The sequence below is a fragment of the Parasteatoda tepidariorum genome, chromosome 3 (genome assembly GCF_982258835.1).
Source record: "Parasteatoda tepidariorum strain Cologne lab strain chromosome 3, Ptep-v5.0, whole genome shotgun sequence".
Lineage (NCBI taxonomy): Eukaryota > Metazoa > Arthropoda > Arachnida > Araneae > Theridiidae > Parasteatoda > Parasteatoda tepidariorum.
Window position 1 is genome coordinate 6,843,054 of NC_141757.1, and position 135,832 is coordinate 6,978,885.

Consider the following 135,832-nt stretch of genomic DNA (forward strand, 5'->3'; position numbering starts at 1 on the left):
AGTCTCTACATGATCTCGGTCATCAACGGTAACAGATAGACTAGCCGCAAACAAGAATGGGAAAAATCCATTAGATTTTATGAAATATAAATCTCACGATAACTGATGCACAATATTCTAAATATATTACACACAAGGAATTTTCATGGTCATCAGAATACAAAAACTTAATCACTCTAACTATATAAATGGTTTGCAATATTTTACGTTTATGATTGACATTAAATGAACTAGAAATGTTTATCATGTTAACTCATTTTTAATATTAATAGACAAGTAATTCTTGAAAAAAGCTATTTCTTAAAAAATTAATTAAAAAAAGAAAATCTCGGAAAAAGAAGGAAGGAAAAAAAAAAAGAAATTTTAGCTCCAAATTGATTACTAATAATTAGGCTTGCTTCATTATGCATTAGCAATATTTATTAAAATATTCAAGCAAGCAAAAATTTTTATTTCAATAAGTACTTTTCCTTAAGAAACTTACTAAATTTAGAAATTTTTCGAAAATTTTCAAAAACTAGAATTTTTAGCTAACTATGTAGTAGAAACTGGCAAAAACCATAGTCTACTAGTAAATCCAGTAGCGTCAGCAGCTATGTACCTTTTTGTTATTTTATCCAGTTTTTGTAACTGTGGTGGGGGAAGACGAGCATTGCTACACACGGTCACCAGAAGAAAAAAATTAACCGATAGATTCCTGTCCCGTCTTTATACATTAACAAAATGAAAAATAATTTTCAAGGACTTTACATGATCATGATAAAAAAATTCATTTCTGACAAACTCATTTTTTAAAATTATATTAGCTAACATGAAATGATCAAGAGCTTCAGAAGAGTTTGACATCAGAAGGTAGGAAAATGAAAATATCCTGCAGAATGCAGCAGAGTTGCACATGAGAGAGCAAGGATCTTACCAAATCCAGCTCAGTAGATGAACATATGGAATTGCAAGTATTTCTTCAAACATGTAAAACGATCAGCGCTATCATATGCTTAAGACTGACAGTACGTCGAAATGCATTGTGGTTGAATAGAACAATGTGGAAAACACGCTTTTGCATAATATATGACAAAAATATACAGGGTAAAGAAAAAACTTACTATTTAAAAATGGAAAATCAAGCACTTATTAAAAACACCCCACAAAAAATTACCTTGGCTTTTATAAAACAAAAATAAGCACTTTTCAAAAACGCTATGTATTCATATGTGAGCTACTCAACATAAAATGCTTACCACTTAAACAATTAATATGGTCACCTCAGACGTGGAAAAAAACCTTAAGAAAATATGCCTCACTTGCGATCTAAAAAAGAATATTAATTCTTGCCTTTAAATCGAAACATCATCCCCCTCAACAAAACAAGAGTCATGGCCTAATTATTTTATCTCCGCATACATGAAATGCACTATAAATATAGGAGTAAATAAACAAGCTATTTTTTTTCTCTTTTTTAATAATGTTTCACAAAGAATATACACTATGCCTTCTTGGCACTTTTCTTTCCTCTGAATCTCTTAGGTCTGGGTTTAGCTGGATTTTTCCTCAGCTTTCCTTTCAACTTCAAGTACTGGCATCTGATAATACGATTCATCTAAGAGAAAGAAAAAAAAGCATAAAATGGCTAGTTTCTGACAAAGAACTCTTTTTTTTTTTTAAATATTTTTTAATATCAGCTACTACATATCTGCCAACATTAGAGAAAAAAAATAAGGGAGATTTTAATAGCAATGTTCAACTCTGCAGCCTTATGAACCCAATGCAGAACACAAGGGAATTCCTGGATCTATCAAGTATTGGGAGAAATACAAGATAGCCTGACCGAGAGGGGTACTTAAACTATTAAGACTCAACATACTGTGTGTGCTGGCAATAGTACTATTTGTTGAGAAAGAAAAAATATAAGAATCTTTGTTAAAAAAAAGGAGACTTAGCATGTATGCTATTACAAAATGATCAAGAGATTTTTTGGTTCGATTTCAGAGAGTGAAAATGAAACTTGACATTTAGAATATCTTGCAAAATGCAGCAGAGTTGCACATGAGAGAGAGCAAGAACCTCACCGAACAAAACTCAGTAGGCGCACATGCGGACTCGCAAGTATTTTATCAAACAAAGAAAATGATTGGCGCTTTCATACGCTACCGACAGACGGTATATCAAAATAGGCTGTGGTCAAATGAATTGTGAAAACGTTGAATAGAACAATGCTTTTCACAATACATGGCAAAAATAGGCATGGTAAAGAGAAGAAAAAATCTTTTCAAAACTGGAAAATTAAACTCAACTGGAAAAACACTCAATGAAAATAGGTCAATTTAAGCACTTTTTAAAAACATTAAACACCATGTTACAGTTGCAATTAAAATAGGTAAGATCTAAAAACTAGTAAGAATGAAGCAGCTAGGAAAATTAGTACTTGCAAGGCATGCATTCAAATCAAGAAACATTTCCTTCCAGGATAGTTAGTACTTTAGTTATCAAAGTTGTGATTTTCTTGTTAAACCTGATTTCATGCATATTGAAGCTTTTAACCAGAGAAGTAATTAAAGAGTTTTGTATGTATGTAAATAATTATTTAACACTCGAAATGGAATAAAAGAAATAAGAGTAAATGATTGAAAAGCTATTTAAAGTAAGTTGCTATTTAATAAGAACCTTTCCAATATATTGATGTAGTCTTATTTTAATTTATGCGTGTCTACTAAAATAAAAATATTTCTAACACTTATTAAGCATGTAGTTTGTGTAAGGCAGGGGTAGCCAAACTTTTTTGATCATCGACCCCTACATAATTTTTCGAAATCTCCATCGACCCCCACAAAAGTAATTTTCTGTTAATTAAAATAAAACTATTAGATACTGTGTTTGTACATTTATTTTATGATTTTAAACATTTATTAAAGTAATAGTACATTGTGTAACAATAGTTTTATGAAAAATATATTAATATTGAAATTTAAATACCTTATTATTAAATAAATAGTAATTATGCATAAGTAGATATAATAAGTAAAGTAACTAAAGATTTACTGCTTCTTGATCAATGAGATGGGTGTGCCTGGTGTTTTTTTTTGCAAGGTTCGCTATATTGGGTTCAAATTTTCGTCAAAATTGGTCAATTTTGTAATTTTCTTAAAAAAATACAAAGTGTGCTATAATTTTGTCGCGGGCTGTACTAATCCATATTATTAACGCTTACCTTCTTTTTTGTGCATTGATAATTAAAATTGATAACTAAATCAAACAAATGGTTTTATCGAAACAATAACTAATGATCCAAAACTATAAAAGTTTTAATAATGACACTGCAAATATTCAACACAGTTTGCAAAGATAGTTGAAATTGCGTATGATATCTGCATTTGTAACATTAATGCTCGCCACACTCGACATTTGGACAAGCGCACACCTGCGTATGACTTATAAACTGCGCTGAGTTCGTACCACTGCGTGGTGGCACGCAAATACTTGCTTCACCCCAATAAATATACGTTTATTAATTTATGTTTTATAAAGAAACTGATATTGAGTCAATTATAAAAAAATTCACAAATTTTACATACTTAAATAGGTATGTGTGATTTGCGTATTGAGAACTGTTTTGTTTTTTCGACCCCGTCCCAGATCGACCCCCGCTTTTGTTAAATAGACCCCTGGGGGTCTATATAGACCACTTTGGCGACCTCTGGTGTAAGGTAATGAAAAATGATTTTTCACCAAGAGTAAGAGTAATGTAGAATTATTTTATCCTTTAAGGTTTCTGATCTTAATTTATTTGATATATTACTGACAAATTGAATATGTTTTTAAAAATAATTTGCATATATTGCATTGACCCCCCAATAATAATCAGATTTTTTTCAGGGTGTTCAGGGAGGGTAGCTTCTATCTACTCTAGGGCAGTCTCTCAAACTTGAGGCTGACGGAGAAGTGAGAAATAGGGGGTGGTAATTGGCAAAATTCAATCATGGTTAGCAGTGCTAAATAATGTCTGATTTAGAAAGTAGTGAGTTTCGCATTGTAGCGTACGATTTCTTACCTTTCTAACGTTACAAACAGCTGCCAACATGAATAGGAAAAAATCCAGTAGATTTTTACAAAATATAAATTTTATGATAATGGTTGAATTAAGCACTAAATATCTAACATATAGGGATTTTTATAGTCATCAAAATAGAAAAACTAATATTTTCCAATATGATTACCATTAAATATGCTTGAAATGTTACCCGTACCTTAATTTTGGATAGTAATTAATAGTATTTAATTCATTAGTAAAAAGATTAGATCATTAGAAAAGCAAGCATTAATTTATGCAAAATGTTCCATTTTAATAGGGGATTTTTAGGAAACTCAATTTTCTAAAATGTACAAAAACCAGCAGACCGGGAGAAACTGGCAAAATCCAGTAGAGTTGGCAGCTACGATTACATATACAAAACTTTCTGCTTAACTACAAAATTGTCATACGCGCAAATAAAAAAAAAATTCAACCGACATACCTGTTGTCTAGCTTTGTAAACTCTAAACCTATCGAAGTCAGTCATCTCAGTTTTCTGAAAAGAAAATTTTCTAAATTAATTATTTTATCACATGAAATTATAAACTCAACCATAGAAAGAGGGGAAAAAGAAAGCGATCACCTTTATTGCATAGATATTAAAAAATTGTTAATCTATTTTGGAACAAAATTAGGCCAAATTGCTATACACTTAGCAATTTAAAACATTTAGAATTTAACAACATAAGTGCATTTTATGTTATGTTTTTAGATATTAAGTTTATAATGGAATAAAATACAAGCTACACACATTGAAATAATATTTTGTGCCTTAAAATTTTTAATGAACCTTTTCAAAAACACATTATTATAAATCACAAATAATGAACTAAGGTATTCTCACAAAAATTTGAGATACTGATTCACATTACAATTGAAACTAATGTTATAAGACAATATCTTTAGAATCTAACTCATCTAAAATACATGAGCACTTCAATACATAGGCGTGAAAGGAATCTTCTGAAAAATGAAGTAAAGGTTTAGCCACATAATATAGGTTTATAGATAAATATCCTGGAGAAAAAGAAAAAAATTACGAAAATCTCCGTAGAAGAGAAGTTCTTCGTTTTTCTCTATTTTTCATTCTTAAATAAAAATAGAAAGAACATTTCTTTCCTTTCGATGTGCAAAAAAAAAAAAAAAAACTTTAAAATATAAGAGAATTTTTTTTTTATTTCGTAAAGGAAAATTCTTTCTATTTTCTCATTCAACGACGCCATGTTTCTGCCACAGGGCATTTTAAAATATTTCTGAATCAGACGAACAATTTACATACCACTATACTTTTATTTTCATCCAGGTGCATAGCCAAAGCTCTCAACAAAAAATAAGCACCTTTAATGTAATTTTAAGCACTATAAACATTAAGAAAATACAAAATAATTTTCAATGACTTTACATAGTCACGACAAAATAAGTAGCCTCAATAAAAAGACTCATCAACAAAAAATAAGCACATTTAAAGTAACTTTTAAGCACTCAAAAATATATATTAAGTAATATAGTTTAGTTTCTGACAATGAACTTTTTTCTTCATCATATTAGCCACCATAAAAAGATTTTTCAAATCGATTTCAGACGGTAGAAAATAAAGTCTGAAATAGAAAATATCTTGCAAAATGCAGCAGAGTTACATATGAGAGTTCAGAAATCTCACCAAACCCAGCTCAGTAGTCCCTCCCAAGTATTTCACCAAGCATGTAACATGATTGGCGCTTACATAGGCCATGAACCGACAGCACGTGTCGTGAAATGAACTGTGAAAAATTTGTATAGAACAGTGTGAAAACCACTCTTTTGCACAATACGCAGCAAAATTCAACATGGTAAAGAAACAAATCTCAACTTTAAAAAGGGAAAACTAAGCACTTTTTAAAAATGCTACACACCATGTCATATATAAAACGAATATGAAATTTAATATAAAATATTAACTCAATTGCCGTAGGGGTATGAGACAAGGGGGGTAAATTTTTTAATATGCAATTAATAAATAAGCCGATGGAGAATTACTCTATTTGGCAATAGGTTTCGACACATGTAAAATATAAGGACTTAATGCAAATAGCGCAATATTATAACTTCTATATTAAATTAACAATAAAGAAAATTTACAGCATCACCCAATGCACCAAAATTTAAACTACAATGTTTTGGGAAAAAATTCATAGAAGCCTTAAAAATTATCAAGGGCTTTATTTCCATTTTTTTCTGAAATGCATCTTATCATCAAAATACTATACCGCCAAAAGTTTGTTAAGTTCAAAAGATAATCGTGAAAACAAATTAAAAATTTCTCTAAACCTAGAATTCAAGATGGCGGAGGAAAAGGTCTGACTGAATTCAAATTATATGCATACAAAAGAATATAAACAGGGCGCATAGTCAGATTTTTTAACAAAAAATAAATACCTTTTAAGCACACAAAAAACATTTTTACTAACTTTCCAAAAAAAAAATCATAATTGGGATCAGTGCAAAAATAAAAATAATTTTTTTCTATAGTTTAAAGTTCTTCATCTATAAACATAAAATCAATAAAATTCCAAAACATTTTCATAAACTTCATCATGCTAAACTAAATCATGATAAAATAATTAGTTTTTGATAAAAGTTACAGAAAATTGAGAAAATCATGCACTTTTCATAGTTTAGAATCACAATTCACACACAATGAGCCTCATCTTTGAAAAGGGAAAATTAAGCACTCTTTAGAAAACCAGAGTAAAAAAAAAAGCACCTGTAAGGGCTATACACTCTGTATAATTCAGTACAGCCAGCAACTCAAGATATGAATCAGATTTACAAGCCAAATTCAGAGGATCAGACGGCACTTTCTATATAGGATCATCATGTTCACACAATTCAAGCTTTAAATTAATATGTATATAAGGACAAAAAATATTCTAAGTGACAAAACCGGCTCCTCCAACAATGTTGGATCATATTTAAAACATAATTACCAAGATCAAATGGCACTAAATTAGGTAGCATACACAAACCCCTCTAATACTAATATATTTCCGAAAGATACTTTTAAAAATAATGTATGAGTTACTAAACTAAAGTAACAGAAATGTCAACTAAAAAAAAAAATTCCTGGATCAAATAAAATAATTTATAATATGAAATTTTTCTTTAATTCTAATATTGTGGGTGACATTACATTTTGCAGGAGTAAAACACACACTTTTTTGCACTTTGAAAATCATTATCGTATTAAAAACATAATAGAAAAATTATAAAATCCGAAACAGCCACTACCGAAATCAAGCAAATTGAACTCACTAATAGTAATAACTGCATCAAAAATTTTCAACGCAAACTCTGCACTTTACATATTTTCTTTTGTATGTATATAACTTAATCTAGTAGTCAGCAACTCCAGACTTGAATCAGATTTATAAGCCATAATCACAGAATCAGATGGCACTTTCTATATAGGATCATCATGTTCACACAATTCAAGCATTAAATTAATGCCCATACAGGGACAAAAATATTCTAAGTGACAAAACCAGCTACTCTAATTAAGTTGGATCAGATTTCTAAACATATAATCATAAAGATCAGATGGCACTTTCTATATAGGATCATCATAGGTACACTTAAGCTTCAAATTAGGTAGCATAACTAACAAAGAACATTGAAAACAGAGCCAGCATAACTGAAAAATTTATAGCAAATATAAAGCATATAATCACCCCAGTTCAACACTTTATATATTTATTTTCTTTTGTGTGATAATTTAATCTAGTACAATCAGCAACTCCAGATTTGAATCAGATCTATAAATCTTAATCAGTGTTCAGATGGCACTTTCTATATAGGATCATCATGTTCACACAATTCAAGCTTTAAATATGTACACAGGAATAAGAATTTTTTAAGTGACAAAACTGGCTACCCTAATAAAGTTGGATCAGATTTTAAACATATAATCACCAAGATCAGATGGCACTTTCTATATAGGTTCATCATAACTCAACTTGACATCAAATTAGGTAGCATACAATTAGCAGCAATTGGATCAAATTTTAAACCTATAATCAGCTACTTCTGCAAGTTCTATATACAGGGTAAGTAGCCAAATCTTTCAACAAAAAATAAGCAATATATAAAAATATTTTTTTTTTAAGTACTATATAAATTAACAAAATGCAAAATAACTTTCAAAGACTCGACATGATCATGGTAAAATAACTAGTTTCTGACAAAGAAATCTTTTCTCAATAGAAAATGCACATAAAGCAATAAACATGGTTTGTCACAAAAATTTTAAAATTAATCTATTATTTTTTATAATTTACTTTAACTGAACTTTTAAAATTTTCATTAGAAAATTTTTCTTTTGAAAACCTAATAAAAAAAATGGCTATATATATTAAATGGGGGATTGAATTCAATTCCTTGGATTCTTTCTCAAGACTGTTTTGAATCCTCAAGACTGAAGAGTGGTAAACATGCATGAACTGCTTTTAACATGAAAAAATTTTCAATCCTATTTATCTATATTAACTTGGGTTTGAAGAAAAAAAGAAGTTTTTATTGGACTTCTTAAGATATTACATAGTTTAACACTTTTTAGACCTAATTTATCATTAAAATGATTCAAAAGAGAACAATAATTTAATTTAAAAGAGAATAATTTTAACAAATAAATTTATGAATGAAAATAAAAAGTTTTAATTTAAATTTTAAAATACCATATTTTCATGCTATGGATTATTAAAAGACTTAAGTCTTTCCTTGAGTAAAAATAAAATTATAATATTGGGATTAGAGAAATATGCTGTTTTCTGTTTTATTATTAAACAATCATTGGTTATAGCTTCATTTTTTTTTTGTTTGTCATAAAGTAAGTCCTTCGCAGGTCAACTAATTACAGAAGTATTGTTTATTTAACAATTATCTTAGCAGTTTCAGGAATCATCCTTTAAACTATGTATTTATAGTTAGATTTGATTTGAAAATTCCAAAATAAGAGTATTTAAGATAAGTATGAAATCCTTTAAATACATCTTTCCTTTATTGATCCATCTAGATCAGTCTTTCCCAAAGTGTGGTACGCGTACCCCCAGGGGTACAGGAGCAGTTTAGAGAGGGTACGCGTTCTTATGCGAAATATCTTACAACAAACGAAAATTTCAAAAAAAGTTTTTAAAAATAAAGCTAGCCATGAAAATTTACAATTACATATTTTTCCATTGGCTATCTGTTGCAGAATTAACAGTTAATAATAAGTGGTGTCAAAAGCCAATTGTGATTTTTAACTTTTGTGTAATTTTTTAATAGTAAAAACTACATTAATTTTTTTTATTAGGGGTACACAGCGTTACGGAAAATTTAAAAAGGGTACACAGAAGTCGTAAGTTTGGGAAACACTGATCTAGATTATAATAATAAAAAACCCCATTTGAGCCTGGGCTTCATAGGTTTTTTTTAAGTGGATCTTTTTGAGAAAATCCAACCGGTTTATTTTTGGTGGAGTTAGTGGGTGGGATAAAACAAACCCCTGACAAGGTTTGACTGTACAATCACCTCTAATAAATATGGGTACTTAGAAGAATATGGTCTAACAAATAAAGAAAAATAAGACTCACAAGCTTGCGGGCAGCCATCTTTTTAGCTGTTGAAGTTTCTGACCACTTTTTAGAGATTTCTTCTTTCTCCCATGCTTTACGAACAATTTTGCTAGATGTACTGTGGGGAAATCTTAGTCTGAATTTTGTTAGACGAAGTCTCTTAAATTTCACAGCTTGGCGATCTACTCCAGTGCAGGGTCCATCCACAACAGCCTGAAAAAGACAAGTTTAAACAACTTCATAGTTAGATAACGCACATGCGAATACATTGGTGGTGATTCTACAATTACGCAAATAATATATTGATATTTATTGTAATATAAAACAAAGTAACCGCAGGCACATAAAAACAGCTTTGAATGGGGGTAAAGAAAATAGGAAGCAGACGACATAATCATGATTTATGCAAGGTAGAAGAAGCTAATCGTTTACGTGTGTATGCTCCTCCCAAAGAGAAAAGACACAACTGCCACTTTAGCCCAAAGATTAGCAATGCCATCGTTACGGGCAAGTCTAAAATCAGCTAGATTTTTACAAATAAACTCGACTATAGCTTTAAAACAAATATAGATGACAGTAGGAAATCTTGATTGCTACTAACAATGTTTGGAGCGAAATTATTAATAGAATTTAATATGATAATTACTTCACAGGAAATTCCATGCGAAACTTAATATTAATCTTTCTATAATGTTTTTAATGTTTAAGTGCAAGTTTACATGCAAATATACATATTTTTGTCAAGAATAATTAAATATATTGAGCTTGTAGATACTTTTTTGGATTGTGTGCAGATACTTTATGCTATTATCTTACTATACATATCTTTGAGCTTAATAACTGTTTTATAACTGAAAGTGGTATTCTTGTATTATAAAGCAAACCTGTAATGTTATCTTAGCGGAAAATGCTTTGGGAAAGGAAAAAAAAGGGAAAAAAAATTAACGAAAAACATTTTGAAAATGGTTAATTAAACCATTTTGAAATTATTATTAAACAAATGTGTTATATTTACTTTTATGATGAGATTTACATAAAATTATTTCCAGCCAAAACTGTTATTAGGAATACATAATATTGCTAATTTTTAAAGCAACAAAAAGTTGAACAGAAATTAAAAAACTGTATTAAGTTGCAATGCTAACTGAATAAAATTATAATTAAAATTTAAGTTTTGGGATCTTTTAGGAGATTTAAATTGAGTAGATTTAATTGAATAGATTCAAATTTTAATGCAACAATCTACTTATCTTCAAGAAATAGAATAATAACATTAAGAAATAATAGAATAACAATCTAAAACTATAAAAATTTAAAGTATTTCTGAAAAAACTACTCAATAAACCCCAGATTTTTGATAAAAATCTAGGTTAGCTGTTATTTTTTAAACCCTGTTTATTACAGACCTTCTTAATTTTTATTACAAACATGAATTTTAAAAAATGTTAGCTTTCTATAAATTTACAACTACTTATTACACATTGAATTATACAAATCTATTTAACTCAAGATTTTAGGAAGAGTTCCAAATTGGATTCTAGATCAATTTTTTTTTCTCTCTCCCTTGATACATTTTTTCCATAGTGTTTCACTTTGTTCCTATAAGGCAGTGTTTCCCAAATTGTGGTACACGTACCCCCAGGGGTACGGGAACAGTTCAGGGGGTACGCGTCCCTATGCGAAGTATCTTGCAACAAACGAAAATTTCAAAAACTTTTTATTTAAAATCAAAGCTAGTCATGAAAATAATGATTACGTATTTTTCTACTGGCTACTTTTTGCAGAGTTAACAGTTAATAATCAGTGGTGTCAACAGCCAGTTGTGACTTAACTTTTGTGCAATTTCTTTATAGTAAAAAATACATAATTTTTTTTATTAGTGGTACACAGCGTTACGAAAAATTCAGAAAGGGTACACAGAAGTCATAAGTTTGGGAAACACTACTATAAGCAGATGAACTGAATTTCTTGAATTCTGTCGGTCTTTAGAAAAAATATATGCTTTTAATTACTAGAATTCCTTCAAAAACACTTTTTCATTAAAAAAAAAAAATACTTTTTCTAAAAAAAATTTCGTTTTATCAATAATCGACTAAGCAAATATTGTGAAAGTGATTACTTCAACTCGAAATTCACATATCGTAATATTGCATATATATATAAAATCATGCAAAATTTCACACAATAACCATTTTAAAAGGTGATTGAGGAACAAAATAGACTTACAATATAATGTGTGCAAATTGGGCACTTAAAATTGAATTGCAGAAAAAAAATGCATTGTGTTTAAAAGCTCCCCTGGGCAGAAGGTTGTCAACCCAATTTATGCTAAAAAACATAATTAAGAGTACAGAAAAGTTTCTCAAGTCTCTTTTTCCAGAAATTTTTTTTATTTTTTCCCCAGCCAAAAATAGTCACCAAGTCGAAAAAAGTTGCAAATAGTTGAATATAAGTTTCATGTGACAACCTTGAATCAATAACAATTATGGTAGGACACAATCTCACATCATACTGTGCCATTAGTCCTAGTTGCATTCTACATTTACAACTATTAACTTTGCAATACTAAAAACAGCACAGAAGGAAATTTTAACAATTATTTTTCGATTTCAAGTTTCTTTTAAAGACTGACACAGAAGACAAAACATATAACAACTTCATAAAGACATAAAAAAAAAATTAAACTTACTCTGTTCTGATCAACTACATCAACAATAGTGCACAGTTTTCCAGCATCCTTACCAAAGGAAATATATGCCACTCGTCCAATTTGCACATAATGGCGAAAGGTTTCTTGCGAGCTCTTAAAATGGAAAACATGATTAAAATAAACTCATAATTAAAATAAAAACATTGATGCGACATTAACCTTACGTAACAAAAACTTATATACAAGACAACACTATTATAATATTTTAGGCATACTTTGCTTTTAATATTAAATTATTCTTCTAAAAGCTGAAATTCAATCTAATTTCAGCTACAAAAAGTTTAATAATGTAATCTTAGGCATCTAAATCAATTGCTAACATGAAACAATAGAATAAAACAGTGAAACTATTTAAATTATGTTTTGAATCTATAGTAGAACAATCAGCAATAATAAATTCATCTCAGATTAATAAGGAATTTTTTTTAATTTTACTTTAAATGTTTAACTATATTGGCACTTAAAGACTTAAAATAGTGAAGGACCTGTCACACAGAATAACAATTAGATTACAAACAGTTCCAAAAAGTTTTGCATTTTTTAACCCAATAATTTTCAAATTTATATCTTCAGTAAAAAAAAAAGAAGAAAATTCAGATCAAGAGATAACAGCTAACATACCTAAATGAAATAAAAGTAATACAGTGCATTCCCAATTATCCGGGTTAATCATCGGGACAGGTCGCACGGACAATCGAAAAACACAGATAATCTGAAAGCTCATTTTATTAAAGAAAAAACCAATATCAATACAAAAAAATGAAAATTACTGACATTTGCATGCTGCATAACATCAAACTAGAAATTTTCCTTTTAAAAAAATGTGTAATGCGCCATATATTGTCGCATATTTTACGAACTGCATTTATGTCACCGTAATGAAATACTACTCCCATATAAACTAATAAAGTTTCCACCAGGGTTGGAGTTTTTGCCGGCAAAAAGGGGTTTTTGCCAGGACAGTGGCAAAAACCTGGTAAAAACCGGCAAAAACTGGTAAAAACCGGCAAAAACCAAATTATCTAAATTACTGATTAAATATTATTACAAAATACTTGAAACAAATTTAAATCAATCATAAGGAATAATAATTTTGATACATTACATGAAAAAATTATTTTTAACATATTAATATAATGTTAATAATTTTTAAAAAGATTGAAAGTTTGTGATCTCTTTTCATTTTAGAATCCTAAAATAAATGTTTTTTTACAAATAAATAAATATTATTATTTGTATAATATTATTATTTATTATAAAAATTTATTATTTGTACAATAATTAACTACACATATTGATAGATATTTTATGCTTTAAATTATAGTTATATTAATTTAAAATAAGTTCATTTCACTGGAAAAAAAAAGAATAATCACAAATTTTCCAATCAATAATGTTTTAAACTACTAAAATGATATATTATTTTATATAATTATATAAAATAATATATCATTTTATTATAATTTATAATTTTGTTAATTTTTTTATAATAATTTTGTTAATTTTTTTGTAATTATTTATATTTATAGTATATATTTCAATTTTAGGAATAATTTTGTATCAAAAATGTGTTTTTGTCCTCTCATCTTGGAAAATATAGGTTTTTGCCACTTTTTGCCAATTTGCTTGGCAAAAACTTGTTTTTGCCAGGACGGTTTTTACCGGTATTTACCATGGTTTTTTCCACCTGCGGCAAAATCTTGCCAACCCTGGTTTCCACAGAGCAGCAAAATGAGATATTGTATTTCCATCATTTACTACATCTTCTGCATCAGTTACTATCATCATTATTTGATTTAACAACATAACAATGTCCTCATCTGTCAAATACTGGAAGCCAGGCTCAAATGCATAACTTTGAAATCAATCTTCTAAATTTTCTTCATCAAGAATTTCGAAACCTTCGATTTCTTTTGCTTGTTCAAGAATACTATCATTATATTATTCTTGAATATCTGAAGATTGTTCAACAAGGGGTACCATCTTTCTCCATGATCGTGATGACGTTGACGATTTTACCTTTGACCATGCTGCTGATATTCCGTATACAGCAATTCAATAACGAATATTGTTGAAATTGGATTGCGTTATAACTTCCTGAATCAATTTTTTTTAATCTTGAAAATGTTTCTCTTAAAACTTTTTGTTGACTCCGGAATGAGCACGGATAATCCACAAACCAGATAATCTGCGCACGGATAATCGAGAGTGTACTGTATTTGGTTTTGCTTAAAACTAGAAGATGAAAGTCAGAAAAGCTGAGAACTTACCAAAGCAATATCCTAAATAAATAATGCTCAATAAATAAATGTGTATCATATTATTGAATAATCATTTAACTTAATTTATAATCATTCATCTCATAGTCTATACAAAAGGCATAGACAGATGCCACTTTTAAAGCAAAAGAGATAGATGAATTTTTATTACTCAAAAGTAAGTATTTATTGAATATTTTTTATACATTCAGCGAAGATCAAGTTTTTTTTTTTTAAAAAAAAGTTTGAATTTGTCAAAAAATGATTTTTTTATACTAAGTTATATGACAAAACCCGCATTTCTTTTGAAAAAATTTCATATTTTTGATAAAACTGGAAACAATTATGTAGCAAAAAATAACTAAAAAAAAATTTAAAAATAACTGGCGATATTTCACACAAATATAGCCAAATAAGGCATAACACTGAAAACCTTAATTATTTAGGCTATAAAACTGATTTTCTTATATTTGTTTCAGGCTCACCGCCAGTTAGAATTTATAAATAACAAAATAATTTTTTGAATGATGAATTTGATTTATGCAGATATATAAAAAAAAAGAGCAAGCCTGTTTACACACATAGACTCAAATGCGGAGAGATACACTGGAAGTTTTCTAAATTTCTCCAAGTTTTAGGAAGCTTGTTATGGATTACATTCAGTCAACCATCTATATATATATACTTTAGTTAGTGTTCTCTTCTCCCTAAATATTTCCGACTCTTTTAAGAAATATTTATTTTGATAGTATTATTCTTAACTGGTCTAGAAAAGAAGCTTTCAAATTGTAATTGTTCAATTGTAAATCAGATTACACTTCAGTAAAAAAAAAACTTGTGCACAGTAATTGTTCATAATTATTTTTTAATTAATTTCATAAACTACAAGACTATCTTATTCTGATAATTAGTATTACTCATAGATATGCACGCATAAAATAGTATAAGACGGTGATTTAATAATTGTTGAGGATTCAGTTATTTCCTAACATTACACATTTGATTAATTCTTCAATAACTAGCATTAGTTCACTCTCTTTAATTCTTTCACAAATTTTCAATGGTTAATAGAATACTTTTTATTGATCCACTCTCGTTCAAATAAATTTTTTTCAACTCTTAGTGAATGACACTTGGTTTTTTCAAATATGAATTCATTAATTAAATAAGGATAGACAAAATACAAAATTAGATTTTCTAAATTGATTGAAGTTAGTCATTATTTCAAATTTTACTATAAGCAATTCAATTTAAATACATCATTCAATTCCTACTATTAAAAAACTTTTAATTCATCCACTCAATTTCAAATCATAAATTGAATATATATAGCTTTATATGGAAGAAATAAATTGTAATTATTTAATTAAAACTAAATAAAAATTTTCTTAGTTAACCTAAGTATGTTTTGATTTAATTTTTTTTTATATTACTTGCTACAGTGCTAAGTAAATGCCCTCTCAAAACTCAAAGCACCTTTTTCTCTAAAGAAGCACCATTTAATTCTTAAGGAGAAATCAGCTTCAATTTAACTTTAATCATTGCAAAACGTAATATTAAATTAATTATCATTATATATATTAAGATATTATAATTATTTTATAAGCTGAAAGATAAAATTAATATTCTACATGTTACTCTTACTGGCTCAAAATTGAGGATTCCAACCCCATTGATTTTAACGAACTATTTTATAAGATTCTTCATCTAGTTTTGGAAGGAATTGTAATAGGCTTATAGGTAGACTTATGTTAATGTTTTAGTCTGACAAATTCAGATTCACAAAGAATTATGTTCATTAATTTTTTAAGATATCTAAATAACTTTGTTTTTATAACATAACATGCATCTATATTTGTAAGCACAATTTCATTATGAACACATTGCAAAAATACTACCTTTAATAATGAGTTTTACAGCAAAAATTGCACGAGTACACAAGTTTATTAAGAAAACAATTCATTGCCTTTTACATATTCTTGACATAACTTTTTAGAAGATACACTTCATAAATATGATTGACGAAATGAAATTAAATTTTGAAAGCGTTCTTACAGCAATAGATAGATCAGTCTCACCAAGTTTCGTTAAAATCCACTGACCCAGTATGACAATCCCTGGATGTTTTGAAAGTTTTAATGATTTAAGCAGATTACAAATAATTGAACATGTTTCAGATAAATATATTTACCTTAGAAATAAACAAGAGGAGAAAAATATAATATAAGCATTTGAAAACGCTAAAACTTTACAATATTAGCCACGTGTAATATCTTTTTATAATAGGTAAGAACATCATTTAAATGTATACAGTACAAACTCTCTAAGTTGTAAGAAAAAAAATTTAAAATCATAAATTATTACTAATAATCAAATATTAAGGAAAATTATTAAATTTCTTACCATTTTTCACATATAACCTACACACGCCGCAAGTATCACCAATAGAATTTAATAGGATGTCGCTTCGCTTCGCTTCTTTCCTAATTCATGGAGTTGCAGCTTACATAGACTTAAAAATAAAGAAAGAATTGGAGCATTCATCCTAAACGAACATTCAATGTCAGAAAATTGGGTGGTGAAAGTTGTAGACTGGATGTGTTGGGACAGTCGGGCAGGGGAAATACATCGGGCTAAAAAAAGGGAAATACATTTTTTAAAAATTAGTATAATTTAAAATCTATTATTTCTTATTTATTATTTATTTTAAAAATTCAAAAAATTTTAAATGTAACCTGTTATAGAAATTTTTTGATTTGTAGTCATAAGTTTAGATCTATCTTCTTTTGAAATAGAAAGAAAAGATACGATTCTTTCTGAGAGTTTTTTCTTCCCTCAGAAGAATAATAACGCTAAGCAGAAAGGGGTTAAAGAGGTAAAAGTCATGAAGTCATTGAATTAGTTTGACCACTAAAAAGGAATACCATGTATTATTTAAAAAATATTAGATTCCAGATATAACGGCAAAAATTTGCTTGAGGAAAATGCATTTTTCTGTTATTAAAATTGACAAAGTTATACGAAAGAGGACAAATAGGAAGACATTTTCATTTATGTCTGATAATAAATGCAACAAGTGAACATCATTTCACTTAATTTTGCTATGGACAACAACCAGCAAAATTATCTGCGTATATAAAAATGAAAAATTCTCCAGCTATTATCAGCTATATTGACTTATACTTCAAATGAATGTATACTGTGTAAAAAATAGAACAGTGTGCGTGTACGATCAGACCACTGTAGAAAACTTCAGAAACTAGAAAATGTGTGAAGGAGTACCCAGCCAATAAGATCACCTCAGTACTGATAAGATGGTAATTGAATGTAGAAGGTGAGCTTACGTGATGTTGCAGAATGAAGATATTAAAGTTCTACCCGAAGGTAACCAGCTGAAAAAAGATGGTTCGCAGTATTCCGACATAACTTCTGAAAATTGTAGAATTGGAATAGTGGGGGATTGACCTCCGGGCCTTTCACATATTCACGCCATTGTGGGACAATGTTTTAAAATATATGAATGTACTGTTTGAAGACATGTACGAATCCAAAAGAAGGGTCAAGACATGGAATCAATGCTCTTCCCAGATGGCGTACTGGAGAGCTGTGTTCGCCAAAACTAAACGCATGCTATGAGATTGCTCTCGTAGAGAGAGATTGTTGCTGCTGTTGTTCATTTACGTCGCACTAGAGTTGCACAATGGGCTATTGGCGACTTTCTGGGAAACATCCCGGAGGATGATCCGAAGACATGCCATCAGAATTTTGATCCTCCGCAGAGGGGATGACACTCCCGCTTCGGTAGCTCGACGACTTGCGCGCGAAGTCGAGCACTTTACGGTAGAACAGTTTAACGAGGACCCATACCGCACGCCCTCGGCCCCTACGCAGGCTGATCCAAGTGGTCACCCACCCGCATTTTGATCGTAGCCAGTGATGCTTGACTTCGGTGATCTGCTGGGAACCGTGTCTTAACGATTAGTCCACTGTATTTATATCAAGGAAAGCTATAAGCTAATACACTAAAAATATCAAGTTCCATATTATGAGTGTTTTACCAACTTTTGCTGTGGAATTGAAATTTAGCCTGCTTGTTTTAAATTTTATATATATATTTTTTGTGTTCTTTTAGTATTAATTCGCAGTAATTGTGTTTTTACAATACTGAACGTCTATCAATTTATGAATTTACAAATGAAACTGTATCTTTCCTTACATATTTTGTGAACAATTTATTTCCTGGCTCAAAGTTTGTATAACAATTAACTCGGGAAATTTTTATTAGTCAGGAATAGCATGGAAAAATTAATTTCTGCATAATATGCGTTAAAAAAACTTTTTTTAAATTCGTAATATGAAATAAAAAAAATTATCGTAAGCGATTAAAAAAATTCAAAATTGTGATTTTTATGTATATAGTATCTGTGTATGATAAGCTGCATAATGATAAGCTCTTCTCTCTCTTACATCGGAGTGGGAAAAAATGCTTATGATCTTTCTATTCCTATTTATGAATAATGAAAAGTAAAGAATGATGAAGTGAAAAATTTGGTTTCCTTTTTTGTATAAATTTTTGTTCTATTTTTTCATGCAGTTATTTACTACTGTTTTTATTTATATATTTATTTTTTTACCAATGTTTTTATTTATATACTTATTTTTTTAAGGTAACGCTTCTGTTACTTTAAATTACTAATATGTATATTTATTAATTTTAAGTATCTCATAGAAAGATATTAATATTAGAGAGGTATGTTGCAGAGAGCCCGAAAAAATTCAGCCAAAGGGAACCAAATTTTGATCCTCTTGCCTCTCCTCTTGCTGTCTTATTATGATATGTATATTGATATATATGTTTTCAGAAAATCAGATTACATTATTTTTTAATTAAGATCCTCATTTATGTCAATTATTTAACTTTAACATTACAGAATTACTAATTAATGAGATTAATTACTTAATTTTAGAATGAACCCAACTTGGGAAGATCCCATTCCTGATGAAGATGAGGATGAAAGCTCTTATGAAGTAAAATCAATTTATTATTTTTTTTAGTTTAATTCTTACTGTTTTTTTTTAAGTGTCTTATTAATTCTTATTTATCCTATTTCATTTTTTGTTTCAAACAAATTATATTTACTTTTAAATGTTCTAAGAAACAGATCTTGAAATTAGTATTCTCCTATTGTACTGTACATCGGAATGTATGATTGATAGTGCAACAAAAGGGAAAAAAAAGGACAACCCTGAATAACTTTTGATTTAATGATTGGATCTTCACCGTTTAGGACTCATTCGATATGATTAGAGAGGGTGATTGTATGCTAATTACTTAGTGCAGTGATTGTTGATTAATTAGTGATATGCTAATTAGTTAGTGCATACAATCTCTTAAGTTATGAAATTAGATACGAAAGCATACTTTCTCTGAATAAACATCAGTCAATTTTTTCTTCCTTCAGCGGATTCAGATTTCTGATCTCCAAAATATAGGGGGTAGTCGCAATCGGGGAAATATGGTCCCCATAGTTTGGTCAGAAGAATGATCCAAAGTTTGGACCCCATAATATAAATTTTATTATCTCGAATTTTTTAAGCGATTTGAAAAATTTTTGCTTTCAATTATGAAATTTGGTAAAAAAAATTTATTTTAGTAAATATTTATTATTTTATTGAATGATAGATGAGAAAAATTTTGAATTGTTAGGTATAATTTTTTTTTAGTCATTTTAAAGTATGTAATTTTACATAGAATACAAAATTTAAGCAAAATTGGTTCAATATTTCGTGAGAAATCGAATTTTTAGAAAGGCGTATATATAAAATTCGATTTCAGAACTATTCAACCAATTTCGCTGAAATTTTATATTTAGTCGTGCAAAATAACATAATTTAAAACAATGTAAAAAAATTGTTAACAAAGTTGGCCTTAAAATGCATAAATTTTTAGTATTGAAAAATTTTATTTTCTAGACCATTTACCAAAAAAAAAAAAAAAAAAATGACTGTTAAATATGAAGCATTTATGTATATTAATTTATATAATATGAAACATATATATATATGTTTGTATACATAAGTACATAATGTAGTTGCCTAGTAGAAGGATAAAAACAGGTCTTAGGCAGGGAAGGAGGGCATAAAATATATTTATTAATTATTAGAGACAGAGAAAGTTTATCAAAATGCTCACGAAATCATTGTGCTTCTCGATATATGCTAGGGAAAATCTTGCAAAGTTAATCCGTAAAATGCTTCGTTTTAGGGAATAGGGGAAATCTTGGTAATTGTAATTTGTTTATTACAGTAGAGAACCAATTATCCGGGATGCTCGGGACCATCGCTATCCCGGATGTCTGAATTTCTCGGTTTTCTGGATCGACCAAAAAGTGTCGTTAATCAATGTTTTATCGAACCCGAATTCCAAGGAAAAAGTGTCATGCATAAAGTAAGAGAAAAAAAGAAAGGTATTCTTAACTTTGAAAAGAAAAAAAAATAGTAGAAGAATAACATTTAAAAGAATAAAAAAATTTGCAAATTTAGACAAGAAAAATAAGATTAAAAAATACCAAAATTATCGTATTTATTTTTTAAGAATAATTACAATTCCTAAATTAACTAATATAAACAAAACCAATGGTTAAATAACGCAATATATTTCATACCTAATTATACGGGGGAAATGATAAAATAAAAGGAAAACTTATTAATCTAAATAAAAACACTTGAAAATTATCGAACCGAAACGATAGTTAAAAAAGGCACTAGCATAAATATTGAAACCCGGAACAAGGCAAGATCAACGGAATTTAAAAAAAACCTAATGATAAAATTTATGAATAAAAAGAATTAATTTATTGAGTGCGAAATTTATCGTGAAAAGAAAAAAAAATCAAACATAGTGGAATCAGAAAAACAAAACTGCAATCTGCTTCATAAAATAATCCTATGTTTAAATTAATAAACTATTCTCCTTTTATTTATTTATTTTTTTGTTGATAAAAACACGATATTTAATTACAGCAGATGTGATTCCACATCAATAAAAACTTGCAAATGATACCGCACTTGAATTTATTCAGAAAAAAAGATTTTATTTTTATTCATCAATGTCAAATAGATAAATATATTTTTCTCTTTCATCTTCTGTTCACTGATATGGATGCAATGCATTTTCCCACCCCCCTCGTAAATTAAAGAGAAAACGAAATCAGCATATCACACCCTTCAGCTTGATTGACGGCCTAAAGGAGAAAATGAAACATTCCTCCCTTCCCTGTCTTCAAGGTCACGGAGGAAATGACGTTTCTCTGGGTAAACGGGGAAAAAAATTCTCCCCTTCTTTACATTTTCCTCTACTCAACTTCAAGGATGAGTTCATTTCCGCTTTTTTTCATAATCGATCTAGTTTAAAATGGCGGGAAAACCAATCAAATTTCCCCCCCGTTTTCTGGTTTCCCGGTTATCTGGATACCGGATAAATGGTTCTCTACTGTAAATAGGTTGTGCTATTCCCACAAGAAGTAAAGGGAAAAATCTTTTGCTTTTAATTAATGCATACTTGAGCCCAAAATAGATTTAAGGACAGGTTGTAAATTAAAAAAAGTGTGAGAAAGTGTTTTGATTAGAGTAATAAATTAAGGAAGGGATTTATAGAAAAGAAATAACATAAAAAGATTATTTGAAGCTTTTTATGTTACATATATATATATATATATATATATATATATATATATATATATATATATATACACAGTCGGACCTCTATTTAACGAAGTCGCTAAATCCCGAAAAAAAGTTCGTTATATGGAAAATTCGTTAAATAGAAAATCATCTTTTGAAATACTTACACAACGTAGAATAGGTTTTAAATTCATGGATACTAGAAATAATTAAAATGGCAATTGATGCACCTTTATCTTGTAATTTTTTTCTTTAATAGTCAGGCACTTTCGCTTCGACATTTTGCAGCCGTAAGAAAAGCAACAAGCAGCACTCTGATCAGCAATCTTAAAACAGGAGCTCTACCGAGTGAGCAACGAGAAAGTTGAAAGTTTTTCTAGAAAGGAAGTGAACAATGGGGGTGGAGATAATAGGACATGTCAATAAGGGACCAGGGACCACACACTTTGAAAACCCATTCCTTTTATCTTCTCTGCTCATTTCCTATTCAAGGAATTTGACCCTTTCCCCCCTTTTCTAGTGGGATTGCATTTCCTGTATGAAATGCAAACAAAAAGGGAAAGGAATTTTACAGCTTTCTCTAAAAGTTAAGGGGATGCGAAAATCAGTTCAAGGTCATTTCCCGCATAAAATACGTTAACGAGTTAATAATTTTCTCAAATATTTTGGGAAATGGGGAAAGTAGATCTAAAAAAAAATTCGTTAAATAGAAAATTCACTTCGCTATTTAGAAGTTATTTAACGAAGAAATTTCCAAAATGTTCTTGGTTCCACGAAAAAATTCGCAAAATAGAGAAATTCGTAAAATGGAAGTTCGTTATATAGAAGTCCGACTGTATATATATATATATATATTGTATACATATATATATTTATGAAATAGGATTGTTTTTTTTTTCTTCAATTAGCTGCTTCATTTTTAATGTTATTTTTATCTGAGTTACTCGTTAATTTTTTTTATTGAATTAATGAAAATAAAACAAGCTTTTCACGTAAAAGGAAGTTTGTTTTATTGTCTGCTTCTTTAAATTTTTATTTATTTTACTGGTGGCATTTATTTTATCATGTTAAATATTGTTTAGTTAATTAAAAGTCTAAACTAAAACTATCTTTAGTTAAAAACTTAATATTAATGTATAAAAAATTAATGCTAATTATCATTTATTTTTATTGATATGCTAATTATCATTTATTTTTATTGATTAAGGTATGTTTATCTTAGACTTATTACTCAGAAAAATATCTCTTGACTCTCCCAAGTCCTGACAATTTCGGATAAGAGACTTATTACTGTATTATGAGAAATGATGCCTACTGCAGTGATTTTATTATCTTAGTTTACTTTTTAATTTGAAACTTAAAGCTATCAATACTGTAAATAAGTGTAATGTGACCTGCAGGTATCGATTTGGTTTGAATTAATTTAATATTTAATTACCCCAAATGGGGGGGGGTAGAACCGTGGTGACATGGCGACATTGTCGCAGAACTTTACAGAGTTCTTGAAGAAAAATTTTCCATTTTGTGAAGTAAAAAATTTTTGGTTGCCTTTCTGCAGAAATTTGCACTTAGAAATTGTAATGTGACCTGCAGGTATCGATTTGGTTTGAATCAGGGTTGGGGTTTTGGACGTCCTAAACTGGTTTTGGACAGGACACGTGGGTTTTACTGTCTTAAACTGGGTAAAACTGTTCTAAACCGGGTAAAACTGTCTTAAAGTGTCCAAAACCTTGAACTTTGGTAAAAGGTAAAAATTCTATAGGTGTAACTATCATACACATAATAATTACATGTATCAATAAATATTTGATATTTTTTTATACAATTTACTATAACTTATAAAAAGAAAATAATATAATATAATAGGAAAAGGTTTATAATTTTTGAAGCTCCACAATTCATTGAACAACAAAAGTGAATACCTAATCCTTTAATTATAAATATGCTTTTAATACTGATAAATAATATTTTTGCATAAGGATAAGTATGGCAATATTAAAAAATAATAATTTTTCTTAAAAAAAAATACTAAATTTGTTCAAAAATTAACCTTTTATTTTTCACAATATTTTTTTAAAGAAATTTTATAATTTCTGCATCTGATGATAAAAAGGACATCTATTTTTAAAAAAATTGTTTTTAAATATAAATATATTAATTTATATAATAATATATATATATTTAATAATATATTTAAATTGAAAATACAACAGTTAGTTGATTTTGAAGGGCATAACATCAGTTTCAGTTACTGACACTGGTGATGTATCACCACTATGGTAAAAGAATTGAACATGAATGAAATAAAAGTATTCTTGAATAGTACTATAGATAAATAAACCTGTTTATGACGAACCAAGCACTTAGTCCCTAATATTTTAACCTGTATCCTGGCAAGGCCAACTTCAGTTATGTACTATTGAATGACAGGACCAATTGAACTTGATTACTGATTAATCTTCCTTTGTTTAAATTGAAGAGTCAAACAATATTAATAAAACTTTATACTTTTAAAAACGAATATTCTCTTCTAGTATATTTAATTATCAATATGTTATTAGTTCTATGTTTATTTTACCTCTTAAATATTGTTCAGATAAAATTGTGACATAATTTGAGTAAAGGGGTTTTGGACAGTTTTAGACTTAGGGGTTTTGGACAGGACGGTTTAAACCATGGATTAATCCATTCTGTCCTAAACCTTGCTAACCCTGGTTTGAATAAATTTAATATTTAATTACCCCCGATGGGTGACATGGCGACATTGTCACAGAACTTTACAGAGTTCTTGCAAAAAAAATTTCCATTTTGTGAAGTAAAAAGTTTTGCTTTGCCTTTCTGCAGAAATTTGCATTTAGATTTTGAATTGTGCATTTAAATAATCACTTTTTGAAGTGTTCCATTTATGCTGATATCATAAATCCATTTTGATCGTATTTTCTGCTCTTATTGATATTAATTTTCCCATGGGTTTTAGTTATCCCGATATATTTCAGGCGATATAAGAAATTTGAATTACGCATTTGATAATTTACTTTTTAAAGCAATGATTCTATCGATTTTTTTGGCAGTCATTGCTTTTGACTTCCACATAATTTTTACAGCACGATATTTTTTATTTATTGCAGCAATCAAATCTTAGAGCGAAAAGTGCATTTGAATAACTCTTTTCTGAAAGGTCTGATTAACGTGATTTTGTCGTCTATCTGTTTTTTGGTAATTACTGCTATAGATTTCACGATATTTAATTATTTTTTTGATGTGATGATGATTTGCAAAATGAGTTAAAGGAAATAATTAGTGCGTCCCCCCCCCACAAAGTTTGAGAATATTGCCCGTAATATTAGATTCAAAAAAATATTATATAGTCAATAAGAAAATTACATTGTTTTTTGGTTTTCGGAAACACAGCGTATTTGTTACCTTAAATTAGTAGCTTACATTGTTATTACTGAAAGTATCTTGCAGAAAAATACTAGTGCTGAGAGAGTTTTATCTCAGAAATCCCGAAAAAATTCTGCCACTTAGACTTAACTACTTGAATATTTAACTAGAAATAAATTAATTAGATAGATTAAGAATTATTTTTATTAGTAGTCAGTTCTATATGAGGTTACTAAAAATTAGTGGTTAAATCCGAGATTTTATCTTTTTCTCTTTTTCAGGGAGGCTCTGCTTATGGTCGAGATGCAGTTATTTTTTTGATTGACGCGACATGGGAAATGTTTGAAGAAAATGAAGGAGAAACTCCCTTTCAATTGAGCTTAAAGGTATTTTATATTATTTTTGAATATTGTATATTATTCTTTTAATTAACTTTTGTAAAGAAAAGTAGAAGGAATTGATTAAGGTTACATATTTTTGTAAATGGAGTAAAATTTGAAATAAGATAGTTGTTCTGGCAATTCATTAAGTGTGCTTTTAGTGCAATTTATAGTGCTTTCCAAACCGGTTTATGGGTTTGTCCTCACTGTTGCCAACTGCATTGCAAAACTCCCCCTCATTTGTCACTCAGACTAATGATACACTTTTTAATTCAGTATTTAAACTTCAGAAGTTAAAATCCTCAATTTAAAACTTGCACTCAGCTGGGACAAAGATGACTGATCCGGGATAACCGAGAGCCCAGTTGGTCTAAAGAATTTTTGCTTAGGGCAATTTTCAATTTTCAATGCATTCGGGTGGAGTTTTTAATACGCTTGCATAGTATTAATTTCCAGTGGAATATATTAGTTTTTTGTTTACTCAGACTCTTTGTATATGCTGTTTATATGTTGTATAATTACTTTATTCTAGATGGTTTTAACTATTTTAGAGTATTTTTACTTTTTTGCTTTTAAAGCACTTAACCTAAAAAACCCATCAATGTAGAATGTGGAGCTTCAGCCGAGCAGTGGCCCTTTAAAAAAAATCAGTGTACATTCTACAGTGCAAATGTGCACTGGGGAGTGGCACTCTGGGACTTGACCTTTAAAAAAACGTGCATGTAAGTTACAGCCAGCAGTGGCGTTTAACATCATCAGTGGCATTTAGAAACATCAATGTTGGGTAAATTGGGCAAATGGAAACTTTGCTTCATTTAATTATTGAAAATAAGCCGGTTTCCAAACAGTTATTATTATTATTATTTTTTTTTTGAGCTAAAGAAATGAAGCTTCAAATGAAAAAAACAATGTAATTACAAGGGTTGCCAGGTTATTGTTTCCCATTGGTCAGTTCCATACAATTGAAAAATAACCGTAAATCCATTTTTTTACTGTTCAAAAAGGGCACCTTGAAATGGATATTTAAGTTATGTTGTTTTTTTGTTCAATTTTAATATTAGGGTATGATATTTTCTGTTTGCAAATTAAAGATTTAAATGGTCTTACGTTGAAGCAGAATTTTAGAAAACTGCTTTTTGAAAATTTTTTCTTTTGCTATTAGGACAAAAATGCCAAAAAATCGTAACTTTGAATTTTTCTATCGCTTGCATTTGGATGACTTTTCAATTGCAAAACAGAATACGTGTAATAAGAGTAACCACCGATTCGCTCATTAAGTATGTATTAAAAGTTAAGAATTACTTTGTGTGGTTGATTTCATGCTATTTAACCAATAAATTTAAAAAATATTATGAAAAAAAGTAATTCTCGAAATTTGAACATAAAATTCAGGAAAACATAAAGAAGTTGTGTAAAACACCATCATGAACATTTATCCAGACACCAAAACACAAAATCTATGATCTTTTTTTCTTTTAAGAATTTTCTTTAGAGGAATAGAATACCCGTGGCAGAATCACCGCGATATTGTTGCAGAACGTTACAGAGTTCTTGCAGAAGGATTTTTCTTTTGAAAGTAAAAAACAATATACTTATCTTTTCTACAGAAATTTACACGTAACATTTGAATCATACTTTTAGATAATTGCATTTTCGGCAGTTGTTGATATTGATTTTCTCGTGGTTTTTAAATATCCCAAAGTATTTTAGACAAAATGGAAACAATTTGAATCATGCATTTGAGTATTTACTTTTTAAGGCAATAATTCTATTGAATTTTTGGCAGTTGTTGCTATTGATTTTTCCGTTTTTAAATCAGTTTTTTTATATATTATTTATTACAACAATATGATCTCGAAATGAAAGATGTGTTTGAGGAGACCGATTCGCATGATTTCGGCATCGATTTTTTACCCACCAATTACTACTACAGATTTCATGATTTTTATTATTTCTTTTATTTTGATGATTATTTACAAATGCAAAGAAGGAAATAATTTGTGCATCCTCCCCTCAACAAATTGCGAGAATATCACCCGTAATATTAAAATAAAATATTATTACATGTTCAATTAAAAAAAATATATATGTTTTTTTTTTAAACACACTGCTTCTCTCATTTTAAATTAGTAACATTTAAGTTTGTTATTATTAAAAGTATCTTGCTGGAAGATATTAGTGCTAGAGAGTTTAGTCGCTGATAACTCGAAAAATTTCTGCCATGAGGAAAAGAATTAAGTTTTTCTAAGCGATAATGCAAATTTTTCAGAAAATATAAACTGCCAATTTTTGTGCAGTATGATTTTTATTTTAAATAAATGTATTGAATTTGGATGAAATAGCTCAGTGAGTAAATATGTTTGGTTCTTTTGCCCTTTCTAAACAGCAAGTTTGATTGTGTTTCAGTCAAAAATCTTGATTTTTTTAAAAATTATTTTATATTGTATCCATTTTTCAATTCCTACTATTGGTTCACACTCTCCCTATATCTTGTTCAAATTTTTAATCGTTAATAAAATACTTTTTATTCATCTCCACTCAAGTTCAAATACATTTCTTTTAAACTTGTAGTGGATGACAATTAATGTTAATACAGTTTTTTCAAATATCAACTTATTCATTAAATGTAATTAATTAATATTAGTTTTATATGGGAGAAAAAATTGTAATTTTTTAATAAAAAGTAACCAAAATAAAACTTTTCTCTGTTGACTTAAGTAGGAATTGATTTTATATATTTTTTTTAATGTTATTTGTTTATCTGTAGTTTTAATTTATGCTTTCTATTAATTTCGTTATCCTAAAATAAATATATTTTCACTTTGTTTAGTGTGCTCGTACTACCTTAACTAACAAAATCATCTCTAGTCGTAAAGATATCATTGGTGTTGTTTTGTTTGGAACAGTGAGTATTTTATCTGACTATTTAAGATAAGAAAAAAATTATGAAAGTTGAAATTTTTTTCCCCAACAAACTGTATATCGATATTTGATGCAAGTACAGGTTTGAAAAATTATGTGAACACTGCTATATTTTTTTATAAAGAATACTAGGAGGCTTCGTCTCCTGCTCGCTTGCGCTCGCCAACCCCCGGAACTGCTTTCGCAGTTCATTTCGGATTGCTTCGCAATCCGATGCTCGTTTTACACGCTCATTGGATACGTTCTTAACGTCTAGCTTTTGTATACTTTTTTGAACACTGAAGTTCCGAAAACTTTTCACTGTAGAAAATTCTAATCCTGTGCATTTCAATATTAACTTGAAACTGAAAACAGTTCGCATATTTTTCTTAATCACACTATTCTAAATTTCAGTTGTTGAGAAAAGTAACTGTTGTAAGTTTTGTTTTAAAGTCTTTCCCACCAGAGGGCTAAAACCATATGTTGTAAAACAATATATAATAGTACTGAACGCCGGATGTAAAGCATCGGCTTCGATAAAGATAATTTTGTGAGAATATTCTTGATAATTCAGTGAGAATTCACCCGATTAGACATATGATACTCACTACATGCTCTTGCGCGCCGAAGCCTATCAATTAAAACGTATTAGCGTTTTATATAATATAGATTAGCCATATGATGCTCACTACGTGCTGTTGCGCGCCGAATCCTCTCAATTAAAAATTAAAACTGTTGCCAACGCGAGAAAAGAAATATCGGTGTTTTTGATACATAGGTATTAGCGTTTTATAAAATATGGATTTAATGAGTGAATTTTAAGAATATCCATGAATGTTTGTTGTTGTCTATTATTATGCTCTATTGTTATATATGGTTATAAATATTTTTCAGGATAAATCAAAAAACTCTAGAAACAACACAGATTTTAAACACATTTATGTGTTTCATGATTTGACTGAACCAGGTGCTGATAGAGTTTTGGAAACAGAGGAGTTGATGACAAGTAAATTTTGAAATAGATTTTGTATATGTATATATATATATATACCCAGTAGCAGAAAGTGCCTAAAACTGTGACGTACGTCGCAGAACAAACAAAGTCCTGCAGAACAATTTGTATCTTGAATAACGGACAGCATTTTCCTGCGAAACGCGCCCACTTGCCTCCGGTAGTCTTGCAGAACAATCCCCAACCCTAATCTCATACATTCTTCTGTAGACCTGAAGCTTTAAAATCTTCCCCTCATAATTTTGCAGAACATTTCCTCTCCCCTCTGTCAGAAAGTATGTTTCAAGGAGTTCCTCTGCCAGATTTGCCCGTTAGCTTCAAAAGACTACGATCCGTCTTAAATAATTCTGAGCTTTCTATATTTTCTTCAGATGCAATGCAAATGATAAACTGCATTAATTCCATGTTGGAGTAGTTTTGAAAAAGTTTAAAACATTGATATAGTCATTAACCGAATATGAAAATTCTCTTTAGCTTTGATCACTTGCTGTTTCCCAGGAATGATGTTGCTTTAGAAGAAGAACATTTGACACCCTGCACAAATTACAGCACATTTATCAGTAATCTATCTTTGCCATTCTGAGGAAGAAATTAAGGAATTAGCTTTTGGCTATAACATTTTTATAAAATGAGTGTATCAGTTTTTAGCAGACAGCAGGAGAAATCGATCACCACTTTTATGAAGAGAGCTTCTAAAGCAAGCCGTTAAAAAATTTAAATTCAAAGATTTCCAATTTCATAAATTTTTACTTTTATATTTTTCATTCCCATTTCAGAAGCAATTTGTGAATCGTGGGGATCCACGATTGACAGAATTGTTTCTATAAGACCAAATGCTTTTGATGGAGATGAAGTAGTTGGAACAACACACTAGCGAATGTTTGTGTTTGTAAATGGTGCACCATGTGGGCACTTGTCCCTTCGAAGGAGTTTTAAGGCAGCCCTTATTTTAATGTTCGGACCTTCTTATAATAGGCATTTTATTAATAATTCATCATCGTCATTAACAAAATTTTGTACTCCAAAAGTGATTGAAAAAGTAACAAATCAAGAATGTTTAGCTTGGTTTAAAAACGAATGTAGTGTATCTGAGTATGATCCTATATTTTAATAAGTGAAAATGTAGTATTTTAATGTAATGTGTTGACTTTTTTTCGCTGTGAAATGCTTGCAGAACATTTGAAAATATTCTGCTTATGGGTATGTATATATATATGTAACACAATAAAGAGAAAAAGGATAAAAAAAGGAAGAAAGTTAAGAAAAATAATAGTTTTTTTTAAAATAAAAGTTTTACATATTTTTTTAAAAATATTTTATTTTAGTAATTTTTCTTTTCATAAATCTTTATATTTTCCATGTTTTCTCTATATTTTTAACTTAACTCAATCAAAAATATAAAGACAAAACACATTGATGTAAAATATAAATTTATTAGAAATGTGCTAGAACAAAATTTATTCAAATTTAAGCATATTAGTAGTAAAGACAACTTAGCAGACTTTCTCGTAAAACTGTTAAGTGAAGAAATTTCCTTTTTTTAAAAAAATCATCTTTACAAAGTATTTATATTTCTTATTATGACTATAACTGTGTATATAGCTAGGGATGTGACTGATATTCGATACTCTGCCTATTCTGACCTTTTGCCAAATATTTGGCAAAGTATTTTTCAATAAATTTCTATTTCCTTTTGAATAGTCTAAAGAATGATCTGAAATTGTATTTTTTACTATACATTACACAGATTAAGTTTTTACTCATACTAACAAGGGAGACTAGGGAAGTGTGACTCGCCAATTTTGAAATAAACTAGTGGAATGTATGCATTATGAGGAAAACTAGTGGGATGTATGCCTTATGAGGAAAACTAGTGGGATGTATGCCTTATGAGGAATAATTTTAGGGGACAACATTCATTTTGGCTCATAGAAGGTCCTATGAGAGATAAAAAAAATAATTCAATATATAGAAAAATCTGTATTTTATGTTAACTAATATGCTATGTTACGTAAATTTGAAATATTAGATTTTTTTAATTTCAAATTTCCCACCGAAAAAACTGGAAAATATTTTTAAAAATGCAATTTAATTTTATGCAATCACATAAATTATTCCAGATTTTTTTGCAAGATCTAACAATATGAAAAAAATTAATTTTTTATAAATCACATTTTTGGATGTTACATAACCTATACTCACAAAAAATTCCAACAGTTTGGGAAAATGCGTTACAAGTTATAATTGTTCAGATGGTCATATAAAAGTTTTTTTTGTGCTATGGCATTTTTACCTCCTTATCCAATTACAAACAATAAAATACTTTTTTGAAATTTTTTTTTACTAAAATTAGAATAATCGCTTAAAAGCATTTTAGTTTCTTTAGGTTTAAGAATTAGAAGCAAATTTTACTTTGGCTTTGATCTAGCTTTTTCTTCTTTTTTTTAAAAAAAAACTTTCATTTTTAACAATGCTTTTATTATTACACGGCAGTTATGAGGGCTTCTATTAGACTTTATTCCTTCTTACTTCTTTTCTTCTTCTTGAAAATACAGCAATTCAATACCTCAGTTATTCAGCTTTAAAATGTTCTTTAAAAAATTAATATCAATTTAATTTTTACTGTTTCACTTTTGTATATAATCTTTTGTTCTTATAGGCAATTTAATGATAGTGCAACATTTTCAAAATAGTTTCTTGTGGATTATATTTCTTTTATCATTTTATGGATTCTTTTCCCCCCTCCCAGAAAATATTACAGTAGGGAACCGATTATCCAGAACGGTCGTGACCATCGCTATTCCGGATAACTGATTTTTCCGGTTTTCTGAATCGCTACAAAAAGCCGTTTTTTTTATTGTTAAACCCAACTAAAAAAAAAACAATTTGGAAATAATCTTAAAAATTAGAAAAAATGATGAAGTAATACACTAATGATTATTTCCATTTCTATTTCTTTCTTTTTCAACTTTAAAACTTAAATTTTTTTTTATCAGTTAATTTTTTTATATTTTAAACACTTTCAATAGATAACTATTAAAGTTTTTTCCCCATGCCAATAAAATAGCTAAGTTTTTGGGTACAATAGACTGCTAGTCTATGTGTCTTCCTTCTCTGCGCTGCCTGTACCTCTAAATCTAATCTAAAATAGCTAAGTTTTGATGAATTTTTAATTATGACTAAATATTAGAGGGACCAGAAAGTAATGTCATTTCAGTGCATTTGATATTTGTTTTCAAGATTTTATTTTTAATCAATATTGTATTCACCCTCGTTATTAACAACCTTTCAATGGCGGATCTAAGAAAATGAATTGATTTTTAAGAGTAATGAATATTTAATGCGCCAAAACCAAATTACTTCCGATCCCTCTAATACTTATTAATGATTTTTTAATATATTCCGTGACTTTTCAGCTGCACAATATTCGGTATTGGGCCAATTTTTTATTGCTGTCCAAAAGGTTGAGTATGTGGCCTATTTACTATTCGTTACATCCCTATATATAACTAATATATGTGCTAGTTAGATTATAATCATCACATATTTGAAACTAACATACCTTATTCAAAACATTTATCTTTAATTTAACAATGTTTCTTTTCTTTTCTTATTAGTGGATTGTCAAAACTTCACTGATAAATTTGGCCATTCCTATGATTTTTCTTTAGCTGATGCATTGTGGGTGTGTAGCATAATGTTTGCTAACTGGTAATCATATTTTAATTTATTATTTATGTATGAATTTATTTATTGATTCTTGAAATATTTCTATTTTACTCGCTTGTTTTCAACACCATTCCTAAAAGGGAAATCGGAAGTCGTTATGGAGAAATCTTCAGAGGAAGGCATTGGCCCACAAATTGGGATGTCTGGCCAACTATGATGATGATGTTTTATACAGAAAAATTTGTATTTTACACTATTAATACTGTACATAGGAGGGAAGAAGTGCTACTCTTCAAGGCAGATTCTCGTCTTATTAAAAATATAATACTTTATAATTTTGGTTTTGCATATTTGTAAATTTTGCTAGTTTCTGTGGAATAAGGCTTTTCTGTAAGAATTATATCCAAATGAAAGTTGGGAATGAATTTAAGCTTAGGAGTTGGCATGATAATTATTAAACATTTGGTTTTCAATAATATTGTGGAAGTGATAAAAGAAATCACCTAGAAGCCTAAATTAGCATAAATGAAGAAAAGGAGGTGAAGTATGAAAAAAAGTCAGCCTATCTAAAAAAAAACTTTAGCATAAAAAACTTTAATAACAAAAAATAGAGATTTAAAACTGAGTGAAGATAATATTAAAAAGAATAATGACTGACAATAAAAATCAAAAGCTTTATAAAATAAAACTAAAAATTTGTTTTTATAATGTTAGAGGGTTGCAAAGTTCAAATAAGCGTATTGAGAGATAACATGCCATTGAAAATTACCTCTCTTTCTTTGCTCAGTTGTATATGAATGTATTTCATGTTTTCACTGTATACTTTGCCTAAAATATATATTTTTAAATTTTCGGTGCTCATTCAAAGTATTAAGTTTTGATTAATGCTGTGATTTTAACTATGTTATTGTTTTTAAATGTTAGTTAGTATATATCAATATTAAAGAAAGACTTAAAATAATTTATTTTTTCATTGATGCATTCCGATTTATTCTTATTTACTCTTCATTGGGTAACTAATTGGGAAATAACCCACTTCCCGGTTTTTAAAATTTTATTATGTTGAACTTGAACAAAAATAACCATGATTTTATTTATTTAGTGTATAGTTTGAAGTTAATTTTAAAAATTTTAGCAAGAAATGTTTATTTTATCTTTATTATTGCTTTTAAATAATTATAGTTAGTATATATCAAAATTAAAGAAAGAACTTAAAATAATTTATTTTTTCATTGATGTATTCTGATCTACTCTGATTATCTCTTCATTGGGTAACTAATTGGGAATCTATTTAACTACCCTATTTAACTACCCTTTAGAAACTGATGATTGCAGAATTGTATTGGTTTTATTTTGTTAGAAAGAAACTAATAGAGAATCTATATACAGTCAGATCTCGATATAAGGTCATCCGCATATAAGGCCACTTTTCCGAAGTCTCGGTTCATTTTTAAAAAAAATCTAACTTTCTTTAATTCTTTGCTAATTCTGTTAAAAGTTATTGACTTAAATATTTAATTTCTTGCCGGTCGTTTTCGTTTGTATTCCCATTTTTAAAAAGTCATAATGTGTACTATTTATGTGCTTAGTTACGAACTGCTAATGAATCGGTTAAAAAGTCACCCCACTTATAAGGTCACTTTTGCGATATCCCTTAGAGTGACCTTATATCGAGGTCTGACTGTAATAGGGATTTCAGATTTGATTAAAGCCTTGTATATTTGAAATGATACTTCTAAATCGAATAAATATACAGCATCAGTTTATTTGTGAAAATTAAATTAAGTGAATCAAAAGCAAATTTAGAATTTTCCTCTTCCATCCTTTTTAACAGTTCAAAAGACCTCATACAGTGATTCTTAACCTTTTTTTTTGTTGCAGCACACTTTTAACACTTTCAAAACTTGACAGAACACAAGGTAAAAAATAAGTTTAAAAAAAAGCAGTTGTTTATTTACCTATTAAACATTGTATAAAATAGTTTATGATAATAATTTTGAATTTGTTTTAACTATTTTTAATTGCTAGCTTTTATTTCCTTTTAAAATTTAATATTCAGCTTTCTTTTTTGTTAATTTATGATTTTAATAGTCATTAAATTTCCTACTTATTTTAACGTTTTAAGATTGTCAAAGACAGGACTATCACAGACAAAGATGTTTACGCTGTTAAAGATGTTACACCCCTACGATTGCTTCACAATTATTGTCGTTTCTAGGCAGAAAACATTTTTTCTACTAAAGTTAAAATTATTCGCTTAACATATATGTAATAAAAGATATTCTGTTTGCTTACTCTTGTACCTCCCACGTCCAAATCTTATTATCTATTAGTATTATAAATATTTAGACCTATTGATAAGCAGAAGTAATTTTTCTAAGTAATCAGTTTTTAAAATAACAATTATATTGTTATAACAATATATAGTCATATCATTTTATCGTTCAAACAAATTTTATGAGTTCACAACTGTAATTTAATATTTTCGCTTACCAAATGGTCAAATGTATTAAATACTATATTTTTTTTGCATCTCATTGTGCATGAAGCTGATCATTAAGTTATAAATCATTTAACAGATCTCTTGAACTGAAATTTATTACAGTATTCACAACTATAATAATTGTAAAACGGTTAATAAGATTTGACTACCTTTTTAGCTAACTTTATCTTAAAATCTAGCTCAGAATTACATTATAATAAAAAATACTACTATTCTCTTAGTTTTAAACTAAAAAGTGAATAAAAAACGTAATAATAGGAAAATAACTTTAAAGGAAAATAACTTTAAATTAGGGTTACAAAAATCTTTATAGAAAAACAATTCCTTTATGACTTTTATTAGTTTTATGCTGATGACAACCAAAACAATATGGAAATGAACGAGGTGAAACTGGATACTACCTCGTGATTTTCAGGCCAATAAAAATGCACGAACAACAATGTAAAGTTGGTACACCATCATTAAACATACCCAAAACAAAATAAAAATTTCAACAAACTTAAGCTGGTAAGTTTAGTTGTAACAATTCAGCAGACAGCATTATTAAAAATTATTACTTTTTCACACTCATGTGTTCTCAATTTTGCTTGGCTGTTTTGTACGTTATTAACCGCAAGTCTTCTGTGATTGGCTATGTGTTATCATTTCACTATCATCTTACATTATATAAAGATAAATATATATATATGTGTTATATATAATATTACATATATATATACATACTTTTCTTTAATTTAAACTTTACTCGCAATAAAAAAACATAATTTTTGCCATATCATATCTAAAATTTGGTGGCACACTTCAGGAGGATGCCAACCGTGGAAGAAAATTTCCGTAGCAAATTATCTTTCTCCTTTCTGACTAATTTAAAATATAAAGTGTAGAAAAAGAGAGTTCAGACAAACCTAGAGTAAGCCACGAAATTTCAAATACTAAAAAAATAAATAAATTTAAAATATACAAAGGAAAATAAATTAGGAGCTAATAATTTAGGATTACGCAATGGAGAAGTTCTCTTCTAATAATTTGTTTTCATTTTAATATTTTGAAGTATTTTTTTCAGCAATTGAAACTTCATGACTTGCTCTTGATTTGCCTGAACTCACTTTTTCTTTCTTTTAAATTAATAATGAAGGAGAAAGTACATTTTCGACTAAAATTTTCTTAAAATTTTATTATACATCCTTTTAAGAATTTGGCAGCAAATCACTGCCTCATAATAACAAATGACAGATGCTGTGGGCCTTTTCTAGTTAAAATCCTTGATCTTTTCATAATTTCTTTGCAACAATCAATCTAATCCTGTGTTTCCTTTTCAGTAAGTACACTTTAGCACACAGAAGAATCCTACTTTTCACTTCTACTGATGATCCCCATGGTAGCAACCCTACTCTACAACTGCAGGCTCGTACGAAAGCTAAAGATTTACACGAGAGCAGCATTGACATTGACGTAATGCATATCAAAAGACAAAATACAATCTTTGATCCATCAAAGTTTTACAAGGTATCTGATAATTTTTCTTTCATTGCATCATTGGCAGTAGTTTTTAAAAAGTGCTTAAAGGTGCTTATTTTTTATTTTAATTTCTTAAAAGTTCTTAAAGGTGCTTTTTTTGGAGAGGAGTTTGTAAGAAGTACTTAATCTTTCAAAATAAGATTTTTCTTTGCCGTGTTGATCGCCGTCATAAAGTTAAAAGAAAGCCATATTTTCACAATTTTTCCTGCAATATTTATCAGAAACTAGTTATTTTATGATGATTACGTAAAGTCTTTGAAAATATTTTTGCATTTTGTTGATTTTATGTGTATAAATGAAGAACTTTAAATAATAGGAAGGAATAATTTGTATTACTGCACAGATCCTAATTATGTTTTTTTTTTTTGATAAGTGATTAAAAATATTTTTTGAGTGCTTAAAAAATGCTTATTCTTTGTTCAAAAGTCTAGCTCTGCACTCTGATAGAAGTGCTTAGAGAATTTTGAGATGAACCCCACTTTTTCTAAATGCAGGAAGATTTTTACCCATGATAATCTCCATGTAATGTAAATGCGCGTTAGTTCCATCCGAAAAGTCCGCCACAAAGGCGAATTTCTCCCAATACTTGATCCTGAAGTTTCCATGTCTTCTGGGTTAGGTTCAAAATTACAAGGCTACTGAGTTGAATATTGTTAGTAGTAAATCCGAAATTGGGCCAGCTGTTCAGCGACGGTTATTAAATAAAATATGAGATATGGCCACATCAAAATATGGGAGGGATGTGGCAGCAATCTGAGAAATCTGGTCCCACTAGTTTAGTGGAGAGCACTCACAAATTAAAACCTTTTAATGTTTGCTTGCACATTTCACTTTCTCTATAGAAATTTTAAAGCAAATCAGAAATATTCTGTAAAAAATTAGAAAACTTTTTTTTCAAGGATGATTCTATGCAAAAGTAATTTTTAATAATTATTTTATTCAGTAATAGTTAAAAGGATTTGAAATTGTAAGATATTCTAATCTTTTTACGGAATGAAAAACTATATAATTATAAATGGAAAATTGCATTTTTTAAAGAAATCAGTCAAATAGTTTTATGGCATAAAAACTTTAAAATATGATCTTCTTATAATTGTACAATTCTTAAACCAATATCATTGTTTTAAATTTCTTTTTTTTTTTTAATTCCTACTATTAGTTCAGACACTCCCTTTATTTTGTTCAAATTTTCAATCGTTAATAAAATACTTTTTATTCATACACTCAAGTTCAAATAAATTTTTTTCAAATTTGTAGTGGAAGACACTTGATGTTAATTCAGATTTTTTTCCAAATATTAATTAATTAATTAACTTAAATTTATTAATTTTAGTTTCATATGGTAGAATTTTTTTTTAATTATTTAATAAAAAGTAACTAAAATAAAACTTTTCTCTGTTGACCTAAATAGGAATTGACTTAAATTCTTTTTATATTACTTGTTTTTGTTGGTTTTATTCATAAATTTTTTTTCATTAATAACATTTTAGGACATAGCTTTGACTGCTGAGGATGAAGAATATAAATTTCCTGATGCTTCTGATAAGTTTGATGATTTGTTAACAAGGTGAATCATGCTTCTTAATCAACTCATTTTGTGAAACATAAATTTCTGAATATATAATTACTGTTGAATGGGTTTCAATCTGTCTTTTTTTGTGAGGAAAAAAAATCTAAAACCATATCTTATAGCGGGTTTTAAAATTATGAATTACATGCATCATTAAATCCATTTTTTTAAAGGAAAGGTTTTGTAAAAATTTTGTAAAATTCATTTGGACAATAATTATTAACTTTTCCACAGTTAACAACTCTTCTGCATTTTGCAGAAGCTTACTGCGCTTCCTTTGCCTTACTATGCTGCTGAGACTTGAATCTTCTTCATTTAGAAAACTTCTTCATTTACTTATCTAAAGATAAGCTCTCCTGCTTTGCTCAGATGATGACATCTTGAATTTTTGCTGTGCCTCAGCATGATCCATCTTGTAGGTCATTGATTAATACTAAATATAATACATAGTACAAAAAAATATTTATCTTTTATTTCAGGCTTATTTGAGCTAATTGAGTAAAAAACTATATTTGAATAATTATGCTATTAATTCTTGGAATAAGGAATAAAAGTTGAAAATGCCTAAAAGCTTCTGCATTTTCTGTAATTTTTTTATAAGTTTTCTGTATTTTTTTTAAAAAAAAATGTTTTTTCAGGTTTTATTTTTTAAATTTAAGTTTGAAGTTGTTAACAAACTCTGCTGTATGTAGGGTAGGCTAGTGTTTTAACAGCTTTATCTGATTTTAATCACAGTAAAGATAATTAGTTATTTTAAATATGAAACAAATATAAATAAATGTACAGATGAGGTTAAAAGTGATCAATCTTTTATGTAAATTATTTTGACATTAAGCCCCTTTTTGTTTTTGACAATTACAGTCAAAACTTCTAAATTTTGTGTAGAAAATCATAATCTATTATAAATATTAAATAATTATGAATGAAAATATGTAAAGTTGTAATTAATCTAGTTTGTTAAATTTAAAAAAAAAAAAATAACACTCCAAAGTTAACATTGATTAGGAAATTTGTTCGACAAACTGTACTAATCATTGAAGATAACTTAAACACCTGAATTGATTGATTTAAAAAAAAGGCACTAATTTGATCTTTTATAAATATTAAATAATTATAAATTAAAATATGTAAAGTTGCAATTTACCTAGTTTGTTATTTTTTTTAAAAAAATAGCTCACTTAAATTGACATTGATTAGAAAATTTGTTCTACAAACTGTACTAATTATTGAAGATAATTTAAACACTTGAATTGATTGATTTAAAAAAAAAGGTAATAATTTGATTTTAACTCATTGATTATTTAACATTATTGATATTTTAACATTTGATTTTAATATTCATATTTTTGTACGTTATCAGGGAATATATATTATAATCATTATTTATGGATAATGTCCATGTACGTATAAGTATTAAATACAAATATTGAGAATCAAAAAGTATTTCTCAATTGAGATCAGACAATTATTGATGACCACTTGAGTTTTACTTGAGCTAAAATATCCATCTAAATTGTGGAATTAAGGACTTAAAACCAATATTTAGAATAACAGTTAACATCTCACAGTTATTATCTGCAATATGAAATGAATAGTTATAATATATCAAATAATAATGATATTAAGGTATAAATAGTACCCTGTTTTTTTGAAGGAAAAAAACCCAGTTAATTGGAAAAAATTTTGGCTATATTTTTTATAAATAATGTTTAATATGAATCAAATTTTTATAATGCAATTATGCACTGACTTTTAATAAAACCTCTCCACTGACAAAAAAGAAACTTTTCCTAGTTTTTGACAATTCTTATCAAAAATTTGGCAAAAATTGTCAAAAACTTGAGTAAGTTTCTTTTTTGTCAGTGGAGAGGTTTTATTAAGTTATGGTCTTTTGTATTAAGGTCTTTGGTTTTTTGTAATTGGTCTTTTATATTAAGTTTTGATTTCAAAAGTTTTTGATGTGCAGTGTCAAAAACCAGTTTTTGATGTCAAGAAAATTAGCCGTACTTACTAAACTGTTAAATTAAAATTAATTGTTCAAAATACTTAACAATTATTTCTTTATTTTATTTCATCCTATCAGAGTGCGATGTAAAGATCACAGAAAGAGGCCAATGGGAAGCTTGCATTTTACTCTTGGTAGTGATGTAAAAATCGCCTTTAAAATGTACAAACTTGTGGCTCCTACTTCTAAATCTGTTCCAGTAAAATTGGCCAAAGAAACTAATGCTGAGCTTGTCTCTGTTACAAATACATTCCTAGGTGTAAGTTTTTATTATTTTTGTTTATTTCAGAAGATAGATTTAAAATATGATGTTTTATGTTGATGATTATTGTAAACTCTCAAAATATTTATTCCTCCATTTCATTGTATGTTTTTTAAAATATTAATTTGTTTTTAATAACTAATTTGTTTAACATCTGTTAAACGTAACATTCACTAAACCAAACTAATTTGAGGTGTGGTCTTTTGTATTGACTGCATTTATTTTATTTATACCTGGCATATTACTTTGTTTTTGTTAGATGTATTTAAAATAGTCCCACATTCAAACAGCTTTAAGTCTAGTTAATTGGTAGTAAGATTCTCATAAGCTTTGCACTAGTTAAGGTGACATATTTTGTTTATGATGCTGTATTGGCTAAATGATAATATAATTCAATAAAAGAAGTGACAAACAAAATCAATTTGGTTTGATAAAGCCTAATAACTGTAATATTTTTCTTAAAAATACAACTTTTTAATCTGTATTATTTAGCACTTAAATATTTTTATTTACATTCATTTATAGCACATTCAAGTGCTTTATTCAATGTTACATTTCAAAATCAATATTCTGTATTACAAAAATTCTGTATAAATCCCCTTAATATTGACCCATAATATTCAAATTGAGCCATGTATTATATTATCCAGTACTTGTATACCCTAGCAGAGGAAATAATTATAGGCCTATTAGGGGGCCTACACTATGGCCCTATAGGTTACTATGTATTTAATAATAGTGTGTATAATAGCGTGTGAAATGAAGAAATTTGATGTCAATATTCTGATTATTGATTCTGATATATTTTTGATTATTTTACAATTTAAAATAATCAAAAATATAATAATAAAAAGATGTTGCACTCTAATTGCTTTCCTTGAAGTGGTCATGAAATTATTAATGATTTTAGTCTGCTTTTTAGGATACTGGTGAAATTTTATTACTATCAGATTTAAAGAAATATCAGGAATATGGTGGAAGGAAAATTTACATGTCTGATGACGAGGTGAAGCAGATTCGCTATTTTGATGATCCAGGTGAATTAATTTACTCATTTAACAATAACAGCTGTCAAAATGATTGCCTTAAAGTACATTTTTTTTCAATTTCTACTATTAGTTCAAAACTCTCACTATATCTTGTTCAAACTTTCAATCATTATTAAATACGTTTTATTCATCCATTCAATTTCAAATACATTGCTATAAGCCGTTGTCATGGAAACTGTGTTGCTCTAAGATAGTTGGGGGCATGAGGTAGCAAAAACAGAGAGAAAGTGGCTAATATTGGCATTAAAGAAAACAAAGCGCCGATATATATATATATATATATATATATATATACATATATATACATATATATACATATAATATATATATATATATATATATATATATATATATATATATATATATATATATATATATATATATATATATATATATATATATATACATATATATATATATATATATTTTACCAAGAATGTTACTAAGATTTTGAGCAAAATACAGAAAAGAACAAGATTTTTTTGGAGCATTTAATAATGATTGATTTGAGATATTAATTGTAAGCTGATTTCTTATTATATTTTATGATTAAAAAAAAAAACAGATTTTTTTATTAATAATATTTAACTAAACAAAACTAATTTTAAGCAAAACAAAATTATATTTAAAAAGAAATTTTTTAAAATTAAATCTAAGTAAAAAAAAAAACAAAAAAGACCGCAGAGGCTCATAAATACTTTACTTTAGAAACTTATTTTTGTATGCACCCTTTTTTTTTTATATAGATTTATATTTTTGATTCATCCCACATTGGTGTTTTGTGGGGGAACGAAAAGGTTTAAACATCATAAAACTTCTAAAACATGTTTCAAGATGCACATTTCTTATTATACAACATTTATTTATATTTGTACGCACATTTAAAGTGTAATTAATTCCAGAATAGCGAAGAACTACTTTTCAAAGACGTAGTATTACACTTCCTACCTTTCCCTGCAGTGCCAACTTAAGGTGAAACAAAGTATAAAATACTAACATTTATATAAAATTTATCATATTTGCTACCAACTTGACTAAGTGTATTAAGGCAGTTAATGGACAATTAAGTCATTTAATAAAATTTTAGTAATATTATTGAAAATTTTTTGTACTTACTTAGAAAACTATTTTCATGCTTTAGGCTAATACAAGCAACTATTTTGTTCATTTTTTTTCTGTAGCAACCCTGTTAACAGGCTCTAATTTTTGTTATCAGTGGTACATATTCAGTTAGGAAATAGCATCTCTTTTTCTATTAATGCAAATAAAAAAAAATTATAAAATATTCCTAATTTAATGCACCTAGTAAAAATACCTCCTTTTGTTGTGTGATAATGTTTTTTTTTGTTTAATTCTATCTTTAGGTCTTTTACTAATGGGTTTTAAACCAAATTCTTGTTTGAAGAGTCATTATCATCTGAAACCCTCTGTTTTTGTGTACCCAGACGAAAAGGCCATCGAAGGAAGTACCCGCCTATCTCTTGCATTGATAATTCAATTGAATAAAAGAGGTTATGTTGCAATTTGCAGGTTGATTGCTCGACAAAATGAGTCTCCCAGATTTGTTGCCCTTTTACCTCAGGCAAGTTCTTTATTAACTTTTTTTGATAAATGGAAAATTAGAAGTTAAACAAACAGAATCTTTTAATGAAGTCAAAAAAATTAAATCTGAATCAACTTAATTGAGTCTTTGATTTATCAAATCAAATGAATTAAAATTTTGCCCTGTTCTTTAATCCATACCTGCCTAGTCTCCTGCTTATTAGCGAAGACTCCAGTATTTTACGAATCTCCTGTTTACCCGTATATTCTCAAATGACTCTGTATGTATTAAAGAAATTTAAAAAAGAAAGGAATTTTGGTGATAAAATATCCGTTAATGGCAAAAATACTTCTCCTATTCCTCAACAGATAGTGCTATTGCCAGTACTGCAGTATGTTGAGTGTTTATAGTTTAGGAAATTTATAAATAGTGATTTAAAAAAATCTTCTTTAGATTAAGATTTATTTACATATTTTTTACTTCGCTAAATGTAAGTGCTTATATTATTTCCAGTTTTGAATTTCTCTCTTTGATTTACATGATTATGCATAATGTACAAAATTCCTGATGCCTGATTATGCATGATGTATCCGTAGCCCAAAAAATGTCACAAGTAAAATCTCCGTTATTTTATTTCCCCAATGTTGGCTGGTATGTATATGGAAAATTAGAAGTTAGACAAACAGAATCTTCTAATCGAGTCAAATAAATTAAATTTAAAGCAACTCGTTCCAGTCTTTGATTTATGGAATCAAATGAACTAAAATTTTGCTCTATTCATTAATCTGAAAATAAAATTAAATACCTTGATTAAATAATTTAAATCAGCATTATAGAAATAATTTTATAAATAAATTATGTTATAATAAATGAATTATTTTCGTTATTTATTTAGTAGCTTCATTTTTTTAAAAGTTACATATAAAATTTTGAAAAACAACTCAGTTATCTAACTCAAATATTCAAATTAAAAATGTAATCTGTTTGTAATCTCATTACAAAATCATCAATTTCTCATGGAAAAATTAACTAGTTTAAATTAACAGAGGAAATTTCTCCCCAAATGAAAACTATTTGCATGCAATGATACAAAAATTAAAAAATAACTTCAGCTATTCAAATCTACGAAAGTCAATAATTTATTTTCTGTTATATTACTAATTATTCAGCACTTTGAGAAAATTTGTTTAAATTTGCTAGTTCATTAGTGCTTATTGTTCTGATTGAACAATGAGCACTGATCACTTCAAATCTGAAACATAAATAATTCGCTTCAGTTATTTAAGTAATCAGTTCAGCACCCAAAGAAAAATAATTTGTTTAAAATTATATCAATAATTGTTATTCTGTTAGAATGGTATTGTTTCTAAAAAAATAAATGAATTTAAGTTTTTAAAATACAGTGAATTCTCTCCACTACGATATCCAATACAACAATAACTCCCTTTATTACTATAATGTTCTGTGGTCCCGATGAACTTGCATATGAATTCATGTCATGCTCCTCTCAATAGTATGATATTCTCTGAAGCAATAAACCCCTGTAAAATGATTTTTTTTTTGAATTTCTCCATTTATTATTGGTTTTCAAATAATGTAGAAAATCTTATTTGATCATCTTTTGCTATTTTTTCCAACCTTTCTGACAAGAGAAGACTCACTGCTGACCACCCCAAGAGCTTCCATTTTTAGAATTGCCTCCTTTAATCCCTTAAGAAGTCACATATGTAACATTCCTATCTGATTTCATTTCCTTCATGTTAAAAGCTGATCATGAGTCACAAATGACCACAAGCATCACATTAACACCTGAAAGAGAATTTTTTTCTGTAGAGAGTGGGTGGAGCACCATTCACAAACGAAAATCATTTTCATGCTTTGGACTCAATGCATACTTTGTTGGTTGACTTGACAGCAAAAAGAAAATATAAATAAACAAACAAAAATATCAGATTACTTTCAATAAAAATTGTTTTCAGGCATGTTTACGATCATATTTTTTTAACTTATTTCAATTGTTTTTTTAATATTTAACCATAATTAGCACTCAGCAAATTAATTTTTTGCATAATATATAAATGCATATATAGTTAATACATATATAACATTAAAATTAAAACAAAAATCTTATTGTGTCCCCAAAGTATGTAGGCCCTCGATATAACAATGTATCCCTCTACCGCAATATATTTGGTCCACAAAAATTTCCGACTTGAAGAATTATGTACGACATTTTACCATGTCTTTGCGGCAGCAGCACTGGGATTTACAAATTGAGAACAAACTGCATACTATTAAATCCAGTTTAGAGCCTTGGTCCGTGTTGCAGCAGATGTCAAGCTCACCCGCCTACGTATAGGACATACTCGGCTGACTCATCAACATTTGCTGTTTGGAGAACCGTCTCCTCGATGCGATACTTGTAACGTTTTACTTTCAATTCGTCATATTTTAATCACTTGCCCATGTTTTTACCAACATCGCCTTATCTTGTTTGGGAGCACTATTTTATGTATAAAAGATTTGTTTGATGAAAATCACCATCCTCACATCTTTACATTTTTACGCGCTATTGGAATTTTAAGTTGTATATAATTGTTTTATACCTTTTACCATTTTAGTAAATTTACCATGAAATTTCATTGATTTTAATGTATGTAACTTTGCAACATTGTTTTAGAATTTTCAATATCTTATCTGATTTTATTCATGTGCTTTACTTTACCTTTTAATCTGTTTTTAAAATCATGTGTTTGGCGCAGTATGTTCTTTTTTTGGACTTTGTGCCACTAAACCCTACATTCAATTCAATTCAATTTGGTCCACAAAATATTGTTGTAGCAAGGTTTTACTGTACTAAAAGTTATTTATTATTGAATATCCTCGTGTAAATTAAAAAATATTCTCTTTTTAAGCATTTTCTTGATTTATTTTTAGGAAGAGCAAACGGATGATCATGGCAATCAGATGGTCCCACCAGGATTTCATATTGTTTACCTTCCTTTCATGGAAGATATTCGTACCATTAAATGTGACACCAAGCATGCAGCACCTTCTGAGGGATTAGTTGAGAAATCTAAAGAAATTATTAAGAAGTTACAGTTTGCTTATCATCCAGAGTCTTTTGAGAATCCAGGTTATTAAATTAGTTTTAATATTAGTCATAGAGTAGTATAAAAATATCTTAATATTTTGATAGACTTCATTATTTAAATAATTTGATAGGCTTAATTAATTGATAGGCTTATTTAATTTTAATGTGCAATTTGCGCATTATAATTAAAAGTACAAAGCTTTTCACTGGCCCCATCTTGTTTGAGAAAACAAGATGAAGTTTTGTAGACATGTATTTTACTTTATAACCCTCATTGTACAGCCGACCCAACCTAGAGTTTACTTCTACTAATGTGCAACTCCTGACTCTTGTAATTTTGAACTCAATCCAGAAGACAAGGGAACTCCTGGATCAAGTATTGCCAGAAATTTCCCTTTGTGGAGGACCTTTAGGTAGGATATTTCACGTCAGCACTGTGGTTGGTGCAAGCCAGATGCGGAATTCGTATCGACCAGCTGTAGCTGGTCGATACCTCTGGGGGTAATGAATTGAAGATTGATCGTTCTCTGGTTCAGATCAAAATTACGATCTGTGGATGAATGAATGGATCCCTTCACAAAACTTTTTTAAAACAGAACCAGTGATATCTTAAATTCAGTATTTAAAACCTTATAATAAAAATTCCTGTTTAAAATTCATATTTTGAAAAGCCACTTTTTATTGTTCTTTCCAAAATAAGTTGATTTTTCATAATTTTACAAAAAAGAAAGTTGAACAGACTGCTGTTTTTTTTTTGTGTGTGGTTGTTTCAATATCAGGGCCCCATTTTCTCAAAATTATGTGCTGAATTTCACAAAAAGTCTAAAATAACTTCTGAGAATATCTCTTTCAATATCTATGATTCCAGGTGGTCGACTGTGTGTCTGACTGTGAAGCCAGTGGCTACAGGTTTGAATCACACTCAGGGCATGGATGTTTCCCTCTCTGTGTGTTGTTCTCTGCTGTGTGATGTATGAATGTTTACTGGGTAACGTTAAATGAGCAACACTTTCGGCTTCTTCCAAGGGGTGAAGAACAAAAATTCAGTGTTTCAGATTCTTTAATATATGTTACTTTTATATGCACATATTTTACTAAGCTAGCAACCCTCTTGCGGTTTGCTTTTCTAGCCTCAAATTGTGTTGTATTGGTTGTTACTATTATTATTATTATTTTTTTTTTGTGTGTATCAATGATAAGAAACTATTTTTTAATTTCAGTTCTTCAAAAGCATTGGAGAAACATAGAAGCACTTGCACTTAATCGGGATGCTCCTGATGAAATTATTGATTATACATGTGAGATTTCAATCATTTGATTATACATGTGCATATCATTGATGTATAGTGCACCAAAAAAGTGGACCACTCAGAATAACTTTTATTCTAATGATTGGATCTTCACATTCTAGGACTCAATCTTAAGGGAGTTAACTCAAATATGCTAATTGATTAGTGCAGACAATATTTTTAAGTTACGAAATGTGATTTGAAAACGTGCTTTCTATGAATAAACATACTTTTTCCAATGGATTCGGATTTCTGAACCCCAAAATATAGGGTCCCAAAAGTTTGGTCAGAACAGGACTCCAAAGTTGAAACCCCTTAATGTTAATTTGTTTTTTTTTTTTTTGTTGCATATTTCGCTATATCTCAAAAACTTTATAAGCAAATGGAAAAATTTTTGCACTCAATTATTATATATATAATTTACATGAAAAAAAAAATTTGTAAATATTTAATTATAATCGAAAAAAATTTGAATTGTAAGGGAGGAAATTTTTTGCATCATATTGAAATTTGTAATTTAGCATGGTAAGTTACTGTATTTGAGGGAAATCTGTCAAATAGTTCCTGAGTAATTGAATTTTAAAAAAGTTGTGTATTAAAAATTCAATATCTCAGGAACTATTCAACAGATTTCGGTTGAGTTTTGTCATTTAAAGTTATGTACTTTAAAATGATGAAAAAAAATTGTGTGCCTCTTCAATTTGCTTAAAAAGTTCCCGAGATACAGCGAAATACGCTAAAAAATTAAATTAATATTAAGGGGTCCGAACTTTGGACCTCTCTCCTGACCAAACTATTGGGACCATATTTCCCAAATTATGGCTAACCACTATATTTTGGGGGTCAGAAAGCCGAATCTGTAGGAAAAAAAGGGTATGTTTATTCAGAGAAAGTACGTTTCTGTGTCTGGTTTCTTAACTTAGAATATTGTCTGCACTAATTGATTGGCAAATTTGAGGTCACCCCCTCAAACCATTAAGATTGAGTCCTAGAATGGGAAGATCCGATAATTAGATCAAAAGTTATTAAAGTTGGTTTGTTTATTTTTTTTTTGTGCACTGTACAATTTTATGTCTAGAAATTTGATTTATTTTAGTCAATACTTTAAATCAAATGCTTAAAATTATTACTTTGACTGCTTATTTTTTATTTATTTTAAAAATCATTGTCTTAATGTAAGTGAAGAAAAGGATAAATAAGATAACATGCAATTTTTTTCTCTTACCCACTGGTATTTTAACAAATGGACACAATTGAAATTCCTTATCTAATTATGTGTAAAAACTGGTTTTGCTATGCGTAGAAGACTGCAAGTTAAAATAATCTTTTTATGCACGTTAGTGGGTTAAGTGATTTTGAGAAATGAAAAAAAATTTAAATAAAACGTTATTTCTAAACTTCTTTTAATATTAGCCTTGAAAGCTTTTTCAAGTTTGTTTACCGAAATGACTTTCACACTTAACAGGCATGACACTTAACATTTCACCCTTCTGGCTAATAGAATGCAACAGAACTTAAGGGCTTGCTACCAGAGGGCGGAGTTGTATTAAAAGATAGTAAATTTAAGAAAATATCTAAGAATAACTAAATACAGGGTATATGCGCTCCTGGAAAGTCATGAATTCGAGTATTGAAAATAATTTGTCATGAAATGTCATGATTTTAACAATTTTTTTAAAAAAATCATGAAAAGTCATGGATTTAGGTTGCTGAAAAATCTAATTTTTAAAATAGAATTTACCACCCTCCCCCAATTTCATTGTTTTCCGAATATCTGAATTTGTAACAAAATCCCCACTCACAGTCATATTTTATTAAAGTAAAAAATATTTTTATCACGTTCTTCAAAAATTTATGATCTTCTTTCAAAATATGAAAGAAAAAACATCATTTCTAGAGCGAATTATCTTTTAAACTTCTGTGATTTCAGAATTTTTGTTATTTATTATTTTATCAATTTAAAATTCTAGCTGAAGCAGGCAAGTCATTGGCGAATTTTCTTTATTCCGAAATGAGAACAGAGGAATCAGGAGTATTTCTTTCCTCGCCGATGAGCAAGAAAAGTATCTTTAGAATATAATTCTGCAGAATTTTTTTTTTTTTTATGCTTTTGCATTTTTTTCAGCTATTTTATTGCTTCAGCTCTTACTTTACTCTATTTTTTAAATTTAAAATCTATAAATCTGAAGATGCAGAGCATAACAGTTTTGGTTATACCTATAATTTCAATTTCTGTTATTATAATGCTTTTTTAAATTTATTGTGTTTTCGTCGGAGAAAATAGTAACTTCATAGTAAGTCACGAAAAATTCTTGTTATTTAATAAACTCTTAGTCATATTCTTGATGAACTTTTGTTCTTATTTAGGCATTTATTTTCATGCTTTAGGCTACTAAAAGCAACTATTTTGTTCCTTTTTTTTTCTGTGGTAACTCATGTATCAAACAACATTATAAGGGGGAGAATTGTATAAAACTGGGTAGGTGGATAAAACTACTAATTTTTACTAGATTATTATTACCATTTACCACGTATCTCGTGAAACTAGTCAATCTATTTGAAGATGAGAGACTGTGTAGGCTATTTATTTGTTGATGCCAACATCTTGGAAAAATAAACTAAAAAAGTCGTGGTTTTAATTCCACTGTCATTTCTATTTTAGGGGTGTGGCTGAATAAGATTAATTCCGTTGTTATTTCTAGAAGATTGTAAGTTCAATGCCTCTTTTTAGCTGTTCTTTTAAATTGTTAATTACATCAAGTTTAAAGATTTTTCAAGCATTTTTCTTGTGTCAAATGGGACAGTAGAATGAAAAATTTCGGCATGGTGAAGATCTGTAAACGATGGGCATACTGTAATATTTTTTAACCAGCGTTGAACAGTTGACAAAATTCTGAGTTTACAACTATCGATGTTCAGCTTTGTAGCCTACCTAGAAGACAAGAAAACCCGTTGGATCAAGTATGGGGTCTAACTAACCTTTGTGGAAGACTTTTTGATAAAACTACAGTCAGACCCCGATTTAACGAATTCATATGGATCGAAAATATTATTCGCTAAATCAAGGATAATTCGTAATAACAGTGGCAAAAAAAAATTGACTAACCTTATGGAATATCCTAACATTTCTAATAAGCAAATACACAAAATAAATAGAAATCCTACTCTTTTTAATCAGGAATCTAAAATACAGTGAATGATTACACGCTGATTCATTTGAAATTTTAAAGCATTCCGTGAGTAAGGTTTGCTTATTTCCTTGATTTCTTACTTTAAAAAGTTTCTTTTTCAACGTTATGAAGAGAAGAAAATACTCCTTTATTTACATCTTGATGCATTGGGTAAGTTTTCACTGTTTCCAAACGTGCGAAGCATCAGAAAAAGTAACAGTTTTCACTGGAGATTCATTATCATCGACTTTTGTGCCAGAGTTGCTATTCGTCGTTTCCTGTAAATCTACTTCATTAACTTAAAAAAATTCGTTAAATAGGGTTTCGTTAAACCGATGTTCGACTGTAATTTACTTGCGTTACATAGGAGGGAAAGTTTCGCACAGTTAAACTAACGGCAAGGGGAGTAATCTATGATCCATCTACAACTGAGGGTAATTCATGTCACACTGTGGTCGATGCAAGCTGTAAGCAGAATTCGTATCCGCTGGAATTCGAGCTTGGGTCACTTCCTCGGGAAATAAGTATTCTATCTCCTGAGCATACTGTAGTATTTTTTTATGTATATAAATAAACACGCGTTGAATAACTGACCCAAATTTGTATATCTATGTTCAACTCTGTAGCCTTGTAATTTTAATCCCAACCCGAAAGAAATAGGAACTCTTGGATCAAACATTAGGAGAAGCATTCGTAAAGGACCTTTTGAAGGAACAATCCCGCATTTATATTAAACCTGCATACCCGACAGTAACAGGGGATCTAACCCATGATCCTACCACTGGGGATATTTCACACAAATTCTGTGGTCGGTGTGAGTCAGATGCAGAATTCATATCAATGGGGTTAAGTTTTTGGTCATAATCTGCATTCAAAAAATTTATTTGTGCCCTCTTTTGAGAAAATGAACTCCAACGCAGAAACTAACGTTTTTTTTTGCACTTCTTTGCAGAATATGATCCGTTCATGACACTTTTGGTAACTCTGGTTCATGAGTGCAAAAACGTTCAGTCTTTCGCACTAGATTATAAAATCGAATCTGGTCCGTTCTTAACACTTTACTGGTTTAATCTGATAATCAAACTTAATTACCAATAAATTCCAGATGTATTTCATGTAAATTGATAAGTGTAACAATAGGTCACCATAGCAATAGATCTTAGTTCCTTGATTGGGGACAAATAAGAAATCTCATTGTCCAATCTTCACCTACATTTACTCTAGAACAGGAATTCTTGACGTGTGAGGGGAATTCTGTCTGTTAAGATTGGGTTAACATACCTGCCAAGTATTCTGTTTTTTTAACAAAGACTCCTGTATTTTACGACTATCTCCTGTTTACCCGTATATTCTCTAATTTCTTCGCATTTGATAAAGAAATTTGAAAATAAAAATGTTGGCAATAAAATATCTGTTGATGGCAAAAATACTTATCGTATTTGTCGACAGATAATGCTATTGCCAGTAATGCAGTATATTGATTGTTAATAGTTAAAGTAATTATAAATAATGATTTCAAAAAAATATTTGTTACATTAAAATTTCCATGGATATTTTTTTCTTCTCTAAATATAAGTGCCTATATTATTTCCAATTTTAAATTTCTCTTTTTGACTTGCTTGATGTATCATAACTTTACTCTTAGCCTAAAAAATGTCGCTAGTAAAATCTACATTATTTTGTTTCTCCAATGTTGGCAGGTATGGGTTAATCAGTGTCGCTGAACAAAATTTAAATCTAGCACTCAATGAAATCACAAAAATGAAAAAAAAAAATTGTAATTTAGAAAAGATTAAATGTTTCTCGGGATGTAATACAACCTTGAATTATTTTATGCTTATTATTATAAAAATTTAAGTATTTTTTTTTTAGTGCCCACCAAAGATGTGATTGAGAAAAGAGCTGGAAGACTGATTGAAGAATTCAAAACATTACTCTGTCCTGGTGCTCCTGATCCTTGTATTTCTCAAAAATTCGGAATGGTACTGTTCAATTATTTAGTTTATTGTGTTATTTCTTTAAAATAAATTTTCCAACTGTAAAATTAAGTTATTCATACAATTGCCTTTTCTAAACCTGTTTCAATTTTAAGCCACATGAGGTTCTCAAGCTTGGCTTTTATGAATCCCAAAACCATTAACCAGAATTTTGCAGTAGTGTACTTACTTTGTTTGTCATTTATTCTTTGTTGCCTATATGTCATAATTTACGAACATTTGGTTTTATGTAAGAACTCTAAGTACTAAGTGGATCAAATTTTATACTATTTTGAGTCGTCATTAATCTATGAATATGCTCTTTTATATCAATGTCTTCCATTTTTTTTAATTCTTTAATAACCATGATTAAAACTGTGTAGTGTTTAATTAAATATGTCATATATTTATAGGCTGGTCCTGCATATGGTGCACCTGCTTGTAAAAGGGCCAGAATGGATGATGTCATACCAAGTAACTTACAACATGAAGCAGCTACTGGACAAGTAATAACATGTTTTTATAATTATAATAAATAATTCTGGTAAAAATCTCAAAATTTGATAATTTTTTCAGCCTCTGTTAATTACAATCATAGGCTCACTAATTAGATCTATAAATATAGGTTCACTAATTATATACAATATAAACACCCATAACATAACATAATTTTTAGAAATTCAATATTTCCCTTTTCAAATTTTAATAGCGATGTATAGTTATTCTCATTGGCGTAGCGTAAGGGGGGACACACATTTTGTTTTTAGAAAACAGTTTATCAATCTTAAGTTTTATGCATACATTTATATAAAAATATGCATAGGTATAAAAAATAAATATGCATATATACATAACACTTAAAATAAACAAAGAGTTTTCTAAAAATAAAATGTGTACCACCTCTCACTCTAAACCTATGGTCCTTCTTATTTATTTATACTGCAAGAGGAAAAAAAATTAAAATTGCAAAAATGCTTTGTTTTCAATTGAAAAAATCAACTTTTTAATTACCTTCATTCAAATACTTCTTCTTTCTTTTAGCTACTACGATACACAGTGAGTGTATTGAAGGAATTCTGCAGGCAGAATGGTATACGTTGTGCATCTAAGAAAGCTGAAATTGTGGAGGCTATCAAAAGATTTTATATGATTTCTAGTTCACAGTGATTTGTTTTAATCTCACTAATAGTTTTCAACTCAGTTACTAGTTGCCATGAAGAAAAAATCAATCATCTCAAATAATAGTGATCAAGGTGTATATTCAATTGTGATTAAACCTTTTTTTATTGATTACAAGAGTTTTTATTTGACAATATGTTTTTTTTCTTATATCAGAAGGTTGAACTACTAACCCCACAGTTTTTTTATGCTATTTTTTAAAAATCCAATAATAGTGATCAAGGTGTATATTCAATTGTGATTAAACCTTTTTTTTATTGATTACAAGAGTGTTTATTTGACAATATGATTTTTTCTTGAACCACTTTTAACCTCACAGTTTTCTAACGGCTATTTTTTTTAAAGATCTAATAATAGTGATCAAGGTGTATCTTCAATTGTGATTAAATCTTTTTTCATTGATTACAAGAGTTTTTTTTGACAATGTGTTTTTTTTCTTATATCAGGAGGTTGAACCACTTTTAACTCCACAGTTTTTTTATGCTATTTTTTTAAAAAAACAATCAAGGTGTATATTCAACTGTGATTAAACCTTTTTTTATTGATTACAAGAGGTTTTATTGGACAATAGTTTTTTTTCCTGAACCACTTTAAGTTTTCTTAAGCTATTTTTTTAAATATTCTTTATCCGAGGGGAAAAAATGTAACTACCTATTCAATTTTAGAAATAAAATTATCCGACTTTTCCAAGAAAAGTCAGATTAAATTTTAGTATAAATTAAATTATGGCCGGGATAGCCTGGTTGGAAAGGGCACTGGGTCCATGTACAAGAGGTTGTGAATTCGATCCTCACCAGCCGAAGACTCCCTGTGTAGTAAATAGTGACTGATGCACGTTAAATCTGTGGAGTCACAAAGTCCTTCATGTTTCCGTAACAAATCATACCTCTGGGATTATCGATCTAGGAGTTTCCTTGTCTTCAGGATTGGTTCAAAATTACAAGACTACGTAGTTGAATGTTAGTGTCGTAAATCCAAAAATTTGGGTCAGCTTTTCAACAACAGTTATAAAATAAAATCATTTTTTCAGAAATTCTTTCTTTACTAAAGAAAGAATTTCTGAAAAAATGATTTTATCCTCCAATGTATAGTATTTTATCCTCCAATGTATAGTATTTAAAGTATTGTATTTTGTTAAAAAAAATATTAGGCAAAAGGTTTACATGCAGATTTAAAACTACACACGAGTATAAATAATAAGTGAAAGCTATGTTTTGCCCCCCCCCCAAAAAAAAACATAGTTTATATTAGTGACATCAGTTACGTAGTCATCATACATCCTGTTTGTAATTAAGAACCAAAATCATATAAGTAACATTGAACTGCAAATATAGTTAGAGGTAAAAAAAAACATCTGGAACAAGAAACTGTTAAAAAGAAAATATTTTCCAGAAATTTGTATTCTAATTTTAAAAAATTCCTAATTTGGAATTTTTTAATTTCCTAACTGAAACACCTAAATGAAAATTAGTGAAATCAATAAAAAAATGTTCAGTTTTAACATTTTTCAAAGATATGAACAATGCAATAAAGTAACGTTTTAAATATTAAAAAAAAATATCGCATACATTTAAAAAAAAAAAAAAATTTTTCTGTGGTTTTCTTAATTTTTTTTTCTTTAATAGCAGACCAGGTTCTGGCTATATTTATGAACAAAATTTTAACTAACAATTCATGTTTTTTTAAAAACGTAACAAAATAAATTTAAGTAACAAAAGAGACCTCGAAAAAAAAATAGCCTTTAACTATGCATTTGATCCCAAATAAGATTAAAATTTTTGGGATACTGTAAATGTGCATTGTAATTTTTCTACTCCTCAAAACTAATTCAGTGTATGAACAGATAGTCTTGTCAGCTCAGTTATTATTTCTCTATTTCTATTCAAAATTTAGCTTTAAAATTTCCACATTAACCTAAGTTTTTTTTCTCCCATTACAGAATATAATATAGCTTTTTTTTCTATTCTTTGTAGTACTGACAGTTAACATTTATTTAACATGGTGTGTAGTGTGTTCAAAGGTGTCTATTTTCGATTTTTAAAGGTGCTTTTGTCATGGGGGGTTTTTAATTTTCGAAAATGAGATTTATTTCTTTACCTTATTGCTTTTCACTAAGTATTATGCAAAAGCGTGTTTTTCACATTGTTCTATTCAATGTTTTCACAATTTATTCAACTACATTCCATTTCAGTGTGCCGTCAGTCCGTAACACATCCAATCATGTTACATGTTTGATGAAATACTTGGCGGTGACTACATGAGCTGAGTTTGGTGAGATTCTTGCACTCTCATGTGCCACTCTGCTGCTTTTTGCTACTTATTCTGAATTTCAGGCTTTATTTTCTACCCTCTGAAATCGAATTGAAAAATCTTTTTATGGTGGCTAATATAATCAAGAAAAGAGTTCATTGTCAAAAACTAGTTATATTATCATGATCATGTAAAGTCTTTGAAAATTATTTTGCATTTTGTCAATGTATATAGTGCTTAAAAAGTACTTTAAAGGTGCTTATTTTTTTTTTGTTTGATGAAAGGTATATGTTTTGTCTCATTTTTGAAAAAGGAATGTTGATTATCTCCTTGTATTATGTAAAAACATGCTTTTCACATTGTTCTATTCAACATTTTCACAATCCATTCTACCAAAATCTATTTTGGTGTATCGTTCGTTAGCGTATGAAACCACCAATAATTTTACATGTTTGATGAAATATTTACGAGTCCGCACGTGCATCTACTAAGCTGGATTTCATGAGATTATTGCACTCTCACATTCAACTCTGCTGCATTTTCCAAGATATTCTAAATTTTAGGTTTCATTTCCCACCCTCTGATATCGAATCGAAAAATCTCTTGATCATTTTATAATGACTACCTGGTTATAATCAAGAAAATGAGTTCTTTGTCAGAAACTATTTATTTTATCATGATCATGTAAAGTCTTTGAAAATTATTTTGTATTTTGTTAATATATATAGCCCTTAAAATATTTTTTGAGTGCTTAAGAATATTTAAAAGGCGCTTATTTTTTGTTGAAAGACTTGGCTATCCACCTTGTTTAACTTATTCAAAGTAATTTGTGAGCTAGCTAAACTACCTAAAAGTATGCGCTAGCGCAAAAATCTTAAGTGTGTTAAAAAGGTTCAATATTAAAAAAAAATATTTATTTGTATGTATAAGCATAAAATTCATATAAAATATCAATATCAAAATATCTTCTTTATAAAATAAACAATTGAAGTAATACAATTTTTTTATAATGTCGTCAAAAGTTTGATATTAAAAAAAAGATTAATAAAAAATATTTATCAGTATGCATAAGCATAAAATTATAAACTTTATATAAAATATAAATATTTTCTTAAGAAAATAGAGATAAAATAAACAATTGATATAATAAATTATTTTTTTTTATAATGTCTTCAAAAGTTTTTCAGCCTCTTCTCGTGCCTGTAATGAAAAAACAAATGTAATATTGCATGGTTAAGTTTTCTTTGTGCTGGTAGAAATTAAACATTGCAAAGTTTTCTTTGCATGTAAAAGAGAATGAAATAACATAATTAAAAAAAATATAGCTTTTACCAACATCTAATGATTCGAGCAATTCAAATGCGGAATGCAGATATTTTTTTATGCTTATCAATATTTGGTCAAGAAACTTGGAAATATTTTAAATGAATCACACTCTCGTATGCAGTCTGTGTGGTATACCAAATATCAAACAATAACTAATCAAAATGAAAGGTAAAATAATTTCACTAAGTAATATTGACATTCAGTTACAGCTAGGTTTTATAAAATTGTTGACAGTCGTAACATTAGTCTTGGACAGCAGAGATTAAATAAGAATTCTAAATTTAAAAAAAAACATGATTGGGTTTGCGGATTATGTCACCAAATTTTTCTAAAGCTACTTGAAACTGCGTCTTTGGTTTGTTTATAGTTACGCCTTTATTCACAACTCAAGTATTTATGGGATCTCTCTGGTCCCCTACCTCAAAAATAAACTCACCAACTTAACGCATAACATAATTAAAAGTGAAAAAAAGAATTCTAAAAAAATTATCAAACAGCAGCGGTCGCCATAGCAACGCATGTGCACTGTTTACTATTACTCTTGAACATAGTCGAAAATTGTGATGATATCCAAGTAAGGTGAGTACGCCATTAAATCCAAAACAACACCCATTTTGCCAATGGGTAACAAGTATACAACAAATAAACAAACATTTGTCAATCAGACAGACTTTGTCTGTGAATGATGATAATATTCATAGTTGCCAACTTGCAGAGAAAAAAAAATCCAGTAGATTTTATAAAATAATATAAATTTCATGATATTTGTTGCATAATGTAATAAATATTTTACACAACGGGAATTTTAGGGATTTTTATAGTCAATCAAAATAGAAAAACTGCAATATTTTTTGAGTTATGATGGACATCAAATGAACTTGAAATGTTATGTATTTATGTTAACTGATAATTTTGAATAGTCGTAGGCATTTAATTCATCAAAGATAGTTAAAATATTTTCATTTACCATTATCATACTCTATTAATTTAAAAAGGGAGTTCTGAATAAAAATAAACTGAACATTTTAGGACAAAAACAATTTTAAACTGATTCTTATAAATAAGGCTAGCTTTATTATATATAATACTTATTTTAATACTCAAGCAAGCAATAATCTGCGCAAAATTTCTTTTTCAATAGGGATTTTTTAGTAAACTTCCTCAATTTTAGAGATTTATCTAAAATGTACGAAAATCAGGAGAATTTTTATTAAACCAGTAGGCAAGGAGAAACTGGAAAAATCCAGTAGAGTTGGCAGCTATGGATGTTGTTTTTTTACAATTAAAACATTTGTTCACTCAAAATTTTTTATTTTACAAACAAATAAAATAAACATATGATTTTTAATTTAAATATGCATGGTTTTAATGTTGGAATAAAGGTCTAAAACATAAGTTTCCTGTGTTGTAGAAATAATTAGAATTATTCAGCCATTTTTAAAAATTTAAGAATCCCTTTCAAGTATTTTAAATTTCTTTTCTAATTATATTATAACAAAATAAAGCTATTGATTCGTAAAAAAAAAAAGTGTGCAACTTGTAAAACAGGTATTTCCACAGTTGAAAAATAAAAACTGCAAAAAACTTTTCAAGTAAAATTTTATCAAAATACAAAATTTTTTAAAATTTATAATTCAGATATTAATGTGTATAGATTTAAGTAATTTAAACAGACATTTTTGCGGGTGATATCATAACTTAAAATGATATCTGTAATTATTGTTTATTCTTAAAGTTTAGATCTTGAATCATTTAGAATGTATCTTAGAATGCGCGAAGACAATCACCAACTAAATTATTAAAAAATTTATTAAAGCATTATTCCTCTTATTTCATAAGCATGCTCTGGCATGAATATATTCAATGAGGTGTTTCAAGAAAGTTTGAATATTTTGTGAATGGTTTTATATTTATTACCTGCAGAAAGAATAAATTTAATAAAAATTATAGAGTTACTTTTATGAATGTAGAAGAAATTGGCGAGAATAATAATTAATCTATTGAATATTTTGTATATATATTAATGTTAAATTAATATTAATGCTTAATCAAATTAATGTTTAATTAAATTAATGTTACAGATTAAAACTTTTTGAAAGAAGATTCATTAACAAATTGAATAAAAATCGGTTTTTTACTATCTTAAATAGTAGCTGAGTTATGTCTATGCATGGCAAAGAGCAGTTATATGATTAATTAACAGTCCAAATAACAGGGGGGAAATATAAAAAAAAGTCACCAGTTTGTAGTCAATCATGTTAACACTAAACATACCAACACTTAAATATATACCTATTTCTACCATAGCTGGTCAAGTAACCGGACTTTATGTTTCTTGATTGAATGTATGAAATATGGATGTTAGGAAGGAAATAAAGTAAAAAAAACTATATTTTAATTTAACAAAATTGTATAGTGGCAATTTTAATGTACTACAAACACAGAGAATAAGAATTTTTAATTCATTGCTCATTCATTCATTTATTTAATTCATTTTTTCCATATACAGGGTGTTTCCATTGCACATTTTCTGCAAATAAATTTCTCCTAATTATTATTATTTCGATAATTCTTATAATTAATATTATTTCTGTAGGCACATTTAAAAAAAAAAAGCATGTGTTCTTCAAGGTGCATAGTATTTTTGAAAAGTGCTTGAAGGTGCTTATTTTTGATTTACGTTTTTTAAAAGCTTTTAAGGGTGCTTTTTTTTATTCGGGGTTTGTAAAAAGTGCTTAATTTTCTATTTTTTAATAAGAGATTTTTTCTTTTCTTTGCCATGTCGATTGTCGTTCTCAATTACCAAAAAAGCATGATTTTACCAATTTTCTCTGCAATATTTATCAGAAACTAGTTATTTTATCATAATTATGTAAAGCTTTGGAAAATGTTTTTGAATTTTATTGATTTTATATTTATAAATTAAGAACTTTAAACGATTAGAAAAAATAATAATTTTTATTACTGCACAGATCCTAATTATGATTTTTTTTGGAAAGTGATTAAAAATATTTTTTGAGTGCTTAAAAATTACTTATTTTTTGTTGAAAAATCTGGCTAAGCACTCTGTTTTCATAAATTCCCTAATGAAATGTAAGGTAATCAATTATTGCATTAAAATAACATCTCACTTTTTGGTCATCTGGTGTTTTGACTGGATACTCTAAAACCATTTTTAGAAATTTTGTAGCTTCATCTTTGTTATTCATTTTCAGGTGGCATTTTCCCATCATAAGTAAATTCATACTGTAGAACAAAGGTTCAACTATAAAAAAAAGTTAAACTATTTAAACAGACACTTATCAATCAATTATTTTTATATTTTATAACTGTCGTTAGACAGCTGATCCAATTTTAGGTTTACGGCTATCAATGGCTTCGGTTAAGACTTTGAGCTTTAGAAGAATGAGGAAAATATACCATTTTATCGCCCAGGAACAAATTTTCTTATAACATACATGATATGCATGTTTAATATAAAACAAACACATAAATGAGAAAGTTATTATAATCATCATAGTTGGCCAGGCAGCCCAATGTGGGCCAATGACTTCCTCTGAACATTTCTCCATAACAACTTCCGATTTATCTTTGATCGCCAATTCTTTTCGTTAATTGCAACAAAAACATTTATGGTATATTTTTCTAGAAATACAACAGAAACCGGGATACCCTGGGTGGTAAAGCAGGCCCCATGTCCAAGAGGTCATAGCTTCAATCTCCGCTGGTCGAAGACTCCCTGTGTAGCAAATGGAAACCGATGCACATTAAATCTGTTGAGTCACAATGTCCTCCATGTTCCCATGACAAATCATACCTCTGGGGGTACTGATCCAGGAGTTTCTTTATCTACTGGATTGGTTCAATATCACAAGGCTACGGAGTTGAACATTTGTAGTCGTAAACTCAAAATTGGGTTGGGTGTTCGAGGACGGTTATAAAATAAAAGTACAGCAATGTGAAAAAGTTGAATTAAGATTTCATCATTAAATTCTTTGTTTAAAAACTAAGAACGATAATTGTTTCGGTTTCGAGTTAGCTTTTTCTTTTACAAAAAACTTATGTTTTTATAATGAAGCGGCAATTAAGAGGACTATTAGACTTCAGTCTTCAATTTTTCCTGAAAATATGGTAATTGGAAAAAAAATTTTTAGCTTTAAAATTTCCTTTAAAAAATTAAGTTCAATTTTTATTTCTTCTGTTTTGCTTTTGCATATAGTCTTCCTTTTTTATAGGCATTTTTATAATAGCGCTGTATTTTTAATAGCTTTTTTGATCAACATTTGCTCTTTTATTATTTTCTTAATAATTTTTTTCTGGAAAATATTTTTGACATTTAAGTTTTGTTTTAAGAATGGACAATTACAGTCAAATTTTTTTTTAATTTTAATGCATTCAGAATGCCTCAAAACTCCCAGAAAACATTTTATTACTTTTCTAAGAAGACTATTTATTTAGTTATTTTCAATCAAAAAACGCTTACTTTCGTTTTCGCCTGAAACGGGGAGTCACGTGATTATGCACGAACTGACGTCACACGTGTCCATCTGCCGTTCACTTACAATAGCTGTGCTGTGAAAACCAATACGTTCTAGCTTTCGTTTGAATTTTCTAATTAAATCCAACTATTTAATTAGCTTAATAAAAATGTGGATTTGATATAACGTATTTTTATAATGTTAAATTTCAATGGTACCCACTAAAACATTGTTAATACTTGACGAAATTTTCTAGTTCGGAATATTTAAGATTTTTAGGTTCAATAAAAAACTGGTCATGCATAACAAACTGGTCATGCATACCTGCCAACATTGGAGAAATAAAATAACAGAGATTTTACTAACCGACCCAATTTTGGATTTACAACTACTGATGTTCAACTTTGTAGTCTTTTAATTTTGAACCCAATCCAGAAGACAAGGGAACTCCTGGATCAAGTATTGGGAGAAATTTGCTTTGTGGGGGACTTTTTTATGGAACTAACCTGCATTTGAGTTTCCTTTCTGCATAATTTTTTGAAAAATGCAGAATTTCCTCCTCTGAAGAATTTTTTTTAAAGATGTCTTTCTTGAGCATCAGAGCAAAAAGAAATAATCATAATTTTTCTATTGTCATTTGAGATTTTAAAAACAAATCGGTAACTACTGGCTTCAGCTGGAATTTCAATTTAATGATATAAAATAAAAAATTCAGAAATGGAGAAGTTTTGAAGGATCCTTTCGCTCTTGAAATGATGATCTTTCTTTCATAATTTTTTTCTTTGAAGAACACCATATTTTACATACACTTATTTGAGTATCTCTTTCTTAAAAGAGTTCTATTTGAGTTAATCTTGATCTATAATTTAGGAGTTAATGTACAGATTTTGTGATTTTTAATTTATGTACAAATTTTAATTTGTGTAATGATTTACGAAATTCAAAAGAGGAAATAATTAGTCATTTTTCCGCATACAAAATGCGAGAATATCGCCTATTTTATTAGAATTAAAAAAATATTATTTTTACAACTAAATTTTTTTATATATTTTTGTGCCATAATTTCTTAACTGTAAACACAATGTTTCTGTTACTTTAAATTAATAATTGTTACAATTAAAAGTATCTTAAGGCAAAATATTAGTGTCAGGGAAGTTGGTCGGAGAAAGCCTGAAAAAATTCTGCCACAGGATTTTTTCCAATAATTGTATGAAATATGCCAAAAATTGTAAAGTGGACATGAAAACAAGTTATAACGTGTCCCAAGAAATGCGTAATACTACAGCAAAGAAAAAAGATAGCTAGTGGCAAAATAATAACTTTAAAAACATAGGTAAAAAAATTTCTTTTCTTTTTTATTTGTAGCTCAAAAAGAAAATGAGACTTTTCTTTGTTTTTAGAAAAAGGGGATCTAGAAATTCCTAAATCTTGGGTCTTGAGAGCCCACAATTTTGAAAGACTAATGGAATCTTAACAAAAACTCTTAATATAACCTGAAGTGGTTAATGTTTCAAATTAAAAAGTATAATAAGGAATGAGGTACAGTACCTTTTTCAGCAGTTTCAAAACAACTAAGAGCCTAAAAATAATTTATAAGCATAAATAATAACAAGAATGAATTATTCATATGCAATATTAAACTAAATAGATGTCAACTAATTGTTGAAATAAAATTAAGGATAAAATTTTTTCTTCAATATTTTTCACTACGAAAATTTTAACTCTTGGCCATAGATGGCGCCACAAGAAAACAAGAACAATCACACCCCTCTGCCTTAACAGGCATACGAAAACAACAACAACTAGGAAAATTAAAAAACAAACAAACATGATTTTAGCACTTTTGACTTGAAGTAAAGCTTTTTTTATATTACCAGAGTTGATAAAAAAAAAGAATAAATAAATCAACACTGAGAAATCATGCTTAAAATTTAAAGGCATGTATCGACATAATTAAAGAGCTTTACATAAGAACCAGGCTAGTGATATTTTTGGGAAATTAATGAATCAGAGAAAATAACATAAAGTGGTTGCTTCAATATGGATATGTTTAATGTAACAGAAATGTTTTTGCCTTCTGTCTAGTCTTTACACAATTAATTGTGTGATTTTTATTTCAAATTAGGTAGTGGTAAATAAAATAAAGAAAAGAATTATTATTCCCACCTACTAATAAATGGGTAATAAAATAATTTTGATATAATTTTTTTTCGTTCTGAAAATGCAACTTACTTGGTTCTACCACTAAGTTTTTCAATTAAAATAGCTAAAATAACTTAAAATTTTCTTTAATCGAATATTGTAACTTGTAATTTTTGGTGGCTTTACATTATTGAAGCTCGTTTTTTTAAAGTTCATATCATTGGAATAAAGATTAAATGTATTTAGCATCATTTGGCATGACATTATTGCATAACTTTTACTCCTGCCATCAATTTTTATAATATTTTTTATGAAATTAGTGATCTGGATACAGAACTTAATTTGTAATATGCCTTAATTTGTCTTAATTTATAATATGCATTGATATTAATTATGGAAGTATTTGTCGAATAATTTTCATTTAATTGCATTTTTATAATATTGCATTTCATACAATAATGTTAGGTTACCTATAACTGTTGTTGAACAGCCGACCCAATTCTTGGGTTTACGACTACTAATATTCAACAACGCAGCCTTGTAATTTTAAACCCGATCCAGAAGGCAAGGTAACTCCTAGATCAAGTATTGGGAGAAATTTGCCTTTGTGGAGGACTTTCTGATGGAACTAACCCGCATTTCAGTCACATGGAGAGGAAAACCACGAAAGTCTACAACAGTTAGCCTGACAGCAAGAGGACTCTAACCCATGATAAGTCTACCACTCAAGATATTTTACGCCAGCGCTGCGGTCAGTGCAAGCCGGCTGCAACATTCGAATTGACAAGCTATTGCTGGTATTGAACCCGGGTCACCTCATTGGGTGGCGAGCACTCTATACCCTGAGCCACCAAGGCTCCAGGTTACAAATAAAAATGTTTTTTTAAATGAATTTTTTTTATTTTTATAATATGATAAAAATTACTATTAAGGTCATTTTAATGCAAAAAGTAACCACTAATACATTTACCTCGAGTGCTCAGTGGCTTCCAGATAATTATTTTTTTTTTAATTGTTTAAAATGTTCAATTTTTGAAATAGTTGCCTCATGTTTTAAGACAAGAAGCAAAATTTCCTAATTTTGCAAGAATGCAAACGCCCGATATATTTTTCAAATATATTTTAGATATATTTTTCAAATTAACAGACTAATTTTTGTAGATTATACCTCCTCATAAGTTGAAGTAGGTGGTGAAGCAAATATTGCTGCAGCTACTTTCCTCTGATACCATGGCATATCAGCGAAAGTATAACACCTATATAAATATTATTGTAGAATTAGTTGTATATTATAATGCTTAAAAACGAAAAAAAAAATTAATAACAAATTTACAAAGCATATTATTCAAAATAATGATGACTAATTATGACTCATTTTTAAATAAAGTTCTCATTTGAGAATCGTATAACTAGACAAAAAATTAAAATTACCATTCTCCAAGTATGTAATAAGAAGTACCATCCTTTGGATTCAGTTCAATTGCCCGCTATAATGTAAAACAAACTTTTTTGTAATGCAAGTGTATCAATAATAAATATAAAAAGATTATGCAGTGCAATTTCAGGATAATTCCTCCAGACATGTAAAAGTAATAGAATTATGAAATACATATTTAGGTAGCAAAACTGATCATAATCTGAGTTTAATTAAAAAAATTACAACTTCACAAAAATAAATTAGCGAGTTATCCCTTAATAAGCCTTATTGAAAAGTTTCCAATTGCTTGCATTTGACATCAGTTTTTATCAATTTATAGATTTGTTGATTTTTATAAGCTCTTGCAAATTTTGAAAAATGCATAATGCAAAAAATACTTTATATTTATTATAATACTTTAATATTTGAATACTAATTTCAATCAGCCATTTCAATGGGTAAATTTTGTAAACGAATAGTAATTTTTTTGTTGCATAATTTCATCCTTCAAGTATGTTGTACCATGAATAATTCAGATATATTTATTGTATGATCAACCAAAAAAGCTAAAAAAAAAACACTGAGGCATATTAGAAACAATATGAATGTTTCTAGGGCTGTAATGTGACAGGATAAAAAAGACCTATTATCAATGTTTCTAGTTGGATACTCAATTTGTTCTCTCTCGGAATCTTTCAGTACATAAAAATTCAAACACTAACTTTCCCAATACAGTAACAATATGTCTCATGTCTGTTCAGTAATTCGTATTGATTTTGGATAGCTCAAACATTTACAAAAGTGCTTGAACAAAATTCAAAACTAGAAGAAAATAAACTAGATAAAATAAATATTTGGTAACACACATTGATTTGCAACATTATTTTAATATTTTGCAACACATCTTCGAAAATAAACGTTAATTAACAGATCTGATTCTAGAACAAATAGCGAATATTAATTATAAGAATAAATATCCAATACTTAAATATATTTTTTTGGTGATTATTTTTACAGATTTCTGGAAATAGATTTATATGGTCATTCATTTAAAAAAAAAATCAAATTATGATTCTATTATAAATCCTGATATTTAAATCTAGTTTTAAGATTAAGAAAGAAGTTCTCAGATTTAAAAAATCTCGGACTTTTAAGGTAATTTTCTAACAAATTTCTTTGAATGCTTAGCTTCATCTATAATTCCTAATAATCCCTAATAAATAATAGACAGTTACAGTAAAACCTCGCTACAACAATATTTTGGGGACTAAATAAATAAATTGTTGTAGAGGGATACATTGTTTCATCAAGGGCCTACATACTTTGGAGACACAATGACATTTTTTTTTAAAATTTAAATGTTATACATGTATTAACTATAAATATATTTATATATTACCTAAAATATTAATTTGCAGAGTGTTAATTATGGTTAAATATTAAAAACAATTGAAATAAAATCGTAAACATACCTAAAAACCGTTTTTATTGAAAGTAATCTGATATTTTTGTTTTTCATTTTTTCGACTGTCAAGTTAACCAAAAAATTATGCATTGAAGCCAAAGTACGAAAATGTGTTTTGTTAGTGAATGGAGCTCCACCCACTTTCTACAGAAAAAATTCTCTTTCAGGTGTTAATGTGATGCTTGTGGTCATCTGTAACTCATTATCAGCTTTTAACATGAAGGAAATGAAATTAGATAGGAATGCTACATATGTGACTTCTTAAGAGATTAAAGGAGGCAATTCTAAAAATGGAAGCTCTTGGGGTGGTCAGCAGTGAGTCTTCTCTTGTCAGAAAGGATGGAAAAAATGGCAAAAGATGATAAAATAAGATTTTTTTTACATTATTTGAAAACCAATTATAAATAGAGAAAATAAGGTTGAAATTTGGAAAAAAAATCACTTTAGAGGGGTTTATTGCTTCAGGGAATATCGTAATATTGAAATGAGTACATCATTAATTCATATGCAAGTTTGTCGGGATCACAAAACATTATCATAATAAAGGGTTATTGTTGTATTGGAATCATAGTAGTGAGAGTTCATGGCATTAAGAAATCAAACATAGTTAAATTTTTAGTGAAAAAAATTAATATTTCAATACAGACCTTCATATGCTTCTTAATATCAAAGCTATGAATAATTCTTTCTTTTGTACTTTTGTAGCGCCAAACATAATCCAATAAAATAGCTTTCCACTGCAAGAAATCAGTAATAAAAAATTAGACAAATAGTATAATCAGTAGGAATTAGATTTAACAAAAATATTAAGTTAATAAAATAATTACTTTGTGCGCAGCCCAGCACTGCTCATTAATTTCTAGTGCTCTTTCAACTATATCAAGAGCTTCTTCTAAACTTGCTAGCCTATCTTTATCATTCTCATTCCGAGAATTTTCAAATATTGATCTGGCAACTCTCCATAAAATTTCGGGATTGTCTGATGTTTTATGTGAGTAGATAACTGAATGAAGTTGTCCAAACTTAGCTTCATCATATAAATTATCAGCTTCTTCAATAATGATCTTAGCTACAAGTTTAAAAATAATATTCATAAAATAGAAGTAGAAAAACAAGAAAAAAATTTATAAATATTTCTAACATTTCCATGAAAATCTTAGTGATGATGTCAGGTTTTAAACCTGAAAAAATATGTTATTCAGTTTCTTGAATAAAAATTGTAAATTATCTACTTACAGAAATACTTAATCAAATATATTGAAATTCTTTTTATCTTTCTTTTAAACCAGGGTTAGTGTTTTGGCTAGGACATGTGGGTTTTACAGTTTTAAACCGACAAAAACTGCCACAAAGTGTCCAGAACCCTGAACTTGGGTAGAAAGTAAAAATTATTTATATAGGTGTAACTTGTAACCATTGCAAGCATAATAATAGCAAGCATAATAACTGAAATGGAAATAAAAGAAAACATATAACTTTAAAATTTTTCAATTAAACTTAAATATTACATAATTTTTTTCAAATTTATTTAATTATTGGTAATGTAATGAATTTAAGTACTGAAAACAACTAAAATACTGAAAAATAACAATAACCTGATTTGTCATTGATATCATTTGTCATACAAATGATAATATTGATGTGCCAATGATGTCATATCATATATTTCTTTAATCGAAAATTTTTCAAAGGTCACTATTAAATATAATATTAATTACCAACACAGACATAATCCATTTTTGATTAACATTACAAAGGTAAAAACTAAAATGAAAAAAACAAACATATAACTTAAAAATTTTTAAAATCTGTAACTTGAATTTAAATGTTGCAAACACTTTTTTTATATTTTTTTATAGGTAATGTTAAGACTTTAATTTCAGAATAAAACATAAAATAAAATCTGAAAAACAACAATAATAACCTGATTTATCATTTGTTAGAGCTTTTATAAACAATAGAGAGGAAACCAATGAAGGCAGAGTATATTTCGGATTGGAAAAACTTGAAGAAAGTTTTCTTATAAACTGTAATTTAAAGAGAAAGTATTTCAAAAAAAGAACAATGTATTTAGCACACTATTTGTAATAATAATAAAATAAAAAAATCACAAAACTTACAGTTTTATTCTGGTGTTGACCACATTTGATAGAAAAATGTCTTAGTAAGTTTCTGAGCAGAATTCCACGCTGAAACAATTTTATTGAGTTCATTTTAAAGCTTGTATTTTCTGAAAACATATCAAATGAAAAAATCTTTTATAACTAAGTATAAAAAAAAAATCGTACAAGATATAAATTAATTTTTAATGTGTTTGTAAAAAAGTTAGAAAATCATAAAAACATTAATTTATGACAATTGATTAGAACAGGTTGAAATATATCTTTTAGCTTCCTCAATAATGGTAAGAGCAAATGTAGCATAAGTCAACCCTAACTAGTCAAATAAATCATAATTCTTAGACATTGTCATTTGACTCCACTAATGCAGACAAAGCAAATATAAGCAAGAATATTGCTAATATTCAAATGTATTTTAAAACCTGGTTTATGCTTAAAATAACGGGAAGGAAAGCTAATTACAGAAAATAATTATATCATGGAACAGTTTACATTTTTATCAAATTTCTAATTGATTGAATTAGTATCTTGTAAATTTTAAAATTTTCAAGTCTTACATTTAGAAAATTAATTAACACAATAACCTTTGTAATACTATCAGCTGTTAGAAGAGGCAGCTGTTTTGTTTACATGAGGGAGTCGTTTATATTAGTTTTAAATGGTTCTCTTTTTTGCGCTTATAGCTTGCATACATATTGCGATTGCCTATCTAAGGCTTCATTTCTGCTTTCAAATTATACGCTTCATGCATGAACTTTAAATTTTGATTGGCTTTTTATAATGTGTGTACATGTCATATAAACTAAGAGTATAATTTTATGCTTCTTTTTTGACAAAACAGTGCATCTTATGAGAAATAGTTATCGAATCTTCTTATAAAGTTCGTAAAACCAGCATTAAGGAAATCCAGCGTTTAGGAAAAAAGACGCTACAACCCAGGAAATGACGCTAATCATTTTTGCTTTCTTTTGTAAATACCAATAAACTAGTTTAGCAAATAAATAATGATTATGTAATATTTTTCGAGTACATGCTTTTCCTTTTTTTTCCTCAGAGCTTTCAAAGTTAACAATGAAAATTTATTTGTTTTAATTGTAAAAAGTGGCTCCCGGAAATAGTAAATAGTACACAAAAATTAGAATATTTTTGGTTTTGATATTAGTTTTCTTCATTCCCTTTGCTGTTATTTAGAAGAAGTAGTGTGAAATTATTACATAGAAAGGAAGGGTAAAAAGAAGAATTTCATTGAGTAGTATTCATTGACAAAATGTGAATGAATCGGAGGCTAGCCCTAAGAGGAAATAGAGCAGAGCGAGGGAGGGGGTAAGGGAAGTAATGAAAATGGCGGTCAGTAATCGTTGTCGGAATATGCAGGCAATGAATATATCTTCGATATTTAGCCGCCTTCAGGGTGCGTTTTCTGAAGCTATGGCGACTCCAAAATTTGTGATTGATCGAAGGACTATCGAAAAAACATGGAAGTTAATGGACAAAGTTGTGAAATTGTGCCAACATCCCAAAATGAACTTGAAAAACAGTCCTCCTTTCATATTAGATATACTTCCTGACACGTATCAACATCTTCGAACAATTTATCATAAACACGAAGATAAGATGAATATTCTGAATGATACAGAATATTTTCGAATCTTTATTGACAATCTAAATCGTAAGTGTAAACAAGCCATCAAACTTTTCAAAGAAGGCAAAGAGAAAATGTTCGACGAGTCGTCTCACTACCGACGGAATCTAACGAAACTTAGTTTAGTTTTCAGTCATATGTTGTCAGAACTGAAAGCCATTTATCCGAATGGAACTTTTTCTGGAGATGGCTTTCGAATCACCAAAAGTGATGCTGCTGACTTTTGGAAATCTGCTTTTGGTGAAAGGTAGAAAACAGTGTTTACATGTTCTGTTACTTTATGTTTGACTTCATCTTAAAGTCGTAACTGGCTTTAAATGCAGTTTATTAATGTAACATTTATGTATGGCAAACATTTACTTACCCTATATATTTAATACTTGTTTTGCTTGCAGGTTATTGAACTTAATACATACACATTAACATTCTGTATTCAACCCAATAATTAATCCTACAATCTTAAAATTTTGTTACATTCTAATTTGAATATACTCTATGTGTGTTCATTGGGCATTTATAAAATCAAGCTGTTAAGCAAAACTCATTAATATTTATAGTTTATTATAGGCCCCAACTATTCCTTTTAAAGAAACCTAAATTATGAAAATCTTATTTTTGATATTTTATACATTATTCATTATCATTATTTTTTTAGACTCTAGGATTTTTTCATTTTATTAATATCTGTAATGCTGAGTTTCTCAGTAGGCTTCTCAAGTATATTGTGTAACAATTTGATCTGAAAAGTTATGCAAAACTACATAAGTTTTCTCTTTTTTTCTTTCTTCCAAGTAGAGTGAATTAAATTGCTTTTGGGGATATTTCATTATCATGATCTGTTTTGTCAATTACAATTGTCAGGGTGCTTCATGCATTTCAAATTAGTAAATTTTTAACTTCTAAAAATTTTGAGGTTTGCTATATGAGTTTTACCTTACTGCTTGATCTCCTTATGTTAATTTATTTGTTAGTTTGTTGCAATCCTTTGCCCAGAAGTTTCCATGACTCGGTGATTATTCTGCTGTTGATTACAATATGGAAATCTTCGCTTGCTGTTGTTTACTTATCAATTTAAATGATAGATTTACCCTTAAGTTCCCAAAAATAAATTTGATCATTAAATAAATATGATAACTTTGATAATGTTTTTTACATTGCTACCGACTTAGTGTGTGCATTTTTTACAAATTCAGATACTGTATCCAGAGCTCATTCTAGGCAGTGTAAACAGGGCCAAGCACCCTGCTGCCTTTTTAGTCAAAAGAATCCACCCTGTTGCCTCTGAAGTAAATTAGTGCTCTGATATAATAAACTCCATACACTTTTTGCCTTTTCTTTCCTCAACCCTTCTTTATTTTTTTCCCAAACTCTGCAATGGATTTCTTAAACTTTTGTTATTTTCAACTCTTTTTATTTCGTTTGTTATTGCTGTCAATACATAGATTTATATGAGAAAGGAATGTTGTTGCACTTGTCTTTGAAAGTTTGCAGTTACTTCACTATCATTAAATCATAATTATTAATAATCATTTTAATTTTTAAATCATAACTACAGACACTTAAAAAACATACATTTATTAATATATGCATGCATTTTAAATAAACTACTAGGCTAATTAGCTCATTAACTCCGTATATATATATGTTAATTTATTAATAAAAATTAGTAATTAATATGATTGCTCTGCTACTTTTAGTAAAGTACCTAAAAAAATGACAATGTTTTTTCAATTGAACGTGTAAAGCCCATAGAAGGAAATTATTGCCTTTTTAGAATAATAATGCCCCTTTTTTTAAACTTTTGTACCCTGTTCTTTTTTCTGACTAGAATGAGCTCTGCTGTATCAACTTTCAATGGATTTTGAATTGGCTTTCCCTTAAGTATTTAGGATTTTGTTTTATCCAATTTTGTTGGATTGACTAGATTTTAAATTTATCTGATAATGTCATTTAAGAGACAGAAAAAAAAATTCATGTTTAAAATGTTAGGCAAAACTTGTTTGAATGCTATAAAAAGTACATGCACACAACATAATTCAAATAGACAAAAACTAAAACTCTTAAAATGCATATGTACCAAAGTTTTCAATTAATTTGATGTTCAACCGATAACTAACTAAATAACATGCGCACGGCATAATTCAAATAACTCAGGCAATATCTAAAACTAGAACTCTTAAAATGCCAAAGTTCCAAAAATGGAACTGTTGATTTTGAATAATTTTTTTTTATTAATTTGGTGCCTGACCAATTAGCCTTTTAAGATTCCGTAAATTTTGTATTTATTTCATAAAAGCTAGATTTTTGATAAACAATACTACAAAAAGAAAGAAAACTAACAAACTGTATAAATTTTTAAAATAGGTAAATAATTATATAGAATCGGATTTAAACTGAAGATAAATAATAATTAGTAACGTAAATTTTAAATGTGTGAAAAATGTTATTCAGACTTCAAGCAATTGTTTTTCTTTTTTTCGCACATTGGCATGTAAACAGCTAGGAATTATCTTTTTAAAATATTGAATAAAAGTAATATAATTAGTTGTTATACATGAAAATAAGAAAGAATGGGATTAGAAAATATAAATTATTGACTGATTTTTCTTGCATAAAAACAGAACATTAACGCTTTTTGAAATTCAAAATATTTATGATAATTCAACAAGTAAAAGTTCTTAAGCCCTTACAGATGATGCTTATAAATGGAAATAATTATCAACTAATCATAACATAGGATAGATTAAATGAAGATATTAAATACTTTATCCATTAAGTTTTTTCTTTCTGGTTAAAATGACTTACTGTGGTATTGTGAGAACAAAGAATATTATCCATTGAGTTTTTGCTTTCTGCTTAATATCAGGGTTGTTGTTTTGGATGTCCTAAACTGATTTTGGACAGGACACCTGTGTTTTACTGTCTTAAATTGACTAAAACTGTCTCAAAGTGTCCAAAACTTTGAACTTTGGGTAAATTCGTAAAAATCCTTTATGTGTAACCATTGTACACATAATAATTACATAGATTAATAAATATTTGAAGCTTTTTATGGAATTTGCTTTGATTTGATAAAAGGAGAATAATATAATGAAATGAGAAAAGATTTATAACTTTTGAAGCTCCACATTTCAATGAACAACAAAAGTGAATACCTAATCCTTTAAATATGAATAAAAATGCATTTAATACTGATAAATTATGCAATATTAAAAATAATATTCAACTTTTTCAATAAATCAAAAACTTGTCTTCATTTTGCTTCTTGTTCAAAAATTAACCTTTTATTTTTTAAAAATAGTGACATAATTTGAATAAAATGCTTTTGGACAGGACAGTTTAAACCCTGGTTTTAACTGTGGATTAATCCATTCTGTCCTAAACCTTGTCAACTCTGCTTAAAATAACCTACTATGATATTGTCAGAACATAAAATATTATCCATTAAGTTTTTTCTTTCTGCTTAAAATGACTTCCTGTGGTATTGTGGGAACAAAAAAAAGATATTGATTCTGTAAAAATAATAGGGTTAATAGTTATAACATAAATTAATTAAATTAAATTTATAAACTAGTATTAAATTCCATTTTTTTTGTCACTTAGTTAAATCAATTTTATTGCTGAATGAAATTAACAAGTGACAAGATGACCAAAATTAAGTGGGGAAAAAATTTAAACAATGCAAATGCTTGTGATTATCACAATTAAATTACTATTTTAATTTAATTGCACTTTTTAAAGATAAAATAACATCTGTTCAGAGAAATAAATATGTTGCATTACAGAATATGAACAAAAATTATTTGAGTGTCTATTGAATTATCTTATTAGATTTGATGGTATGGTAAGTATAGTTTCTGACTAAAAAAAAATACTTGTTAAATAATATTTCTCATACATGAATGATTTTTACTTTTATGAATGAAATGAGTTAGAAATTATTAGTTAAAAATTAAGAAATTAATATTACCTATATTATTATATAATTAGTCAGTTATGTTAGTAACTCAAAAATTAGTTTAAAAAAGCAACAAATTATTGTTATAAGGCAAAAAAATAAACTGAGTAATTTTATTATTTTTTTTCCAATGAGAATTAAAAATTCATTCACAAAATCACTCATTTTTTGCTTTGCCATTTTACTTTTTCTATTAATATCAATTTTCAGAATTTTTGCCTTTCATTGGGTTAAGTTATGGCATACTTCATGATTTGAAAATGTAAATAATATGCTGAATTAAACATCTATTTTATGATTCAAATGCTTATAATTATTCATACAGCTGTAGCATTAATTATAGTTTATAAACATGAAAGATAATAGCTAACCAGCTATTCCGTACCTTTACATTGTTTTAAAAATTTTTATGATACTTTCCTATTTGCCGAGTGGAAGTTAATATATTAAACAATTTTTATTTTTTTGGAAGATCCTTTTGTTTTGTGTTCTAAAAGGGGAAAAAAATAAAAAATTAAGAAAATAGTCAAATTAACTAGTGCCTGGCTAACGGTAAAGTTCTTAAGCTGTTTAGTTTGTACCTTGCGAAAAATGTTGTAAGGCTTGTCCATACCTGCCAAGTCTCCTGTTTTTTAATGAAGACTCTGTATTTTACAACTGTAATGACAGACTGTATTTTACAACTATCTCCTATTTACCTATATATTCTCAAATTTCTCCTTATTTGTTGAAGAAATTTAAGGAAAAAAAATAATCATTTCAAGACAAAATATCCACTGATGACAAAAATATTTCTAATTCCTCAACAGATGGTGCTATTGCTAGTATTGTAATATGTTGAGTTTTATTAGAATTGTTTAAGTCGCGACGTGGTAGCTCACGAGATGGTGCCTTCCAATGTGGTGCACGCAGGTTCGAATCCCATCTGGGACTGGTCAAAATGAGTTACACGAATGATGGGTTATAGTCTCCTTGTCAGGGTAATCGTGGTAGGCTTTTATGGTTTTCTTCTCCATGTAACTCAAATGCAGATTAGTTTCATTAAAAAGTCCTTTAAAAGAGCAAATTTCACCCAATACTTGTTACAGGAGTTCCCTTGTCTTCTGGACTGGGTTCAAAATGACAAGGCTGTGGAGTGGAGCATCAGTAGTCATAAACCCAAAATTAAGTCGATTAGTAAAATTTCTTTTACTTTATTTCTCCAGTGTTTGCAGGTATGCTTGCGTAAAAAAAATATGTATTATATAAATACTTTCTTTAGAAAATTTATATTTTTGTTATAACTTCAAATCTTTCTTTAGAATAATGCAGTTCTTCTAATAGTTTTTTTTAAATTTTATTTTAAGGATTAAAATCAATGGTTAAAAAATCATTTAAATCACTGGTATTATGTATAAAAAATTTATTTTTAATTAAATTTATAATTTTAACATTGTTTTTTAAATTTTTTAGCACCATAGTACCATGGCGTATCTTTCGACAAACTCTTCATCAAGTTCATGCCATAAGTTCTGGTTTGGAAGCTATGGCACTTAAATCCACTATAGATTTAACGTGCAATGATTATATATCTAATTTTGAATTTGATGTCTTCACCAGGTACAAATATTTTGAAACTTTTATGTATTAAAAATGTGATTTATTGTTTGAAATCTGTGTCTATTCACTCCTTATGTATATATTCACAGGCATATATATAAGTTAAAAATATTAAAAAGAACATGGATTAAAATGCAATAAAGAATAATAAAAAGAGAAGAAAAAAAATAATTAAGAAAATATATAAAATTAAATTATATTAAAAAAATTAAAAAAAATACATAAAAATAAATTATATTAAAAAAATTAAAAAGAAGCAGCCAGAAAATAAAATAATGAAAAGATATAATCTTGTCATCAGCTCACACAATTATATCTTTAAAAAAGGAGTGCTATCTAATATTGCATTAATATAGCCAGAACAAAATATATCAATACAATAGTGGGAGCAGCGCCCAAAAATTTTAAACAACAATAGAACCTATTGAGTAAAAAAAATATATAAAATAAAACAAATAAATCGAAAATAATAAATAAATATTTTATTTTAAGAATTTTCTACTTTTTTCATTCAGTTATTATTATATTTTTTTCTTCACGTTTTCTCTATATTTTAAACTTATTTTATGTTCATTCAGCATCTTCAAAGAAAGTTCTGTATTTTCTTATCTACGACAAACGATTTTCTTGACGCCACAATGAGTAAATAAAAGCAAAGTAGTACTGGAAGAAGTTCACAAATGCCGAATTTTCTCTTTAAGGTTTTCTAAATAAGGTTTTCTTTTGAAAGACATTTCTTCCTTACATTATTTCTCTGGGGAAATTTTCTTCTAATAATCTTATTTTTGTTTGTTCATTTTATTTTGGCTTATATATCCCAGCATTTGAATTATATATCCCAATTTTTACTTACAGTATTTTAAAGTTTTGATTCCTATTCACTCAATTTATTTTTAATAGTTAACAATACTAATGCAATCGTTTAAAAGCTAAAAATTGTCAGGTTAATATCTAGTCTTCTCATAATAAAAACCGCGTTTGTAACATTTAAGTTCTTTGTTCACTTTGTTAAACTTTTTAGAGTTTGTTGATAAATAAAAGTGGATTATTATATACAAGTTCTACTTTAATGTATTTCAATTATCTGAAGTAATTTCAATCCCAAGCATTCTACTTATGTGTGCTAAATTTTCTTACTTCTATTCATTTCTCTATTTTACATATATAATTTTTGATATATTTCAGGCTTTTTCAACCGTGGTCTACCCTGCTTCGTAACTGGCAGATTCTTGCAGTGACTCACCCAGGATATGTAGCGTTTCTTACTTACGATGAAGTGAAAGCAAGATTACAAAACTATATCAGTAAACCAGGAAGGTATATTTTTTTTCTACTTCATTTACCAAGTGGTTTATCACATTCATAAATTTTTTTTTTTTAAAATTACTGACTCTTATATTTCTTCTGATACAAAGAATGTGCATGGGTGAACGGGGGAAAATAAAGTAAAAATAGTTCTATGAATTTATTTATTTTCAATTCTAAATGCTGTATTGTTTATCATTAAAAGAAAAAAAAAATGAAGCTGGCATGACCTGCAAAGCGGATAATCAGGAGTTTACTGTAACTATATTAGCTCATAACATTTCTTTCAAACTCTTTTGAACATAGAACCTGTATTGCATAGGACATTTTTTTTTTTGCATTTTTGAGAGCATTTGTTGGGATTTTTTAAGTCAACAAAATCTGGCCTCTAGTTATAAGAAAAGCAAATATTTGGTTGAATTCAAATAAATGTTGTAGATGTTTCTCTTCAATATTTTCTTTCAGCATTCTAATTTTAGTTTCTCTCTTTTCTATTCACATACCTGCCAAGTCTCCTATTTTTTAATGAAGTACCTTGTATTTTATGACTATTTCGTGTTTACCCTTATATTCTGAATTTTGTAAAAACAAAATTTGCCGATAAAATATCCGCTGATGGCAAAAAAACTTCTCTAATTCCTCAACAAATGGTGCTATCTCAGTACTGCAGTATGTTGAGTGTTTATAGCTTAAGTAATTATAAATGATGGTTTATAAAAGAATCTTCTTTGGTTTAAAATTTATATACATATTTTTTAAATTGCTAATTGTAAAAACTTTTTTTTTTTCCAATTTCGAAATTTATTTTTTTGGACTTGATATATCAAAACTTTGCTCGTAACCTAAGAAATACCGCTAATAAAATCTCCATTATTTTATTCCTCCATTGTTGGGTACATTCACACTGATAGTTAGATAGAGTTTATTAATGGGTATCTTTTTTATTTAGTTACAGGTTATACATCAATTTTACCATGTAATTTAATAGTATAAGTTAATAATTTAACCCTTTTCATTCGATTGATTTTTATTAGAGTGTAAACAAATAAGACATTGACAGAAGTCAATATTTAATTAAATATATTAACCGCTAAAAAGTTTTTTGAACCTGAATCATTTTAAGTATAGGGTAAACTAACCAGTGAAGGAACACTTAAGCTTCGCTTGCCTTTTAAAAAATCATTTTAATTTCAAAATTCATAATTTTAGTTAAATGACAGTGTCAACATATTTGTTACTAATTGCAAATTATGTAAAAAAATTTTAGAGAACTTACATAATATTGTTTTAAAGTTTTGGAGGTTCAAATAACAAGCAGTAAGAAGATTCAGTGAAGGAACAGCTCTTACCAGTGAAGGAACACAAAATTGCCCAGTAAAGGAACACTTAATTTTGGTTATTTTTTAATGCTCTTTATGAATTTATCAGCCATACAAATATATAAAAACAACATTATTTGTGAAATTATGACATACAAGTACTTGTAAAATGCTAACTTTTTTCTGTAATCATGAACTAGAAATTAAAGTGATGTTAAATACAAAATAAATATTTAAAAAATCATTCTTTCTTATAATTTGACAGTCAAATCTAAATCATTGTGTCATCCGATGCTGTCTTTTAATACGTACTTCTTCCATACTGAAAATAGTACAGGTTCTTGGACATTTTCGATATTAGACTCGTCAGTCAATGCTGCGTTAAAAATTTGCAACATATCTTGAGGGATTTCTCTCTCAAGCTTCTGAAGAAATTGAGTATCGTTTCTGTTTAACTCAGTTTTTTGTAGAGGATCTTTCTCGATCATTAATTCTTTGTGTCAGTTTTGCATGCATTTATTATAGTCTATACTTTCAACATCAAAGGGAAAAATACCAAATTTTTTAAACGCATTTTTAATTTTAATTTCATTAACCACTCTTTTGTTTCCAAGATCTAACGGAAGATTTCCATGAAGCTTTTAAAGCTCTAAATACACCTACATCATAAGACTGGAGCACATTTGTTGCATTAGGTAAAAAGCCCGATAAAAGAATTCGTTTTGATGAACAAAACTTGCTTAGTTCCAAATTAATATGCGATTTATGCCCGTCTAGTAGAAGCAAAATGGGGAATTTGATAACATTTTCTACAAGTCATGGATAGAAGCAGTTTGCAACATATTCATAAAATGTTGCTGCTACCATCCATCCTGATTCACTTCTTCCAATAAAATATTCAGCAAGAACTGATTCTGCGATATAGCGAGGAATTCTTTTGTATGGAAAAACTACCATTGGGGGTACTCTTTCTCCACTCGCTGAAAAGTTGGCCAACACTGTTATACTTTCCTTTTCTTTCCCTGGAGCTATGTAATATAAATCTTTATAATTTTTAGGGCCAATATTTTCCCTGTTTTATGGCAGCATTCTACTCCTGTTTCGTCCGCATTGAACATTCGATCACTTTCTAAAAGGATGTGATTTTTTCCTCCTTTTGTGATTTTTTCCTCCTACAATTTGACAAGGTTTCCATTCTAGCTTTTTTTTTCTGTTATTGTAATCGTCTTCATAGTTTTCTTTTTTGCTTCTAAATTCTAACATAGTTAAGTAGTTTTTATAAATTATATAATCACGTTGCTATCCTATAATGATAGCTTATTAGGAGTTCTTGGTGCAAAAGCAGCGAAAAAATGTTCTATTCAAATTTTTCTGATTATATTTAATTAGTTTTCGATTTGTAAGCATAGTTTATTAAGTTGCCTAACATTTGACGAAACTACACACCCCATTAATAAATATAAATTATGATTTTTTCATAAATTAAGCTATTAAATTAACATTTTGAACTGAAATTATTTCAGGAATTATTCATACAATTTTTAACAAAATTTCGGTTGTCCTCTATATAGCAGAATTACTTATCCCAGAGTCATGTAAAATCATATTTCACTCATTACTGTTCATTCACTGGAAGTATTCCCAGTGAAGGAACATGCCTGTTTCTTCACTGGTTAAAAGTTGTTTTTTGTCTTTTAAACAGAATTTTGATGTTTAATATGACTAAAAGTACAAGAAAATTAAAAAATTTATTTTATTTTCATTAACTGGGAAAAGAACCCATTAAAGAAACACTTGTTCCTTCACTGGTTTTTCATCGTATGGTAATCCAGTGAATAAACACCCCCTTATCTCAGTCCTTTATTATGCTATGATGCTTAAAAAAAATAAAACGTAACTTCAATAACTATATTTTGAATTCTCTTTTTCACAGTGAGAAAAATAAAACTATTACGTGCAATTAATTCCACTTCAAACATATAAATATAAACACTCACCTTATAATTTTTTCAACGAAACAAGGTGTTGCAGAGATAATAACAAACTCAAAATTTTTTCCAGAGAAGTCTATTTGACCAGGTAATCCAAAACATTGCTAGATGACTTCCTATTGTTTGGCAGTAAGCTATTGTTACCAATCAATCTAAAGAAAAACTTTCAAATTCTTATTTTTAATCAATATATATGAAATGTTCCTTCACTGGGTAGTGTTCCTTCACTGGTTGGTTTACCCTACCAATGAAATCTATCTGTTGGAACTGGACAATGGTCCCCCCAAAAAATTAAATGAAACATTTTAGTAGATAGTTTAGATCATTGAATATATTTTGAAACTAATTTTTATTTTTCACAAAAGACACTTATTTAACTTATAAATTTTCTGTATTGCTGAAACAATTCTTCATGTTTCTTCTTATTATTTTTTGTCACTTTGCTATATTTTTTATTTACATTTTCGCTTTTGAAATTTTTTTCTGAAGCTAAAATCCTGTATTATATGAACTATGAATTAAATTTTTTTTTCTGTATCATTTTTTATCTGGATGTTTATTTAGATTAAATATTTGATAAAATTTAGAATTGAGATGAAATATTTGATAAAATTTAGAATTTAGATAAAATATTCCTAAAAAAAATTTCTGTTCAGTTTTTTTTAAAAAAAAAAAAAAAAGAAAAAAAGTCAATTCTACTTAGGTCAACAAAGAAATTTTTATATTTTAGTTACTTTTTATTAAATAATTACAATTTTATTACCCATATGAAACTAAAATTAACTGAATTTAATTAACGAATTAATATTTGAAAATGTATGAACATCAAGGGTCCTCCACTTCAAGTTTTAAAAAAAATGTGTTTGAATTTGAGTGGATGAATAAAAAGTATTTTATTAACAATTGAAGATTTGAACAAGTTATAGGGAGAGTGTGAACTAATAATAGGAATTAAAAAAGTACTTGTGAAATATACTGCAGAAAAGCCAAATAAGTTGGAACATACAGAACAAAATGCTCAACACAGTGACAACTTGCATTATAATTAAAAATGATTGTAAGAATCCAGAAATCATTATCCATAATAAAAAAGGAAAAAAAAAAACTAAATTTTAGCATAGAAAGCTTTAAAAAAATAAACCACACAACAGTGACTCTGCTTGACTTTAGAAGCTATGGATTCTTTAGGATCTGGAACTTCCAAATTTTCAGGTCCTTTGTTTCTGAAAGTAAATCCTCATTTGCAAAAATACATTTCTCTCATTTAAGTATATCGTACATATTGAGTAAATATTTTATGGTTAAGAAAAAATGTGATTAGTAATAATTTAATACGGAAATAAAACTAAAATTTCTGCATCAATCATTCTTAAAACTGTACTCATTATGCAGATTAGATATTTTCGAATAACACTTTGCTGAAGATAGGATAAATCAAGTATTAATAAAAACGTATAATATACTGTGTGTTACTTGAATGTAAAAGAATTTAAAAATATTCTAATACTCAAAAGTTGCAGCGAAAGAGTGGGGGGGGGGAAAGAAGTATCCTAGATTGAAAAAATATAAAGACATAAAAAGGATCTGAGATATTGCTCAAATGTTAAATTCTCTACCTCTTCATCCATTAATTAGTTTGCACATTAAAAGGTTCCATGTTAGTTATGGAAAAAGAAAAAGAAAGTTGGTATTGATAGACAAAAACAGAGAATTTCATTTTTTTTATTCGTTATTACTATTATTTATTTATTTATTTATTTTTGTATAATTTTTGCCTACATAAATCTGCTGGTGAACTATTTTTAACGAATGGTGTATTCATAGTTTTTTTTATTTTCCTTTGATTTTTTATGTATTTTGAAGTGGTGTAGCATGTAAGCGAAATCATTGAATAAATATCAATTAAATGTTTCATTGTGCTTGTTAATACAGCCAAAGAAATTTGGAAGAATTATAATGGGTTCTCACGTGTCAGGGAGAACAGGGAAAATCTGGAATTGTCAGGGAATTTTGTTTTAACTCTAAAAATCAAGGAATAGTTAGGGAAAGTTGCAATTTTTTTACAAAAACCTGGAATATTCCTGTAAGTAACAGTAATCAGTTATTGAGATTCAAGTTAAGTAATTCTAACACCTATTACAATTATTTGTTATAAAAATTTCTCATTTTAGTCAAACTGAAATGTTCCCTTCGTCATTAAATAATATTTTTTTACAGAGAAAATCTAATATTTCACATTATAATTAAAAGAATCATAGTGTTCTGATTAAAATAGGGTCTCAATTTTCATTGAAATATACCTGGAAAAGTCAGTAAAGTTTTTTTCCTCCAGAAATTGAGTGGGAACCCTGTCATAGTTACATGACTATAAAGTAATAATGGTACTGATTAACATGCCTGTTTTTGAGTTCATCATAATGGGTGCTTTTATTCATATTCATTTTATGTTAGTATATGTAGTGTATCTACCACTGCAAAAATACAATTCTAATTCACTAGTATATAAGACATGTTAACTCAGTTCTATGTTGGGATACCTTTTCATAGATACAGGTTGACATTATCGATAACTACTATCCCCACATAAGTCGATAACATACTCCCCACATGGGTGACGACCTTCGGAGGAGATGTGAAACTGCCTACCTTGGCAGAAACTCCCACTTCGATTTGAACACCCCAAACTCGATGGACGGTCCGCATTGAACAGTTGACTTGTGACTGCGACATGGTCTACCTCCTCGTGCAGTTGCTACTCAGTTTTGATAGCACACAATGTATAGACTCGACTGCTAAAGGTAACACCGAAGTGACCACGACCGTGAACTTAACACAGCTCTCACAATCAACACTCAAAAGTGCGTTGATCTTAATGCTGCTGTGCTGGCTTCTCATAAAGCAACGATGAATCAACTAGTGGTATCCGTTCATCGAATTCTATCGCAGCTAAAATTCTTGTAGAGTAGTACTGTAGTGTATCTACAACTACAAAAATACAATGCCAATTCACTAGTATATAAAATATGTTGACTCGATTCTATGTTGGAGTACCTTTTCATAGATGAAAGTAGACATTGTCAATATATACTATCCCCACATTATTCAATAACAAACTCCCCACAGTATTTTATACCTTACATTGCTTAAATGCTATTTTTGTTTCTTTTTAGTTACGTCTTTCGACTTAGCTGCACTCGACTTGGCCAGTGGGCTATCGGTTATGTTACAAGTGAAGGTAATATTTTACAGACCATTCCACAAAACAAGTCATTGTGCCAAGCTCTATTAGACGGTTATCGGGAAGGCTTGTAAGTTACTTTTTTTTTATTGCAATATTTTTAAATTATTATTTTTTTTAAATGTTTTTTTATATTTTTTTATAAATAAATCATTAGCTTGGCTGTTAACTCCTGGGTTTTTCTGCAGTTTATTAACCCTGAAAGCCACTTTTGTTATAATCAAAACAGGGTTGGGGTTTTGGACAGGACTCATTGGGTTTTACTGTCCTTAACTGACTTAAAGTGTCAAAAACCTTGAACATTGGTAAAAGGTAAAAATTCTATATGTGTAACCATTTTACACATAATAGTTACATATATTAATAAATACTTGATATTTTTTATACAAATTGGCTTTAACTTATTAAAGGAAAATAAAATAATAAGAAAAGATCTAACTTTTGAAGCTCCACAATTGACCAACAAAAGTGAATACCTTGTCCCTTAAATGCTGATAAATTATGACTTTTGATGCTGATAAATTATGTTTTTGCATAACTATAAATAATACAATATAAAAAATAATTATGAACATTTTTAATAAAATAAAACCTTCAAAGCTGCTAACTTTTCCAGTTTAGTCGGAGGATTTCCGTTTTTTTATTGAAACTTCCGCCTTCCGGTTTTTTTATTTTAATCTTCCAATTTTCCTCGATTTAAAAAAAAAATTTCCCCATTTTATTTATTTTTTACAACTGAGCCAACGAATTTGCCGTTTCGAATTTGTACCCGAACGCATTTTTTAGAGCAGGAATCAAATTCTTGCATCTTCTCGGCACGTGCTCGAACAAGGGAGAAAAATCAAAGGTACGACGCAGAAGTTGAAACACACTCATAAGCGCAGCTGCGTTTCGCAATCTGATTGGCAGTGAGAACACTCCCTAAATATAGATCGGGGAGAAAACGTTTCACTCAGCTACCAAAAGCAGACGAGTTTTTTTTAAACAAATTCTTAATCTACGTCTTTGAATCTTAGTTTTGGAAAGTAATTTAGTTAGTAGTTTATCTTAGTTTTTAGTGAAATCGTTTTTGAATCACAGTTTCGATCATCTCTTAGTGATGAGATGCTAGAGAAAATATTACAAGCTGATTATCTTTTGTAAAAATCAAAATTGCTACAGTGTAACATTTGATGAAATTTTTTTAAAGAAAGCCAAATCGCGCACAGATCAAACTTTGAAAAATAATTAAAATTGATGTCCCAAAGTGTTCTTAATTGTCTTTAAATTTAATTGTGTTCTGGAGAAAAAATCCGTTGAAATTTTACAGCTTTTAATATCTTCCTTTTTTTTGAAAACCCAATGTTGGCAGCTATGAACCTTGTTTTCATTCTGTTTCTAGTTAAAAATTTAACCTTTTATTTTTCACAATATTTATTTAAAATTGTAACATAATTTGAGTTAAAGGATTTTGATAAGTTAAAGAGAGTTTCAGACAAACGGGTTTTGGACAGGATGGTTTAAACTCTGTTTTAAACAGTGGATTAATCCCTTCTGTATTAAACCTTGTCAACTCTGAATGAAACTTTTTATGGCTTTTGTTTTTTTTTAAAAACCAGGAATATTCTATAAAAGATTTCTATCAAAATAGATTTTAACTAAGTTTATAAAATAAATAAAAACACTAACGTAGCTGCCAACTCTTGTGACTTTTTCTGTGTGTTTGTGCTTAGGCATAAATATTGAACCAGGGCTGATTGTGCTCCGGAAAAAATCCGGATTTCCGGATTTTTCGCTGACAATGATCTGGAAGTTTCCGGAGATCCAAGGTCCAGACATTTCAAAAAATCATTGATCATGACAGTTTATTTTATTTGTTTCTAAGGGAGATCCAGAGAGATACTTTATAAGCTTATATTCATGATTAATATTCATTTTTATCAGTAAATAGTTATTATAATCATAAACTCGAGAAAGAAAGACATATTTGTAAATTTTAATTACTTCTCTAGGTCACCATAGGTATGTGTAAATGGTATAGGTATATGTAAAATTTTAAATATATTTTAAGTTAACTGAGAAATATTGAGAAAAAGGAAAAACCCTTGTTTAAATTTTTTTCAATCTACTGTTTTTTTTTTAAACTCAAGAAATTTTCCGGAATTTTGACTTGGGCTCACAATCACCCCTGTTGAACTTTTGTTTATGGCATCTAACATGCCAAAACTTGTTATTCTTTTCTATTTGTTGTATCGTCCTTAAGAAAAAGGTTAAAATATTTGGTTAATTGAAGCATTAATAAATTAAGAGTACTTTGTTGAAGAGATTTACTGTCCAATTTTTAGCCACTGAGGGTGCCCCTTCGGGCCTTCCAGTCCCTACCATTAAATATATATATATGTATATATATATATATATATATATATATATATATATATATATATATATATATATATATATATATATATATATATATATATATATATATCAATCCTAATTCTTGGACGGGAAGAAAATAATTTTTCTTGATCCCTTGGGATTTCTTTTCATTATTATTTTTAAATATGGCCATTTTTAAAAATATAAAAATAATAAAGAAAATAAATCCCTTAAAGGGATCAAGAAAAATTATTCTCTTCCCATCCGAGAATAAGGATTGATATACATATATATTTTAACGGTTGGAACTAAGTGAATTAAAAGGGCACCCCAGTCGCCAAAAATTAGAAATTGAAAGTAAATTAATTGTTCCTAACAGCAGTAAGGAGCATGGAAAGAGATTCGAGGTTGGTGATTTATCGATAGATAAAATCACCAAAAATAAAGCAAGCCCCTCTTATTAATATTAGATTTGAAAATACTTAGGTGATCATTAATCGCCAACAAGACTGTAAAAATTGGTATAACCATGTAACTGAAACAAATTTGTGGTAAGAAATAATGAGTTATAAATAGATTTTTGTTTTCGATTTAGTGAATTAAGGAATCTTACATTATTATTGAAATAAAAAGTTAGCCATTACATTGATAGATTTGAAAAGAATAAAGTATTTTATATTCGCTCTTTATAAATTGTAACAAGATTTAAATAAATGATTTAATTCAATTACAATGCGATTAAGAATGATTAAAAAAATAAGTTTAAGACTTTCAAGAAATTTTAGAAGCTAGGAAATATGTAATGCCTATTGGGGCACCACAATCATTTAATTTGTGATGAAATTTTAGACTAGAAGCTTACAAATTTGTTTTTTTTTTTCCAAGAAAAAAAAAACTAACATACTATTTGATTATTTACTAGTTTATTGCGTGAAGTAATGTTGCCTGTTAAAGTTCTGAAATCTAAACTTTTGTATCTTGTTTTTAGCTATCTCTATCCTGATGGTCGTAACATAAATCCAGATCTCAGTTGGGCAGTTCAGGCCACCCCCGAAGACCATATCAAGGTTACACAAGAACAATATGAACTTTATTGTGAAATGGGTTCCACTTTTCAACTGTGCAAAATCTGTGCAGAAAATGATAAAGACATCAGAATTGAGCCTTGTGGTCATCTTCTTTGTACACCCTGTTTAACATCTTGGCAGGTAAATGATATTTTGTTGATTGGAGTTATAGATTGTATGCAAATTTATGTACATTTTGTTTGGTTTAATGTATTAGTCTTAATTTAGTAAAGACTAATTCAGATGAAAATGGCACTAATTTTTTAGATCTTGATATTAAAATTCTCAAGAAACATGAGTCCCAGACCCTTATCTTCAAATAAATCCTTATAGATTTGAAACAGTGAGGAGTTTTACTTACTTATGATCAATTATTACCATTGACAACAGAATTACTCCTGAAATAAAAAACCGACTCTATCTTGTGAATAGGGCTGCCTATGGGCTGATAAGATTTATTAAATCTAAGTTACTTTCCAGAAAAACAGAGCTCTTAATCTACAAAACTCTTGTTCGGCCAGTCCTGACATACGCTTTTGAAGCTTGGATAATGACAAAACTGGAGGAAAATTGTATCGCAATATTTGAGAGAAAGATTTTGCGGTGTATGATGTGTAATGTGCGGTGGTGTAAATGAAAACAATAACTAGAGAAGGAGATTTAACTTTGAACTGTACAAGATTTATAAACAACCTGATATTATTAAATACATAAAAATAAATAAATAGAATGAATTGGATTGCCCACGTGATTCAAAGGACAACACAATAAAAAAGATACTGCTTTTTAAACCAACTGGAAAAAGGAAGCGGGGAAGGCCGCGGTTGAGATGGGCTGACTCAGTGGAGTCTGATTTTCTCCCAATTAATGAAAAGAATTTGAAATCAAAGATAAATCGAAAGTCGTCATGGAGAAATCTTCAGAGGAAGGCATTGGCTCACATTGGGCTGTCTGGCCAACTATGATGATGATGAGGATTAAAATTCAGAACAAAAAATTTTTAATCAAATTATAAGATAAAAGAAGAGATTTTAAATTTAATGTTATTAGCTTATCACATTTGAATTCCAACCTATACTTAATCAGTTTTAAGAATATTTTGATTGGTCAAATTATTAGGTTTAAATTTATTTGTAACAATAAAATAGATTTTCTTTCAGCTATTGGTAATTTTAAAGTCACATTAGAGAATTATAATTTTCCTTTTAATTACCGTAAATATAATTTTCGTTAATTAAAAAAAAGTATTTTAAAGACGTTCAAATAATTCGGCCGATATTGAAGCACGCATAAATCGGCCTATGCGGTGAAATTTAGGATATTTTGTTTCTGAAGCATATCAATGGCAGCACGTTTTTGAAATTTTACTTATTGAATGTTTTTACTATATTTTTCAAGAATTTTGAAAGGAGTCAGCACTTGATTAATTTCTTAAAGTTTTGAAGATTTGATAATTTATATTTCATATTGATTTGATTATTCTAACTGTAACTTAATCTTTATTTTTCTTTTAAGTAGGCATTTCTTGATTAGGTCTTACTCTATGTACTTTTGAGTTGTGTTTGTATTTTATTAATTTTTCATTGCATTTACATTTCAATTTTGGATTTTGGACTAATTAAGAACAAGCAATTTTTAATTGCTTGTTGTTAATTTGTTTATCCATTATGGGACCTCGGAGGCACAGCCACACAGTCAGTCTTTGGTATTACCACTGATGACAGAAAGGCTCCTGTATGTTGGCAGACAGTGTGTTCCCTAATGAAGCGCTGTTTTGCTAACATCACTTCATCTTTAAATTTTTTTGTTTTTTGCCTGATTTGTGTTTTAAGCTTTCTAAATTAGTACTATATTGAATAATACCTAATGTACAATATCAAAAGATGTCATTTAACAAAAAATTTAAATATATTTTTTATCCTTAATGTACTATATTGAATAATACTTTTACTTTATTGGCATAAAAAGAACTGCATATTGAGTTTCATAATTATTTTTAAAGTGTATCATGATTTTGCCAAAGCAAGTTCAGTATTTTTGAAATACAGTTGGCCCTTTATTAAAGAAGTTGCTGAATCCCGATGATAAGTGCGTTATATGGATAATTCGTTAAATAAAAATCACCTTTTGAAATACTCAAACGACACAAAACAGGCTTTAAATTCATGAACACTAGAGATAATTAGAATAGCAATTGATACACTTTTATCTTGTAAACTAGTATTTACTATTTATTTTATAAATCTTATCCATGAAAGAAATCTGAATGTAAAACAAGAACAGATCAAAACATTATCCAGTGTTACATTATCATACTACGTGCATTTTCAACTAGAAGAAGCTATATTTATGTATAAAGCTATAGCTGCATTTATTATAAAAGCAATTTTAAGCATACATTACCACATGCATTCTTAAGTTTAATTGCTACTGATAAAATCTGTTAATTTTGTCTGAGTTTTTAATTTCAAATGTTCTGAAATATTTTCGGAAATAGGGAAAGTGGATCTCAAAGAAAAGTTCGTTAAATAGAAAACTCACTTCGCAATCTGGAAGTTATTTTATGAAAAAAATATCCAAATTGTTCTTGGTGCCTCGAAAAAAATTGCAAAATAGAGAAATTCGCAAAATGGAAGTTCGTTAAATAGTCCGGCTGTATAAGTAAATATTTGTACCAATTTCGTGTAGACACGATGTATCAACCTCACTTTATAACAACTGTTCTCAGTTGAACCACAAGGGGTCTTTATATTGAGCAACAATCACATATAATGGGATATTTATTTTCACATTAAAATATTATTGGATACATCGAGATTAATTTACTTTTTTTTAAGTATTTTTTTTATTGCTCTTTTCAGTCTTTATTGTTTATTATTTCTTGTTATTAAATTCTGTTTTTTTAGGTATTCTTTATACATGCTTATATTAATGTGTATATTTCTTTATAGGATTCAGAAGGACAAGGTTGCCCCTTCTGTCGTGCTGAAATTAAAGGGACCGAGCAAGTCATAGTTGATCCCTTTGACCCTACTGGGAGAACATTTAAACGGAATGATGGGCACACATCACACTTAGGCAATTTAGTCGATTTTGATGAAGATGAAAACTTTGAAGTAATTGTTAACCTATTAAAATTTTTCATCCTTCGCTCTAATTTTTAACATTTATCTATATATTTATGTGTGTATATATATATATATATATATATATATATATATATATATATATATATATATATATATATATATATATATATATATATATATATATATATAAAGGTAAAATAATGGAGAAAACATGAAAAATAATAAAGATTAAGGAAAAAAAGAAGAAAAATATTTAAAAAGATGTATATTAAAAAGCTGGAAAAGAAAAAAAAAGAAAAGATGATAATAATCTCTTCATCAACTCACATGATTTTATCCACGAAAAGGAGAGCACTCCCTTTTGCGGATATTAGCTAATGATGAGATAATATCTTTTCATTTTTTTGTTTTCTGGCTTTTTAATATATATTTTTAAAATTTTTTTAAATATTTGTTTTTAAATATTTTAATAATTTTTCTTCTCTTTTCATTAATCTTTATTATTTTCCATGTTTTCTCTATAATTGTAACTTTTTTTATGAGATCTGTATACTTGCAGCTTATGTGCAGTAAATAAAACTTATTAATTTTCTTTGTTTTTCACTTTTTTCTTGTTATCCTTTTTGTCTTTATTGTTCTCTCTCTATATATATCAAATAAGTTTTACTCTTAAAATAAGTAACTCAATTTAACGTTTTACTTATTTCAGAAAGTCGAAATCATTTCGTGTAGTTTAATTTTACATAAATAATCTTTTCCTCTTAAATAAGGATTTTTTTTTCTTCACGATTTTTGAAAGAATTATAAAAACAAAATATATTCAGTGGTGATTAGGAAACTTGTTAGCATCACCATATATAATAGTAATGATTGCCAAATTTGTTAAAATCAGGCATACAAAGAAGGTTTTTTGTGTTTCTAATGCCGTAGTTATTAAAAGTATGATTCATTGAATATTTATAAACTAAGGCACAATATTGAAATATTAAGTTTAAATATGTAATGATACAGTTACTTTTAGTCATCCACTATTTTTATTTACTTTTTTTTTGTTGAATGATTGTGCTATTCATTTAACTTACCCTCTTATTTTCAGTTTGGCTGAATACACATTTTGTATTTGATCAGTAATTTAATATTTATCTCCTCTAATCTTACTGTTTTAATTACCACCTCATTGCTCATTACTCATTTTTGTATTGCTCATTTTTTGTCAATTATTGCTATGAATTTTAACTTTTTTTTTTTTTTTTTTTTTTTAAAAAAAAAAAAAAAAAATCCTGGTGTTACCATGGATTCATTATAATCATTACAAAGGATTTTCTTGTTAATTTTGTTAAAAAAAATACTGATATAATTATGGCACACAATGTTCAAATCTTGCATTCAAGAAATCATTCTTTAATGCACTCTGTTTGCACCAATATCATCGTAAATCTATGCAATATTTCAAATGAAGGTTCTTGTTTTGAATTTTCACATTTAAAAAGGAAAATAACAATCCCAATATCTTTTTATATCATTGTGTTACTATCTTAATTCAAATCAAGCATTTTATTATTTACTTTTAATGTGATGATTTCATCGTTTTTTTCTTTCTCAACTTTGCTGCTGTTTTTTTAGTACTTTCTGATTTCCATGTGGTTTTTGAAATTCTGGTATTTCACAGTTGATATGATTTTAGCATATGAAATTTGAATCATGCATTTAAATAATAATTTTTTAACCTATCCAATTTGCGCCAATAAGAGGGCAAATTCATGTGGTGTTTCAACAGTTTTTTCAGTTATTGAGTTTAGCATGGTTTTTATATATCCCACTATATTTCAGACCATATGGGTATTTTATTGCGCATTTTAGTATTTACTTTTTGAGACAATGATCCTATGGTTTTTTTCTTTGGCATTTATTGCAATTGATTTCCTCATAGTTTTTGAAATCTGATATTTTTAATACAATATTTATTGCAACAACCTAATCTAGAAACAAAACATACATTTTCATGATTCCTTTTTAAAATAGTGTGATTTCGTTTTCGTTTGATCTTTTTTTTTCCAGTAATTACTGTATTTTGGGATTTTTAATAGTTTTTGTTTAATACAGTGATGTAATTGTAATGATGATTTACAAAATTTGAAAAAGAAAGTAATTCATTTGCTTTTCCAAATACAAAATGTGAGAATATTCCCATTATGTAACATTAAAAAATATTACATTTACAATTAAAAAATTATATACAGTTTTATTCTATAGGAGTAGTGTTTTTTTTGTTGGTAAACTCAATGTTTCTGTTAGTAATTGTAATTAGTAATTGTTTATTACTAGAGAAGTATCATGCAGAAAGTACTGGGGAAGTTTGTCTCAGAAAGCCTCAAAAAATTCTGCCTCAGGGTTTTGCTCATAACGTTTTTGGAATTCTAATTTCAGCTTTTTTCGTTCTTTACCTAACTCATCCTTGCTACATAAAGAAACCTTTTCTCCAAAGTTTTTCTTCTTAAAAAAATAAGAAACTTTTTTACCCAGATATTTAGTGCATGTTAGATTTTAAGTTAAATCATATATTTTATTACTCTAAATAATTCTTTTTTTTTTTTTTTTTTTTTTTTTGAATGCAGTTATAGTTTTAAAGAAATGTTTAATTTTATTTTTATGTAATTTTTTTCCCGTCTTTTTTTAAACTTTCAATATTAAATTTATATCATTTTATTTCTTTGAAACTTGCAACTCAGTCTGATTTTATTTAAAATTGTTATAAGCTTTCATGTTTGGTAAAAACACTTCTTAAGTTTATTAAATGAAATTTTTTCTAGGATCCAAATACGTGGACCTCTTGTCTACTTGTGATGTTAAGTCTACTCTCGGCAAATCTTATAATTTTTTTTTACTTTAAATAAATATATATATATTTTTTAAATGAAGAAAAAACTTAGTTATTTGGCTTTCAATAAATTTTTCATTTAATTTTTTACAGTTTTCTTTTCTCTTTTAACTTTCAATATTAAATTTATATTAATTAACTTCTTTGTAATTTGCAAACTCCATCATTTAATTCAATTTAAAATAGTGGTCTTTCATGTGTGGTGTTAAGTTTATTAAATGAAATTTTTTCTAGGATCCAAATACGTGGACCTCTTGTCTTCAAGCATTAGCCTTGTCACCTCGTGCTGATGTATCCGATGGGAGTAGAGTAAGTGTATCAATTAATTTCAAAAGTTTGTTGGCCCCTCATTGCTTTGTGCAGGGTGCTTAGCGTTTTTAAAAAGTGCTTAAAGGTGCTTATTTTCAATTTTTAAAAGCCCTTAACCGCTTTTCTGATTATCCTGAGGTAACTTGGGTGCAGATATATAGCAAATATTTATTATCCCAAGAAAACTCAGGTGTAGCAGAATCTATCAGTATATTTTTTTTCCTTCGCATTTTTACTCGGCCAGAAGAAAAAATCAAATTAATTAATTAATAATCTGCTGTGATTTGAAATTTGCCAAGTTTTGTTCGGGAGTTTTGTAGTTGGATTGTGGTGCACACGTGTTTTGTTCGATTGTATATACGACAGTTGCTTCATCTACATAGAGAAAAGAGTAAAAAAATAGCGTGCCACTTCACTTGCCTTTGAAAATTATCACTTTGTTTTGTCCCTTCTTTTAAAAACTATCATATAAAGACTAATGTCGAACTTTTTTTGTTTGCCCAAGATAAGTCGGGATAGTAATTTTTGATGGTGAATTAAATGTTTTTTTGCTCATAAAAAAAATTAAAATTCCAACTAAAAATGTGTATTTTGTTTTGTTTTAGTTCCTGGTATTTAACTAGTAGAAAGTTTAACTAGTTTAATAAAAGAAAAAAAAAGTTGATTTTTTGCATTTTTTTCTCTCCAAACAACTTGGTAAAGAAAGCGGTTAAAGGTGCTTATTTTCATTTGGTATTTTTAAAAAGTGCTTAATTTTTCCTTTTCTAAAATGAGATTTTTTTTCTTTACCATGTTGATTTTCGCCACGAATTATGCAAAAAGACATTGTTCATATTGTTCTATTCTAAGCATTTCATTGAAGAAATACTGAATCAAGTAAAACATTTTAATAGAAATTTTTTTGAGGCCATTCACTAATTTACATTTGTGATATGAATTAATTAAAGTTTTCTTAGTTTGCTTAATTCTTTACATAACTTTATAAATTCGGTATGATCAATAATAATAATCTTGCTAGTGTTTTGTTGAATATCCTTTTATAAATAACTTTTATTCATATCTAAAAAATACACTTGATAAAATAGATAAAATAATTATAATTTTCAATAATTTTTTTTACATAATTGTGTTATGTAATAATTAATTTATAAAATGATGTAGAATGATTAAACTTAAAATTATATATTGAATATATTTAAAATTAAAGTGATTAAAATTATTTTTTGCATGCTTCAAAGGTACTTATTTTTTGTTGAAAAATTTGACAACGTATCTTGTTTGTGTTTCTGGTTTTCAAATATTCTGGTTTTTAAATTTATGAACATTTTTAGATTCATTTGATTATCTTCTGATGAGATTTTGATGACATTTGGTTTAAACAAAGATTGATGTAATTCAAATAATATACATAGCTGCCAACTCTACTGGATTTTTTCAGTTTCTACTGGTTTAATTAAAATTCTGGTTTTTGTACATATTAGAAAATTTCTAAAAATTGAGTCTAGTTTCTTAAAAAAAAAAAGAAGAAAAAAATTTTTTTTGCAAAAATAATTTGGATTTTCATTGTGGTTATTTTCAGGGATGAGATTCTTCCGTGGATTCGCGGATTTCCGCTTTTTTTCAGATTTTTCCATTTTTCCCTATAATTTCCGCTGAAATTTTTTTTTGCCCAAGTTAAAATGTTTTATGAGGAATTTAATTTTCCGCGGAGGGAAATTGTTGAAGTCCCTTTTCCTCCCTCTGAAGTTTCTCTAAAAATCATTTCCTTGGGATAAAACTGGTTGACCTTTATACAGGGATGAGATTTTTTTTGTCTCTCGAATTTCAGCCTTTTTATCAAAAACTCCGATTCTCTAAAAGTTTCGTTTTTTTAAATAAGTATCCCGTTTTTTTTAAATTCAGTCATTGAAGTAAAATAATTATATTTATTTACGATTTTCAAAGATAAACAGAAAATTCAATCTACGCCCTAGCTGCTAACCCTTCCGCATTTTTACTTATTTTATCTATTTTCTCCGATTTCACGCACAGAAAATAAGATTTTCCGTATTTTTTATCCGTCGGCTGGATAGCTCGTATTTTCGTAATTCAGATCTCGATTTTTATTCACGCGATTTTAATATCAATCATCGATTTTCGTATTTACCTGATTTAAAAGTTGCACATTGCGATTCTTATTTACGCTATTTAAATATCGTATATTATGATTCTTATTTACGACATTTAAAAATCCAATATCGTGTTTTGTATTTATGCATTTTTAAAATCTCGATTTTATTATCAAATCTCGATTTTCGTATTTACCTGATTTAAAAGTTTAACGTTGCGATTCTTAAGGCGATTTAAATATTGTATAGTGCGATTCTTACTTACGAGATTTAAAAAATCAATATCGCGATTTGTATTTACGAGCTTTTAAAGTCCTATGTAGCAATTCGTATTCACGTGAGCTTAAAATCCAATATCGTGATTCGTTTTTGTGGTTGTAACATCGCGCGATTTAAAAATTATGCATCGTGATCAAAAAATTAAAAAATCATGATTTGTATTTTCGCATTTTTTAAATTCGATGTAGAGTTTCATATTTACGTGATTTAAAAGTCTCATATCGGGATTTATATTCACATGGTTTACAAGTTTAAAAATCGCACTTTTTGTCAAATTTTTGTTTATATATATATATATTTTTTCTTCTTTTTTTTGTTTTTTGGATTTCCTCTTTTTTACTTTCTGACTACTCTCATCCCTGTATTTTGTCAATAAAAACCTGGATTTAAAAGTACTGTTAAAATTTAATTTAAAAATTTGATGGAGCTAAAAATTTAATTTTTTTTTAGTGTATAGCAAAATTAAGGTTCACCTCAACCTAAATATAACCATAGCTGCCAAATCAACTGCATTTTCCAGTAGACTACTGGATTTTGCCAGTTTCTCCCTATCTACTGGCTTAATTAAAATTCTCCTGTTTTTTTTAAATTTTAGAAAATTCCCTAAAATTTAGTAAGTTTTCTAAAAAAAAAATTATCCCGATTGAAATAGTATTTTTGTACAGATTATTGCTTGCTTGAATATTTAAATAAGTATTACTAATATATAATAAAGCAAACTTCATTTCTAGAAATCAGGTCAGTCTAAAATGTTCAGTTTATTCAGAATTTTCTTTGTAAATAAATTTAAAAAAATCTTTTAAATATCTTTGATGAATTAAATGCCTATTAATATTCAAAACTATGTGTAAACGTAACACACAAAATTTCAAGTATATTTAATGTTGATCTTAACTGGAAAATAGCAGTTTTTCTAATTTGATGACTCTAAAATTCCCTATGTGTAAAATATTTAGTACATTCTGCTACAATTATCATGAAATTTGTATTTCGTAAAATCTACTGGATTTTTTCCTATCTATGTTGGCAACTATATATAACTAATGGCAATCAAAAAATTACAAGCCATTTGCCACCTGATTTGCTAATTTTTTGCCAAAATTGGTCCAAATATGCATTTTATTATTTTTGTGAAATTATGAATATTTTATAATATTCTAAAGATGAATTTATTTCACGCTCTTTTCTTAATATTTTTCTTCATTTTAGAAATAATCCATGCAGTGTTATCCATATTTTGAGAAATGCTTTCATTATTAATATTAACCGTTTTTTTAATTGATTCATATTTTTGGAAAACTCATCACATGCTCTAAAAATTGGACATTATTAAAAATGCTAATTCTAGCCAGTAACTAAATTTCCTTAGTATACTTTTTTGATTTATGTGCAAATGATTTTGAAAGTAACAACTATACCCATATTCCTTTCAGTGTGTGGTTACTATTTAATTGCATTACCAGTAATGTTGAATTAGCTGCTTTCAGTTGTCAATGATCTTTAATTTATCTGCTTTCTGTTGCATGTGAATAACTAAGCATATAAGAAATTACTTTTTTTAAAATATATGATTTTTAAAGTTGTTCCGACTTTTGAAGTGTAGGTTTATGCCAGAAAAGCAATAGCTTGCCTAAAACATAGAAATGTTTTAAGTATAGAACAATAAAAGTCTAAATATAGCCTTTAAACAGAGTTGGGATTTTGAACATTCTAAACTGGTTTTGGATAAGACACATGGGTTTTACTTTCTTTAACTGTCCTAAACTGACTAAAACTATCTTGAAGTGTCCAAAACCTTTAACATTGGTAAAAGGGTAAAAATTCTATTTGTGTAACAATTGTACACCTAATAATTCATAGATTAATAAACATTTGATACTTTTCATACACTTTTCTTTAATTTATTGAAGGAAAAGATTTATAACTTTTGAAGCTTTACAATTCACTGTACAACAAAAGAGAATAACTTATCCTTTAAATATGAATAAATATGCTTTTAATGCTGATAAATTATGTTTTTGCATGAGGATAACTAATGCAATATTAAAAATAATGATAAACTTTTTTTATAAAACAAAAACATGTCTTCATTTTATTTCTTGTTCAAAAATTAACCTTTCATTTTTCTCATCTTTTTCTAAATTGTGACATAATTTGAATAAAAAAGTTTTGGACAGGACGATTTAAACTGTTGATTAATCCATTCTTTCTTGAACCTTGCCAACTGTGCCTTAAAATAATTTTGAATGAAGTTCATAAAATTGTTACGATTAATAATAAAAACTTAAAAACAATTAAGGAATATTTTGTTTGTTTTTTAGTCGAATAGTCGTTCTCCAATGGTCTCTCCTAAAGCATCTCCTCAATCTTCACGAAGGCCTCCGAATTCTGCACCCCCACCTGTTCCCCCACGCCATGCCTCACCAACTGGAACTCCAGGACAGTCACCTAGTTCTTCTCCACGGTATCTGTAACATTTATTTACTATTTGTTACATGGATCGATAATAAAATTATTTTTATAATATTGTACCTGAAAAGTCTCCTGTTTTTTAAGGAACACTCCTGTATTTTACGACTATTTCCTGTTTACCCGCATATTCTCAAATTTCTCCATATTTGTTGAAGAAATTTAAAACAAAAAATTTGGTGATAAACTATCCACTAACGGCCAAAATACTTCTCTTGTTCCTCAATAGATAGTGCTATTGCCAGTACTGTAGTATGTTTATTGTTTAAGTAATATAATAATGGTTTAAGAAAAATAATACATATAATGTGTAATGGTAATAAATAATGGTTTAAAAAAATCTTAGTAAGATTAAGATTTATATATATATATATATATTTTTTGTTTTGTTAATTAAATGTTAGTGCTTATATTATTTCCAATTTTAGCTTACATGATTATGCATGATGTATTAAAACTTTTCTCGTAGCCCAAAAAATGTCACTAGTAAAATCCCTGTTATTTTATTTCTCCACTGTTGGCAGGTTTGCAATATTTGGAATAAGTAGAGGTTTCATGCTTTGATCTAGGAAGAATTAAGTAAACTTGTATAATATTTCAATGTGTCATAAGTGACTGTAAATTTGAAAAAAATTGTATACAATTTTATTTTATCCAAATAGGTTTTTTTTTCTTCATAGACACTATGTTTCTATTACTTTAAATTAGTAATTTGTATATCTGTTATTAAAAGTATCTTGCAAAAACCAGAAAAAATTCTACTACAGGGTTAATAATAATTGCAAATAATTTCACTGTAAATTTATAATAAGTGTAAAATTCAATAAATAATAGAACATTAAATAATATCTATTTTTTTTAACATAAAGGAAAATTTCTTTGCTAAAATAACTTTTTCTTAAGAAAATTATATATGATATTAAGGTATTTTTTAATTTATAAAATACAGTAGAGTCCCGATTATCCGAGCCCCGGTTATCCGAGTTTCCGCTTTAACCGAGCTATCAAATATTTCAAGGATTTTTTTTGTTCTTGTTTATTTTTTAAAAAAAACCGCTGAAAAATAAATCTGAATTTTGTCTTCCAAACACTCAGAAAAACAAAATCCAACAACTTGGTTTGATGAAATTATCGTTAATATCGTCAATAATGATAGTGAATCTAGCGAAGATAATGAAGACAGCGATTATTAAAATCAACATATAAAAATCTCTCATACAGATGGACTAAAAGCTATTGAATATATAGAACAACAAAAAGAGGCGACCCCAGCCTTCCTGTTATCCCTAAACAAGGCGAAACATAACTACAGAAAAGCGCCAAAGTTATGTAGAACAAAAAACGATTAAGGACTTTTTTTAAGTAAAAACTTTTTAATTCTCGTAAAGTATGCGTTTTAAATGTTTTTAAGTAAGCTTTTCAATTATAATATGAATTGTATGTGGTATACTCATATGCATTTTGTATTTCTTAAATATATTACATTTATACCTTCTCTTTTTTATCCATTTTTATACTCTTCGCTTTAACCGAGTTTTTCAGTTATCCGAGTTTCTTGCGGTCCCCATGAACTCGGATAATCGGGACTCTACTGTAATAGTTTTTAATATGAGAATATTTTATTTATAAAATGTAAAATTTGGCAGAAGCAAATTTTTGATATATTTTCTTTGCTTAATTTTATATAAATGTATTGTTAAAGCTTCAATGAAAGTTATATATGTCTTATTTAGAGAATTTTTGATCTTTTCAGCAATTTTATTTTTAATTACTGTTTTTGAAATATTTATTGGCTATGTTGGGAAGTAGATATTATTTATGATTTAAATCAATATTTATGAAAATTTATTAAGTTACTTTAAAGTAAATTTTTTATCTGTTTTTCAACACTCCTTTTTTTTCCTATTTTTTTAATTTTATTTATTTATTATTATTTTTTTTAGTACTCCTATTTTCCTTACTATTTTCTAAAAATTTTGGCTGCAGTCCCTGAAATAGGGTTTGAAAAAACACAGCCCACCTAGGTTTTTCATCAAAAACCTGGGGTTTCTGGTGAAAACTCCAGGTTTTTTCTGAAAATTTTTTTAATTCTTAAGTATCAAATAAGAATGTATGATTTGCTTCTAACAAGAAAGTTAGATATTTGATAACTATTTATAGCACATTTTGTTGCGATGTAACAATTTTTTTAAGGATTGTTCCATTATTATTTTTATTTCTCTAGGATAAATAGATTGTAACAGAAAAATTTAAATCTGCTCAATTGAAAGATTTTCAAATTTTTTTTTTTACTAATTTTATTTCAATTCTTAGGTGCTTTAAAATTAGTTCATGTTTTTCACCAACTTCGTTGATAATATTGTAAAAATGTAATACAATAAATATATAAAGTTAAATCCTAATACAGTTTTGGCTTGAAATAATTTTATGCAAAGCTCATCATAAAAGTAAACATAGCACATTTGCTAAGTAATAATTTGAAAATGGTTAAGTTGCATGCCATTTTCAATATGCTTTTCATAAAATTTTTAAATATTTCTTTTATAAATGATAAGGTTATATTGTAAGATTAGAAAAAGAATTGGATAAAAGAATACCACTTTCAGTTTTAAACTCTTAATTCGCGATAAAAATGAAATATCAAATCATAATAATACTAGAGAATAATATTATGAAAGAATGATAAAGAAATATTACAAATTAAAATAATTTAAAAAAAAAAAGAATTTATCGGTATTTGTTAATTAATAAACCTTACCAATTTACTGGCCATAGGAATATGTCAATAACTTTGAAAAATTGTTTTAGACCATTTTATTTATATGTTTCACTGGGAACTTATGTATAAAACATCTCTAATAATAATAATCTACAATAAAACATCTATTATAATATATAAATTTTCTAAAGCATAATTGTATTTTTATTCTATAAAAATTTTAAATTAAGCCTAATGAAGAAAAAGTAGAACAATTTAAGGTGCTTAGATATTAGTAAGGCCTTTATTTACTTGAAATAGGACTGAATTTCACATGACATGGTTAAGAAAACTCTTGTGCATATTTCTAATTCAACTTTTTAGTTTTAATTCTTTTAATATATACCTTTATAAATGAAACATTTTATTAAAAGAAAAAAAAGAATTTTTGTGTTACTTATTATTTAGCATGATTGAATGTGTTATATTTCATTACTTATATCAGTTTAATAAACATCTTATTGAAAGGTCTTATTTTCCTCTTAAAATTAAAAGATATGATTTATTTCATTCCTATCAGCCATTCTTGTGGTTCTAAAGATGACTCAGGTGGTTCTGTTACTGTTACTGTCAGCCCCTCTGCATCCCCTGAATCTTCTGGTAAGAGTTGTTAATTTATTATGATTGATTCTTATAGTTTTATGTAGAAATTTTTAGTTGTTAATGTGATCACATTTTAAATCTTAATTTTTAAATTTCTGTATGTATGTTCTTCTAGATTTTGTGTGTGCGTTTTTCAGGATAAAAATCTGAGAGTTTTAAATTTTTTTCATAAGATTTTTTTATTAAAGGTTAGTTTAAGTAAGTTTTTTGTGTGTATAAAATTCTATAACAATAAGCTATTGTCTTAATGTAACATGTTTTAATTAAAGAAAACCTTGCTTAGGTCATTTGGGCTTATAATTTTGGGCTTAAAATTGTATCCAAATTTAAAAATCCATAAAACTATTTGTCCATAGTTAAATTTCAAATTGAATTTAATAAAACCATTCATTTAACAGTGCTAGCACTAAAAGTTATTTTCATTATGAGAAAATTTTCGACTAGGTCATACAGGAAAAAGTTTCACAGAAAAAAAAATAAAGGTCTGTTAGAATAAATTTACAATAGTGTTTAAGAAATGTTCAAATGTTTGAATTTTGAGTTTCTGTAAAGTTTATAGAGGGAGGGCCTTGTCGTTTCATTTTTAAAAAAAACTGCAAAAAATATCTTGTTTTGATCTAGCGTAAGCTTCTTAATAGTGCAATGTTTACCACATTGCACTATCTGACCAAGCATGTGCTTCCTTTTCGTAAAAGACAGCTGGTAGAAAAGCTCCTCTTTTTCCATAGTCTGCAAAGATAATAGGGTTTGCACGAGAACTTGCTTTTATAAAAGTATTTGTGAAACTATCATTTTTCCTAAGGTTGACCATTTTTCCTAAACGGTGATAAATTTACTCTGAACAGACCCCTGAATACTCAGTTTCAAATGAAGCTTTTTCTCGATTCAATTTTTGAATCTGTCCTAATTAAAAACTTTGATTTAAGAATTAACTCTTCTCATATTTTGAAATTCTTTGTTTTGGTCTATCAATAGATTGAACTTTTTAAATGCAGATATTAATTAGGGATAAAAAGTTATCACAACTGTTTAATGTCACTGATAATTTTTTTAAAATCATCTTGGGACTTCAATCATCTTTCATGCATTCAGTTTTTGGTAATATTTTTCTCTTTTATCCTACCTTAAGCAAATGTTATTCTAAATGATTTAATAAGCGCAGTGAATTAGTACTTATCAAAAGGAATGTCATGTGTCTTATTGGCTTTTAAAAAGATCACTTAATTTTGATCTTTTAAGGATAATTCATGTATTAATTATTTGTTCAATTATTACTGAATCAACTACTTATTGCGTTTTTTATTCAATCATGAAATATTAACTTCTTAGATTTATATATTTTTTTAAATTGCGACCCACTTATAGGGAAAAAAGGGCTTGAAAATTTGGAAATCATAGATCCTAAAACTCGTAGTCTCTAAAGTCTAGCGGAATCACTCTCTGAAATCTAACTGAAGATGAATATGATAAATTACTATATATACAATAAATATTAATTGTAAATGATGAATTGCAATGTAAACAAATTATTACAGCAATACAATTAATAATTAATTAATATATTTCTTATGCTTGAAAAGGCCAAAAAAGGAACTATTGGGAGACTTTTCTGTACTCCTAGCAATTAAAAAAAAAATTTTTTTTTTAAAAAAGTCATAAATTGGATTTAAGTCCTGAGACCTGCTGGTCTGTATTTCTTTTCTTACACACTGGATTTCTTTTTCTTAAAAAATAAAAAATTTTGAAATTTATGAATTGAAAATTTGAGTAATCTATTTTCACAATATATATGTATATATATATAAAACTTAGTGGCACGACAGTCCATAGAAGGCCAAGGCCTACTGTGCCCGTCTCAGTTTTCTTGACCTTGGGCTCTGGGGTGCAGGAGCAGATATTCCGGTCAGGTGGTCAGCCGAACGCGGAACCCCCAGTGTTTAGTTCCCAAGCATGCTTGGTAATGCTAAATTAATTATTGATAAAAGGGAAAATTTTTTAGAAAAAGTATGGTTTTTTTTTAATAATGAAAAATTATTTTTTTGAATGAATTCTTGTAATTAAAAGTATTTAATTTTCTGCAAATATTCAAATTTTTTTATATAAAAATTAAGTGCTAGAACACTAACGTTTATATAAATATTATCATATTAGTTCCCACTTGACTAAATGGACCATGGTATATGACAATTAAGTCATTTAATAAAATTTCTGTCTTATTTTTGATGAATTTTTGTTCTTATTTCGGCAACTATTTTAACTATTTTCATGCTTTAGGCTACTAAAAGCAACTATTTTGTCTTTTTTTTCTCTGGCTACCCAGTTACTATAATATGTAAAGTAGTGCTTATAGAGACTACAATTCGTAAAACAGTGCTAATAGAGTTTACTGCATTGTCTCTGTCAAATCTTAAGTAGTTGGCATATTCTAAAGAAGTATAAAAACATGTTGTAGAGAAATTTTAAGAACATACTTTTATTTTAGGGGTAGGTATTTCATATTCTGAAATAGCTCATGGAAAAACATCTAGTAGCGGAACGTGGCCACGCCCTTCATCCGGTGGTGGGCCACCAACCACCCTATCTCCCCCCTCGTCTATGGTCGATCCACCTTCCATGATTCCAGTCAGTCCATCAGTACACTATGCTGAATTAGCACAAATTAGGGAAGAAATGCCTGAACCAAGCTACGCAAATACAGATATCACTTTAAATAATGGTATATATGAATGTCATTGATATATTAGTGAATGTAATCTATTTATTTTTGTTATTCCTCATAAGACTACTGACTAATTAATATACCCGCCAAGTCTACTGTTTTTTTAATGAAGACTCCTGTATTTTATGACTATCTACTGTTTACCCGTATATTCTCAAATTTTGTATTTGTTGAAGAAATTTTTTAAAAAAATGGCGATAAAATAGTCGCTGATGGCATAAATACTTCCCTTATTCCTCAACAGATGGTGCTATTGCCAGTACTGATGTTGAGTGTTAATAATTCAAGTAATTATAAATAATGGTTTAAAAAAATCTTCTTTAGTTTAAGATTTATATACATATTTTTTTACTTTGCTAAATGAAAGTGCTTATATTATTTCCAATTTTGAATTTCTGTTTTTGACTTGCACGATGTATCAAAACTTTATTCGTAGCCTAAAAAGTTTTCCTAGTAAAATCTCTGTTATTTTATTTCTCCAATGTGGACAGTTATGAATTAATGTTTATTTTTTACAAAGACAGTTTTTAAGATCTCCTAGAAATGTTTTCACAAAAAGTTATCTCCTCCCTACATTGTAAGTGATTAAAGACAAATAATTTTTCATCCATTCGTGAATCCTAGGTCCTGCTGAAATGTGAGAAATTTTGTTATGTTTCCTTCTTTTCATGTTTTTCTCTATAGAGAATTTTTTTTAAATATTTTTCCCTATGTTTTTTCCTCATTTCCTGGTAATAGATCATATTAACCCTATTTATCCCTTTTATGTTTTTCCTTAACTTATTATTTTATTTTGACTTTTAGCTTGGTTGAGTACATATTTTTTTCTGATAGTATGTAATATTAACAAATAATGTTGTCTCTGTGTTATTTTTCTTTCTTATATCAAATTAATGCTGTTTCTTTGAGTTTTACATATTAAAATCATGAAGCGTAGCATTTTAAAAAAGAGCTTAAAGGTGCCTTTTTTTTACTTTTGTTTTTTAAAAGCCCTTAAAGCTGCTTTTTTCATTGGGCGTTTTTAAAAAGTTCTTAATTTTCCCTTTTCGAAACTGAGATTTTTTTCTTTGCTATGTCAATTTTCATCACGTATTATGCTAAAGTGTGGTTTTCACTATTCAAAGTTTTCACAACTATTCTATTTTTTTTTCTTCATCCATACCAATAATATACCTAAGTTTTGGTTATTTTTAGTATTGACTTAACTTATTTTTATATAAAAAATAATATTTATTCATGTTTTTTTTAAAAAAGAAATCATTACATCCCTAGAAAGTCATCTTGAAACTAAGTTGGGACGGTAATTGGCTTAAAATAAGTACATCAAAAACATTGTATCTTCTTCGAAAATTCGAAAGCAGGGAATTTTTACAAAATACCTTCATTTAAAAGAACTTCTAATTTTTCTTTTTATATAGAACTAATATTTGACTAATATTTTCTATTTAAAACTCTATGCATATCAAATTAATAGAAAACAAGGACAGGAAAATTAATGCATATTCTCTAACAATTTTCATTTTTACAATAAAGGCCATGCTAGTTTAACAGAACTTCTATACTTATAATTATTACGATTTTCTTCCATTTTGCGTAATATTAAGCAAGTTTTGGAAACAATATTTGTTTTTAATTATAATAAAGATTAAATATATATATTTTTTTATTTATCTTTTATTTATAATTATTTGTTATAGGCTTTCACTTTTAAATATTTTGTTATTGAGAAAAAAAACTATCTTGTAATTGTGCTTATGATCACTTTTAATGTAGGCAAAAATGTATATATGTTAAAGTGAATGACCAAAATCAAGAAAATTTCGACTTACACCGGTGAATGTCAACAATCACATAGTCGCTTTGAATGTCCGAAATATTTGTTATATCTGATTTGGTATTAATTTATTTGTTGATATTGTATTTATTCGATATTTTAATATCTGCTGTGGATAGATTAGGAGAAACATTAGCATTCAGAGTACCGGTTAAATGCATACCGGGCAATGACACTTGACCTTACCAGAGTCAAAATTTGTGATGGTTTTCCATTGATGGGCCATCATAATCTTGATGGCAACCATCAATATTTCTATCATAAACCATTATATTTTTTGATGGTAAACAACATAAGTAACCATCAGGCATTCTGACTGATTTATGAGGGTCTAACATGAGAATCGATACTTGTTTTCATGGTTTGTTTATGTTCAACCATCAGAAATTTCCCTCATAGTTTCTTAGATATCAAATGTTGAAACGATCATGAACCACCATCACCTCAATGCAGAAATTCAGACAGATTTAGGATGGTCCAGCATTAAAAAAACCCTAATTGTTTTGATGGTATATTCCTGCTGAACCAACAATAAATATTATTGAACCATCATAAAATGCATTATGGACCATCACAAATTTCCGTAGTATATTAGAATTTAATTGGAACGATCATGAATAACCATCGTCCCAATGTAGGAATTCGAACTGATTTATGATGGTCAAATATTTTTAAAAAAATTTGTTTTGATGGTATATTCCTGTGAACCAACAAGAATTCCCATTGAACCGTCATGGAAGTGTATAGTTGTAACCATCACAGATCATCACGGATTGTTGGTCCATGAGAATCAAACTTCTCTTGATCATCCATCATAGTATTAAAGTAGCATTTTTCCATCATGGAATGATGGAAGTTTGTTGGCATATCAAAAACCATGAACACATAATGGAAAATGTTGGATGATGGTGACCATCCTGAATCGCACTGAAACCAACCTAAACCATCAAAATTTTTTGATGGGACCATCAAGAATTTTGATTTGGGTAATAAAACATTGATGTAAGGCTTACCGGGCAGTGGCACTTAACTAGACCTAGCATGTATTTCAGACATTTACCAAAGCGACTATGTAATTGTCAACTACCACCAATTTCGGTCATTCACAGTAACATACATACATACATATATATATATATATATTCATAGATCATGTGTTTAATCAAGATTAATCATTTTGTAGCTAGTTCACAAAATCCTAGGTCAGGAATTGAAGTACCATCTTCATCTTCTCCTCAACAGCCTCCTACTCACATCAACAAAATTGAAAAAAGGTATTTCTTTTATACATATACAGTGGTGGCCAAAAGTGTGGACATTTTTTGAAAGTTTCATGTTTTTCAACTTTGTGTGCTTGTAGAATATATTAATTTTCACTTAAATACAAGCGTTTATGTATCAAATTGAAGGTAATTTAATGTAGAATTTAATAATAAAAGTATTACAATATCTGTATTACAAAAAAAGTTATGCAACTAATAGTAAGATCTTTCTTAGATTTGCATTTTTTTAAAGTGATACTTACACAATCAATACTTAGTAGGATAACCCTTATTTTTTAAGACAGCTTCACAGCGTCTTTTCATCGATTGAACGAGTGTTAGGAATTCATCTTTCGTAATCACATGGTGCCAAGAATCAATTATTGCTTCAATAAGTTGCCTTTTATTGGATGGACGTTTTTTTCGTACAGGAAATTTCAAATGTCGCCACAAATTTTCCTTTGGATTGAGATCAGGACTGTTTCCTGGCCATGGTAATATATCTATACCTTTATTTTGAAACCATACTGTGCATACTTTTGCTGTGTGGCATGGAGCTGAATCTTGCTGAAAAATAAATGGTGCGTTGTTGGGGGAGAGATCCCTGATGGAAGGCATCAATTTTGATTTCAGGACAGTTTCAATGTATTTGTTGGCATTCAGGATGCCATCAATCACTTGAATTCGGCCCACACCATCTGCAGACATACATGCCCAAATCATGACATTTGTTGGGTTTTTTGTAGTTGCTTCAATGCAATCAGGATGAAGTGCTTCACCTACTCTACGTATCACATATTTTCTACCATCACTACCAAAGAGCAATATTTTACTCTGATCGCTCCAGATTACTTGCTTGCATTGATTTTCTGACCATTTAATGTGTTCTTTTGCCCACTTAACTCGTTTTTCGCGTTGCTTTTGATTTAAATATGGTTTTTTCCTTGGAATTCTAGCTTGTAGTCCAAATCCTGATAACCTTCTTATTGTTCTTGAACTTACTGCAATACTCGCTGCATTTATTTCACATCTAATGGCATCTAATGACATTTTTCTATCTTGAAGGCATAGCCGTTTAATTTTTCTTTTGGCAGTAGCACTTGTACATTTTTTTCGGCCTGATTTGGCTTTATTTTCCACTGATTTTGTTTTTTCATAATGTAAACAGAACTTTCGTACACCAGAACAAGTCACTGAACCACCAACTTGTCTTGCAATTTCAGCATAAGAGAGACCATTTTCTCTCAATATGACAATTCGGCTTCTTTTTGTAGTTGTCCAGTTAGCTCTTGTTGATGACATTGTTTAAAATCAGTTTTAATTAAAAAGAAAGGACTATAAATATTCAAAAAACAGCAATACTTTATTTAATTGTACTTGTATGCATCATTCCGCAAAATATTTCCACAACAATAACTCTTTTACCATCCAAATAACCTAAACTATAGTTAGACATTTGATTGGTCCTAAGAACAGTGTTTGTGATTGGCTAGTACGCTTTTATTACATAACACGTCCTAATTCAAAACTATTTGTCTTTGTTCTACTAAAATGAGCATAACTTTTTTTGTAATACAGTTATTTTAATTCTGTTTTTGTTATTAAATTCTACATTAAATTACCTTCAATTTGATATATAAACGTTTGTATTTAAGTGAAAATTAATATATTCTACAAGCACACAAAGTTGAAAAACATAAAACTTTAAAAAAATGTCCACACTTTTGGCCACCCCTGTACATACCTTCCAAGTCTCCTGTTTTTTAACGAAAACTCGTGTATTTTACAACTATCTCTTGTTTACCCTTATATTCTCAAGTTTCTTTGTATTTGATGAAGAAATTTTAAAATATTTGCTGATGACAAAAATCTGATGCAAATTTCTCATGACTGATGGCAAATTTTTCTTATTCCTCAACAGATGGTGCTATTGCCAGTACTGCAGTTTGTTGAATTTTTATAGTTTAAGTAATTAATGGTTTAAACTTTTTCCCCCTTAGATTATGATTTATATACATATTTTTTAGTTTGCTATATGTAAGTGCTTATATTATTTTCAATTTTGAATTTATCTTTTTGACTTACATAATTATGCTTGATGTATCAAAACTTTATTCGTAACCTAAAAGATGTTGCTAGTAAAATCTCAGCTATTTTATTTCTCCTATATTGGCAGATATGTATATAATTGTTCGTTTCCAAATATTATTGCTTTCATATTACATTACAAAAGAAAGTGTTGTGAAGCTGTTATAAAAATGGAAACATAAAAATAATTTTTAAATTTTGAATTAAATGTAATTTTTAACTTTCTAATAGAAAGTAATATTTAAATTTTATATGTTTTTCTTGTCCACTTGGAAAAAAAAGGCAAATTGAAAATAATATTTAGATCTAAATCTAAAATGGTATACTTGGAAAAGTCAAGGAATTTTTTTTTCTTCGGAAATTGAGTGGGAACCCTGTCGTTAGTGTATTAAATTTCTTTTTTATTTGATCTTCATGCTTTTTTTAGTATTTCAGACTAATTGAATTCTAATATTTAAAATGTTTACATCTTCAAAGCCTCTTTTATCTATATTTTTTATCTGTTTCATTTTTCACTCTCATAATTTTGTTAAATTTTTTAAATATAGGTTAATAAGAATCGGCAAACCTTTGGATGCTCTCGAAAACAAAGAAAACCGTGTGAGTTATGAAAATTTGCACATGGATCACATAGCGGCCCTCATCGCCGAAGGCTATGCTCAAAACGAAGTAATCAGAGCTCTTGGAATCGCGAGGAACGACCTTCAAATGGCCAGGGACATTTTACACGAGTTTGTTACCAAACGAAAATGAGCTTTTGCTGAAGTATGAGTAAGAAAAAAAAATAAATAAATTTTTTTAACTAGTCAAAACTTATCTTGGAAGAATGCAACAATAACAACGACTCTGTAAAGACGCAGAATATATTTTGCTCAAAATTGTTGAAAGACACTGTTGTTTGTTGCTTGCATTGAAATTCAGACGACAAATTTTTTTATTCACCTCAAATGAAATGAATGTGGTCACTCTCGTTGGAGCTGTAATTTGCTGGTCGATTGCAGCGAACACTCACATTTTTGGAGCAGGAATTTCTCCATTCTTCTGTAATAATCGATTCTGCTAATCAATACATTGAAAATTCTAGTTAAATATGTATGCAAATAAAATATATATATTTGCCAAATCATTTTTTGATTTGTAAGCAACGATCTAGTTCTTTTGCATGATGTAAAAAGTTTAAATATTCACATATTCCATTGGTTTTGTATTTAAATATTTTATTAATAGGTGCACTTCTATTAAAGAACAGTTTAAATATCAATTGTCATTTATAATATAACGCATAAATAGTTGTTCCATTTAACCTTTTGCTATTTAAAGTTCTTATTTATTGTAAGAGATGCTTGTTGTATGACCAATTCTTTTTTTAAAATTCATCTATAGTCTATTGGAATTTCTGTGCAAGTTGGAAACCAATTTTTATATGGTTCATTTGTTACAGCTGATTAATTGGGATGTATTTACTATGATAAAAGAATCTAAACTTCAAATTTGTGGATTAAAAAGCATTTATATTTCAATGAAACCACACATTACATAATGGCTTGTTTCACTCCTGATAATCTGGCATACTCACTGCGAAGGATGATACAAATAATCAAAATCAATTTTCTTAGAATGAAATAATTTGGCACTTATCGATTATCTTTTTATCACAACCTTTTTTTATTTATTGCCAAAACTGTATAGAGTAATGCAAGATAAGAAAGTAAAATAAAATATAACAGAAGAGAACAAATTGTAAGGATAAAATTAATAGGCATCTGTGCATAATTAGTTGTGTATAGCCCTTCCAACCTTCTATGATGTTTTTTCTCTCCTTTTCTTATTAGTTTCTATAGTTTGTCTAATGTAAGAACTCCCCTAGCTATTCGCCTTGAACCGTGGCGGTGAGTATGGTAACGAGACATAACTATTTCAAGTTGGGGTGTGGGGTCATTGCTTAGGACAGGTTGTGGCCTGGATCGGCAACGGAATATTTTTTTTTGGTCTATTGTGTTAGCTCTAGAGCAGTGTTTCCCAAAGTGTGGTACTCATACCCCCAGGGGTACGAGAACAGTTTAGCGGGGGGTACGCATTCTTATACAAAATATCTTTCAACAAAAAAAATTTCAAAATTTTTTTATATAAAAACAAAGCTAGCCATGAAAATTTACAATTACATATTTTTCAATTGGCTATTTTTTGCAAAGTTAACAGTTAATAATTAATGGTGTCAACAGCTAGTTGTGAATTGACTTTTGTGCAATTTTTTAAATTTTTTAATAAAAAATCTATTCATTTTTTTATTAATGGCACACAGCGTTACGAAAAATTTAGAGAGGGTACACAAAAGTCAAGTATGGGAAACACTGCCCTAGAGTAAAGACAAGCTACCCTCCCTGAAATCTGCTATTCTTGTCTCCATAGCAGCAGCCATCTTGGACGTTGTGGCTGGAGAAGTTCTTGCCATAGACAAACTATCACTGATCAGTTCTCACCAAAACTTGGGTTCCTATGATCATATTTAATTTGTAATTAAAGCTTAATAAAAGTTGAGTCATCCTATTTAGCCTATGTTAAGTAGCCAACTTTAAGATTGTTTTACTGATAAACTAAGTTGACTATCCTGCTGTTTTTTTCTTTTGTCCTCTACTATTTTATAATCATTCAATAATTTGTGATTTCCCCAACGAGCTTTTGTTGGCATATAAACCTTTTTGCAACATCACAGTGTCAGTCTTAAGCCTGTCTTCTCCTAAAGCATGCTAAGAAAACCATTGGCTTTTACTCTCTGTGTCATTCAGTGTTAAGTCATCCTCATCATCATAGTTAGCCAGGCAGCCCAATGTGGGCCAATGCCTTCCCCTAAATATTTCTGGACAACGACTGCCGCCAATTCTTTTTCTTAATTGAAAGAAAATCAAACTCCACCAAATCAGCCCATCTCAGCAAGAAAGCGGGGGAAGGCTGCATTTGTAATTCAATGGATAGTAACAAAGTTTTTTTTATCTATGTTAAACTAATGGAAGGCATGAGGCAATTTACTAACCTTAGCCAAATATAACTCTATACATATATATAACTCTTTATAAAGAAAAAAGAGTGAAAAATGTACATGTGCTACAATTTATATCAAAATTCAAATCAACCCATTGAATTGGCATGAGTAGTGAGATACAACATTAGAAGGGGGGGAAGGCCTGATTTTTTTAAAATTAAACATTCTGTCAATTTAAATTTGCTTTTATTCATATATTATTTTGAAAAGGGCAATTCTTTTTAGTAAACTAAAAATTTTTTATGTATTGATCAAAAATTTCAACTTTTCTTCTCTTATTCTAGCATAATTGTTTAGTTTTCTATTTCTAGTCAAATAAAATATTAATTTACAGTAAATGGAATTAAGCAAAATAACAAATAATACTGACTTTTCTTTCTTTTTTTTTCTTAATTTTATTAAAATGTATGGGCTTACTGTCAAATTTAGTAGTTTTTTTTTTGCATGCTAAATTATTTATTAAATAATATTTTATGGGTAATTCTTAATACTTTTCTATTTTTCATCATTTTAGGTCAGGTTTGATTTTTAATTTTAATTAGTTATTTATTTTTAGTATCTATTACTAATAAAATTTTTAAAGTAAAGACTCAAATGCTCTAGGGAGAAAAAATAAAAAACAGGTTTTCTTCATTATGATAAAAAAAAAATTACTTATATTATCTTAAAAAGTCCCATGGTATTTTGCGCATAAAAATGCTATTATCGAAAAGGAAAAGCTATTCTGTTTGACAGTATAAAACATAATGCAAATGTGCATCAAATTGTATGAAGGTTTTACGTTTATTTATTTGAGATTTCAGATTGTGTTGATAAATGAATTATTTTCAAAACTTTGTTGATATTTGTATAAGAATTTGAAAGGCCATTCACTGATCAGAAAACTTACATTTTATAACTAAAACTTCATATTAAATTGTGATGTCTGCAAGCATTATGAATTGAACCCTAGCACATAGCTGCCCACTCTCCTGGATTTCCCAGTTGACTACTGGATTTTTTCAGTTTCTCCTGGTCTACTGGTCTAATTAAACTTCTTCTGGTTTTTGTACATTTTAGAAAAGTCCCTAAAATGGAGTAGTTTCCAAAAAAAAAATCCCTATTAAAATAGAATTTTTGTACTGATTATTGCTTGCTAGAATAATTAAATAACTATTACTAATGCATAATGAAGTGAACCTCATTTATAGAAATCAGTTCAAAACTTTTTTTGTTATAAGATGTTATTTTTATTCAGAACTCCCTTTTTAAATTAATTAAAAAAAATCTTTTTACTATCGATTATAAATAAAATGCCTTTTAATATACGAAATTATGAGTATACATAGCGCATAACATTTCAAGAATGTTTAATGTCAATCATAACTGGAAAATATTGCAATTTTTCTATTTTGAGAACTATAAAAATCCCTTAAATTCCCTATGGTTAAAATATTTAGAACATTATGCAACAATTATCATGAAATTTATATTATTTCTTAAAATCTATTGGATTTTTCCTATCTATGTTGACAACTATGCTAGTATAATTCATGAACAATACTGAATAGCTTAAGATTCTAAGTGGCATGTTTTAGCTTTTAAGTTAGGATATTAATTGGCAATTTAAGATTTCTAGAGCGAATTATCTTTTAAACTTCTGTGATTTCAGAATTTTTATTTTTATTCTTATTTTATCAATTTAAAATTCTAGCTGAAGCAAGCCAGTCATTGGCGAATTTTTTTAAAATTCAAAAATGAGAACAGAAAAATCAGGATTCTTTCTTTCCTTTCTGATGAACAGGAAAAGTATCTTTAGAATATAATTCTGCAGAAAAAAAGAAGGAAAAAAAATATTTTCTTTTGTATTTTTTCAGCTATTTTATTGCTTCAACTCTTTCTTTGCTTTGTTTTTTAAATTTAAAATCTATAAATATGAAGATACAGAGTATAACAGTTTTGGTTATACCTATAATTTCAATTTCTGTTATTATAATGCTTTTTTAAATTTATTGTGTTTTCGTCGAAGAAAATAGTAACTTCATAGTAAGTCATGAAAAATTCTGGTTATTTAATAAACTTATACTTATGGTTTCAATCAATGTTATTATAATGCTTTTTTAAATTTATTGTGTTTTTATCAGAGAAAATAGTAATTTTGTTAAGTCATGAAAAATTCTTGAATTAGTCATGGATTTGAAAATCTAAAATGTAGCAGATACCATGTCTATGCAAACACTTAAAGATAATCATTTAATACTTCATCCAACGATACCGCTAAATTTTAAGACGTGTCAGAATAAATTATTGTACAGTTAAATAAGACTGAAATAGGATCTTTTCTAAAAATTTCGTTCATAACTTTATCCACTAATAATTAAGAAATTTGCAAACCGGGGATTTATTGTAGATTTCTTAATATATATATGTGTGTGTGTGTGACCTGTTTTTAGACTTGTTCAGTGTTGTGAGAAATTCTCTTATTTCTTGCTTTATGTTCTTAGAAGTGCGAAAGATACAAAAATGAATATTTATATACTATAGAATTGAATATGTTGCCTTATGAAACTTTGTCTCCATACTTACAAATTGAGGTGAAAAAAAGTGATGGTTCATTCAAAGATTTGCTTCTTCAAACTAGTCTGTTGTCCATGCTTCTTATAACGAAGGAAAATATTTCTGGTAAATTATTCAGATTGTATTGAAAATTTTTTTGTGTATAGTTTATGTGTATATAGTTTGAAAGATAGTTTTTATGCAGAAATATGTTTAAAAGCACTTTGTGTCTGCATTGAAGGCTTTTGAGTTCCACTTTAATAACATTAAAATTTTTATTTTCAATCAATTTAATTGTGATTTTGGTTTTTTGAGTGATGATTTAAATATAACAGAAATGTTACAGTGTAACAAGAAATTTATGACTATTGTTATGTAATGAATTAAATGTAACTTTTAATTAAGTAAGAAAAAATTGCACAATTATGTCACATTTATTGAAAAAAATATATTGAACTTTTCTTATGTAGATAAATATAATTAGGTTATCAATTATTTATTTTCTCTGTTAAAATTTTTAAAATTAAAATATTACATTAAACAAACATTTTCACTTTTAAGAAAAAGAGGAATAAATTTAATTATCTATATCTGTGCGACAATGTTTTTACTCCTTAAAATTCGTTAAAAATTTAGTACATTACTGATTTGTCTTACAGGTCTTTAAAAATACAGTTTGTAAAAGTTTTTTTAAATTTTATTTTTTATGTAAGGGTCACCCAAATTTTACTTCCATAAATCAGCCTCATTAATTTAAGTTTCTGCATCATCATGATTCATTTGAGTTTTTATCTTATCACATTCACAAAAAAGAAATGAAATTTAATTAAAAATAGTCATATTCATTTAGTAATTTAATCCCTTTGAATGTCCATACACACATAAAATATAAAAATAAACTTATTTTATAAATAAAATACTAGTACGTCATAATAAATACGTCATAATACTAGTACGTCATTTGATTTAATCCTTTTGAATGTCAACATTCATAAAAAATTAAATATAATTGAAAATATTAGTATTCATTTAATAATTTAATCAAATAACCAGACTCTAAGAAACCATTTAGTATTAGTTTGAGTAAATAAATGCATTATGATTTAAATAATGAATGTATGCTTTAAATGCATGTATAGAATTTTTTTAAATTTTTCTATTTTAAAAGGAGGAAATTCATAAGTCAAATGAAAAATTTTCTTTTAAAAAGAAAGTTTTTGAATTGCTACTGATGTGGGTATAATCAATTAGACTGTTATCAAAAACAATGAGAAAAATGATTTTCTTTCTATTTATAAAATAATTACCTTGATGTAAGTTAAGAATATTTTTGCTGAAAAAAACTAGATTCAGATCATAAAAAGCAGGTTTTTTTTTGTTCTTTTAAGTTCATTAACGATAGTTTATTAATTTCCTACATTAAAAGTAAATATCTGTCTGATAAGTTTTTGTTTTAAAAAAAAAATTTCAATTTGATATACAGATGGTGTTGCAGCATGCAAATTTATTTTATTTCGCAGTATTTTTTTTTAAAATGGCTCTATCTTAAGTTTTTTTTCTGTTATGTCATTATTTAGGGTTAATATTCTTGAATAGTTGCAGTATCAATTTCATCTTAAAAAAGTAATTTGCTTGTAACTTCCCCTTAATATTTTAAAAAAAAAATAGAACTATTCTTTTACTTTTTTGCTTTTTCAGTGATAAATAAATATCAGTGCATTTTATGATCACTGAACCCATAAATAAAATTAAACAGTTTTTTTTTGTTTGTTTTTTTGCAGCTGTGTCTAGTTTTTAAAGCTGATGCTTTGTATTTATTTTGAAGATATTTTTCAATTAAAAAAGAAATCGATACCTTCATTGTAAATATTAAGTATTAAAAAAAAAAAAAAAAAAACCTAGTGAATTGCAATATTTTGATAGTTTAAGAGGCTGTGGTAAGTAAACTCTCATTGTGATGTGGAAAAAAAAAGTTCTAGTATATGCAATATTTTCTTATTATCAATGGTTCTTTATGGCCTTGTAATTAAAAGTTATTTGCATAAAAGCTCCCCCCCCCCTCCTGCTCCAAAGCCTTCGTTTTAAATGTTGCTGTATTATTTATTTTATGTGTATATTTTATTTAAATAATCAAAATGTAAGAGAATAAATGTTTTGAGTGTGTTGAAATTTATATGGCTTTGTAATTGAGAAGTAACTTTTTAACTTTTCATTTACCATTTATATATATATATATATATATATATATAAATTTCATTTACGTCATAACACTTGCTGCAATATTAATTATTATAACTAATTTTCTAGCTCACTTGTCAAATTCAGGGCTCATTTATCAAATTATTTTGATTTATTTTTACTAATTTTCTCTTCAAATGTTTTTACTTTTTTGCTCCACACTATTAAATTTTAATTGCCCAAAAAATATATTTAAAGAAAGCTCTTTTCATAATCAGGGGTTTGTCCAGGCCGATTTTACTACCGTTTAGCGGTACCTTCGCAAATTCAACTTTAGGAAAATTCACGAAATACTTTTTCTTAAAATTTTATTTTTATGTCTCGTAAGAGACGACAAATCCATATTTTTGTGTTAAAATTTTTAATTTTCATAAATAATGTCTAAATTTTCACAAAATAGGTACCTTTCGGAAAAACCTAGACAGAACCTTGATAATGATGTAATGTTTTTCTTTTGAAAGTGTTAAAAAATAGCTTATTCAACAGGGTGCATAGCGTTTTTAAAAAGTGCTTAAAGGTCCTTATTTTTGATTTACGTTTTTTAAAAAGCCTTTTAAGGTGCTTTTTTTTTATTCGGGATTTGTAAAGAGTGCTTAAATTTTCTATCTTTTAACACTCGAAAGACTAACTTAGTATATACCAATTGATCATTTTGATTGCCAAAAAGCAGTCAAAATGACTGGATTGTGGAACAATAACTAATGTGTAAAGAAATTTTTTTCAAATTTTTATTATTTTTTTAATATTATTTACAGTTATATAACAAGTTATTAGTAAATATTAACAATAAAAAAAAATCATATGTTGTACAAAAAGTCACAACATTTATTCGGGATTTGTAAAAAGTGCTTAATTTTCTGTTTATTAACACTAGAAAGACTGAAACTTAGTATATACCTATATTGCTCAAAAACAGTCAAAATGACTGGATTGTAAAAGAATAACTAACGTGTAAAGAAATTTGTTTCAAATTAATTTTTAATATTTTTTATATTACTTACAGTTATATAACAAGTTATTGGTAAATATTAACAATAAAAAATTTATATATTGTACAAAAAGTCACAAAATTCTAAGAAATTATGTCATTATATACATCATTGTTTTTCTAATTGAAATTAAAAAGCAGTCAAAATGACCTCCTTGGGCAATCTAGTGTTAAAATGAGATTTTTCTTTGCCATGTCAATTTTTGTTCTAAATTACAAAAAATGCATGATTTTCCCTGCAATATTTATCAGAAAAACTATTCTATCATAATTATGTGAAGTTTGTGAAAAAGTTTTTGAATTTTATTGGTTTTATGTTTATTAAATAAGAACTTAAAACTATAGAAAAAAATAATTTTATCGCTGCACAGATCCTAATTATGGTTTGATTTTTATTTACTGGAAAGTGATTAAATATATTTTTTGAGTGTTTAAAAAGTACTTAAAAGGTGCTTATTTTTGTTGAAAAAAATCTGACTATGTACCCTGTTCAATTCGGAAGAAAATTTTTTTTTATTTATTTATTTAATAAGATTGTTTAAAATAAAAAGAATTTACTGTTATCTGGAGTTATTTTGGAAGCCCTGTCTTGGCAACAGCTGATGGTAAATCTTTATTTTGTATGTTAAGTACCTTACTTAATCATTGAGAATAAATTTTTTTTAATCATGTTCTCTACTTAATAATATGTGTGTGTTATGCATTCATTTCTAATCATTGTAAAGGTTCCTTTGATGTTTCTAGTGTACTGTAAAATGAAGAGCTTGGAATATCTTTTTTTTTTTCTTTTTGTTCTGTAGTATGTTTTGTTGTAGAAAATGTCAATTTTACTAAAATTTCACAACCCCTGATTTTTCTATTTATTTGTTGGAGACAATATATAAATGCAGAATATTTTTTATAATAACCAGTAGTTAGTTAGTATTAACAGAATGTCGGTTTTTTGCAGATGCTTGTAGGTAATTTTTTTATTGTTTACAAATTCATGGTACAAACAAGAATTTAAATAATTGAAAGTTTAACTATTTAAATGTTTTTTTTTCTAATTCATAAGTTTAAAATATTTATTCTATCTTCAATTCAATATAGTAGTAATTGAACATTGATAAGTCAATGAATATTGGTGAAGTCGTTTTCCTATTTCTGGCATGTAAACTTTCTAATTTGTTAAACCAATTTTCTTTAATGGGATTTTTTTTCTAATTATTTGTTAGTGCATTATTATTTTTAAGAAAAAAACCAAAGAGAAAACTCACTTCTTATTGTTCTCTTATCAGAAATATTAATTCCTATTTTCCAGAAAAATCTATTAATGTTAAGCCAAATTGGTACAAAACTGAGGATGTTTTAAGAAGCATTTAGTGCATTCGAGACATTAAGTGTTTTTGAAAATGGAAAACTCAACTGTGCCATCTTACACTATATTTTTTCTTAATATTTTTCTAATTTTTGTCTATAAAAATTGTCCTTCTTTCCTAATCTATCCTCAGCAGATATTAAAATATAATATTATCAACTAATGAATTATTAAATTGGATATAACATATATTTCGGACATTCACCAACTGTTATTTATTATTATGTGATTGTTGACATTCACTGGTAAAAGTCGACATTCTCTTGGTTTCGGTCATTCATGATGACATACATCTTTTATATGTATTGTAGATGTTACCATTATTCATTTGTAGTTATACAGGTTATATGATAAGGTTAACAAGTAATGTATATAAAAAAAAATAATAAATTCCTACTTATGTCAACAGAGAGAAATTTTATTTTAGTTAATTTTTATTAAATAATTAAATTCAATGAATAAATTAATATTTGTAAAAACTGTAATAAACATCAAGTGTCATAGACTACAAGTATAAAAAAAAAATGTATTTGTACTTGAATGGCTGAATAAAAAGTATTTTAATAACGACTGAAAATTTGAATAGTGAGAGTGTGAACTAATAGTAGTTTCAGCCTAGTTAACCTTTTAAAGTAAAAACTACTCAAGTGTCTGCATTAAACAATCTAAAAATAGATTGATCTCAGCCTTAAAAACTCTGAATTGAGGTTACTTCATTCCAAGCTCTCCATTCATTTTTCTGCAAATCATTGTGCCAAACACTCTTTGGTGATTCTTTCTCCTCATCTTAAAATATTTCTGAATATCTTTTTTGAACACTCTCTTTTTTATTGATTGCAAATGTCTATTGAAATTATTGTACAGTTCTGTACAAAAGTTCATAATGAGTGGTATTTTAATCCACCTTTATTTGGTATTTGCATATCTGTTCAAAGAAATGTACTGTATTTTGATAGTATGTATTAATAGAGTATTGTACATTTTAAAACTTCATCAATATTTATTTTCAGCTTTGCAAAAAAAAAACATACAAATAAACTTTTTTATAAACTATTGTATGTGTGTATTATTTATTTAAAGTCCAAGAAGCAATCGGTAAATAATCATGGTGCGCAGCGTTTTTAAAAAGTGCTTAAAGGTGCTTATTTTAAGTTTTCATAGGGAGATAAAGGGCCACACAGTAATACAGAATATTGACATCCAATTTCTTCATTTTAACACTATTCAACACTCTATTATATATATACATACATGGTAACCTATATCACCACACTGTGAACCCCCTATGAGCCTATAATTATTTCCTCTGGTAGGATACTCTAATACCCGGTAATATAATACCTGGTCCAATTTAAATATTATGGATCAATAATAAGGGGAGATGTAGGGCAATGTTGTATTAAAAAATATTGACTTCGAATTTCCTCATTTTAGCTCTATTTTACGCACTTTTATATTTATACATACACAGTAACCAATAGGACCACATAGTAGGGCCACAAAAAGCTTATAATTATTTCATCTCGACGAGTACCATAATACCTGGTCCAATTTGAATATTATGGATCAATAATAAGGGGAGATATAGGGCCATGTATTACAAAAACATTGACTTTGAATTTCCTCATTTTAACGCACTCTTATATATATATATATACATTCTCAGTAACCTATAGAACCAAATTGCTGGCCTACTAATGCACCTACAATTATTTCCTCTGGTAAAGTCCACTAATACCTGGTCCAATTTGAGATTTATGGATCAAAAGTAAGGGGAGATATAGGGCCATGTTAAAAAATATTGACTTCGAATTTCCGCATTTTAACGCACTCTTATCTATATACATATATTCAGAGTAACCTATAGAACCACTTTGCTGGCCCACTGCTAAACCTATCATTATTTTTTCTGGAAGGGTATACTAACGCCCGGAAAAATAATACTTGGTCCAATTTGAGATTTATGGATCAAAAATAAGGGGAGATATAGGGCCATGTTGTATTAAAAAATATTGACTTCGAATTTCCGCATTTTAGCTCTATTTTACGCACTTTTATATTTATACATACACAGTAACCAATAGGACCACATAGTAGGGCCACAAAAAGCTTATAATTATTTCATCTCGACGAGTACCATAATACCTGGTCCAATTTGAATATTATGGATCAATAATAAGGGGAGATATAGGGCCATGTATTACAAAAACATTGACTTTGAATTTCCTCATTTTAACGCACTCTTATATATATATATATACATTCTCAGTAACCTATAGAACCAAATTGCTGGCCTACTAATGCACCTACAATTATTTCCTCTGGTAAAGTCCACTAATACCTGGTCCAATTTGAGATTTATGGATCAAAAGTAAGGGGAGATATAGGGCCATGTTAAAAAATATTGACTTCGAATTTCCGCATTTTAACGCACTCTTATCTATATACATATATTCAGAGTAACCTATAGAACCACTTTGCTGGCCCACTGCTAAACCTATCATTATTTTTTCTGGAAGGGTATACTAACGCCCGGAAAAATAATACTTGGTCCAATTTGAGATTTATGGATCAAAAATAAGGGGAGATATAGGGCCATGTTGTATTAAAAAATATTGACTTCGAATTTCCGCATTTTAACGCTATTTAACACAATCTTACGTTTATGGATCAATAATAAGGTCTGATATCGGGCCTTGCGTTAGTTAATATTGAAAAATGACTTTGAATCGCTTCGTTTTTAAGGTTTTTAGAAGACGAATTTCAACATTTTAAAGCGATTGAACGCACTATTTTAGATATACATACATAGTAAACTACAGGGCCACATTGTGTACCCCCTATGAGGTCTATAATTATTTCCTCTGGTAGGGCACACTATTACCCGGTAATATAATACGTGGTCCAATTAAAATATTATGGGTCAATATTAAGGTCTGATATCGCGCCTTGTGTTAGTTAGCATTGAAAAATGTCTTTGAATTTAAAAACTTCTTTAGAAGTTTTTAAATTCAAACTCCTCATTTTAAGCTTTTCAGAACACTTATTTTAGATATACATACATAGTAAAATACAGGGCCGCATTGTGTACCCCCATGGGGTCTATAATTATTTCCTCTGTACACTATAACTAGGTAATATAATACGTGGCCCAATTAAAATATAATAGGTTAATATTAAGGACCGATATCGGGCCGTTTGTTAACATTGAAAAGTGTCTTCGAATTTACTTGTTTTAATGCACTATTTTAAATATACATAGGGAAAATTGACATATTTTGGAACATTGTGGGCCCACTAATTTGTCTATAAAAATTCCTTTGGTACAATTGCTTGTTACATTAGACTCTAATTTCTGGCCGAGTTTGAAATTTATAGGTTAATATTATAGGGAGTAACGGGGTGTGTCGTGTGCGCGCCTCCTGATACGACTTTTGTCTTTTTTTCAGCCATTGTTCGCTCTTTAACAAAGAAAAATAATTCTTTTCATGTATAAAACACTTTATTCCCTTAAAAATGTTGAGAAAGAAGTTAAAAAAATAACATTAAATAAATAAATAATCAAAATTTATCAGTTCATTAGATATTATTCGCTATTTCATAAAGGAAAAATAGTTATTTCTATATACAGAACACTTCATTCACGCTAAATTGTCGAAAAGTATATTAAAAAACATAATATAAGTAAATAAAAAAAATATAAAGTCGCCCGTTGCAGGGTTTCGAACCCAGGACTTGAGGGACTACAAATCATCCTTGCCCACTGCGCAACCAACTGCACCACGCTTCACATTCGTGTTCTGCGTATATTTAGCTTAAAGCACCTCCTCCAGTTTAGTCAACAAAACATATTTTGGAACATTGTGGGCCCAATAATTAGCCTATAAAAAATTCCTTTGGTTCAATTGCTTGTTACATTAGACTCTAATTTCAGGCCGAGTTTGAAATTTATAGGTTAATATAATAGGGAGTAACGGGGTGTGTCGTGTGCGTGCCTCCTGATACGACTTTTGTCTTTTTTTCAGCCATTATTCGCTCTTTAACAAAGAAAAATAATTCTTTTCATATATAAAACACTTTATTCCCTTAAAAATATTGAGATAGAAGTTAAAAAAATAACATTAAATAAAATAAATAAATAAATAATCAAAATTTATCAGTTCATTAGCTATTATTCGCTATTTCATAAAGGAAAAATAGTTATTTCTATATACAGAACACTTCATTCACGCTAAATTGTTGAAAAGTATATTAAAAAACATAATATAAAATAAATTAAAAAAATTTTAAGTTGACCCTTGCCGCGTATCGAACCTAGGATTTCCGGGACTACATATCATCCTTGTCCATAGCGCTACCAACTGCACCACGCTTTACATTCGTGCTCCACGTATATTTAGCTTAAAGCACCTCCTCCCGTTTAGTCACCAAAACATATTTAGGAGCATTGTGGGCCCACTAATTAGTCTATAAAAAATTCCTTTGGTTCAATTGCTTGTTACATTAGACTCTAATTTCAGGCCGAGTTTGAAATTTATAGGTTAAAATTATAGGGAGTAACGGGGTGTGCCGTGTGCGCGCCTCCTGATACGACTTTTGTCTTTTTTTCAGCCATTGTTCGCTCTTTAACAAAGAAAAAGAATTTTTTTCATGTATAAAACACTTTATTCCCTTAAAAATATTGAGAAAGAAGTTAAAAAAATAACATTAAATAAAATAAATAAATAAATAATCAAAATTTATCAGTTCATTAGCTATTATTCGCTATTTCATAAAGGAAAAATAGTTATTTCTATATACAGAACACTTCATTCACGCTAAATTGTTGAAAAGTATATTAAAAAACATAATATAAAATAAATTTAAAAAGCTTAAAGTCGAACCTTGCAGGGTATCGAACCCTGAACTTCCGGGACTACATATCATCCTTTTCCACGGTGCTACCAACTGCACCACGCTTCACATTCGTGCTCCGCGTATATTTAGCTTAAAGCACCTCCTCCCGTTTAGTCACCAAAACATATTTACGAACATTGTGGGCCCACTAATTAGCCTATACGAAATTCCTTTGGTTCAATTGCTTGTTACATTAGACTCTAATTTCAGGCCGAGTTTGAAATTTATAGGTTATTATTATAGGGAGTAGCGGGGTGTGTCGTGTGCGCGCCTCCTGATACGACTTTTGTCTTTTTTTCAGCCATTGTTCGCTCTTTAACAAAGAGAAATAATTCTTTTCATGTATAAAACACTTTATTCCCTTAAAAATGTTGAGAAAGAAGTTAAAAAAATAACATTAAATAAATTAAATAAATAAATAATAAATAATCAAAATTTATCAGTTCATTAGCTATTATTCGCTTTTTCATAAAGGAAAAATAGTTATTTCTATATACTGAACACTTCATTCACGCTAAATTGTCGAAAAGTATATTAAAAAACATAATATAAAATAAATAAAAAAAATTTAAAGTCAACCGTTGCAGGGTTTCGAACCCAGGACTTCCGGGACTACATATCATCCTTGTCCACAGCGCTACCAACTGCACCACGCTACCAACCGCACCACGCTTCACGTTCGTGCTCCGCGTATATTTAGCTTAAAGCACCTCCTCCCGATTAGTCACAAAAACATATTTTGGAACATTGTGGGCCCACTAATTAGTCTATAAAAAATTCCTTTGGTTCAGTTGCTTGTTACATTAGATTCTAATTTCAGGCCGAGTTTGAAATTTATAGGTTAATATTATAGGGAGTAAAGGGGTGTGTCGTGTGCGTTCCTCTTGATACGACTTTTGTCTTTTTTTCAGTCATTATTCGCTCTTTAACAAAGAAAAATAATTCTTTTCATGTATAAAACACTTTATTCCCTTAAAAATATTGAGAAAGAAGTTAAAAATATAACATTAAATAAAATAAATAATAAATAATCAAAATTTATCATTTCGTTAGCTACTATTCGCTATTTCATAAAGGAAAAATAGTTATTTATATATACAGAGCACTTCATTCACGCTAAATTGTTGAAAAGTATATTAAAAAACATAATATAAAATAAATTAAAAAAATTTAAAGTCGTCCCTTGCAGGGTATCGAACCCAGGACTTCCGGGACTACATATCATCCTTTTCCACAGCGCTACCAACTGCACCACGCTTCACATTCGTGCTCCGCGTATATTTAGCTTAAAGCTCCTCCTCCCGTTTAGACACCAAAACATATTTTAGAACATTGTGGGCCCACTAATTAGCTTATAAAAAATTCCTGTTCTTCAATTGCTTGTTACATTAGACTCTAATTTCCTTCCGAGTTTGAAATTTATAGGTTAATATTATAGGGAGTAACGGGGTGTGTCGTGTGCGTGCCTCCTGATACGACTTTTGTCTTTTTTTCAGCCATTATTCGCTCTTTAACAAAGAAAAATAACTCTTTTAACGTATAAAACACTTAACTCCCTTAAAAATATTGAGAAAGAAGTTAATAAAATATCATTAAATAAAATAAATAATAAATAATCAAAATTTATCATTTCGTTAGCTACTATTCGCTATTTCATAAAGGAAAAATAGTTATTTATATATACAGAGCACTTCATTGACGCTAAATTGTTGAAAAGTATATCAAAAAACATAATATAAAATAAATTAAAAAAATTTAAAGTTGACCCTTGCAGGGTATCGAACCCAGAACTTCCGGGACTACATATCATCCTTTTCCACAGCGCTACCAACTGCATCACACTTCTCATTCGTGTTCTGCGTATATTTAGCTTAAAGCACCTCCTCCAGTTTAGTCAACAAAACATATTTTGGAACATTGTGGGCCCACTAATTAGCCTATAAAAAATTCCCTTGGCTCAATTGCTTGTTACATTAGACTCTAATTTCCGGCCGAGTTTGAAATTTATAGGTTAATATTATAGGGAGTAACGGGGTGTGTCGTGTGCGTGCCTCCTGATACGACTTTTGTCCTTTTTTCAGCCATCATTCGCTCTTTAACAAAGAAATATAATTCTTTTCATGTATAAAACACTTTTTTCCCTTAAAATATTGAGAAAGAAGTTAAAAAAATAACACTAAATAAAATAAATAAATAAATAATAAATAATCAAAATTTATCAGTTCGTTAGCTACTATTCGCTATTTCATAAAGGAAAAATAGTTATTTATATTTACAGAGCACTTCATTCGCGCTAAATTGTTGAAAGGTATATTTAAAAACATAATATAAAATAAATTAAAAAAATTTGAAGTCGACCCTTGCTGGGTATCGAACCCAGGACTCCCGGGACTACATATCATCCTTTTCCACAGTGCTACCAACTGCACCACGCTTCACATTCGTGCTCCGCGTATATTTAGCTTAAAGCACCTCCTCCCGTTTAGTCACCAAAACATATTTAGGAACATTGTGGGCCCACTAATTAGCCTATACGAAATTCCTTTGGTTCAATTGCTTGTTACATTAGACTCTAATTTCAGGCCGAGTTTGAAATTTATAGGTTATTATTATAGGGAGTAGCGGGGTGTGTCGTAAGCGCGCCTCCTGATACGACTTTTGTCTTTTTTTCAGCCATTATTCGCTCTTTAACAAAGAGAAATAATTCTTTTCATGTATAAAACACTTTATTCCCTTAAAAATATTGAGAAAGAAGTTAAAAAAATATCATTAAATAAATTAAATAAATAAATAATAAATAATCAAAATTTATCAGTTCATTAGCTATTATTCGCTTTTTCATAAAGGAAAAATAGTTATTTCTATATACTGAACACTTCATTCACGCTAAATTGTCGAAAAGTATATTAAAAAACATAATATAAAATAAATAAAAAAAATTTAAAGTCAACCGTTGCAGGGTTTCGAACCCAGGACTTCCGGGACTACATATCGTCCTTGTCCACAGCGCTTCCAACTGCACCACGCTACCAACCGCACCACGCTTCACGTTCGTGCTCCGCGTATATTTAGCTTAAAGCACCTCCTCCCGATTAGTCACAAAAACATATTTTGGAACATTGTGGGCCCACTAATTAGTCTATAAAAAATTCCTTTGGTTCAGTTGCTTGTTACATTAGACTCTAATTTCAGGCCGAGTTTGAAATTTATAGGTTAATATTATAGGGAGTAAAGGGGTGTGTCGTGTGCGTGCCTCCTGATACGACTTTTGTCTTTTTTTCAGCCATTATTCGCTCTTTAACAAAGAAAAATAATTCTTTTCATGTATAAAACACTTTATTCCCTTAAAAATATTGAGAAAGAAGTTAAAAATATAACATTAAATAAAATAAATAAATAAATAATCAAAATTTATCAGTTCATTAGCTATTATTCGCTATTTCATAAAGGAAAAATAGTTATTTCTATATACAGAGCACTTCATTCACGCTAAATTGTTGAAAAGTATATTAAAAAACATAATATAAAATAAATTAAAAAAATTTAAAGTCGTCCCTTGCAGGGTATCGAACCCAGGACTTCCGGGACTACATATCATCCTTTTCCACAGCGCTACCAACTGCACCACCCAAGACAAAATTCTTGATGGGACCATCAAAATATTTTGATGGTTTATGTTGGTTTCTTGTTGGCCCAACACTACTTGATGGGAACCAACATCCAATAATTCCCATTATGCGATAATGGATTTTGATGGGCCAACTAACTTCCAACATGTCATGTTGGAAGATGATATTTTACTATATGTTGGTGAACCAACTTGTTAAGTTTGAAATTCTTGGGCCAACAACTTCCAACATGTCATGTTGGAAGATGATATATTTTACTATATGTTGGTGGACCAACTTGTTATGTTTGAAATTCTTGGGCCAACCACTTCCAACATGTCATGTTGGAAGATGATATATTTTATTATATGTTGGTGGACCAACTTGTTATGTTTGAAATTCTTGGGCCAACAAGTTCCAACATGTCATGTTGGAAGATGATATATTTTATTATATGTTGGTGGACCAACTTGTTATGTTTGAAATTCTTGGGCAAACAAGTTCCAACATGTCATGTTGGAAGATGATATATTTTACTATATGCTGGTGAACCAACTTGTTATGTTTGAAATTCTTGGGCCAACATGTCATGTTGGAAGATGATATATTTTATTATATGTTGGTGGACCAACTTGTTATTTTTAAAATTCTTGGGCCAACAAACTTCATCATCTCATGATGAAAAATTCTGTTTTAATGACTTTCAACCATCAAAAAATTTTTATTTTTAGTAAACCAACACGGACGTATTGATTTATCATTACTGATAACCTATTAAGTATTAGTAACCGATTACTATTAACCGATTCACATAGGTAACCTATCGATATATATCACAGACTCATTGCGTTTTATATTTTAAAACGGACTTTGAACAACCGACACAATTCTGAGTTTACGACTATTAATGCTCATCTCCGTACCTTGTAATTTTGAACCCAATCCAGAAGACAAGGTAACTCCAGGAAGAATCAGAAGTTTTATCTAAATATCGTTTGTATCCAGCTATTCTTTTTTTTCTATTATCTAAATGCTCTGGTTAATCAAATTTAACGGAATAAAACAACGAAAAAAATAACAAATAAGTAAATAAATAATTAACTAAACAAAACAAAATAATGAAAAAACAGAATATTTAGCTTAATAAAACAAAATAAAAACACAAAAAGGAGTAAATAACAAAGGTGTAGTTCTGAAAATAACTTTTTTTTCCTAAAATTTAAATAGCAAAAGAAAATTCGAAGTAGCACGCCTAAAAAATTGCTTAGATCATTTAGGAAATCGGTTGCAAACTACTACAATCTTAAAATCTTACACTCACTCAAAAACTATTTACATTCCAAGCTATTACCATGGCAACCGCAAAAATCTTCTCGTTATCTTCTATAAACTGATATATAATAAGTAAATTATTTAACAAAAAATTCGGTGCGCATAAGCACATAATATTTCACAACTGTCTCGAGAGAAATGTAGAATTCTTGCATGTGGGAAATTTTGTTTCTTAATTAATTCGCTCTTCCATACATTAACTATTTTGTTGATACTTTGTGGATAATTTTTTGAAATGTTCGCTTACGTGAATTATCATGATCAGTGAGGGAAAAGGTACTACGTCCCCATTAACTTTATAAAAAACCTATTCCCCAAATCGACAAAAGATTTCAAGAAGACCAAAAGGTCTTTTGGTGTCCGGATCTTCTTGTTAATCAAGAGGAAGTTGAAAATCTTAAGAAAATGGTAGTGCCGCCTAAAGACTCATGGGACAGACTTAAAGGAACATCCTACTACAGTGCTGATTTATTGCGCCTAGAAGGTGAGTTAGTCTTTCTTCTTATTATTAAATTGTCAGTGAATTAAATCGAAATCAAATTATGAGAATACGAGATATTTTTTCGAATAAAAATTTATTTTCTATGCCCATTTTTTTTATAACAAAATTAGCAATTTGCTAGTAGCCCTACAGAAATAATAACGATACTTAAATATTTAAAAATTTACTATTGATGAATTGAAATTTATCTAAGCTCTACTTTAATGTAAGTTTCTATTTTCAACCTGTAATTCGATTCATGTTTTTAGCTACATTTATTCTAATTGAAATAAAATTATTTCAAATTATTTATTGAAATATTTCTATGTAAGCGCAACAGGTGCCTAAAAATGTGGTTAGTTTCAAAATAAATTGTAACTCCACATTTTGCATCCTACATTATTTACATCTTAATTATATTGTCATTTTAATGTAATTTGTAACCAATAAAAAATTCTATCATTGTGCAGGAGCAAGAGGTGTAATAAATAATTAACCTTGCATAATAATAATTAACCTTGTTATTTTAAGAAATGCCAAATGATCTCTTCCTGTTTAAATTTTTTAATATTTTTTTTTAGCTACTCTTGAAGACTTGATAAGTAGTATAAGCCAAAAAAGGCCATCGATCCCTCTTAAACCCTTTCAAGTCACTAATAAAAACGGATCTTCATCCTCAACTGAAGAATAAAAGGAAAAAAAGAGAAATAACGGGGAACAAAACCCATGTAAGTATTTCCTTATATTCATATTTCTAATTGGTTTTCTATGAGTTCCAGAAAGGAATGTCAACTATCTGGTATTTTCCAACTTACTTCTAATTTTGGTCTAACAAATATTTATTTTTATAATATATGTAACCAATGTATTTATAATAAGTGTACCCAGCTATATGTTAAAAAAAATTAGTTAATATAGTAGTAACTAAGTTACTATCGATATTACACTCGAATGGCTTGAAATTATGCTCCACAAGATTGAAAATGGATTTCACTTTTAGTAGTGGCGTTTTATATGCAATAATTTAAATTATTTTAAGGTTTTGGAATATCATTCTTTCATTGAACATAAAACGACAATGCTATTGATCAATTCATTTTCATAATGATATGAAAGTAATAAAGGTGGTAAATATAGTTTTCAACGAATTTTTTTTTTCAGTTTGAATATTTTTAATGTGTTACAATCGGGAAATTTAGAATTAGTGGCCCTCGATTATTGACAATTCCATCTTTAAGTATTATTTTTTGCCAATAATTGTTCAATAGTAACTTATTACCATTTATTTTTTTGTTATCACGGTATGATTTTTCAAATTATTTTTGTTGAATTCTGATAATAGTGCAACACCCGATGTTCGAATTTAGTTATCACCTTATCCTCAATTTACTCCATTTTATAGCCCATTTTCTCCATAGTTATTTAGCTATTCTTAGTTTTTAATGCATTTTTAGCAGTTATTACAGTTATTTTCAGTACTCATTATAGTTTTACAGTAATACAGTTTTCAAGTATATTATTGATTTGCTTCTTGAAGTTACTATTAGCTTTGCAATTTTAAAATATATTTTATTACAAGTAAAGGAGATAAAAGTAGGTCCATAAGACAAAGTGAAAATATAGTAAAAAAAAAGCATATTTTCTCCTTTAATTATGAAATTTAGCTAATGTTTAGAAACATTTTGAGATTACTGTAAATATTGATTCTTTAGAAACAGGCTGCAAATTCAATTCGTACAAACTATTGTTTTTGTCTGTAGCAGATAGAATGTCAAAGCTGTTGACTAAATTATTATGAATTATCAAAAACTTTATTTTAGTTCAGACTTGCTGACGGTGGTGTGTGTGCATTCATGTATCCATGCACGCACATATATATATAGCTTTGCACTTTGCACTATTTAATACATTTACCAATGTGTAATATTAAAAAAAATAAACAAAAACAATGATTTGTCGACATAAACATAATAAATTTTAAATACTAATTTTGTTTTATTTTTATTACAGCTCAAATGAGACTATACATGGAATCAAAATCCATGAGCCTTATTGAAAGAAGCAGATTTCTGTCAGAAAAGATATGCGACTTTAATAAACCTAAACGTATTGAAAAACTTTATAAATTATTTTGTTAATAAATTATTTTGAATTTTTTTTCTTGTCGATTTATTGCAAAAAATAAATTGTGTTTTGTAAATTGATTTAACATCTGCGTTTAAAATGTAGGTATTCTATTCTACTTTATGATTTCTTAATTATTCCGTAAAAAGAGACGGAGGAATCTTAAACTTTTAGGTAACATATTTTTCATCTTAATGCTAATTTGCCAATAAGCACCTTTTTCTGAATCTAGCTGCTGTTAGGTATGGAAATTGTACAGATTATTTTACAGGCTGCGTAGCGTTTTTAAAAAATGCTTAAAGGTGCTTATTTTCGATTTTGTTTTTTAAAAGCTCTTAAATGTCCTTTTTACATTGGGTGTTTTCAAAAAGTGCTTAATTTTCCCTTTTCCGAAATGTGATATTTTTCTTCACCATGTTGATTTTCGCCACAAATTATGCAAAAAGACATTGTCCTACTCAACGTTTTCACAATTAATTCAACCCCTATCTATTTGGCGTACCGCCGGTCTGTGTAGTGTTTGAAAACACCATTTGTTTTACATGTTTGATGAAATACTTGCGGGTCCGCACTTGCGTATACTGAAGTGGATTTAGAGGTAAGGATTTTTGATTCTCGTGTGAAACCCTGCTGCATTTTGCAAGAGATTCTCAATTTCAGACTTCATTTTCTGCTCTCTGTAATGTAATCGAAAAATCTCACGAACTTTTGCTGATTACGGAGACCAACTGAACATTGTCACTTTTTTTTTCTCTATTAGCTATAGAAAATTTCATTTCTCTTGTTAATTTCATCGTTTGTGACGCGCACTCGTCTTCGTCATTGTAAATAAAACCGGATTATACGATCAACTGTCAAAAACTTGCCAACCCTGCCTAATTATAATATTTTTCGAAGTGCTTACAAATATTTTTTGAGTGCTTGTGAAAAGTGTTTATTTTTTGTTGAAAAATTTGGCTATGCACCCTATTTTAAATTTATTTAAATGAGGCTTTTTTAATTGATATTTTTTTAAAGAAATCTAAAGGTCCTTAATATATGAAATTATTGCTTTTTTAGAAAAAATTATGATAATATTAAGCAAAAATTTAAAAAAAACAAACAATGTAATTCCTTTCACTGAGATTTAAATTGTATGTTACTTAAAAAATTAGATAATTTGTGTTGTTTAATATGTTTGCCGACTAAGATCATTATAAAATATCACCAAGAGAGTAGTAAATTTCAATAAACAAGTGTACACCTATTTTTGTTATTAGGTTTTTTTATGTTCCTCTAAAAATCCATTATACTATGATGGGCATGCTATGTGGGCCCAGTATAAACATCCAGCATACTATAATGGGTATGCTATGTTGGCCAAACATAAAAAAACCATTGCACTATGATGAGAATGCTATGTTGGCCCATTATAAAAATCCATCAAGCCTTGATGGGAATGCTATGCTGCCCCATTATAAAAATCCATCATGTCATGATAGAAATGCTATGTTGGCCCATTATGTAAATCCATTATACTATGATGGGCATGCTATGTTGGCCCATTATGAAAATCCAGCATACTATGATGGGAATGCTATGTTGGCCCATTATAAAAATCCATCAAGCCTTGATGGGAATGCTATGCTGTCCCATTATAAAAACCCATCATGTCATGATAGAAATGCTATGTTGGCCCATTATAAAAATCCATCATGCCATGATGGGAATGCTATGTTGGTCCAACTTGAAAAGCGGCCAATTCCTACCTTGGGATGTTGGGAAAGTTTGATGGTCACATCAAGCTGTATGATGGTTTTTGTTGGGAATTCAAGTTGGTTACCATCATATTTAAGTTGGTCCATCAATGGAAAACCATCTTGATTTTTTGTCTTGGGCACGCTTCACATTGTGCTCCGCGTATATTTAGCTTAAAGCTCCTCCTCCCGTTTAGTCACCAAAACATATTTTGGAACATTGTGGGCCCACTAATTAGCTTATAAAAAATTCCTTTGCTTCAATTGCTTGTTACATTAGACTCTAATTTCCTTCCGAGTTTGAAATTTATAGGTTAATATTATAGGGAGTAACGGGGTGTGTCGTGTGCGTGCCTCCTGATACGACTTTTGTCTTTTTTTCAGCCATTATTCGCTCTTTAACAAAGAAAAATAACTCTTTTAACGTATAAAACACTTAACTCCCTTAAAAATATTGAGAAAGAAGTTAAAAAAATATCATTAAATAAAATAAATAATAAATAATCAAAATTTATCATTTCGTTAGCTACTAATCGCTATTTCATAAAGGAAAAATAGTTATTTATATATACAGAGCACTTCATTCACGCTAAATTGTTGAAAAGTATATTAAAAAA

General features: G+C 28.3%; 4 protein-coding genes across 10 annotated transcripts; 2 read left to right on the forward strand and 2 right to left on the reverse strand.

Annotated features, from left to right (window-relative positions):
* Window positions 1–1,371: 1,371 nt before the first annotated feature.
* RpL14 (ribosomal protein L14) lies at window positions 1,372–17,067 on the reverse strand. The gene is made up of 5 exons (XM_043051403.3): window positions 17,026–17,067; window positions 12,344–12,457; window positions 9,673–9,867; window positions 4,509–4,562; window positions 1,372–1,597 (listed from the first exon to the last, which is right to left on the reverse strand). Exons 1-5 carry the CDS (start codon window positions 17,026–17,028, stop codon window positions 1,484–1,486), a joined length of 480 nt encoding a protein of 159 aa, XP_042907337.2. The 5' UTR covers window positions 17,029–17,067; the 3' UTR covers window positions 1,372–1,483.
* A 1,592-nt stretch (window positions 17,068–18,659) lies between these two features.
* On the forward strand, window positions 18,660–54,920 carry Irbp (Inverted repeat-binding protein). 5 transcript variants are annotated; one of them, XM_087158677.1, is made up of 17 exons: window positions 18,662–18,871; window positions 19,590–19,650; window positions 25,971–26,075; window positions 28,900–28,974; window positions 29,865–29,976; window positions 33,600–33,693; window positions 37,474–37,660; window positions 39,163–39,239; window positions 41,326–41,506; window positions 42,432–42,546; window positions 43,923–44,140; window positions 47,039–47,237; window positions 48,416–48,493; window positions 50,455–50,547; window positions 53,527–53,636; window positions 54,044–54,136; window positions 54,672–54,920. In XM_087158677.1, the coding sequence occupies exons 2-17, from the start codon at window positions 19,591–19,593 to the stop codon at window positions 54,795–54,797; spliced, it is 1,923 nt and encodes a 640-aa protein (XP_087014803.1). In that variant the 5' UTR covers window positions 18,662–18,871; window position 19,590; the 3' UTR covers window positions 54,798–54,920. The 5 variants fall into 5 exon arrangements, with proteins under 5 accessions (XP_087014805.1, XP_087014803.1, XP_087014802.1 ...); XM_087158676.1 differs by having other exon boundaries at window positions 18,675–18,871; window positions 43,923–44,144; window positions 47,043–47,237; XM_087158679.1 differs by lacking the exon at window positions 50,455–50,547 and having other exon boundaries at window positions 18,660–18,871.
* A 3,036-nt stretch (window positions 54,921–57,956) lies between these two features.
* On the reverse strand, window positions 57,957–70,698 carry LOC107450405 (regulator of microtubule dynamics protein 1). 3 transcript variants are annotated; one of them, XM_016066190.4, is made up of 10 exons: window positions 70,592–70,698; window positions 70,008–70,117; window positions 69,812–69,914; window positions 68,715–68,956; window positions 68,535–68,624; window positions 66,437–66,492; window positions 66,174–66,261; window positions 64,412–64,442; window positions 61,517–61,650; window positions 57,957–58,259 (listed from the first exon to the last, which is right to left on the reverse strand). In XM_016066190.4, the coding sequence occupies exons 2-10, from the start codon at window positions 70,098–70,100 to the stop codon at window positions 58,221–58,223; spliced, it is 876 nt and encodes a 291-aa protein (XP_015921676.2). In that variant the 5' UTR covers window positions 70,101–70,117; window positions 70,592–70,698; the 3' UTR covers window positions 57,957–58,220. The 3 variants fall into 3 exon arrangements, with proteins under 3 accessions (XP_015921676.2, XP_015921675.2, XP_015921677.2); XM_016066189.4 differs by having other exon boundaries at window positions 70,565–70,697; XM_016066191.4 differs by having other exon boundaries at window positions 70,500–70,657.
* A 119-nt stretch (window positions 70,699–70,817) lies between these two features.
* Cbl (E3 ubiquitin-protein ligase CBL) lies at window positions 70,818–112,007 on the forward strand. The gene is made up of 12 exons (XM_043051399.3): window positions 70,818–71,896; window positions 77,060–77,206; window positions 78,392–78,523; window positions 84,992–85,129; window positions 88,406–88,625; window positions 91,436–91,600; window positions 94,686–94,760; window positions 99,469–99,611; window positions 102,895–102,974; window positions 105,460–105,693; window positions 108,714–108,804; window positions 111,429–112,007. The coding sequence occupies exons 1-12, from the start codon at window positions 71,343–71,345 to the stop codon at window positions 111,631–111,633; spliced, it is 2,184 nt and encodes a 727-aa protein (XP_042907333.1). The 5' UTR covers window positions 70,818–71,342; the 3' UTR covers window positions 111,634–112,007.
* Window positions 112,008–135,832: the final 23,825 nt, after the last annotated feature.

Bases quoted from the DNA above. Each gene is read 5' to 3' on its own strand.
- Cbl (XM_043051399.3), top strand. From the start codon at position 71,343: ATGAAAATGGCGGTCAGTAATCGTTGTCGGAATATGCAGGCAATGAAT. The intron at 88,626-91,435 runs GTAAATGATATT...ATTTCTTTATAG, and splicing joins CCTGTTTAACATCTTGGCAG to GATTCAGAAGGACAAGGTTG. The intron at 91,601-94,685 runs GTAATTGTTAAC...AATTTTTTCTAG, and splicing joins ATGAAGATGAAAACTTTGAA to GATCCAAATACGTGGACCTC.
- RpL14 (XM_043051403.3), bottom strand. The intron at 9,868-12,343 runs GTAAGTTTAATT...TGTCTTTTTCAG, and splicing joins ATGTAGTTGATCAGAACAGA to GCTGTTGTGGATGGACCCTG. The intron at 1,598-4,508 runs GTATGTCGGTTG...TCTTTCTCTTAG, and splicing joins TTTACAAAGCTAGACAACAG to ATGAATCGTATTATCAGATG.
- LOC107450405 (XM_016066190.4), bottom strand. From the start codon at position 70,100: ATGAACTCAATAAAATTGTTTCAGCGTGGAATTCTGCTCAGAAACTTA. The intron at 69,915-70,007 runs GTAAGTTTTGTG...TTTAAATTACAG, and splicing joins GTCAACACCAGAATAAAACT to TTTATAAGAAAACTTTCTTC. The intron at 68,625-68,714 runs GTAATTATTTTA...GATTTCTTGCAG, and splicing joins AGTGCTGGGCTGCGCACAAA to TGGAAAGCTATTTTATTGGA.
- Irbp (XM_087158677.1), top strand. From the start codon at position 19,591: ATGAACCCAACTTGGGAAGATCCCATTCCTGATGAAGATGAGGATGAA. The intron at 33,694-37,473 runs GTAATCATATTT...TTTCCTTTTCAG, and splicing joins AGCATAATGTTTGCTAACTG to TAAGTACACTTTAGCACACA. The intron at 37,661-39,162 runs GTATCTGATAAT...ATAACATTTTAG, and splicing joins ATCCATCAAAGTTTTACAAG to GACATAGCTTTGACTGCTGA.